Source organism: Pan paniscus, chromosome 8 (genome assembly GCF_029289425.2).
Source record: "Pan paniscus chromosome 8, NHGRI_mPanPan1-v2.0_pri, whole genome shotgun sequence".
Lineage (NCBI taxonomy): Eukaryota > Metazoa > Chordata > Mammalia > Primates > Hominidae > Pan > Pan paniscus.
The window spans coordinates 7,801,218-7,945,396 of record NC_073257.2 but is presented as its reverse complement, the minus strand read 5'-3'; positions in this window follow the sequence as shown (position 1 = coordinate 7,945,396).

Below are 144,179 nucleotides of genomic sequence, written 5' to 3'. Positions count from 1 at the left end.
ATACACAGATTGCCGTGTAGGTATTTCCATGTGTATACAGACGGCATTGTAGATATTTCCATGTTTATACAGATGGTGGTGCAGATATTTCCATGTTTACACAGATGACTGTATAGGTATTTCCATGTTTATACAGAAGGCGGTGGAGATATTTCCATGTTTATAGAGATAGCGGTGAAGATATTTCCATATTTATACAGATAACGGTGCAGAAATTTCCATGTTTATACAGATCACGGTGTAGATATTTCCATGTATATACACATGGCTGTGTAGATATTTCCATGTTTATACAGATGGCGGTGTAGATATTTCCATGTTTATACAGATAACTTTGTAAGTATTTCCATGTTTATACAGATGGCGGTGTAGACATTTCGATGTTTATAGAGATAGCAGTGGAGATATTTCCATGTTTATACACATGGCGGTGTAGATATTTCCATGTTTATATAGATGGTGGTGTAGATATTACCATGTTTATACAGATAGCGGTGTAGATATTTCCATGTTTATACAGATCGTGGTGAAGATATTTCCATGTTTATGCTGATCGCGGTGTAGATATTTCCATGTTTATACAGATCGCAGTGTAGATATTTCCATGTTTATACCGATAGCGGTGTAGATATTTCCATGTTTATACAGGTAGCTGTGTAGATATTTCCATGTTTATACAGATGGCGGTGTATATATTTCCATGTTTATAGAGATGGCTGTGTAGATATTTCCATGTTCATAGAGACAGCGGTGTAGATATATCCATGTTCATAGAGATAGCAGTGAGGATATTTCCATGTTTATACAGATAGCTGTGTAGATATTTCCATTTTTATAGAGATAGCGGTTTTGATATTTCATATTTATACAGATAGCGGTGTAGATATTTCCATGTTTATACAGATTGCGGTGTAGATATTTCCATGTTTATACAGATAGCGGTGTAGATATTTCCACATTTATACAGATGGCGGTGCAGATATTTCCATCTTTCTACAAATGGCAGTGTAGATATTTCCATGTTTATAGAGATGGCGGTGTACATATTTCCATGTTTATATAGATGGCAACGTAGATATTTCTTGTTTATGTAGATGGCGTTGTAGATATCTCCATGTTGAAAGAGATGGCGGTGTATATATTTCCATGTTGATGGAGATAGCGGTGTAGATATTTACATGTTTATAGAGATAGCGGTGTAGTTATTTCCTTGTTTATACAGATAGCGGTGTAGATATTTCCTTGTTTATACAAATAGCGGTGTAGGTATTTACATGTTTATACAGATCATGGTGTAGGTTTTTCCTTGTTTATACAAATAGAGGTGTAGTTATTTCCATGTTTATACAGATAGCGGTGTAGATATTTCCATGTGTATACAGATGGCTGTGTGGATATTTCCATGTGTATACAGATGGCTGTGTAGATATTTCCATGTTTCTACAGATGAATTTGTAGGTATTTCCATGTTTATACAGATGGTGGTGTAGATATTTCCATGTTTATAGAGATAGCTGTGTAGATGTTTCCATGTTTATAGAGATAGTGCTGTAGATATTTCCATGTTTGTACAGATGGCGGTGTTGGTATTTCCATCTGTACGCAGATTGCCGTGTAGATATTTCCATCTTTATACAGATGAAGTTGTAGATATTTCCATGGATATGCAGATGGCGGTGTGGATATTTCCATGTTTATAGAGATAGCGGAGTAGGTATTTCCATGTTTATAGACATAGCGGTGTAGATATTTCCATGTTTATATAGATGGAGTTGTAGATATTTCCATGTTTATAGCGATAGCGTTGTTGGTATTTCCACGTTTATACAGATAGCGATGTAGATATTTCCATGTTTATACAGCTCGCGGTGCAGATATTTATATCTTTACACAGATGGCATTGTAGATATTTCCTTATCCACACAGATGGCAGCGTAGATGTTTCCATGTTTATACAGATGGTGGAGTAGTTAGTTCCATGTTTATGGAGATGGCAGTGTAGATATTTTCATGTTCATAGAGATGGCGGTGTAGATATTTCCATGTTTATAGAGATAGCAGTGTAGATATTTCCATGTTTATACAGATGGCTGTGTAGATATTTCCATGTGTATACAGATGGCATTGTAGATATTTCCATGTTTACACAGATGACTGTACAGGTATTTCCATGTTTTTACAGATGGCAGTGCAGATATTTCCATGTTTATATAGATAGCGGTGTAGATATTTCCATGTTTGTACAGATGGCGGTGTTGATGTTTCCATCTATACACAGATTGCCGTGTAGGTATTTCCATGTGTATACAGACGGCATTGTAGATATTTCCATGTTTATACAGATGGTGGTGCAGATATTTCCATGTTTACACAGATGACTGTATAGGTATTTCCATGTTTATACAGAAGGCGGTGGAGATATTTCCATGTTTATAGAGATAGCGGTGAAGATATTTCCATATTTATACAGATAACGGTGCAGAAATTTCCATGTTTATACAGATCACGGTGTAGATATTTCCATGTATATACACATGGCTGTGTAGATATTTCCATGTTTATACAGATGGCGGTGTAGATATTTCCATGTTTATACAGATAACTTTGTAAGTATTTCCATGTTTATACAGATGGCGGTGTAGACATTTCGATGTTTATAGAGATAGCAGTGGAGATATTTCCATGTTTATACACATGGCGGTGTAGATATTTCCATGTTTATATAGATGGTGGTGTAGATATTACCATGTTTATACAGATAGCGGTGTAGATATTTCCATGTTTATACAGATCGTGGTGAAGATATTTCCATGTTTATGCTGATCGCGGTGTAGATATTTCCATGTTTATACAGATCGCAGTGTAGATATTTCCATGTTTATACCGATAGCGGTGTAGATATTTCCATGTTTATACAGGTAGCTGTGTAGATATTTCCATGTTTATACAGATGGCGGTGTATATATTTCCATGTTTATAGAGATGGCTGTGTAGATATTTCCATGTTCATAGAGACAGCGGTGTAGATATATCCATGTTCATAGAGATAGCAGTGAGGATATTTCCATGTTTATACAGATAGCTGTGTAGATATTTCCATTTTTATAGAGATAGCGGTTTTGATATTTCATATTTATACAGATAGCGGTGTAGATATTTCCATGTTTATACAGATTGCGGTGTAGATATTTCCATGTTTATACAGATAGCGGTGTAGATATTTCCACATTTATACAGATGGCGGTGCAGATATTTCCATCTTTCTACAAATGGCAGTGTAGATATTTCCATGTTTATAGAGATGGCGGTGTACATATTTCCATGTTTATATAGATGGCAACGTAGATATTTCTTGTTTATGTAGATGGCGTTGTAGATATCTCCATGTTGAAAGAGATGGCGGTGTATATATTTCCATGTTGATGGAGATAGCGGTGTAGATATTTACATGTTTATAGAGATAGCGGTGTAGTTATTTCCTTGTTTATACAGATAGCGGTGTAGATATTTCCTTGTTTATACAAATAGCGGTGTAGGTATTTACATGTTTATACAGATCATGGTGTAGGTTTTTCCTTGTTTATACAAATAGAGGTGTAGTTATTTCCATGTTTATACAGATAGCGGTGTAGATATTTCCATGTGTATACAGATGGCTGTGTGGATATTTCCATGTGTATACAGATGGCTGTGTAGATATTTCCATGTTTCTACAGATGAATTTGTAGGTATTTCCATGTTTATACAGATGGTGGTGTAGATATTTCCATGTTTATAGAGATAGCTGTGTAGATGTTTCCATGTTTATAGAGATAGTGCTGTAGATATTTCCATGTTTGTACAGATGGCGGTGTTGGTATTTCCATCTGTACGCAGATTGCCGTGTAGATATTTCCATCTTTATACAGATGAAGTTGTAGATATTTCCATGGATATGCAGATGGCGGTGTGGATATTTCCATGTTTATAGAGATAGCGGAGTAGGTATTTCCATGTTTATAGACATAGCGGTGTAGATATTTCCATGTTTATATAGATGGAGTTGTAGATATTTCCATGTTTATAGCGATAGCGTTGTTGGTATTTCCACGTTTATACAGATAGCGATGTAGATATTTCCATGTTTATACAGCTCGCGGTGCAGATATTTATATCTTTACACAGATGGCATTGTAGATATTTCCTTATCCACACAGATGGCAGCGTAGATGTTTCCATGTTTATACAGATGGTGGAGTAGTTAGTTCCATGTTTATGGAGATGGCAGTGTAGATATTTTCATGTTCATAGAGATGGCGGTGTAGATATTTCCATGTTTATAGAGATAGCAGTGTAGATATTTCCATGTTTATACAGATGGCTGTGTAGATATTTCCATGTGTATACAGATGGCATTGTAGATATTTCCATGTTTACACAGATGACTGTACAGGTATTTCCATGTTTTTACAGATGGCAGTGCAGATATTTCCATGTTTATATAGATAGCGGTGTAGATATTTCCATGTTTGTACAGATGGCGGTGTTGATGTTTCCATCTATACACAGATTGCCGTGTAGGTATTTCCATGTGTATACAGACGGCATTGTAGATATTTCCATGTTTATACAGATGGTGGTGCAGATATTTCCATGTTTACACAGATGACTGTATAGGTATTTCCATGTTTATACAGAAGGCGGTGGAGATATTTCCATGTTTATAGAGATAGCGGTGAAGATATTTCCATATTTATACAGATAACAGTGTAGAAATTTCCATGTTTATACAGATCACGGTGTAGATATTTCCATGTATATACACATGGCTGTGTAGATATTTCCATGTTTATACAGATGGCGGTGTAGATATTTCCATGTTTATACAGATAACTTTGTAAGTATTTCCATGTTTATACAGATGGCGGTGTAGACATTTCGATGTTTATAGAGATAGCAGTGGAGATATTTCCATGTTTATACACATGGCGGTGTAGATATTTCCAGGTTTATATAGATGGTGGTGTAGGTATTACCATGTTTATACAGATGACTGTGTAGGTATTTCCATGTTTTTACAGATGGCAGTTCAGATATGTCCATGTTTGTAGAGATAGCAGTGTAGATATTTCCATGTTTGTACAGATGGCGGTGTTGATATTTCCATCTATACACAGATGGCCGTGTGGACATTTCCATGTTTATGCAGATGGTGGCGTAGATATTTACATGGACATGCAGATAGCGGTGTAGATATTTCCATGTTTATACAGATAGCGGTGTAGGTATTTCCATGTTTACACAGATGGTGGTATAGATATTTCCGTGTTTATACACATGGTGGAGTAGATACTTCCATCTTTATGGAGATGGCAGTGTAGATATTTTCATGTTTATAGAGATGGCGGTGTAGATATTTCCATATTTATAGAGATTGCGGTGTAGATATTTCCATTTTTCTATAGATGGCAGTGTAGATAATTCCATGTTTATACAGATGGCCGTGTAGTTATTTACATGTGTATACAGATGGAATTGTAGGTATTTCCATGTTTATACAGATGGTGGTGTAGATATTTCCATGTTTACTCAGATGACTGTGTAGATATTTCCATGTTTTTACAGATGGCAGTGTAGATTTGTCAATGTTTATAGACATGGCGCTGTAGATATTTCCATGTTTATACAGATAATGGTGGAGATATTTCCATGTTTATACAGAGAGAAGTGGAGATATTTCCATATTTATACACGTAGCGGTGTACATATTTCCATGTTTATAGAGACAGAGGTGTAGGTATTTCCATGTTTATACAGATAGCAGTGCAGATATTTCCAGGTTTACACAGATGCCTATGCAGATATTTCCATATTTATACAGAGGGCTGTGTAGATATTTCTATGTTTATACAGATGGCAGTGTAGATATTTAAATGTTCCTACACATGACTGTGTAGGTATTTCCATGTTTATACAGATGTCTTTGTAGATATTTCCATATTTAAAGAGATAGCCGTGCAGATATTTCCATGTTTATACAGATAGCGGTGTATATATTTCCATGTTTATACAGATCTTGGTGTAGATATTTCCATGTTTACAAGGATACCGGTGTAGATATTTCCATGTTTATACAGACCGCAGTGTAGATATTTCTATGTTTATATAGATAGCAGTGTAGATATTTCCATGTTTGTACAGATGGCGGTGTTGATTTTTCCATCTATACACAGATTTCCGTGTAGGTATTTCCATGTGTATACAGATGGCATTGTAGATATTTTCATGTTTATACAGATGGTGGTGTAGATATTTTCATGTTTACACAGATGACTGTATAGGTATTTCCATGTTTATACAGATGGCGGTGTAGATATTTCCATCTTTTTAGAGATAGCGGTGAAGATATTTCCATATTTATACAGATAACGGTGTAGAAATTTCCATGTTTATACAGATAGCGGTGTAAATATTTCCATGTTTATACAGATCACGGTGTAGATATTTCCCTGTTTATAGAGGTAGCGGTGTAGATATTTCCATGTTTATAGAGACTGCGGTGTAGATATTTCCATGTTTATACAGATAGCGGTGCAGATATTTCCATGTTTGTACAGATGGTGGTGTTGATATTTCCATCTATACACAGATAACCGTGTCGATATTTCCATGTTTATACAGATGGCGGCGCAGATATTTCCATGGATATGTAGATGGCTGTGTAGATATTTTCATGTTTTTACAGATAGCGGTGTAGTTATTTCCATGTTTATATAGATAGCGGTGTAGATGTTTCCATGTATTTACACATGGTTGTGTAGATATTTCCATGTTTATACAGATGGCGGTGTAGATATTTCCATGTTTATACTAATGGCGGCGTAGATATTTCCATGGACATGCAGATGGCGGTGTAGGTATTTCCATGTTTATACAGATAGCGGTGTAGATATTTCCATGTTTACACAGATGGTGGTGTAGATATTTCCGTGTTTATACACATGGCGGAGTAGATACTTCCATCTTTATGGAGATGGCAGTGTAGATATTTTCATGTTTATAGAGATGGCGGTGTAGATATTTCCATATTTATAGAGATAGCGGTGTACATATTTCCATCTTTCTACAGATGGCAGTGTAGATAATTCCATGTTTATACAGACGGCCGTGTAGATATTTCCATATTAATACAGATGTCTGTGTAGATATATCCATGTGTATACAGATGGTATTGTAGGTATTTCCATGTTTATACAGATGGTGGTGTAGATATTTCCATGTTTATTCAGATGACTGTGTAGATATTTCCATGTTTTTACAGATGGCAGTGTAGATATTTCAATGTTTATAGAGATGGCGCTGTAGATATTTCCATGTTTAAACAGATAGCGGTGGAGATATTTCCATGTTTATACAGACAGCAGTGCAGATATTTCCATGTTTATACACATAGCGTTGTACATATTTCCATGTTTATATAAACAGCGGTGTAGGTATTTCCATGTTTATACAGATAGCGGTGCAGATATTTCCATGTTTACACAGATGCCTATGCAGATATTTCCATATGTATACAGAGGTCTGTGTAGATATTTCTATGTTTATACAGATGGCATTGTAGATATTTCCATGTTCCTACACATGACTGTGTAGGTATTTCCATCTTCATACAGATGGCTTTGTAGATATTTCCATGTTTATAGAGATAGCGTTGCAGATATTTCGATGTTTATACAGATAACGCTGTATATATTTCCATGTTAATACATATCGTGGTGTAGATATTTCCATGTTTATGCAGATACCGGTGTAGATATTTCCATGTTTATACAGACCGCAGTGTAGGTAATTCCATGTTTATAGAAATAGCAGTGTAGATATTTTCATCTTTGTACAGATGTCGGTGTTGGTGTTTCCATCTATACACAGATTGCCGTGTAGGTATTTCCATGGATATGTAGATGGCGGTGTAGATATTCCCATATTTATACAGATAGCGGTGTAGATATTTCCATGTATATACAGATGGCTGTGTAGATATTTCCATGTTTATACAGATGACTTTGTAGGTATTTCCATGTTTATACAGATGGCGTTGTGGATATTTCCATGTTTATAGAGATAGCTGTGTAGATATTTCCATGTTTATACAGATAGCGGTGTAGATATTTCCATGTTTATACAGATCGCGGTGTAGATATTTCCATGTTTACACAGATCGCGGTGTAGATATTTCCATGTTTATACAGATAGCGGTGTAGATATTTCCATGTTTTTACAGACATCGGTGTAGATATTTCCATGTTTACACAGATTGCGGTGTAGATATTTCCATCTTTCTACAGATGGCATTGTAGATATTTCCATGTTTATACAGATGACGGTGTAGGTATTTCCATGTTTATATAGATGATGGTGTTGATATTACCATGTTTATACATATAGCGGTGTACATATTTCTAAGTTTATACAGATCGTGGTGAAGAAATTTCAATGTTTATACAGATCGCGGTGTAGATATTTCCATGTTTATACAGATCACGGTGTAGATATTTCCATGTTTATACAGACAGCGGTGTTGATATTTCCATGTTTATACTGATCGTGGTGTAGATATTTCCATGTTTATGGAGATGGTGGTGTAGATATTTCCATGTTCATAGAGATAGCGGTGTTGATTTTTCCATGTTTATAGAGATAGCGGTGTGTATATTTCCATGTTTATACAGATAGGGGTGTAGATATTTCCATGTTTATGGAGATGGCGGTGTAGTTATTTCCATGTTTATACAGATCACGGTGTAGATATTTGCTTGTTTCTACAAATAGCGGTGTAGTTATTCCCATGTTTATACAGATAGCGGTGTAGATATTTCCATGTATATACAGATTGCTGTGTATATATTTCCATGTTTATACAGATGGCTGTGTAGATATTTCCATGTTTATACAGATGACTTTGTAGGTATTTACATGTTTATACATATGGCGGTGTAGATATTTCCAAGTTTATAGAGATAGCTGTGTAGATATTTCTATGTTTATACAGATGGCTGTGTAGATATTTCCATGTTTATACAGATGACTTTGTAGGTATTTCCACGTTTATACAGATGGCGGTGTAGATATTTCCATGTTTATAGAGATAGCTGTGCAGATATTTCCATGTTTATACAGATCGCGGTGTAGATATTTCCATGTTTATACAGATGACTTTGTAGGTATTTCCATGTTTATACAGGTGGCGGTGTAGATATTTCCATGTTTATACAGATAGCGGTGTAGATATTTCCATGTTTTTACAGATATCGGTGTAGATATTTCCATGTTTACACAGATTGCGGTGTAGATATTTCCATCTTTCTTTAGATGGCATTGTAGATACTTCCATGTTTATACAGATGGCGGTGTAGATATTTCCATGTTTATACAGATAGCGGTGTAGATATTTCCATGTTTTTACAGATATCGGTGTAGATATTTCCATGTTTACACAGATTGCGGTGTAGATATTTCCATCTTTCTTTAGATGGCATTGTAGATACTTCCATGTTTATACAGATGGCGGTGTAGATATTTCCATGTTTATATAGATGGTGGTGTAGATATTACCATGTTAATTCAGATAGCATTGTACATATTTCCATCTTTATACAGATCGTGGTGACGATATTTCCATGTTTATACAGATCGCGGTGTAGATATTTCCATGTTTATACAGATCGCGGTGTAGATATTTCCATGTTTACACAGACAGCGGTGTAGATATTTCCATGTTTATAGAGATAGCGGTGAAGATATTTCCATGTTTATAGAGATAGAGGAGTAGGTATTTCCATGTTTATAGACATAGCGGTGTAGATATTTCCATGTTTAAGTAGATGGCGTTGTAGATATTTCCATGTTTATATCGATAGCGGTGTTGGTATTTCCACGTTTATACAGATAGCGTTGTAGATATTTCCATGTTTATACAGCTCGCGGTGCAGATATTTATATCTTTATACAGATGGCATTGTAGATATTTCCTTTTTCACACAGATGGCGGTGTAAATGTTTCCATGTTTATACAGATGGCGGAGTAGTTAGTTCCATGTTTATGGAGATGGCAGTGTAGATATTTTCATATTTATAGAGATGGCGGTGAAGATATTTCCATGTTTATAGAGATAGCATTGTAGATATTTACATGTTTATACTGATGGCTGTGTAGATATTTCCATGTGTATACAGATTTCACTGTAGATATTTCCATGTTTATACAGATGACTGTATAGGTATTTCCATGTTTTACAGATGGCTGTGCAGATATTTCCATGTTTATAGAGATAGTGGTGTAGATATTTCCATGTTTGTACAGATGGCGGTGCTGATATTTCCATCTATACACAGATGGCCGTGTAGATATTTCCATGTTTATACAGATGGCGGCGTAGATATTTCCATGGACATGCAGATGGCGGTGTAGATATTTCCATGTTTATACAGATAGCGGTGTAGATATTTCCATGTTTATACAGATCGCGGTGTAGATATTTCCATGTTTATACAGATCACGGTGTAGATATTTCCACGTTTATACAGATCGCGGTGAAGGTATTTCCATGTTAATACAGATAGCAGTGTAGATATTTCCATATTTTTACAGATGGCGGTGTAGATATTTCCATGTTTACAAAGATTGCGGTGTAGATATTTCCATCTTTCTACAGATGGCATTGTAGATATTTCCATGTTTATACAGATGGCGGTGTAGATATTTCCATGTTTATACTGATAGCGGTGTAGATATTTCCATGTTTATACAGATCGTGGTGAAGATATTTCCATGTTTATACAGATCGCGGTGTAGATATTTCCATGTTTATACAGATAGTGGTGTAGATATTTCCATGTTTATAGAGATAGCGGTATATGTATTTCCATGTTTATAGACATAGCGGTGTAGATCTTTTCATGTTTATATAGATGGCGTTGTAGTTATTTCCATGTTTATACCGATAGCGGTGTTGGTATTTCCACGTTTATACAGATTACGATGTAGATATTTCCATGTTAATACAGCACGCGGTGCAGATATTTATATCTTTATACAGATGGCATTGCAAATATTTCCTTATTCACACAGATGGCGGTGTAGATGTTTCCATGTTTATACAAATGGCGAAGTAGTTTTTTCCATGTTTATGCAGATGGCAGTGTAGATATTTTCATGTTTATAGAGATGGTGGTGTAGATATTTCCATGTTTATAGATATAGCAGTGTAGATATTGACATGTTTATACAGATGGCTGTGTAGATATTTCCATGTGTATACAGATGGCATTGTAGATATTTCCATGTTTATACAGATGACTGTATAGGTACTTCCATGTTTTTACAGATGGCAGTGCAGATATTACCATGTTTATAGAGATAGCGATGTAGATATTTCCATGTTTGTACGGATGGCGGTGTTGATATTTCCATCTATATACAGATGGCCATGTAGATATTTCCATGTTTATACAGATGGTGGCATAGATATTTCCATGGACATGCAGATTGCGGTGTAGATATTTCCATGTTTCTACAGATAGCGGTGTAGATATTTCCATGTTTACACAGATGGTGGTGTAGATATTTCCGTGTTTATACACATGGCGGAGTAGATACTTCCATCTTTATGGAGATGGCAGTGTAGATATTTTCATGTTTATAGAGATGGCGGTGTAGATATTTCCATATTTATAGAGATAGCGGTGTACATATTTCCATCTTTCTACAGATGGCAGTGTAGATAATTCCATGTTTATACAGACGGCCGTGTAGATATTTCCATATTAATACAGATGTCTGTGTAGATATATCCATGTGTATACAGATGGTATTGTAGGTATTTCCATGTTTATACAGATGGTGGTGTAGATATTTCCATGTTTATTCAGATGACTGTGTAGATATTTCCATGTTTTTACAGATGGCAGTGTAGATATTTCAATGTTTATAGAGATGGCGCTGTAGATATTTCCATGTTTAAACAGATAGCGGTGGAGATATTTCCATGTTTATACAGACAGCAGTGCAGATATTTCCATGTTTATACACATAGCGTTGTACATATTTCCATGTTTATATAAACAGCGGTGTAGGTATTTCCATGTTTATACAGATAGCGGTGCAGATATTTCCATGTTTACACAGATGCCTATGCAGATATTTCCATATGTATACAGAGGTCTGTGTAGATATTTCTATGTTTATACAGATGGCATTGTAGATATTTCCATGTTCCTACACATGACTGTGTAGGTATTTCCATCTTCATACAGATGGCTTTGTAGATATTTCCATGTTTATAGAGATAGCGTTGCAGATATTTCGATGTTTATACAGATAACGCTGTATATATTTCCATGTTAATACATATCGTGGTGTAGATATTTCCATGTTTATGCAGATACCGGTGTAGATATTTCCATGTTTATACAGACCGCAGTGTAGGTAATTCCATGTTTATAGAAATAGCAGTGTAGATATTTTCATCTTTGTACAGATGTCGGTGTTGGTGTTTCCATCTATACACAGATTGCCGTGTAGGTATTTCCATGGATATGTAGATGGCGGTGTAGATATTCCCATATTTATACAGATAGCGGTGTAGATATTTCCATGTATATACAGATGGCTGTGTAGATATTTCCATGTTTATACAGATGACTTTGTAGTTATTTCCATGTTTATACAGATGGCGGTGTGGATATTTCCATGTTTATAGAGATAGCTGTGTAGATATTTCCATGTTTATACAGATAGCGGTGTAGATATTTCCATGTTTATACAGATCGCGGTGTAGATATTTCCATGTTTACACAGATCGCGGTGTAGATATTTCCATGTTTATACAGATAGCGGTGTAGATATTTCCATGTTTTTACAGACATCGGTGTAGATATTTCCATGTTTACACAGATTGCGGTGTAGATATTTCCATCTTTCTACAGATGGCATTGTAGATATTTCCATGTTTATACAGATGACGGTGTAGGTATTTCCATGTTTATATAGATGATGGTGTTGATATTACCATGTTTATACATATAGCGGTGTACATATTTCCAAGTTTATACAGATCGTGGTGAAGAAATTTCAATGTTTATACAGATCGCGGTGTAGATATTTCCATGTTTATACAGATCACGGTGTAGATATTTCCATGTTTATACAGACAGCGGTGTTGATATTTCCATGTTTATACTGATCGTGGTGTAGATATTTCCATGTTTATGGAGATGGTGGTGTAGATATTTCCATGTTCATAGAGATAGCGGTGTTGATTTTTCCATGTTTATAGAGATAGCGGTGTGTATATTTCCATGTTTATACAGATAGGGGTGTAGATATTTCCATGTTTATGGAGATGGCGGTGTAGTTATTTCCATGTTTATACAGATAACGGTGCAGAAATTTCCATGTTTATACAGATCACGGTGTAGATATTTCCATGTATATACACATGGCTGTGTAGATATTTCCATGTTTATACAGATGGCGGTGTAGATATTTCCATGTTTATACAGATAACTTTGTAAGTATTTCCATGTTTATACAGATGGCGGTGTAGACATTTCGATGTTTATAGAGATAGCAGTGGAGATATTTCCATGTTTATACACATGGCGGTGTAGATATTTCCATGTTTATATAGATGGTGGTGTAGATATTACCATGTTTATACAGATAGCGGTGTAGATATTTCCATGTTTATACAGATCGTGGTGAAGATATTTCCATGTTTATGCTGATCGCGGTGTAGATATTTCCATGTTTATACAGATCGCAGTGTAGATATTTCCATGTTTATACCGATAGCGGTGTAGATATTTCCATGTTTATACAGGTAGCTGTGTAGATATTTCCATGTTTATACAGATGGCGGTGTATATATTTCCATGTTTATAGAGATGGCTGTGTAGATATTTCCATGTTCATAGAGACAGCGGTGTAGATATATCCATGTTCATAGAGATAGCAGTGAGGATATTTCCATGTTTATACAGATAGCTGTGTAGATATTTCCATTTTTATAGAGATAGCGGTTTTGATATTTCATATTTATACAGATAGCGGTGTAGATATTTCCATGTTTATACAGATTGCGGTGTAGATATTTCCATGTTTATACAGATAGCGGTGTAGATATTTCCACATTTATACAGATGGCGGTGCAGATATTTCCATCTTTCTACAAATGGCAGTGTAGATATTTCCATGTTTATAGAGATGGCGGTGTACATATTTCCATGTTTATATAGATGGCAACGTAGATATTTCTTGTTTATGTAGATGGCGTTGTAGATATCTCCATGTTGAAAGAGATGGCGGTGTATATATTTCCATGTTGATGGAGATAGCGGTGTAGATATTTACATGTTTATAGAGATAGCGGTGTAGTTATTTCCTTGTTTATACAGATAGCGGTGTAGATATTTCCTTGTTTATACAAATAGCGGTGTAGGTATTTACATGTTTATACAGATCATGGTGTAGGTTTTTCCTTGTTTATACAAATAGAGGTGTAGTTATTTCCATGTTTATACAGATAGCGGTGTAGATATTTCCATGTGTATACAGATGGCTGTGTGGATATTTCCATGTGTATACAGATGGCTGTGTAGATATTTCCATGTTTCTACAGATGAATTTGTAGGTATTTCCATGTTTATACAGATGGTGGTGTAGATATTTCCATGTTTATAGAGATAGCTGTGTAGATGTTTCCATGTTTATAGAGATAGTGCTGTAGATATTTCCATGTTTGTACAGATGGCGGTGTTGGTATTTCCATCTGTACGCAGATTGCCGTGTAGATATTTCCATCTTTATACAGATGAAGTTGTAGATATTTCCATGGATATGCAGATGGCGGTGTGGATATTTCCATGTTTATAGAGATAGCGGAGTAGGTATTTCCATGTTTATAGACATAGCGGTGTAGATATTTCCATGTTTATATAGATGGAGTTGTAGATATTTCCATGTTTATAGCGATAGCGTTGTTGGTATTTCCACGTTTATACAGATAGCGATGTAGATATTTCCATGTTTATACAGCTCGCGGTGCAGATATTTATATCTTTACACAGATGGCATTGTAGATATTTCCTTATCCACACAGATGGCAGCGTAGATGTTTCCATGTTTATACAGATGGTGGAGTAGTTAGTTCCATGTTTATGGAGATGGCAGTGTAGATATTTTCATGTTCATAGAGATGGCGGTGTAGATATTTCCATGTTTATAGAGATAGCAGTGTAGATATTTCCATGTTTATACAGATGGCTGTGTAGATATTTCCATGTGTATACAGATGGCATTGTAGATATTTCCATGTTTACACAGATGACTGTACAGGTATTTCCATGTTTTTACAGATGGCAGTGCAGATATTTCCATGTTTATATAGATAGCGGTGTAGATATTTCCATGTTTGTACAGATGGCGGTGTTGATGTTTCCATCTATACACAGATTGCCGTGTAGGTATTTCCATGTGTATACAGACGGCATTGTAGATATTTCCATGTTTATACAGATGGTGGTGCAGATATTTCCATGTTTACACAGATGACTGTATAGGTATTTCCATGTTTATACAGAAGGCGGTGGAGATATTTCCATGTTTATAGAGATAGCGGTGAAGATATTTCCATATTTATACAGATAACAGTGTAGAAATTTCCATGTTTATACAGATCACGGTGTAGATATTTCCATGTATATACACATGGCTGTGTAGATATTTCCATGTTTATACAGATGGCGGTGTAGATATTTCCATGTTTATACAGATAACTTTGTAAGTATTTCCATGTTTATACAGATGGCGGTGTAGACATTTCGATGTTTATAGAGATAGCAGTGGAGATATTTCCATGTTTATACACATGGCGGTGTAGATATTTCCAGGTTTATATAGATGGTGGTGTAGGTATTACCATGTTTATACAGATGACTGTGTAGGTATTTCCATGTTTTTACAGATGGCAGTTCAGATATGTCCATGTTTGTAGAGATAGCAGTGTAGATATTTCCATGTTTGTACAGATGGCGGTGTTGATATTTCCATCTATACACAGATGGCCGTGTGGACATTTCCATGTTTATGCAGATGGTGGCGTAGATATTTACATGGACATGCAGATAGCGGTGTAGATATTTCCATGTTTATACAGATAGCGGTGTAGGTATTTCCATGTTTACACAGATGGTGGTATAGATATTTCCGTGTTTATACACATGGTGGAGTAGATACTTCCATCTTTATGGAGATGGCAGTGTAGATATTTTCATGTTTATAGAGATGGCGGTGTAGATATTTCCATATTTATAGAGATTGCGGTGTAGATATTTCCATTTTTCTATAGATGGCAGTGTAGATAATTCCATGTTTATACAGATGGCCGTGTAGTTATTTACATGTGTATACAGATGGAATTGTAGGTATTTCCATGTTTATACAGATGGTGGTGTAGATATTTCCATGTTTACTCAGATGACTGTGTAGATATTTCCATGTTTTTACAGATGGCAGTGTAGATTTGTCAATGTTTATAGACATGGCGCTGTAGATATTTCCATGTTTATACAGATAATGGTGGAGATATTTCCATGTTTATACAGAGAGAAGTGGAGATATTTCCATATTTATACACGTAGCGGTGTACATATTTCCATGTTTATAGAGACAGAGGTGTAGGTATTTCCATGTTTATACAGATAGCAGTGCAGATATTTCCAGGTTTACACAGATGCCTATGCAGATATTTCCATATTTATACAGAGGGCTGTGTAGATATTTCTATGTTTATACAGATGGCAGTGTAGATATTTAAATGTTCCTACACATGACTGTGTAGGTATTTCCATGTTTATACAGATGTCTTTGTAGATATTTCCATATTTAAAGAGATAGCCGTGCAGATATTTCCATGTTTATACAGATAGCGGTGTATATATTTCCATGTTTATACAGATCTTGGTGTAGATATTTCCATGTTTACAAGGATACCGGTGTAGATATTTCCATGTTTATACAGACCGCAGTGTAGATATTTCTATGTTTATATAGATAGCAGTGTAGATATTTCCATGTTTGTACAGATGGCGGTGTTGATTTTTCCATCTATACACAGATTTCCGTGTAGGTATTTCCATGTGTATACAGATGGCATTGTAGATATTTTCATGTTTATACAGATGGTGGTGTAGATATTTTCATGTTTACACAGATGACTGTATAGGTATTTCCATGTTTATACAGATGGCGGTGTAGATATTTCCATCTTTTTAGAGATAGCGGTGAAGATATTTCCATATTTATACAGATAACGGTGTAGAAATTTCCATGTTTATACAGATAGCGGTGTAAATATTTCCATGTTTATACAGATCACGGTGTAGATATTTCCCTGTTTATAGAGGTAGCGGTGTAGATATTTCCATGTTTATAGAGACTGCGGTGTAGATATTTCCATGTTTATACAGATAGCGGTGCAGATATTTCCATGTTTGTACAGATGGTGGTGTTGATATTTCCATCTATACACAGATAACCGTGTCGATATTTCCATGTTTATACAGATGGCGGCGCAGATATTTCCATGGATATGTAGATGGCTGTGTAGATATTTTCATGTTTTTACAGATAGCGGTGTAGTTATTTCCATGTTTATATAGATAGCGGTGTAGATGTTTCCATGTATTTACACATGGTTGTGTAGATATTTCCATGTTTATACAGATGGCGGTGTAGATATTTCCATGTTTATACTAATGGCGGCGTAGATATTTCCATGGACATGCAGATGGCGGTGTAGGTATTTCCATGTTTATACAGATAGCGGTGTAGATATTTCCATGTTTACACAGATGGTGGTGTAGATATTTCCGTGTTTATACACATGGCGGAGTAGATACTTCCATCTTTATGGAGATGGCAGTGTAGATATTTTCATGTTTATAGAGATGGCGGTGTAGATATTTCCATATTTATAGAGATAGCGGTGTACATATTTCCATCTTTCTACAGATGGCAGTGTAGATAATTCCATGTTTATACAGACGGCCGTGTAGATATTTCCATATTAATACAGATGTCTGTGTAGATATATCCATGTGTATACAGATGGTATTGTAGGTATTTCCATGTTTATACAGATGGTGGTGTAGATATTTCCATGTTTATTCAGATGACTGTGTAGATATTTCCATGTTTTTACAGATGGCAGTGTAGATATTTCAATGTTTATAGAGATGGCGCTGTAGATATTTCCATGTTTAAACAGATAGCGGTGGAGATATTTCCATGTTTATACAGACAGCAGTGCAGATATTTCCATGTTTATACACATAGCGTTGTACATATTTCCATGTTTATATAAACAGCGGTGTAGGTATTTCCATGTTTATACAGATAGCGGTGCAGATATTTCCATGTTTACACAGATGCCTATGCAGATATTTCCATATGTATACAGAGGTCTGTGTAGATATTTCTATGTTTATACAGATGGCATTGTAGATATTTCCATGTTCCTACACATGACTGTGTAGGTATTTCCATCTTCATACAGATGGCTTTGTAGATATTTCCATGTTTATAGAGATAGCGTTGCAGATATTTCGATGTTTATACAGATAACGCTGTATATATTTCCATGTTAATACATATCGTGGTGTAGATATTTCCATGTTTATGCAGATACCGGTGTAGATATTTCCATGTTTATACAGACCGCAGTGTAGGTAATTCCATGTTTATAGAAATAGCAGTGTAGATATTTTCATCTTTGTACAGATGTCGGTGTTGGTGTTTCCATCTATACACAGATTGCCGTGTAGGTATTTCCATGGATATGTAGATGGCGGTGTAGATATTCCCATATTTATACAGATAGCGGTGTAGATATTTCCATGTATATACAGATGGCTGTGTAGATATTTCCATGTTTATACAGATGACTTTGTAGGTATTTCCATGTTTATACAGATGGCGTTGTGGATATTTCCATGTTTATAGAGATAGCTGTGTAGATATTTCCATGTTTATACAGATAGCGGTGTAGATATTTCCATGTTTATACAGATCGCGGTGTAGATATTTCCATGTTTACACAGATCGCGGTGTAGATATTTCCATGTTTATACAGATAGCGGTGTAGATATTTCCATGTTTTTACAGACATCGGTGTAGATATTTCCATGTTTACACAGATTGCGGTGTAGATATTTCCATCTTTCTACAGATGGCATTGTAGATATTTCCATGTTTATACAGATGACGGTGTAGGTATTTCCATGTTTATATAGATGATGGTGTTGATATTACCATGTTTATACATATAGCGGTGTACATATTTCTAAGTTTATACAGATCGTGGTGAAGAAATTTCAATGTTTATACAGATCGCGGTGTAGATATTTCCATGTTTATACAGATCACGGTGTAGATATTTCCATGTTTATACAGACAGCGGTGTTGATATTTCCATGTTTATACTGATCGTGGTGTAGATATTTCCATGTTTATGGAGATGGTGGTGTAGATATTTCCATGTTCATAGAGATAGCGGTGTTGATTTTTCCATGTTTATAGAGATAGCGGTGTGTATATTTCCATGTTTATACAGATAGGGGTGTAGATATTTCCATGTTTATGGAGATGGCGGTGTAGTTATTTCCATGTTTATACAGATCACGGTGTAGATATTTGCTTGTTTCTACAAATAGCGGTGTAGTTATTCCCATGTTTATACAGATAGCGGTGTAGATATTTCCATGTATATACAGATTGCTGTGTATATATTTCCATGTTTATACAGATGGCTGTGTAGATATTTCCATGTTTATACAGATGACTTTGTAGGTATTTACATGTTTATACATATGGCGGTGTAGATATTTCCAAGTTTATAGAGATAGCTGTGTAGATATTTCTATGTTTATACAGATGGCTGTGTAGATATTTCCATGTTTATACAGATGACTTTGTAGGTATTTCCACGTTTATACAGATGGCGGTGTAGATATTTCCATGTTTATAGAGATAGCTGTGCAGATATTTCCATGTTTATACAGATCGCGGTGTAGATATTTCCATGTTTATACAGATGACTTTGTAGGTATTTCCATGTTTATACAGGTGGCGGTGTAGATATTTCCATGTTTATACAGATAGCGGTGTAGATATTTCCATGTTTTTACAGATATCGGTGTAGATATTTCCATGTTTACACAGATTGCGGTGTAGATATTTCCATCTTTCTTTAGATGGCATTGTAGATACTTCCATGTTTATACAGATGGCGGTGTAGATATTTCCATGTTTATACAGATAGCGGTGTAGATATTTCCATGTTTTTACAGATATCGGTGTAGATATTTCCATGTTTACACAGATTGCGGTGTAGATATTTCCATCTTTCTTTAGATGGCATTGTAGATACTTCCATGTTTATACAGATGGCGGTGTAGATATTTCCATGTTTATATAGATGGTGGTGTAGATATTACCATGTTAATTCAGATAGCATTGTACATATTTCCATCTTTATACAGATCGTGGTGACGATATTTCCATGTTTATACAGATCGCGGTGTAGATATTTCCATGTTTATACAGATCGCGGTGTAGATATTTCCATGTTTACACAGACAGCGGTGTAGATATTTCCATGTTTATAGAGATAGCGGTGAAGATATTTCCATGTTTATAGAGATAGAGGAGTAGGTATTTCCATGTTTATAGACATAGCGGTGTAGATATTTCCATGTTTAAGTAGATGGCGTTGTAGATATTTCCATGTTTATATCGATAGCGGTGTTGGTATTTCCACGTTTATACAGATAGCGTTGTAGATATTTCCATGTTTATACAGCTCGCGGTGCAGATATTTATATCTTTATACAGATGGCATTGTAGATATTTCCTTTTTCACACAGATGGCGGTGTAAATGTTTCCATGTTTATACAGATGGCGGAGTAGTTAGTTCCATGTTTATGGAGATGGCAGTGTAGATATTTTCATATTTATAGAGATGGCGGTGAAGATATTTCCATGTTTATAGAGATAGCATTGTAGATATTTACATGTTTATACTGATGGCTGTGTAGATATTTCCATGTGTATACAGATTTCACTGTAGATATTTCCATGTTTATACAGATGACTGTATAGGTATTTCCATGTTTTACAGATGGCTGTGCAGATATTTCCATGTTTATAGAGATAGTGGTGTAGATATTTCCATGTTTGTACAGATGGCGGTGCTGATATTTCCATCTATACACAGATGGCCGTGTAGATATTTCCATGTTTATACAGATGGCGGCGTAGATATTTCCATGGACATGCAGATGGCGGTGTAGATATTTCCATGTTTATACAGATAGCGGTGTAGATATTTCCATGTTTATACAGATCGCGGTGTAGATATTTCCATGTTTATACAGATCACGGTGTAGATATTTCCACGTTTATACAGATCGCGGTGAAGGTATTTCCATGTTAATACAGATAGCAGTGTAGATATTTCCATATTTTTACAGATGGCGGTGTAGATATTTCCATGTTTACAAAGATTGCGGTGTAGATATTTCCATCTTTCTACAGATGGCATTGTAGATATTTCCATGTTTATACAGATGGCGGTGTAGATATTTCCATGTTTATACTGATAGCGGTGTAGATATTTCCATGTTTATACAGATCGTGGTGAAGATATTTCCATGTTTATACAGATCGCGGTGTAGATATTTCCATGTTTATACAGATAGTGGTGTAGATATTTCCATGTTTATAGAGATAGCGGTATATGTATTTCCATGTTTATAGACATAGCGGTGTAGATCTTTTCATGTTTATATAGATGGCGTTGTAGTTATTTCCATGTTTATACCGATAGCGGTGTTGGTATTTCCACGTTTATACAGATTACGATGTAGATATTTCCATGTTAATACAGCACGCGGTGCAGATATTTATATCTTTATACAGATGGCATTGCAAATATTTCCTTATTCACACAGATGGCGGTGTAGATGTTTCCATGTTTATACAAATGGCGAAGTAGTTTTTTCCATGTTTATGCAGATGGCAGTGTAGATATTTTCATGTTTATAGAGATGGTGGTGTAGATATTTCCATGTTTATAGATATAGCAGTGTAGATATTGACATGTTTATACAGATGGCTGTGTAGATATTTCCATGTGTATACAGATGGCATTGTAGATATTTCCATGTTTATACAGATGACTGTATAGGTACTTCCATGTTTTTACAGATGGCAGTGCAGATATTACCATGTTTATAGAGATAGCGATGTAGATATTTCCATGTTTGTACGGATGGCGGTGTTGATATTTCCATCTATATACAGATGGCCATGTAGATATTTCCATGTTTATACAGATGGTGGCATAGATATTTCCATGGACATGCAGATTGCGGTGTAGATATTTCCATGTTTCTACAGATAGCGGTGTAGATATTTCCATGTTTACACAGATGGTGGTGTAGATATTTCCGTGTTTATACACATGGCGGAGTAGATACTTCCATCTTTATGGAGATGGCAGTGTAGATATTTTCATGTTTATAGAGATGGCGGTGTAGATATTTCCATATTTATAGAGATAGCGGTGTACATATTTCCATCTTTCTACAGATGGCAGTGTAGATAATTCCATGTTTATACAGACGGCCGTGTAGATATTTCCATATTAATACAGATGTCTGTGTAGATATATCCATGTGTATACAGATGGTATTGTAGGTATTTCCATGTTTATACAGATGGTGGTGTAGATATTTCCATGTTTATTCAGATGACTGTGTAGATATTTCCATGTTTTTACAGATGGCAGTGTAGATATTTCAATGTTTATAGAGATGGCGCTGTAGATATTTCCATGTTTAAACAGATAGCGGTGGAGATATTTCCATGTTTATACAGACAGCAGTGCAGATATTTCCATGTTTATACACATAGCGTTGTACATATTTCCATGTTTATATAAACAGCGGTGTAGGTATTTCCATGTTTATACAGATAGCGGTGCAGATATTTCCATGTTTACACAGATGCCTATGCAGATATTTCCATATGTATACAGAGGTCTGTGTAGATATTTCTATGTTTATACAGATGGCATTGTAGATATTTCCATGTTCCTACACATGACTGTGTAGGTATTTCCATCTTCATACAGATGGCTTTGTAGATATTTCCATGTTTATAGAGATAGCGTTGCAGATATTTCGATGTTTATACAGATAACGCTGTATATATTTCCATGTTAATACATATCGTGGTGTAGATATTTCCATGTTTATGCAGATACCGGTGTAGATATTTCCATGTTTATACAGACCGCAGTGTAGGTAATTCCATGTTTATAGAAATAGCAGTGTAGATATTTTCATCTTTGTACAGATGTCGGTGTTGGTGTTTCCATCTATACACAGATTGCCGTGTAGGTATTTCCATGGATATGTAGATGGCGGTGTAGATATTCCCATATTTATACAGATAGCGGTGTAGATATTTCCATGTATATACAGATGGCTGTGTAGATATTTCCATGTTTATACAGATGACTTTGTAGTTATTTCCATGTTTATACAGATGGCGGTGTGGATATTTCCATGTTTATAGAGATAGCTGTGTAGATATTTCCATGTTTATACAGATAGCGGTGTAGATATTTCCATGTTTATACAGATCGCGGTGTAGATATTTCCATGTTTACACAGATCGCGGTGTAGATATTTCCATGTTTATACAGATAGCGGTGTAGATATTTCCATGTTTTTACAGACATCGGTGTAGATATTTCCATGTTTACACAGATTGCGGTGTAGATATTTCCATCTTTCTACAGATGGCATTGTAGATATTTCCATGTTTATACAGATGACGGTGTAGGTATTTCCATGTTTATATAGATGATGGTGTTGATATTACCATGTTTATACATATAGCGGTGTACATATTTCCAAGTTTATACAGATCGTGGTGAAGAAATTTCAATGTTTATACAGATCGCGGTGTAGATATTTCCATGTTTATACAGATCACGGTGTAGATATTTCCATGTTTATACAGACAGCGGTGTTGATATTTCCATGTTTATACTGATCGTGGTGTAGATATTTCCATGTTTATGGAGATGGTGGTGTAGATATTTCCATGTTCATAGAGATAGCGGTGTTGATTTTTCCATGTTTATAGAGATAGCGGTGTGTATATTTCCATGTTTATACAGATAGGGGTGTAGATATTTCCATGTTTATGGAGATGGCGGTGTAGTTATTTCCATGTTTATACAGATCACGGTGTAGATATTTGCTTGTTTCTACAAATAGCGGTGTAGTTATTCCCATGTTTATACAGATAGCGGTGTAGATATTTCCATGTATATACAGATTGCTGTGTATATATTTCCATGTTTATACAGATGGCTGTGTAGATATTTCCATGTTTATACAGATGACTTTGTAGGTATTTACATGTTTATACAGATGGCGGTGTAGATATTTCCAAGTTTATAGAGATAGCTGTGTAGATATTTCTATGTTTATACAGATGGCTGTGTAGATATTTCCATGTTTATACAGATGACTTTGTAGGTATTTCCACGTTTATACAGATGGCGGTGTAGATATTTCCATGTTTATAGAGATAGCTGTGCAGATATTTCCATGTTTATACAGATCGCGGTGTAGATATTTCCATGTTTATACAGATGACTTTGTAGGTATTTCCATGTTTATACAGGTGGCGGTGTAGATATTTCCATGTTTATACAGATAGCGGTGTAGATATTTCCATGTTTTTACAGATATCGGTGTAGATATTTCCATGTTTACACAGATTGCGGTGTAGATATTTCCATCTTTCTTTAGATGGCATTGTAGATACTTCCATGTTTATACAGATGGCGGTGTAGATATTTCCATGTTTATACAGATAGCGGTGTAGATATTTCCATGTTTTTACAGATATCGGTGTAGATATTTCCATGTTTACACAGATTGCGGTGTAGATATTTCCATCTTTCTTTAGATGGCATTGTAGATACTTCCATGTTTATACAGATGGCGGTGTAGATATTTCCATGTTTATATAGATGGTGGTGTAGATATTACCATGTTAATTCAGATAGCATTGTACATATTTCCATCTTTATACAGATCGTGGTGACGATATTTCCATGTTTATACAGATCGCGGTGTAGATATTTCCATGTTTATACAGATCGCGGTGTAGATATTTCCATGTTTACACAGACAGCGGTGTAGATATTTCCATGTTTATAGAGATAGCGGTGAAGATATTTCCATGTTTATAGAGATAGAGGAGTAGGTATTTCCATGTTTATAGACATAGCGGTGTAGATATTTCCATGTTTAAGTAGATGGCGTTGTAGATATTTCCATGTTTATATCGATAGCGGTGTTGGTATTTCCACGTTTATACAGATAGCGTTGTAGATATTTCCATGTTTATACAGCTCGCGGTGCAGATATTTATATCTTTATACAGATGGCATTGTAGATATTTCCTTTTTCACACAGATGGCGGTGTAAATGTTTCCATGTTTATACAGATGGCGGAGTAGTTAGTTCCATGTTTATGGAGATGGCAGTGTAGATATTTTCATATTTATAGAGATGGCGGTGAAGATATTTCCATGTTTATAGAGATAGCATTGTAGATATTTACATGTTTATACTGATGGCTGTGTAGATATTTCCATGTGTATACAGATTTCACTGTAGATATTTCCATGTTTATACAGATGACTGTATAGGTATTTCCATGTTTTACAGATGGCTGTGCAGATATTTCCATGTTTATAGAGATAGTGGTGTAGATATTTCCATGTTTGTACAGATGGCGGTGCTGATATTTCCATCTATACACAGATGGCCGTGTAGATATTTCCATGTTTATACAGATGGCGGCGTAGATATTTCCATGGACATGCAGATGGCGGTGTAGATATTTCCATGTTTATACAGATTGCGGTGTAGATATTTCCATGTTTATACAGATCGCGGTGTAGATATTTCCATGTTTATACAGATCACGGTGTAGATATTTCCACGTTTATACAGATCGCGGTGAAGGTATTTCCATGTTAATACAGATAGCAGTGTAGATATTTCCATATTTTTACAGATGGCGGTGTAGATATTTCCATGTTTACAAAGATTGCGGTGTAGATATTTCCATCTTTCTACAGATGGCATTGTAGATATTTCCATGTTTATACAGATGGCGGTGTAGATATTTCCATGTTTATACTGATAGCGGTGTAGATATTTCCATGTTTATACAGATCGTGGTGAAGATATTTCCATGTTTATACAGATCGCGGTGTAGATATTTCCATGTTTATACAGATAGTGGTGTAGATATTTCCATGTTTATAGAGATAGCGGTATATGTATTTCCATGTTTATAGACATAGCGGTGTAGATCTTTTCATGTTTATATAGATGGCGTTGTAGATATTTCCATGTTTATACCGATAGCGGTGTTGGTATTTCCACGTTTATACAGATTACGATGTAGATATTTCCATGTTAATACAGCACGCGGTGCAGATATTTATATCTTTATACAGATGGCATTGCAAATATTTCCTTATTCACACAGATGGCGGTGTAGATGTTTCCATGTTTATACAAATGGCGAAGTAGTTTTTTCCATGTTTATGCAGATGGCAGTGTAGATATTTTCATGTTTATAGAGATGGTGGTGTAGATATTTCCATGTTTATAGATATAGCAGTGTAGATATTGACATGTTTATACAGATGGCTGTGTAGATATTTCCATGTGTATACAGATGGCATTGTAGATATTTCCATGTTTATACAGATGACTGTATAGGTACTTCCATGTTTTTACAGATGGCAGTGCAGATATTACCATGTTTATAGAGATAGCGATGTAGATATTTCCATGTTTGTACGGATGGCGGTGTTGATATTTCCATCTATATACAGATGGCCATGTAGATATTTCCATGTTTATACAGATGGTGGCATAGATATTTCCATGGACATGCAGATTGCGGTGTAGATATTTCCATGTTTCTACAGATAGCGGTGTAGATATTTCCATGTTTACACAGATGGTGGTGTAGATATTTCCGTGTTTATACACATGGCGGAGTAGATACTTCCATCTTTATGGAGATGGCAGTGTAGATATTTTCATGTTTATAGAGATGGCGGTGTAGATATTTCCATATTTATAGAGATAGCGGTGTACATATTTCCATCTTTCTACAGATGGCAGTGTAGATATTTCCATGTTTATACAGATGGCCGTGTAGATATTTCCATATTTATACAGATGTCTGTGTAGATATTTCCATGTGTATACAGATGGTATTGTAGGTATTTCCATGTATATACAGATGGTGGTTTAGATATTTCCATGTTTTTTCAGATGACTATGTAGATATTTCCATGTTTTTACAGATGGCAGTGTAGATATTTTCATGTTTTTACAGATGGCAGTGTAGATATTTCAATGTTTATAGAGATGGCGATGTAGATATTTCCATGTTTAAACAGATAACAGTAGAGATATTTCCATGTTTATACAGACAGCAGTGGAGATATTTCCATGTTTATACACATAGCTGTGTACATATTTCCATGTTTATAGAAACAGCGGTGTAAGTATTTCCAAGTTTATACAGATAGCGGTGTACATATTTCCATCTTTATACAGATCGTGGTGAACATATTTCCATGATTATAAAGATCGCGGTGTAGATATTTCCATGTTTATACAGATCTCGGTGTAGATATTTCCATGTTTACACAGATAGCGTTGTAGATATTTCCATGTTTATACAGATAGCTGTGTGGCCATTTCCATGTTTATACAGATAGCTGTGCAGATATTTCCATGTTTATACAGATGCCTATGCAGATATTTCCATATTTATACAGAGGGCTGTGTAGATAATTCTATGTTTATACCGATGGTAGTGTAGATATTTAAATGTTTCTACACATGACTGTGTAGGTATTTCCATGTTTATACAGATGTCTTTGTAGATATTTCCATGTTTATAGAGATAGCGGTGCAGATATTTCCATGTTTATACAGATACCGGTGTAGATATTTCCATGTTTATACAGACCGCAGTGTAGATATTTCCATGTTTATAGAGATAGCAGTGTAGATATTTCCATGTTTGTACAGATGGCGGTGTTGATGTTTCCATCTATGCACAGATTGCCATGTAAGTATTTCCATGTGTATACAGATGGCATTGTAGATATTTCCATGTTTATACAGATGGTGGTGTAGATATTTCCATGTTTACACAGATGACTGTATAGGTATTTCCATGTTTATACAGATGGCGGTGTAGATATTTCCATGTTTATACAGATAGCGGTGTAAATATTTCCATGTTTATACAGATCACGGTGTAGATATTTCCATGTTTATAGAGATAGCGTTGTAAATATTTCCATGTTTATATGGATAGCGGAGTAGATATTTCCATGTTTATACAGATCACGATGTATATATTTCCATGTTTATACAGATAGCGGTGCAGATATTTCCATGTTTGTACAGATGGAGGTGTTGATATTTCCACCTATACACAGATGACCGTGTTGATATTTCCATGTTTATACAGATGGCGGTGCAGATATTTCTATGGATATGTAGATGGAGGTGTAGATATTTCCATGTATACTCAGATAGCGCTGTACTTATTTCCATGTTTATATAGAGAGCGGTGTAGTTATTTCCATGTATGTACACATGGCTGTGTAGATATTTCCATGTTTGTACAGATGGCGGTGTAGATATTTCCATGTTTATACAGATAACTTTGTAAGTATTTCCATCTTTATACAGATGGCGGTGTAGATATTTCGATGTTTATAGAGATAGCAGTGGAGATATTTCCATGTTTATACAGATAGCACTGTAGTTTTTTCCATGTTTATATAGATATCAGTGTAGATATTTCCATGTATATACACATGGCTGTGTAGATATTTCCTTGTTTATACAGATGGCGCCGTAAATATTTCCATGTTTATACAGAAAACTTTTTAAGAATTTCCATGTTTATACAGATGGCAGTGTAGATATTTCCATGTTTATACTGATCGCGGTGTAGATATTTCCATGTTTATAGAGTTGGCGGTGTAGAAATTTCCATATTCATAGAGATAGCGGTGTTGATTTTTCCATGTTTATACTGATAGCTGTGTGGATATTTCCATGTTTATACAGATAGGGGTGTAGATATTTCCATGTTTAGAGATGGCGGTGTAGATATTTCCATGTTTATACAGATCACGGTGTAGATATTTCCATGTTTATACAGATCGCAGTGTAGATATTTCCATGTTCATTGAGATAGCGGTGTAAATATTTCCATATTTATACAGATAGTGGTGTAGATATTTCCATGTTTTTACAGATAGCGGTGTAGATATTTCCATCTTTATTCAGAGAGTGCTGTACATATTTCCATGTTTATTCAGATCACTGTGTAGATATTTCCATGTTTATACAGGTAACGTTGTAGATATTTCCATCTTTATACAAACGGTGGTGTAGATATTTTCATGTTCCTACACATGACTGTGTAGTTATTTCCATGTTTATACAGATGGTGGTGTAGTTATTTCCATATTTATAGAGATAGCAGTGTAGATATTTCCAGATTTAAACAGATAGCGGTGCAAATATTTGCATGTTCATACAGATCGTGGTGTAGATATTTCCATGTTTATACAGATACCGGTGTAGATATTTACATGTTTATACAGACTGCAGTGTAGTTATTTCTATGTTTATACAGATAGCGGTGTAGGTATTTCCATGTTTGTACAGATGGAGGTGTTGATATTTCCATCTGTACACAGATTGCCGTGTCGATATTTCCATCTTTATACAGATGGCGTTGTAGATATTTCCATGGATATGCAGATGGCGGTGTGTATATTTCCATGTTTATAGAGATAGCGGTGTAGGTATTTCCATGTTTATAGACATAGCAGTGTAGATATTTCCATGTTTATACAGACTGCAGTGTAGGTATTTCTATGTTTTTACAGATAGCGGTGTAGATATTTCCATGTTTGTACAGATGGCGGTGTTTATATTTCCATCTGTACAGAGATTGCCGTGTAGATATTTCCATCTTTATACAGATGGCGTTGTAGATATTTCCAAGGATATGCAGATGGCGGTGTGGATATTTCCATGTTCATAGAGATAGCGGTGTAGGTTTGTCCATGTTTATAGACATAGCGGTGTAGATATTTCCATGTTTATACAGACTGCGGTGTAGATATTTCCATGTTTATACAGATAACGGAGTAGGTATTTCCATGTTTGTACAGATGGCGGTGTTGATATTTCCATCTATACACAGATGACCGTGTAGCTGTTTCCATGTTTATACAGATGGCGGCGCAGATATTTCCATGTATATGTAGATGGCGGTGTAGATATTTCCATGTTTATACAGATAGCGGTGTAGTTATTTCCATGGTTTTATAGATAGCGGTGTAGATATTTCCATGTATATACACATGGCTGTGTAGGTATTTCCATGTTTATACAGATGGCGGTGTTGATATTTCCAAGTTTATACCGATAAATTTGTAAGTGTTTCCATGTTTATATAGATGGCGGTGTAGATATTTCGATGTTTATAGAGATAGCAGTGTAGATATTTTCATGTTTATAGAGATGGCGGTGTAGATATTTCCATGTTCATAGAGATAGCGGTGTTGATTTTTCCATGTTTATAGAGATAGGGGTGTGGATATTTACATGTTTATACAGATAGGGGTGTAGATATTTCCATGTTTATAGAGATGGCGGTGTAGATATTTCCATGTTTATACAGATCACGGTGTACATATTTCCATGTTTATACAGATCGCGGTGTAGATATTTCGATGTTTATACAGATCGTGGTGTAGATAATTCCATGTTTATACAGATCGCGGTGTTGATATTACCATGTTTATAGGGATAGCGGTGCAAATATTTCCACATTTGTGCAGAGAGCGGTGTAGTTATTAGCATGTTTATACAGATAGCGGTGTAGATATTTCCAGGTATAAACAGATGTGTGTGTATATATTTCCATGTTTAAACAGATGGTGGTGAAGATATTTCCTTGTTTATACAATTAGCGGTGTAGTTATTTCCATGTTTATACAGATCACGGTGTAGATATTTCCTTGTTTATACAAATAGCGGTGTAGTTATTTCCATGTTTATACAGATAGCGGTGTAGATATTTCCTTGTTTATAGAAATAGCGGTGTAGATATTTACATGTTTATACAGAACACGGTGTAGATATTTCCTTGTTTATACAAATAGCGGTGTAGTTATTTCCATGTTCATACAGATAGCGGTGAAGATATTTCCATGTATAAACAGATGGCTGTGTAGATATTTCCATGTTTATACAAATGGCTGTGTAGATATTTCTATGTTTATACAGATGACTTTGTAGGTATTTCCATGTTTATACAGATGGCGGTGTATATATTTCCATGTTTATACAGATAGCAGTGTAGATATTTCCATGTTTGTACAGATGGCGGTGTTGATGTTTCCATCTATACACAGATTGCCGTGTAGGTATTTCCATGTGTATACAGACGGCATTGTAGATATTTCCATGTTTATACAGATGGTGGTTTAGATATTTCCATGTTTACACAGATGACTGTATAGGTATTTCCATGTCTATACAGATGGCGGTGTAGATATTTCCATGTTTATAGAGATAGCGGTGTAGAAATTTCCATATTTATACAGATAACTCTGTAGAAATTTCCATGTTTATACAGATATCGATGTAAATATTTTCATGTTTATACAGATCACGGTATAGGTATTTCCATGTTTATAGAGATAGCGGTATATATATTTCCATGTTTATACAGATAGCGGTGTAGATATTTCCATGTTTATACAGATCGTGGTGTTGGTATTACCATGTATATAGGGACAGCGGTGCAAATATTTCCACATTTATACAGATAGCGGTGTAGTTATTAGCATGTTTATACAGATAGCGGTGTAGATATTTCCATGTATAAACAGATGTCTGTGTATATAATTCCGTGTTTAAACAGATGGCGGTGTAGATATTTCCTTGTTTATACAAATAGCGGAGTCGTTATTTCCATGATTATACAGATAGCGGTGTAGATATTTCCTTGTATATACAGATGGCTGTGTAGATATTTCCATGTTTATGCAGATGGCTGTGTAGATATTTCCATGTTTACACAGATGACTTTGTAGTTATTTCCATGTTTATACAGATGGCGGTGTAGGTATTTCCATGTTTATAAAGATAGCTGTGTAGATATATCCATGTTTATAGAGATAGCAGTGTAGATATTTCCATGTTTATATAGATGGTGGTGTAGATATTTCCATGTTTATAGAGATAGCGGTGTAGATATTTCCATATTTATGCAGATAACGGTGTAGATATTTCCATGTTTATACAGATAGACGTGTAAATATTTCCATGTTTATACAGATCACGGTGTAGAAAGTTCCATGTTTATAGAGATAGCGGTGTAGATATTTCCATGTTTATACAGATAGCGATGTAGATATTTCCATGTTTATACAGACCGTGGTGTAATATTTCCATGTTTATACAGAAAGCGGTGTAGTTATTTCCATGTTTATATAGATAGCGGTGTAGATATTTCCATGTATATACACATGGCTGTGTATATATTTCCACGTTTATACAGATGGCGGTGTAGATATTTCCATGTTTATACAGATAACTTTGTAAGTATTTCCATGTTTATGCAGATGGCGGTGTAGATATTTCGATATTTATAGAGATAGCAGTGCAGATATTTCCATGTCTATACACATAGCGGTGTAGATATTTCCATGTTTATACTGATCGTGGTGTAGATATTTCCATGTTTATAGAGATGGCGGTGTAGATATTTCCATGTTCATAGAGATAGCGGTGTTGATTTTTCCATGTTTATAGAGATAGCGGTGTGGATTTTCCATATTTATACAGATAGGGGTGTAGATATTTCCATGTTTATAGAGATGGCGGTGTAGATATTTCCATGATTATACAGATCACGGTGTAGATGTTTACATGTTCATACGGATCATGGTGTAGATATTTCCATGTTTATACAGACCGCTGTGTCGATATTACCATGTTTATAGGGATAGCGGTGCAAATATTTCCAAACTTATACAGATAGCGGTGTAGTTATTAGCAAGTTTATACAGATAGTGGTGTACATATTTCCGTGTATAAACAGATGTCTGTGTATATATTTCCATGTTTAAACGGATTGCGGTGTAGACATTTCCTTGTTTATACAAATAGCGGTGTAGTTATTTACATGTTTATACAGATCACAGTGTAGATATTTCCTTGTTTATACAAATAGCGGTGTAGTTATTTCCATGGTTATACAGATAGCGTTGTAGATATTTCCTTGATTATACAAATAGCGGTGTAGATATTTCCATGTTTATACAGATCACGGTGTAGATATTTCCTTGTTTATACAAATAGCGGTGTAGTTATTTCCATGTTTATACAGATAGCGGTGTAGATATTTCCATGTATATACAGATGGCTGTGTAGATATTTCCATATTTATACAGATGGCTGTGTAGATGTCTCCATGTTTATACAGATGACTTTGTAGCTATTTCCATGTTTATACAGATGGCGGTGTAGATATTTCCATGTTTATAGAGATAGATGTGTAGATATTTCCATGTTTATACAGATAGCGGTGCAGATATTTCCATGTTTATACAGGTCGTGGTGTAGATATTTCCATGTTTATACGGATGGTGGTGTAGTTATTTCGATGTTTATAGAGATAGCAGTGGAGATATTTCCATGTTTATACAGATAGCGGTGTAGTTATTTCCATGTTTATATAGATAGTGGTGTAGATATTTCCATGTATATACACATGGCTGTGTAGATATTTCCATGTTTATACAGATGGCGGTGTAGATATTTCCATGTTTATACAGATAACTTTGTAAGTATTTCCATCTTTATACAGATGGCGGTGTAGATATTTCGATGTTTATAGAGATAGCAGTGGAGATATTTCCATGTTTATACAGATAGCACTGTAGTTTTTTCCATGTTTATATAGATATCAGTGTAGATATTTCCATGTATATACACATGGCTGTGTAGATATTTCCTTGTTTATACAGATGGCGCTGTAAATATTTCCATGTTTATACAGAAAACTTTTTAAGTATTTCCATGTTTATACAGATGGCAGTGTAGGTATTTCGATGTTTATAGGGATAGCAGTGGAGATATTTCCATGTTTATACAGATAGCGGTGTAGATATTTCCATGTTTATACTGATCGCGGTGTAGATATTTCCATGTTTATAGAGTTGGCGGTGTAGAAATTTCCATATTCATAGAGATAGCGGTGTTGATTTTTCCATGTTTATACTGATAGCTGTGTGGATATTTCCATGTTTATACAGATAGGGGTGTAGATATTTCCATGTTTAGAGATGGCGGTGTAGATATTTCCATGTTTATACAGATCACGGTGTAGATATTTCCATGTTTATACAGATCGCGGTGTAGATATTTCCATGTTCATTGAGATAGCGGTGTAAATATTTCCATATTTATACAGATAGTGGTGTAGATATTTCCATGTTTTTACAGATAGCGGTGTAGATATTTCCATCTTTATTCAGAGAGTGCTGTACATATTTCCATGTTTATTCAGATCACTGTGTAGATATTTCCATGTTTATACAGATAACGTTGTAGATATTTCCATCTTTATACAAATGGTGTTGTAGATATTTTCATGTTCCTACACATGACTGTGTAGTTATTTCCATGTTTATACAGATGGTGGTGTAGTTATTTCCGTATTTATAGAGATAGCAGTGTAGATATTTCCAGATTTAAACAGATAGCGGTGTAAATATTTCCATGTTCATACAGATCGTGGTGTAGATATTTCCATGTTTATACAGATACCGGTGTAGATATTTCCATGTTTATACAGACTGCAGTGTAGGTATTTCTATGTTTATACAGATAGCGGTGTAGGTATTTCCATGTTTGTACAGATGGAGGTGTTGATATTTCCATCTGTACACAGATTGCCGTGTCGATATTTCCATCTTTATACAGATGGCGTTGTAGATATTTCCATGGATATGCAGAAGGCGGTGTGTATATTTCCATGTTTATAGAGATAGCGGTGTAGGTATTTCCATGTTTATAGACATAGCAGTGTAGATATTTCCATGTTTATACAGACTGCAGTGTAGGTATTTCTATGTTTTTACAGATAGCGGTGTAGATATTTCCATGTTTGTACAGATGGCGGTGTTTATATTTCCATCTGTACAGAGATTGCCGTGTAGATATTTCCATCTTTATACAGATGGCGTTGTAGATATTTCCAAGGATATGCAGATGGCGGTGTGGATATTTCCATGTTCATAGAGATAGCGGTGTAGTTTTGTCCATGTTTATAGACATAGCGGTGTAGATATTTCCATGTTTATACAGACTGCGGTGTAGATATTTCCATGTTTATACAGATAACGGAGTAGGTATTTCCATGTTTGTACAGATGGCGGTGTTGATATTTCCATCTATACACAGATGACCGTGTAGCTGTTTCCATGTTTATACAGATGGCGGCGCAGATATTTCCATGTATATGTAGATGGCGGTGTAGATATTTCCATGTTTATACAGATAGCGGTGTAGTTATTTCCATGTTTTTATAGATAGCGGTGTAGATATTTCCATGTATATACACATGGCTGTGTAGGTATTTCCATGTTTATACAGATGGCGGTGTTGATATTTCCAAGTTTATACCGATAAATTTGTAAGTGTTTCCATGTTTATATAGATGGCGGTGTAGATATTTCGATGTTTATAGAGATAGCAGTGTAGATATTTCCATGTTTATAGAGATAGCGGTGTAGATATTTCCACGTTTATACTGATCGCGGTGTAGATATTTTCATGTTTATAGAGATGGCGGTGTAGATATTTCCATGTTCATAGAGATAGCGGTGTTGATTTTTCCATGTTTATAGAGATAGGGGTGTGGATATTTACATGTTTATACAGATAGGGGTGTAGATATTTCCATGTTTATAGAGATGGCGGTGTAGATATTTCCATGTTTCTACAGATCACGGTGTAGATATTTCCATGTTTATACAGATCGCGGTGTAGATATTTCCATGTTTATACAGATCGTGGTGTAGATAATTTCATGTTTATACAGATCGCGGTGTTGATATTACCATGTTTATAGGGATAGCGGTGCAAATATTTCCACATTTGTGCAGAGAGCGGTGTAGTTATTTGCATGTTTATACAGATAGCGGTGTAGATATTTCCAGGTATAAACAGATGTGTGTGTATATATTTCCATGTTTAAACAGATGGTGGTGAAGATATTTCCTTGTTTATACAATTAGCGGTGTAGTTATTTCCATGTTTATACAGATCACGGTGTAGATATTTCCTTGTTTATACAAATAGCGGTGTAGTTATTTCCATGTTTATACAGATAGCGGTGTAGATATTTCCTTGTTTATAGAAATAGCGGTGTAGATATTTACATGTTTATACAGAACACGGTGTAGATATTTCCTTGTTTATACAAATAGCGGTGTAGTTATTTCCATGTTCATACAGATAACGGTGTAGATATTTCCATGTATAAACAGATGGCTGTGTAGATATTTCCATGTTTATACAAATGGCTGTGTAGATATTTCCATGTTTATACAGATGACTTTGTAGGTATATCCATGTTTATACAGATGGCGGTGTATATATTTCCATGTTTATACAGATAGCAGTGTAGATATTTCCATGTTTGTACAGATGGCGGTGTTGATGTTTCCATCTATACACAGATTGCCGTGTAGGTATTTCCATGTGTATACAGACGGCATTGTAGATATTTCCATGTTTATACAGATGGTGGTTTAGATATTTCCATGTTTACACAGATGACTGTATAGGTATTTCCATGTCTATACAGATGGCGGTGTAGATATTTCCATGTTTATAGAGATAGCGGTGTAGAAATTTCCATATTTATACAGATAACTCTGTAGAAATTTCCATGTTTATACAGATTTCGATGTAAATATTTTCATGTTTATACAGATCACGGTATAGGTATTTCCATCTTTATAGAGATAGCGGTATATATATTTCCATATTTATACAGATAGCGGTGTAGATATTTCCATGTTTATACAGATCGTGGTGTTGGTATTACCATGTATATAGGGACAGCGGTGCAAATATTTCCACATTTATACAGATAGCGGTGTAGTTATTAGCATGTTTATACAGATAGCGGTGTAGATATTTCCATGTATAAACAGATGTCTGTGTATATAATTCCGTGTTTAAACAGATGGCGGTGTAGATATTTCCTTGTTTATACAAATAGCGGTGTCGTTATTTCCATGATTATACAGATAGCGGTGTAGATATTTCCATGTATATACAGATGGCTGTGTAGATATTTCCATGTTTATGCAGATGGCTGTGTAGATATTTCCATGTTTACACAGATGACTTTGTAGTTATTTCCATGTTTATACAGATGGCGGTGCAGGTATTTCCATGTTTATAAAGATAGCTGTGTAGATATATCCATGTTTATAGAGATAGCAGTGTAGATATTTCCATGTTTATATAGATGGTGGTGTAGATATTTCCATGTTTATAGAGATAGCGGTGTAGATATTTCCATATTTATGCAGATAACGGTGTAGATATTTCCATGTTTATACAAATAGACGTGTAAATATTTCCATGTTTATACAGATCACGGTGTAGAAAGTTCCATGTTTATAGAGATAGCGGTGTAGATATTTCCATGTTTATACAGATAGCGATGTAGATATTTCCATGTTTATACAGACCGTGGTGTAATATTTCCATCTTTATACAGAAAGCGGTGTAGTTATTTCCATGTTTATATACATAGCGGTGTAGATATATCCATGTATATACACATGGCTGTGTATATGTTTCCACGTTTATACAGATGGCGGTGTAGATATTTCCATGTTTATACAGATAACTTTGTAAGTATTTCCATGTTTATGCAGATGGCGGTGTAGATATTTCGATATTTATAGAGATAGCAGTGGAGATATTTCCATGTCTACACAGATAGCGGTGTAGATATTTCCATGTTTATACTGATCGTGGTGTAGATATTTCCATGTTTATAGAGATGGCGGTGTAGATATTTCCATGTTCATAGAGATAGCGGTGTTGATTTTTCCATGTTTATAGAGATAGCGGTGTGGATTTTCCATATTTACACAGATAGGGGTGTAGATATTTCCATGTTTATAGAGATGGCGGTGTAGATATTTCCATGATTATACAGATCATGGTGTAGATGTTTACATGTTCATACGGATCATGGTGTAGATATTTCCATGTTTATACAGACCGCTGTGTCGATATTACCATGTTTATAGGGATAGCGGTGCAAATATTTCCAAACTTATACAGATAGCGGTGTAGTTATTAGCAAGTTTATACAGATAGTGGTGTAGATATTTCCGTGTATAAACAGATGTCTGTGTATATATTTCCATGTTTAAACAGATTGCGGTGTAGACATTTCCTTGTTTATACAAATAGCAGTGTAGTTATTTCCATGTTTATACAGATCACAGTGTAGATATTTCCTTGTTTATACAAATAGCGGTGTAGTTATTTCCATGGTTATACAGATAGCGTTGTAGATATTTCCTTCATTATACAAATAGCGGTGTAGATATTTCCATGTTTATACAGATCACGGTGTAGATATTTCCTTGTTTATACAAATAGCGGTGTAGTTATTTCCATGTTTATACAGATAGCGGTGTAGATATTTCCATGTATATACAGATGGCTGTGTAGATATTTCCATATTTATACAGATGGCTGTGTAGATGTCTCCATGTTTATACAGATGACTTTGTAGGTATTTCCATGTTTATACAGATGGCGGTGTAGATATTTCCATGTTTATAGAGATAGATGTGTAGATATTTCCATGTTTATACAGATAGCGGTGCAGATATTTCCATGTTTATACAGGTCGTGGTGTAGATATTTCCATGTTTATACGGATGGTGGTGTAGTTATTTCGATGTTTATAGAGATAGCAGTGGAGATATTTCCATGTTTATACAGATAGCGGTGTAGTTATTTCCATGTTTATATAGATAGCGGTGTAGATATTTCCATGTATATACACATGGCTGTGTAGATATTTCCATGTTTATACAGATGGCGGTGTAGATATTTCCATGTTTATACAGATAACTTTGTAAGTATTTCCATGTTTATATAGATGGCGGTGTAGATATTTCGATGTTTATACGGATAGCAGTGGAGATATTTCCATGTTTATACAGATAGCGGTGTAGATATTTCCGTGTTTATACTGATCGCGGTGTAGATATTTCCATGTTTATGGAGATGGCGGTGTAAATATTTCCATGTTTATACAGATAGCGGTGTTGATTTTTCCATGTTTATAGAGATACCTGTGTGGATATTTTCATGTTTATACAGATAGGGGTGTAGATATTTCCATGTCTATAGAGATGGCGGTGTAGATATTTCCATGTTTATACAGATCACTGTGTAGATATTTCCATGTTTATGCACATCGCGGTGTAGATATTTCCATGTTTATACAGATCATGGTGTAGATATTTCCATGTTTATACAGATCACGATGTTGATATTACCATGTTTATTGGGATAGCGGTGCAAATATTTCCACATTTATACAGATAGCGGTGTAGTTATTACCATGTTTATTCAGATAGCGGTGTAGATATTTCCATGTGTAAACAGATGTCTGTGTATATATTTCCATGTTTAAACACATGGCAGTGTAGATATTTCCTTGTTTATACAAATAGCGGTGTAGTTATTTCCATGTTTATACAGTTATCGGTGTAGATATTTCCATGTATATACAGATGGCTGTGTAGATATTTCCATGTTTCTACAGATGGCTGTGTAGATATTTCCATGTTTATACAGATCACTTTGTAGGTATTTCCATGTTTATACAGATGGCGGTGTAGGTATTTCCATGTTTATAGAGATAGCTGTGTAGATATTTCCATGTTTATAGAGATAGCGGTGTAGATATTTCCATGTTTATACAGATCGCGGTGTAGATATTTCCATGTTTATACAGACAGCAGTGGAGACCTTTGCATGTTTATACACATAGCGGTGTACATATTTCCATGTTTATGGAGACAGCGGTGTTGTTATTTCCATGTTTATACAGATAGCGGTGCAGATATTTCCATGTTTATACAGATGCCTATGGAGATATTTCCATATTTACATAGAGGGCTGTGTAGATATTTCCATGTTTATACAGATGGCAGTGTAGATATTTCCATGTTCCTACCCATGAGTGTGTAGGAATTTCCAAGTTTATACAGATGGCTTTGTAGATATTTCCATGTTTATAGAGATAGCGGTGTAGATATTTCCATGTTTATACAGATAGCGGTGTAGATATTTCCATGTTTATACAGACCGCGTTGTAGATATTTCCATGTTTATACAGATAGCGGTGCAGATAATTCCATGTTTGTACAGATGGCGGTGTTGATATTTCCATCTATACACTGATGACCGTGTAGATATTTCCATGTTTATACAGATGGCGGCACAGATATTTCTGTGGATATGTAGATGGCGGTGTAGATATTTCCATGTTTATACAGATAGTGTTGTAGTTATTTCAATGTTTATAGAGATAGCGGTGTAGATATTTCCATGTTTCTACAGATGACTGTGTAGATATTTCCATGTTTGTACAGATGGCAGTGTAGATATTTCCATGTTTATAGAGATAGCGGTGTAGATATTTTCATGTTTATACAGATTGCGGTGGAGATTTGTCCATGTTTATACAGACAGCATTGGAGATATTTCCACGTTAATACACATAGCGGTGTAGATATTTCCATGTTTATACAGATAGCGGTGAAGATATTTCCATGTTTATACAGATGGCTGTGCCGATATTTCCATGTTTATACAGAGTTCTCTGTAGATATTTCCATGTTTATATAGATGACAGTGTAGGTATTTCCAGGTTTATACAGACGACTGTGTAGATATATCCATATTAATACAGATGGCGATGTAGATATTTCCATGTTTATAGAGATAGCGGTGTAGACATTTCCATGTATATAGAGATAGCGGTTTAAATATTTCCATCTTTATACAGAGAGTTTTGTAGATATTTCCATATTTATACAAATGGCGGTGTAGATACAGCCATTTTTCTGAGTATGGCAGTGTAGATATTTTCATGTTTACATAGATGGCGGTGTAGATATTTGCATGTTTACTGAGATTGCGGTGTAGATATTTCCATGTTTATAGTGCAAGTGGTGTAGGTATTTCCATGTTTATAGAGATAGCATTGTAGACATTTCCATATTTAAACAGGTAGCGGTGTAGGTTTTTCCATGTTTATACAGATGGCGGTGTAGATATTTCTATGTTTCTAAAGATGGCAGTGTAGATATTTCCTTGTTTATACAGATAGCGGTGTATATATTTACATGTATATACAGATAGCGGTGTAGAAATTTCCATGTTTACACAGATAGCGGTGGAGATATTTCCCTGTTTATACAGATAGCGATGTAGATATTTCCATGTTTATACAGATAGCGGTGTAGATATTTCCATGTTTATAGAGATAGCGGTATAGGTATTTCCATGTTTATACAGATGGCTGTGTAGATATTTCCATGCTTATACAGATGGCTGTGTTGATATTTCCATGTTTATACAGATGACTTTGTAGGTATTTCCATGTTTATACAGATGGCGGTGTAGATATTTCCATGTTTATAGAGATAGCTGTGTAGATATTTCCATGTTTACACAGATAGCGTTCTAGATGTTTCCATGTTTATACAGATAGCGGTGTAGGTATTTAAATGTTTGTACACATGGCGGTGTTGATATTTCCATCTATACACAGATGGCCGTGTAGATATTTCCATGTTCATACAGTTGGCGGCGTAGATATTTCCATGGATATGCAGATGGCGGTGTAGATATTTCCATGTTTATACAGATAGCGGTGTAGATATTTCCATGTTTACACAGATGGTGGTGTATATATTTCCGTGTTTATACACATGGCGGACTAGATACTTCCATCTTTATGGAGATGGCAGTGTAGATATTTTCATGTTTATAGAGATGGCGGTGTAGATATTTCCATATTTATAGAGATAGCGGTGTAGATATTTCCATTTTTACAGATGGCAGTGTAGATAATTCCATGTTTATACAGATGGCCGTGTAGATATTTCCATGTGTATACAGATGGTATTGTAGGTATTTCCATGTTTATACAGATGGTGGTGTAGATATTTCCACGTTTATTTAGATGACTGTGTAGATATTTCCATGTTTTTACAGATGGCAGTGTAGATTTGTCAATGTTTATAGAGATGGCGCTGTAGATATTTCCATGTTTATACAGATAACGGTGGAGATATTTCCATGTTTATACAGAGAGCCGTGGAGATACTTCCATGTTTATACACATAGCGGTGTACATATTTCCATGTTTATAGAGACAGCGGTGTAGGTATTTCCATGTTTATACAGATAGCGGTGCAGATATTTCCAGGTATACACAAATGCCAATGCAGGTATTTCCATATTTATACAGAGGGCTGTGTAGATATTTCTATGTTTATACAGATGGCAGTGTAGACATTTAAATGTTCCTACACATGACAGTGTAGGTATTTCCATGTTTATACAGATGTCTTTGTAGATATTTCCATGTTTATAGAGATAGCGGTGCAGACATTTCCATGTTTATACAGATAGCGGTGTATATATGTCCATGTTTATACAGATGATGGTGTAGATATTTCCATGTTTATACAGATCGCGGTGAAGATATTTCCATGTTTATACAGATCGCGGTGTAGATATTTCCATGTTTATAGACATAGCGGTGTAGATATTTCCATGTTTATATAGATGGCATTGTAGATATTTCTATGTTTATACCGATAGCGGTGTTGGTATTTCCACGTTTATACAGATAGCGATGTAGATATTTCCATGTTTATACAGCTCGTGGTGCAGATATTTATATCTTTATACAGATGGCATTGTAGATATTTCCTTATTCACACAGATGGCGGTGTAGATGTTTCCATGTTTATACAGATGGCGGAGTAGTTAGTTCCATGTTTATGGAGATGGCAGTGTAGATATTTTCATGTTTATAGAGATGGCGAAGTAGATATTTCCATGTTTATAGTGATAGCAGTGTAGATATTTACATGTTTATACAGATGGCTGTGTAGATATTTCCATGTGTATACAGATGGCATTGTAGATATTTCCATGTTTATACAGATGACTGCATAGGTATTTCCATGTTTTTACAGATGGCAGTGCAGATATTTCCATGTTTATAGAGATAGCGGTGTAGATATTTCCATGTTTATACAGATAGCGGTGTAAATATTTCCATGTTTATACAGATCGTGGTGTAGATATTTCCATGTTTATACAGATACCGGTGTAGATATTTCCATGTTTATACAGACCGCAGTGTAGATATTCCCATGTTTATAGAGATAGCATTGTTCATATTTCCATGTTTGTACAGATGGCGGTGTTGATGTTTCCATTAATACACAGATTGCTGTGTAGGTATTTCCATGTGTATACAGATGGCATTCTAGATATTTCCATGTTTATACAGATGGTGGTGTAGATATTTCCATGCTTACACAGATGACTGTATAGGTATTTCCATGTTTACAGATGACGGTGTAGATATTTCAATGTTTATAGAGATAGCGGTGAAGATATTTCCATATTTATACAGATAACGGTGTAGAAATTTCCATGTTTATACAGATAGCGGTGTAAATATTTCCATGTTTATAGAGATCACGGTGTAGATATTTCCATGTTTATAGAGATAGCGGTGTAGATATTTCCATGTTTATACAGATAGTGGTGTAGATATTTCCATGTTTATACAGACCGAGGTGTAGATGTTTCCATGTTTATACAGATAGCGGTGCAGATATTTCCATGTTTGTACAGATGGCGGTGTTGATATTTCCATCTATACACAGATGACCGTGTAGATATTTCCATGTTTATACAGATGGCGGCGCAGATATTACCATGGATATGTAGATGGCGGTGTAGATATTTCCATGTTTATACAGATGGTATTTTAGCTATTTCCATGTTTATACAGATGGTGGTGTAGATATTTCCATGTTTATTAAGATGACTGTGTAGATATTTCCATGTTTTTACAGATGGCAGTGTAGATATTTCAATGTTTATAGAGATGGCGCTGTAGATATTTCCATGTTTATACTGATAACGGTGGAGATATTTCCATGTTTATACTGAGAGCAGTGGAGTTATTTCCACGTTTATACACATAGCGGTGTACATAACTTTGTTAGTATTTCCATGTTTATACAGATGGCGGTGTAGATATTTCGATGTTTATAGAGATAGCAGTGGAGATATTTCCATGTTTATACAGATAGCGGTGTAGTTATTTCCATGTTTATATAGATAGCGGTGTAGATATTTCCATGTATATACAGATGGCGGTGAAGATATTTCCATATTTATACAGATCTCTGTGTAGATATTTCCATGTGTATACAGATGGTATTGTAGGTATATCCACGTTTATTCAGATGGTGTTGTAGATATTTCCATGTTTATTCAGATGACTGTGTAGATATTTCCACGTTTTGGCAGATGGCAGTGTAGGTATTTCAATGTTTATAGAGATGGCGCTGTAGATATTTCCATGTTTATACAGATAACAGTGGAGATATTTCCATGTTTATACAGATGCCTATGCAGATATCTCCATATTTATACAGAGGGCTCTGTACATATTTCTATGAGTATACAGATGGTAGTGTAGATTTTTCCATGTTCCTACACACGACTGTGTAGGTATTTCCATGTTTATACAGATGGCTTTGTAGATATTTCCATGTCTATAGAGATAGCGGTGCAGATATTTCCATGTTTATAGAGATAGCGGTGTGTATATTTCCATGTTTATACAGATCGTGGTGTAGATATTTCCATGTTTATACAGATACCGGTGTAGATATTTCCATGTTTATACAGACCGCCGTGTATATATTTCCATGTTTATAGAGATAGCAGTGTAGATATTTCCAAGTTTATACAGATGGCGGTGTTGAAATTTCCATCTATACACAGATGGCCGTGTAGGTATTTCCATGTGTATACAGATGGCATTGTAGATATTTCCATGTTTATAAAGATGGTGGTGTAGATATTTCCATGTTTACACTGGTGACTGTATAGGTATTTCCATGTTTATACAGATGGCGGTGTAGATATTTCCATGTTTATAGAGATAACGGTGTAGATATTTCCATATTTATACAGATAATGGTGTAGAAATTTCCATGTTTATACATATAGCGGTGTAAATATTTCCATGTTTATACAAGTCACGGTGTAGATATTTCCTTGTTTATACAAATAGCGGTGTAGTTATTTCCATGTTCATACAGGTAGTGGTGTAGATATTTCCATGTGTATACAGATGGCTGTGTAGATATTTCCATGTTTATATAGATGACATTGTAGGTAATTCCATGTTTATACAGATGGCGGTGTAGATATTTCCATGTTTATAGAGATAGCTGTGTAGATATTTCCATGTTTATACAGATCGTGGTGTAGATATTTCCATGTTTACACAGATTGTGGTGTAGATATTTCCGTGTTTATACATATGGCGGAGTAGATTCTTCCATCTTTATGGAGATGGCAGTGTAGATATTTTCATGTTTATAGAGATGGCGGTGTAGATATTTCCATATTTATAGAGATAGCGGTGTAGATATTTCCATCTTTCGACACATGGCAGTGTAGATATCTCCATGTTTATACAGATGGCGGTGTAGATATTTCCATATTTATACAGATATCTGTGTATGTATTTCCATGTGTATACAGATGGTATTGTAGGTATATCCATGTTTATACAGATGGTGTTGTAGATATTTCCATGTTTATTCAGATGACTGTGTAGGTATTTCCATGTTTTGACAGATGGCAGTGTAGATATTTCAATGTTTATAGAGATGGCGCTATAGATATTTCCATGTTTATACTGATAACGATGGAGATATTTCCATGTTTATACAGAGAGCAGTGGAGATATTTCCATGTTTATACACATAGCGGTGTACATATTTCCATGTTTATAGAGACAGCGGGGTAGGTATTTCCATGTTTATACAGATAGCGGTGCAGATATTTCCAGGTTTATACAGATGCCTATGCAGATATTTCCATATTTATACAGATGGCAGTGTAGATATTTCCATGTTTATACAGATGTCAGTGTAGATATTTAAATGTTCCTACACATGACTGTGTAGGTATTTCCATGTTCATAAAGATGTCTTTGTAGATATTTCCATGTTTATAGAGATAGTGGTGCAGATATTTCCATGTTTACACAGATAGCGGTGTATATATTTCCATGTTTTTACAGATCGTGGTGTAGATATTTACATGTTTATACAGATACCGGTGTAGATATTTCCATGTTTATACAGACCACAGTGTAGATATTTCCATGTTTATAGAGATAGCACTGTAGATATTTCCATGTTTGTATAGAAGGCGGTGTTGATGTTTCCATCTACACGGATTGCCGTGTTGGTATTTCCTTGTGTATTCAGATGGCATTGTAGATATTTCCATGTTTATACAGATGGTGGTGTAGATATTTCCATGTTTACACAGATCACTGTATAGGTATTTCCATGTTTATAGAGATGGCGGTGTAGATATTTCCATCTTTATAGAGAGAGCGGTAAAGATATTTCCATATTTATACAGATAACAGTGTAGAAATTTCCTTGTTTATACAGATAGCGGTGTAAATATTTCCATGTTTATACAGATCACGGTGTAGATATTTCCATGTTTACACAGATGACTGTATAGGTATTTCCATGTTTATACAGATGGCGGTGTAGATATTTCCATGTTTATAGAGATAGCGGTGTAGATATTTCTATATTTATACAGATAATGGTGTAGAAAATTCCATGTTTATACATAGAGCGGTGTAAATATTTCCATGTTTATACAAGTCACGGTGTAATTATTTCCTTGTTTATACAAATAGCGGTGTAGTTATTTCCATGTTTATACATATAGTGGTGTAGATATTTCCATGTATAAACAGATGGCTGTGTAGATAATTCCATGTTTATACAGATGGCTTTGTAGATATTTCCATGTTTATATAGATAACATTGTAGTCATTTCCATGTTTATACAGATGGCGGTGTAGATATTTCCATGTTTATAGAGATAGCTGTGTAGATATTTCCATGTTTATGCAGATCGCGGTGTAGATATTTCCATGTTTATACAGATAGCGGTGTAGATATTTCCATGTTTATACAGATAGCGGTGTAGAAATTTCCATGTTTATAGAGATAGCAGTATAGTTATTTCCATGTTTATAGACATAGCGGTGTAGATATTTCCATGTTTATATAGATGGCGTTGTAGATATTTCTATGTTTATACCGATAGCGGTGTTGGTATTTCCACGTTTATACAGATAGCGATGTAGATATTTCCATGTTTATACAGCTCGCGGTGCAGATATTTATATCTTTATACAGAAGGCATTGTAGATATTTCCTTATTCACACAGATGGCGTTGTAGATGTTTCCATGTTTATACAGATGGCGGAGTAGTTAGTTCCATGTTTATGGAGATGGCAGTGTAGATATTTCCATGTTTATACAGCTCGCGGTACAGATATTTATATCTTTATACAGATGGCGGTGTAGATATTTCCATGTTCATAGAGATAGCGTTGTTGATTTTTCCATGTTTACAGAGATAGCGGTGTGGATATTTCCATGTTTATACAGATAGGGTTGTAGATATTTCCATGTTTATGGAGATGGCGGTGTAGATATTTCCATGTTTATACTGATCACGGTGTAGATATTTGCTTGTTTATACAAATAGCGGTGTAGTTATTTCCATGTTTATAGAGATAGCAGTGTAGATATTTACATGTTTATACAGATGGCTGTGTAAATATTTCCATGTGTATACAGATGGCATTGTAGATATTTCCATGTTTATATGGATGACTGTATACGTATTTCCATGTTTTTACAGATGGCAGTGCAGATATTTCCATGTTTATAGAGATAGCAATGTAGATATTTCCATGTGTATACAGATGGCATTGTAGATATTTCCATATTTATACAGATGACTGTTTACGTATTTCCATGTTTTTACAGATGGCAGTGCAGATTTTTCCATGTTTATAGAGATAGCAGTGTAGATATTTCCATGTTTGTACAGATGGCGGTGTTGATGTTTCCATCTATACACAGATTGCCGTGTAGGCATTTCCATGTGTATACAGATGGCATTATAGATATTTCCATGTTTATACAGATGGTGGTGTAGATATTTCCATGTTTACACAGATGAATGTATTGGTATTTCCATGTTTATACAGATGGCGGTATAGATATTTCCATGTTTATAGAGATAGCGGTGTAGATATTTCCATATTTATACAGATAACGGTGTAGAAATTTACATGTTTATACAGATAGCGGTGTATATATTTCCATGTTTATACAGATCACGGTGTAGATATTTCCATGTTTATAGAGATAGCGGTATAGATATTTCCATGATTATACAGATAGCGGTGGAGATATTTCCATGTTTATACAGACCGCTGTGTAGATATTACCATGTTCAAACAGATAGCGGTGCAGATATTTCCATGTTTGTACAGATGGCGGTGTTGATATTTCCATCTATACAGAGATGACCGTGTAGATATTTCCATGTTTATACAGATGGCGGTGCAGATATTTCCATGGATATGTAGATGGCGGTGTAGATATTTCCTTGTTTTTACAGATATCGGTGTAGATATTTCCGTGTTTACACAGATTGCGGTGAAGATATTTCCATCTTTCTACAGATGGCATTGTAGATATTTTCATGTTTATACAGATGTCGGTGTAGATATTTCCATGTTTATATAGATGGTGGTGTCGATATTACCATGTTTATACAGATAGCGGTGAAGATATTTCCATGTTTATACAGATCGCGGTGAAGATATTTCCATGTTTATAAAGATCGCGGTGTAGATATTTCCATGTTTATACAGATCGTGGTGTAGATATTTCCATGTTTATACAGATAGCGGTGAAGATATTTCCATGTTTATACAGATAGCGGTGTAGATATTTTCATGTTTATTGAGATATCGGTGTAGGTATTTCCATGTTTATTGACATAGCGGTGTAGGTATTTCCATGTTTTTATAGATGGCGTTGTAGATATTTCCATGTTTATACTGATAGCGGTGTTGGTATTTCCACGTTTATACAGATAGCGATGTAGATATTTCCATGTTTATACTGCTCGCGGTGCAGACATTTATATCTTTATACCGATGGCATTGTAGATATTTCCTTATTCACACAGATGGCGTTGTAGATGTTTCCATGTTTATATAGATGGCTGAGTAGTTAGTTCCATGTTTATGCAGATGGCAGTGTAGATATTTTCATGTTTATAGAGATGGCGGTGTAGATATTTCCATGTATATAGAGATAGCAGTGTAGATATTTACATGTTTATACAGATGGCTGTGTAGATATTTCCATGTGCATACAGATGGCATTGTAGATATTTCCATGTTTATACAGGTGACTGTATACGTATTTCCATGTTTTACAGATGGCAGTGAAGATATTTCCATGTATATAGAGATAGCGGTGTAGATATTTCCATGTTTCTACAGATGGTGGTGCTGAGATTTCCATCTCTACACAGATGGCAGAGCAGATATTTCCATGTATATACAGATGGCGGCGTAGATATTTCCATGGACATGCAGATGGCGGTGTAGATATTTCCATGTTTATACAGATGGCTGTGTAGATATTTCCATGTGTATACAGATGGCAGTGTAGCTATTTCCATGTTTATACATATAGCAGTGTAGATATTTCCATGTTTACAGATATAGCGGTAAAGATATTTCCATTTGGCACAGATTGCGGTGTAGACATTGCAAACTTTACACAGATAGCGGTGTAGATATTTCCAAGTTTATACAGACCGCACTGTATATATTTCCATGTTTATAGAGATAGCAGTGTAGATATTTCCATGTTTTTAGAGATAGCTGTGTAGATATTTCCATGTTTATACAGATAGCGGTGTAGATATTTCCATGTATATACAGATGGCTGTGTAGATACTTCCATGTTTATACCGATGGCTGTGTAGATATTTCCATGTTTATACAGATGACTTTGTACGTATTTCCATGTTTATACAGATGGCAGTGTAGATATTTCCATGTTTTTAGAGATAGCTGTGTAGATATTTCCATGTTTATACAGATAGCGGTGTAGATATTTCCATGTTTATGCAGATTGCGGTGTAGATATATCCATGTTTATACAGATGGTGGTGTAGACATTTCCGTGTTTACACAGATGGCAGTGTAGATATTTCCATGTTTATACACATAGCGGTGTACATATTTCCATGTTTATAAAGACAGCAGTGTAGATATTTCCATGTTTATACAGATAGCAGTGCAGATATTTCCATGTTTATACAGATACCTATGCAGTTATCTCCATATTTATACAGAGGGCTGTGTAGATATTTCTATGTTTATACAGATGGCAGTGTAGATATTTCCATGTTCCTACACATGACTGTGTAGGTATTTCCATATTTATACAGATGGCTTTGTAGATATTTCCATGTCTATAGAGATAGCGGTGTAGATATTTCCATGTTTATACAGATCGCGATGTAGATATTTCCATGATTATACAGATAGCGGTGTAGATATTTCCATGTTTATAGAGATAGCGGTGTAAGTATTTCCATGGTTATAGACTTAGCGGTGAAGATATTTCCATGTTTATATAGATGGCGTTGTAGATATTTCCCTGTTTATACCGATAGCAGTGTTGGTATTTCCATGTTTATACAGATAGCGATGTAGATATTTCCATGTTTATACAGCTCGCGGTGCAGATATTTATATCTTTATATAGATGACATTGTAGATATTTCCTTATTCACACAGATGGCGGTGTAGATGTTTCCATGTTTATACAGGTGGCGGAGTAGTGAGTTCCATATTTATGGAGATGGCAGTGTAGATATTTTCATGTTTATAGAGATGGCGGTGTATATATTTCCATGTTTATAGAAATAGCAGTGTAGATATTTACATGTTTATACAGATGGCTGTGTAGATATTTCCATGTGTATACAGATGGCATTGTAGATATTTCCATGTTTATACAGATGACTGTATAGATATTTCCATGTTTTTACAGATGGCAGTGCAGATTTTTCCATGTTTATAGGGATAGCGGTGTAGATATTTCCATGTTTGTACAGATGGCGGTGTTGATATGTCCATCTATACACAGATGGCCATGTAGATATTTCCATGTTTATACAGATGGCGGCATAGATATTTCCATGGACATGCAGATGGCGGTATACATATTTCCATGTTTATACAGATAGCGGTGTAGATATTTCCATGTTTATACAGATGGTGGTGTAGACATTTCCGTGTTTACACAGATGGCAGTGTAGATATTTCCATGTTTATACAGATGGTGGTGTAGATATTTCCATGTTTATTCAGATGACTGTGTAGATATTTCCATGTTTTTACAGATGGCAGTGTAGATATTTCAATGTTTATGGAGATGACGCTGTAGATATTTCCATGTTTATACAAAGCGCGGTGTAGATATTTCCATGTTTATACAGATAGCGGTGTAGATATTTCCGTGTTTTTACAGATATCGTTGTAGATATTTCCATGTTTACACAGATTGCGTTATAGATATTTCCATCTTTCTACAGATGGCATTGTAGATATTTCCATGTTTATACAGATGGCGGTGTAGATATTTCCATGTGTATATAGATGGTGGTGTAGATATTACCATGCTTATACAGATAGCGATGTAGATATTTCCATGTTTATACAGATCGCGGTGAAGATATTTCCATGTTTATACAGATCGCGGTGTAGCTATTTCCATGTTTATACAGATCACCATGTAGATATTTCCATGTTTATACAGGTAGCGGTGTAGATATTTCCATGTTTACAGAGATATCGGTGTAGTTATTTCCATGTTTGCACAGATTGCGGTGTAGGTATTGCCAAATTTACACAGATTGTGGCGTAGATATTTCCAAGATTCCACACATAGCTGTGTAGATATTTCCATGTTTACAAAGATAGCATTGTAGATATTTCCATGTTTATACAGATTGCGGTGTAGTTATTTCGATGTTGATACAGATAGTGGTGTAGATATTTCCATGTTTATACAGGTAGCGGTGTGGAAATTCCCATGTTTATACAGATCGATTTGTAGACATTTCCAACTTTCTACAGATGTCAGTGTAGATATTTCCAAGTTTATACAGATGGCGGTGTAGATATTTCCATGTTTATAGGGATGGCGGTGTAGTTATTTCCATGTTTATAGAGATAGCTTTGTAAATATTTCCATGCTCATAGAGATGGTGGTGTATGTATTTTCATGTTTATAGAGATAGTGGTGTAGATATTTCCATGTTTATACAGATAACGGTAATGGTATTTCCATGTTTATAGAGATAGCGGTGTAGATATTTCCATGTTTACGCAGATAGCATTGTATATATTTCCATGTTTAAACAGATAGCGCTGTAGATATTTCCATGTTCATACAGAAAGCGGTGTAGATATTTCCATGTTTATACAGATAGCAGTGGAGGTATTTCCTTGTTTATACAGATAGCGGTGTAGATATTTCCATCTTTATACAGATGGCAGTGTTGATATTTGCATGTTTATACAGATAGCGATGTAGATATTTACATGTGTATAGAGGTAGCGGTATAGCTATTTCCATATTTATAAAGATTGCGGTGTAGATATTTCCATCTTTATACACATGGCGGTGTTGGTATTTCCATGTTTATATAGAAGAAGTGAAGATATTTCCTTGTTTATACAGATAGTGGTGTAGATATTACCAAGTTTATACAGATGGCGGTGTAGATACATCCATGTTTCTGAAGATGGTGGTGTAGATATTTTCATGTTTATAGAGATGGCGGCGTAGAAATTTCCATGTATATAGAGATTACAGTGTAGATATTTCCATGTTTATAGAGATAGCGGTGAAGATATTTCCATATTTTTACAGATAGCGGTGTAGGTATTTCCATGTTTATACAGATGGCGGTGTAGATATTTCCTTGTTTATACAGACAGCGGTGTAGATATTTCCAAGTTTATACAGGTAGCGGTGTAGATATTTCCATGTTTACAGATATAGCGGTGTATTTATTTCCATCTTTGCACTGATTGCCGTGTAGATATTTCCATGATTACGCAGATAGCTTTGTAGATATTTCCAAGTTTACACAGATAGCTGTGTAGATATTTCCATGTTTACACACATACCTTGGTAGATATTTCCATGTTAATACAGATTGCGGTTTAGATATGTCCATGATTATACAGATAGCGGTGTAGATATTCCCATGTTTATACAGGTAGCGGTGTAGATATTTCCATGTTTACAGAGATAGCGGTGTAGTTATTTCCATCTTTGCATAGATTGCGGTGTAAGTATTGCCAAATTTACACAGATAGCGGTGCAGATTTTTCCAAGTTTACACAGATAGCTGTGTAGATATTTCCATGTTTACAGAGATAGCATTGTACATATTTCCATGTTTATACAGATTGTGGTGTAGTTATTTCCATGTTGATACATATAGCGGTGTAGATATTTCCATGTTTATACAGGTAGCGGTGTAGAAATTCCCATGTTGATACAGATCGCTTTGTAGACGTTTCCATCTTTCTACAGATGTCAGTGTTGATATTTCCAAGTTTATACAGATGGCAGTGTAGATATTTCCATGTTTATACAGATGTCTTTGTAGATATTTCCCTGTTTATGCAGAAAGCGGTGTAGATATTTCCATGTTCATAGAGATGGCGGTATAGTTACTTCCAAGTTTATAGAGATAGCGGTGTAAATATTTCCATGTTTATAGAGATGGTGGTGTAACTATTTTCATGTTTATAGACATAGCGGTGTAGGTATTTCCATGTTTATACAGATAGCGGTGTTGGTATTTCCATCTTTATACAGATAGCGGTGTAGATATTTCTATGTTTATACAGCTTGCGGTGTAGATATTTCCATCTTTATACAGATGGCGGTGTAGATATTGCCATGTTTATACAGATGTCAGTGAAGATATTTCCATGTTTATACAGATAGTGGTGTAGATATATCCATGTTTATAACAATGGCGGTGTAGATACATCCATGTTTCTGAAGATGGCTGTGTAGATATTTTCATGTTTATAGTGATGAAGGTGTAGATATTTCCATGTATATAGAGATAGCAGTGTAGATATTTTCATGTTTATAGAGAAAGCTTTGTAGCTATTTCCATGTTTATAGATATAGCTGTGTAGATATTTCCATATTTATACAGATGGCGGTGAAGTTATTTCCATATTTATACAGATGTCTGTGTAGATATTTCCATGTGTATACAGATGGTATTGTAGGTATATCCGTGTTTATACAGATGGTGGTGTAGATATTTCCATGTTTATTCAGATGACTGTGTAGATATTTCCATGTTTTTACAGATGGCAACGTAGATATTTCAATGTTTATAGAGATGGCGCTGTAGATATTTCCATGTTTATACAGATAACGGTGGAGATATTTCCATGTTTATACAGACAGCAGTGGAGGTATTTCCATGTTTATACACATAGCGGTGTACATATTTCCATGTTTATACAGACAGCGGTGTAGGTATTTCCATGTTTATACAGATAGCGGTGCAGATGTTTCCATGTTTATACAGATGCCAATGCAGATAACTCCATATTTACACAGAGGGCTGTGTAGATATTTCTATGTTTATACAGATGGCAGTGTAGATATTTCCATGTTCCTACACATGACTGTGTAGGTATTTGCATGTTTATACAGATGGCTTTGTAGATATTTCCATGTCTATAGAGATAGCGGTACAGATATTTTCATGTTTATACAGATAGCAGTGTATATATTTCCATGTTTTTACAGATCGTGGTGTAGTTATTTCCATGTTTATACAGATATCGGTGTAGATATTTCCATGTTTATACAGACCGCAGTGTAGATATTTAAATGTTTATAGATATAGCAGTGTAGATATTTCCAAGTTTGTATAGATGGCGGTGTTGATGTTTGCATCTATACACAGATTGCCGTGTAGGTATTTCCATGTGTATACAGATGGCATTGTAGATATTTCCATGTCTATAGAGATAGCGGTGCAGATATTTCCATGTTTATACAGATAGCGGTGTATATATTTCCATGTTTATGCAGATCGTGGTGAAGATATTTCCATGTTTATACAGATCGAGGTGAAGATATTTCCATGTTTATACAGATGGCGTTGTTGATATTTCCATCTATACAGAGATGGCCGTGTAGATATTTCCATATTTATACACATGGCAGCGTAGATATTTCCATGGACATGCAGATGGCGGTGTGGATATTTCCATGTTTACAGATAGCGGTGTAGTTATTTCCATGTTTTCACAGATGGTGGTGTAGATATTTCCGTGTTTATACACATGGCGGAGTAGATAATTCCATCTTTATGGAGATGGCCGTGTAGATATTTTCATGTTTATAGAGATGGCGGTGTAGATATTTCCATATTTATAGAGATAGCGGTGTAGATATTTCCATCTTTCTACAGATGGCAGTGTAGATATTTCCATGTTTATACAGATGGCGATGTAGATAGTTCCATATTTATACAGATGTCAGTGAAGATATTTCCATGTGTATACAGATGGTATTGTAGGTATTTCCATGTTTATACAGATGGTGGTGTAGAAATTTCCATGTTTATTCAGATGACTGTGTAGATATTTCCATGTTTTTACAGATTGCAGTGTAGATATTTCAATGTTTATAGAGATGGCGCTGTAGATGTTTCCATGTTTATACAGATCGCGGTGTAGATATTTCCATGTTTATACAGATAGCGGTGTAGATATTTCCATGTTTTTACAGATATTGGTGTAGATATTTCCATGTTTACACAGATTGCGGTGTAGATATTTCCATCTTTCTACAGATGGCATTGTAGATATTTCCTTATTCACGCTGATGGCGGTGTACATGTTTCCATGTTTATACAGATGGCGGAGTAGTTATTTCCATGTTTATGGAGATGGCAGTGTAGATATTTTCATGTTTATAGAGATGGCGGTGTAGATATTTCCATGTTTATACAGCTGGCAGTGTAGAGATTTCCATGTTCCTACACATGACTGTGTAGGTATTTCGAAGTTTATACAGATGGCTTTGTAGATATTTCCATGTCTATAGAGATAGTGGTGAAGATATTTCCATGTTTATACAGATAGCGGTGTAGAGATTTCAATGTTTATACAGCTCACGGTGCAGATATTTATATCTTTATACAGATGGCTTTGTAGATATTTCCTTATTCACACAGATGGCGGTGTAGTTGTTTCCGTGTTTATGCAGATGGCGGAGTAGTTAGTTCCATGTTTATGGGGATGGCAGTGTAGATATTTTCATGTTTATAGAGATGGCAGTGTAGATATTTCCATGTTTATAGAGATAGCAGTGTAGATATTTACGTTTATACAGATGGCTGTGTAGATATTTCCATGTGTATACAGATGGCATTGTAGATATTTCCATGTTTATACAGATGACTGTATAGGTATTTCCATGTTTTTACATATGGCAGTGCAGATATTTCCATGTTTATAGAGATAGCGGTGTAGATATTTCCATGTTTAAACAGATGGCGGTGTAGATATTTCCATCTATACACAGATGGCCGTGTAGATATTTACATGTTTATACAAATGGTGGCAAAGATATTTCCATATTTATACAGATATCTGTGTAGATATTTACATGGGTATGCAGATGGTATTGTAGGTGTTTCCATGTTTATACAGATGGTGTTGTAGATATTTCCATGTTTATTCAGATGACTGTGTAGATATTTCCATGTTTTTACAGATGGTAGTGTAGATATTTCAATGTTTATAGAGATGGCGCTGTAGATGTTTCCATGTTTATACAGATAACGGTGGAGATATTTCCATGTTTATACAGACAGCAGTGGAGATATTTCCATGTTTATACACATAGCCGTGTACATATTTCCATGTTTATAGAGACAGCGGTGTCGGTATTTCCATGTTTATACAGACAGCGGTGCAGATATTTCCATGTTTATAGAGATGCCTATGCAGATATTTCCATATTTATACAGAGGGCTGTGTAGATACTTCCATGTTTCTGGAGATGGCGGTATAGATATATTCATGTTTATAGAGATGGCATTGTCGATGTTTCCATGTTTATAGAGACTGTGGTGTAGATACTTCCATGTTTATAGATACAACGGTGTAGGTATTTCCATGTTTATTGAGATAGCGGTGTAGATATTTCCATGTTTTTACAAATGGCGGTGTGGATATTTCCATGTGTATACTGATGGCAGTGTGGATATTTCCATGTTTCTACAGATGGCAGTGTAGATATTTCCATGTTTATACTCACAGAGGTGTAGATATTTCCATGTTTATACAGATGACTCTGTAGATATTTCCATGTTTTTACAGATGGCGGTGTAGATATTTCCATGTTTATACAGTTAGTGGTGCATATATTTCCATGTTTATACAGAAAGCTGTGTAGATATTTCCATGTTTATACAGATAGCGGTGCAGATATTTCCCTGTTCATACAGATTGCGGTGTAGATATTTCCATGATAGTACAGATTGCGGTGTTGGTATTTCCATGTTTACACAGATAGCGGTGTAGTTATTTCCATGTTTCTACAGCTCGCGGTATAGGTATTTCCATGTTCATACAGATGGCGGTGTACATATTTCCATGTTTATACAGATGGCGGTGTAGATATTTCCATGTTTATACAGATGGCGGTGTAGATATTTCCATGTTTATTGGGATGGCGGTGTAGATATTTTCATGTTTATAGAGATGGCGGTGTAGATATTTCCATGTTTATAGAGATAGCGGTGTAGATATTTCCCTGTTTATAGAGATAGCGGTGTAGGTATTTCCTCGTTTTTAGAGATAGCGGTGTATATATTTCCATGTTTATACAGATGACTCTGAAGATATTTCCATGTGTATACAGATGGCAGTGTAGACATTTCCATGTTTATACAGAAGGTGGTGTAAATATTTCCATGTTTATACAGATGACTGTGTAGATATTTCCATGTTTATACAGATAGAATTGATGATATTTCCATGTGTATAAAGATAGCGGTGTAGATATTCCCACGTTTATACAGATAGTGGGGTACATATTTCCATGTTTATACAGTTGGCTGTGTAGATATTTCCAAGTTTTTACAGATGGCTGTGTAGATATTTCCATGACTATACAGATGTCAGTGTAGATATTTCCATCTTTATACAGATGTCTGTGTAGATATTTCCATGTTTATACAGATGGCGGTGTAGATATTTGTATTTTTGTACAAATGGCGGAGTAGATAGTACCATGATTATGGACATGACAGTGTAGTTATTTTCATGATTATAGAGATGGCAGTGTAGATATTTCCATGTTTATAGAGATAGTGGTGTAGATATTTCCATGTTTATAGAGATAGCTCTGTAGGAATTTCCATGTTTATAGAGATAGCGGTGTATTTATTTCCATGTTTATAAAGATGGCAGTGTAGATATTTCCATGTTTATAGAGATAGCGGTGTAGATATTTCCATGTATATAGAGATAGCTCTGTAGGTATTTCCATGTTTATGGAGATAGCGGTGTATTTATTTCCAAGTTTATAGAGATAGCGGTATAGGTATTTCCATGTTTATAGGGATGGTGGTGTCGATAATTCCATGTTTATACAGATGACTGTGTAGATATTTCCATGTTTATACACATGGAGATGCAGATATTTCCATGTATTTACAGATGACTCTGTATATATTTCCATGTTTTTACAGACGGCGCTGTAGATATTCCCATCTTTATACAGATAGCGTTGTGGCTATTTCCATGTTTATACAGATAGCTCTGTAGATATTTCCATGTTTATAGAGATGGCCTTGTTGATATTTCCATGTTTATACAGATAGTGGTGTAGATTTTTGCATGTTTATACAGATGACTGTGTAGGTATTTCCATGTTTATACAGATGGCGGTGTAGATATTTCCATGTTTATAGAGATAGCCATGTAGATATTTCCAGGTTTATAGAGATAGCAGTGCAGATATTTCCATGTTTATACAGATAGCGGTGTACATATTTCCATGTTTACAGAGATAGCGGTGTAGATATTTCCATGTTTACAGATATAGTGGTGTAGATATTTCCATATTTGCGCATATTGCGGTGTAGTTATTTCCATCTTTACACAGATAGCGGTGTACATATTTCCATGGTTACACAGATAGCTGTGAGGATATTCCCATGTTTACACAGATAGTGTTTTAGGTATTTCCGCGTTTATACAGGTAGCGGTGTAGATATTTCCATGTTTACAAAGATAACGGTGTAGATATTTCCATGTTTATAGAGATAGCGCTGGGGATATTTCCATGTTTATACAGATAGCGATGTAGATTTTCCATGTTTATACAGATAGCGATGTAGATATTTCCATGTTTATACAGATGGCGGTGTAGATATTTCCATGTTTATACAGATATCGGTGTAGATATTTCCATGTTTATACAGATGACTGTGTAGGTATTCCCATGTTCATAAAGGTGGCGGTGTAGATATTTCCATGTTTTTAGAGATAGCCATGTATGTATTTCCATGTTTATATAGATAGCGGTGTAGACAATTCCAAGTTTATAGAGATACGCATGTAGATGTTTCCATGTTTATATAGATAGCGGTGTAGACATTTCCATGTTCATAGAGATAGCAGTGTAAACGTTTCCATATTTATACAGATAGCTGTGCAGGTATTTCCATGTTTATACAGGTAGAGGTGTATATATTTCCATGTTTATGCAGATCTCGGTGTAGATATTTCCATCTTTCTACAGATGGCACTGTAGATGTTTCTATGTTTATAGAGATGGCGGTGTAGATATTTCCATGTTTATACAGACGGCCGTGTATTTATTTCCATGTTTATGCTGATAGCGGTGTAGATATTTCCATGTTTATACAGATAGCAGTGTAGATATTTCCATGTTTATACAGATAGTGGTGTAGATATTTCCAAGTTTATGCAATCGACTGTGTTGGTATTTCCATGTCTGTACAGATGGCGCTGTAGATATTTCCATGTTTCTAGAGATAGCCAAGTTGATATTTCCACGTTTATACAGCTAGCGGTGCAGATATTTCCATGTTTATGGAGATAGCGGTGTAGATATTTCCATATTTTTACCGATAGCGGTGTAGATACCTCCATGTTTATACAGATAGTGGTGTAGATTTTTCCATGTTTATACAGATTGCGGTGTAGGTATTTCCATGTTTATGGAGATAGCGGTGTAGGTATTTCCGTGTTTATACAGATCACGGTGTAGATATTTCCATGTTTATACAGATAGCGGTGGAGATATTTCCATGTTTATACAGATAGTGGTGTACATATTTCCATTTTTAAACAGATAGCGGTGTAGACATTTCCATGTATAGAGAGCGATGTAGATATTTCCATATTTATACAGATAGCGGTGTAGATATTTCCATGTATATACAGATAGCGGTGTCGATATTTCCATGTTCATACAGATTCCGGTGTAGTTATTTCCTTGTTTATATAGATAGGCGTGTATATATTTCCATGTTTATACAGATGACTGTGTAGATATTTCCATGTTTTTACAGATGGCATTGTAGATATTTCCATGTTTATGTAGATGGAGGTGTAGATATTTCCAAGTTTATACAGATGACTCTCTAGGTATTTTCATGTTTTTATAGATGGCCGTGTAGATAATTCCATGTTTATACAGATAGCGGTGTGGCTATTTCCATGTTTAGACAGATAGCAGTGTAGGTATTTCCATGTTTATAGAGATAGCTTTGTAGACATTTCCATGTTTATACAGAGAGCGCTGTAGATATTTCCATGTTTATACAGATGGCACTGTAGATATTTCCATGTTTATACAGCTAGTGGTGTAGATAATTCCATCTTTTTACAGATGACTGTGTAGGTATTTCCATGTTTAAACAGATGGCGGTGTAGATATTTCCATGTCTACAGAGATAGCCATGTAGATATTTAGATGTTTATACAGATAGAGGTGTAGGCATTTCCACGTTTATAGAGATAGCGGTGTAGATATTTCAATATTTATACAGATAGAGGTGTTGATATTTCCATGTTTATACAGAGAGCAGTGTAGATATTTCCATGTTTATACAGATGTCTTTTTAGGTATTCCCATGTTCATAAAGGTCACGGTGTAGATATTTCCATGTTTATAGAGATAGCATTGTATATTTCCATGTTTATACAGATATCGGTGTAGACATTTCCATGTTTATAGAGATAGGCATGTAGATGTTTCCATGGTTATACAGATAGCGGTGTAGACATTTCTATGTTCATAGAGATAGCAGTGCAAATATTTCCATATTTATACTGATAGCTGTGTAGGTATTTCCATGTTTATACAGGTAGAGGTGTAGGTATTTCCATGTTTATGCAGATCTCGGTGTAGCTATTTCCATCTTTCAACAGATAACAGTGTAGATGTTCCAATGTTTATAGAGATGGTGGTGTAGATATTTCCATGTTTATACAGACGGCGGTGTAGTTATTTCCATGTTTATGCTGATGGCGGTGTAGATATTTCCATGTTTATAGAGATGGCGTTTTAGATATTTCTCTGTTTATAGAGATAGCGGTGTAGATAGTTCCATGTTTATATAGATAGCGGTGTAGGTATTTCCATGTTTATACAGATAGCGGTGTAGATATTTCCATGTTTATACAGATAGCGGTGTAGATATTTCCATGTTTCTAGAGATAGCCAAGTAGATATTTCCACGTTTATACAGCTAGCGGTGTAAATATTTCCATGTTTATAGAGATAGCGGTGTAGATATTTCCATATTTTTACAGATAGCGGTGTAGATACTTCCATGTTTTACAGATAGCGATGTAGACATTTCCATGTTTATACAGATTGCGGTGTAGGTATTTCCATGTTTATGGGGATAGCTGTGTAGATATTTCCATGTTCATACAGTTGGCTGTGTAGATATTTCCAGGTGTATACAGATGGCAGTGTAGATATTTCCATGTTTATGCACATGGATGTGTAGATATTTCCATGTTTATACAGATGGCTGTGTAGATATTTCCATGTTTTTACAGTTGGCGGTGTAGATATTTTCATGTTTATACAGATAGCCGTGTGGCTATTTCCATGTTTATACAGATGGCACTGTAGATATTTCCATGTTTATTGAGATGGCTGTGTAGATATTTCCATGTTTATACAGATGGCTGTGTAGAAATTTCCATGTTTATACAGATGGCAGTGTAGATATTTCAATGTTTATACAGATGGCTGTGTAGATATTTCCATATTTATACAGATGGCAGTGTAGATATTTCCATGTTTATACAGATAGTGGTGTAGATTTTTCCATGTTTGTAAAGATGACTGTGTAGGTATTTCCATGTTTATACAGATGGCGTTGTAGATATTTCCATGTTTATGGAGATAGTCATGTAGATATTTCCATGTTTATACAGATAGCAGTGCAGATATTTCCATGTTTATACAGATAGCATTGGAGATATTTCCAGGTTTATACAGATGGCGGTGTAGATATTTCCATTTTTATACAGATAGCGGTGTAGGTATTTCCATGTTTATATAGATAGCGTTGCTTATAATTCCATGTTTTAGAGATAGTGTTGTAGTTAATTCCATTTTTGCACAGATTGCGGTGTAGATATTTCCATCTTTACAGAGATAGCGGTGTAGATATTGCCATGTTTACACAGATAGCTTTTTAGATATTTCCATGTTTATACAGATAGCCTTGTAGATATTTCCAGGTTTATACAGATAGCGGTGGAGTTATTTCCATGTTTTTACAGATATTGGTGGAGATATTTCCTTATTTATACAGATGGAGGTATAGATATTTCCATGTTTATACAAATGACTGAGTAGAAATTTTCGTGTTTTTACAGATGGCGGTGTAGATATTTCCATGTTTATACAGATAGCGGTGTGGCTATATCCATGTTTATACAGATAGCAGTGTAGATATTTCGATGTTTATAGAGATGGCTCTGTAGATATTTCCATGTTTATACCGATGGCAGTGTATATATTTCCATGTTTATGCAGATAGCGGTGTAGATATTTCCATGTTTATACAGATAGCGGTGTAGGTACTTCCATGTTTATACAGATGGCGATGTAGGTATTTCCATGTTTATAGACATAGCCATGTAGTTATTTCCATGCTTATACAGATAGAGGTGTAGACATTTCCATGTTTATAGAGATAGCGGTGTAGATATTTCCATACTTATACAGACAGCAGTGTAGATATTTCCATGTTTATAGAGATCGTGGTGTAGATATTTCCATATTTATTCAGATAGCGGTGTGGATATTTCCGTGTTTATACAGACAGCGGTTTAGATATTTCCATGTTTACAGAGAGAGTGGTGTAGATTTTTCCATATTTGCACAGATTGCGCTGTAGATATTTCCATCTTTACACAGATAGCTGTGTACATATTTCCATGTTTACACAGATAGAGGTGTATTTATTTCCGTGTTAACACAGATAGTGTTGTAGATATTTCCATGTTTATACAGAGATCGGTGTAGATACTTCCATGTTTATGCAGATCGTGGTGTAGATATTTCCATGTTTATACAGACAGCAGTGTAGATATTTTCATGTTTATAGAGATAACAGTGTAGATATTTCCATGTTTACAGAGATAGCGGTGTAGATATTTGCATCTATGCACAGATTGCGATGTAGATATTTCCATCTTTACACAGATAGCGGTGTACATATTCCCATGTTTACAGAGATAGCGGTGTAGATATTTCCATGTTTACACAGATAGTGTTGTAGATATTTCCATGTTTATACAGATAGCAGTGTAAATAATTCTATGATTATAAAGGTAGCGGTGTAGATGTTTCCATCTTTATACAGATAGCGGTATAGATATTTCCTTGTTTATACAGATGGCAGTGTAGGTATTTCCATATTTATAGAGATAGCGGTGTAGATATTTCCGTGTTCATACAGACGGCAGTGTAAATATTTCCTTGTGTACACAGATGGCAGTGTAGATATTTCCAGGTTTATACAGATGGAGGTGTAGGTATTTCCATGATTATACAGATGACAGTGTAGATATTTCCATGTTTTTACAGATGGCGGTGTAGATATTTCCATGTTTATACAGATGGCAGGGTTGATATTTCCATGTTTGTGCAGATAATGGTGTAGGTATTTCCATGTTTATACAGATAGCGGTGTAAAATATTTCCATGTTTATTCTGACGGCGGTGTAGATATTTCCATTTTTATACTGGTAGCGTTGTAATTGCCATGTTAATAAAGATAGCGGTGTAGATATTTCCATGTTTATAGAGATGGCGGTGTAGATATTTCCATTTTTATGCAGATAGTGGTGTGGCTATTTCCATGTTTATAGAGATCGCGGTGCAGATATTTATATCTTTATACAGATGGCATTGTAGATATTTCCTTATTCACACAGATGGTGGTGTAGATGTTTCCATGTTTTTACAGACGGCGGAGTAGTTATTTCCATGTTTATGAATATGGCAGTGTAGATATTTTCATGTTTATAGAGATGGCGGTGTAGATATTTCCATGTTTATAGAGATAGCAGTGTAGATATTTACATGTTTATACAGATGGCTGTGTAGATATTTCCATGTGTATACAGATGGCATTGTAGATATTTCCATGTTTATACAGGTGAATGTATAGGTATTTCCATGTTTTTACAGATGGCAGTGCAGATATTTCCGTGTTTATAGAGATAGCGGTGTAGATATTTCCATGTTTGTACAGATGGCGGTGTTGATATTTCCATCTATACACAGATGGCCATGTATATATGTCCATGTTCATAGACATGGCGGCGTAGATATTTCCATGGACATGCAGATGGCGGTGTAGATATTTCCATGTTTATACAGATAGTGGTGTAGGTATTTCCATATTTACACAGATGGTGGTGTTGATATTTCCGTGTTTATACACATGGCGGAGTAGATACTTCCATGTTTATGGAGATGGCAGTGTACATATTTTCATGTTTATAGAGATGGCGGTGTAGATATTTCCATATTTATAGATATAGCGGTGTAGATATTTCCATCTTTCTACAGATGGCAGTGTAGATATTTCCATGTTTATACAGCTGGCGGTGTAGATATTTCCATATTTATACAGATGTCTGTCTAAATATTTCCATGTGTATACAGTTGGTATTTTAGGTATTTCCATGTTTATACAGATGGTGGTGTAGATATTTCAATGTTTATTCAGATGACTGTGTTGATATTTCCATGTTTTTACAGATGGCAGTGTAGATATTTCAATGTTTATAGAGATGTCGCTGTAGATATTTCCATGTTTATACAGATAACGGTGGAGACATATCCTTGTTTATACAGAGAGCAGTGCAGATATTTCCATGTTTATACACATAACGGTGTACATATTTCCATGTTTATAGATACAGCTGTGTAGGTTTTTCCATGTCTATACAGATAGCGGTGCAGATATTTCCATGTTTACACAGATGCCTATGCAGATATTTCCATATTTATACAGGGGGCTGTGTAGATAATTCTATGTTTATACAGATGGCAATGTAGATACTTAAATGTTCCTACACATGACTGTGTAGGTATTTCCATGTTAATACAGACGTCTTTGTAGATATTTCCATGTTTATAGAGATAGCGGTGCAGATATATCCATGTTTATACAGATAGCGGTGAATATATTTCCACGTTTATACAGATCATGGTGTAGATATTTCCATGTTTATACAGTTGGCGGTGTAGATATTTCCATTTTTATACAGATGGCGTTGTAGATATTTCCATATTTATAGAGATAACGGTGTAGGAATTTCCATGTTTATACAGATAGCGTTGTAAATATTTCCATGTTTATATAGATCACGATGTAGATATTTCCATGTTTATAGAGATAGCGGTGTAGATATTTCCATGTTTATACAGATAGCGGTGCAGATATTTCCATGTTTGTACAGATGGCGGTGTAGATATTTCCTTTTTTATACAAATCGCGGTGTAGATATTTCCATGTTTATAGAGATCACGGTGTAGATATTTCCTTGTTTATACAAATAGTGTTGTAGTTATTTCCATGCTTATACAGATAGCGGTGTAGATATTTCCTTGTTTATACCAATAGCGGTGTAGATATTTCCATGTTTATTCAGATCACGGTGTACATATTTCCTTGTTTATACAAATAGCGGTGTAGTTATTTCCATGTTTATACAGATAGCGGTATAGATATTTCCATGTATATACAGATGGCTTTGTAGATATTTCCATGTTTATACAGATGGCTGTGTAGATATTTCCATGTTTATACAGATGACTTTGTAAGTATTTCCATGTTTATACAGGTGGCGGTGTAGATATTTCCATGTTTATAGAGGTAGCTGTGTAGATATTTCCATGTTTATACAGATAGCGGTGTAGATATTTCCATGTTTATACAGATAACTTTGTAAGTATTTCCATGTTTATACTGATGTCGGTATAGATATTTCGATGTTTATACAGATAGCAGTGGAGATATTTCCATGTTTATACAGATAGCGGTGTAGATATTTCCACGTTTATACAGATCGCGGTGTAGATATATCCATGTTTATAGAGATTGCGGTGTAGATATTTCCATGTTCATAGAGATAGCTGTGTTGATTTTTCCATGTTTATAGAGATAGCTGTGTGGATATTTCCATGTTTATACAGATGACTTTGTAGGTATTTCCCTGTTTATACAGATGGCGGTGTAGGTATTTCCATGTTTATTGGGAAAGATGTGTAGATATTTCCATGTTTAGACAGATAGCGGTGTAGAAATTTCCATGTTTATACAGATTGCAGTGTAAATATTTCCATGTTTATACAGATCACGGTGTAGATATTTCCTTGTTTATACAAATTGCGGTGTAGTTATTTCCATGTTTATACAGATCGCGGTGTAGATATTTCCATGTTTATACAGATCGCGGTGTAGATATTTCCATGTTTATACAGATAGCGGTATAGATATTTCCATGTTTTTACAGATATTGGTGTAGATATTTCTATGTTTACACAGATTGCGGTGTAGATATTTCCATCTTTCTACAGATGGCATTGTAGATATTTCCATGTTTTTACAGATGGCGGTGCAGATATTTCCATGTTTATATAGATGGTGGTGTAGATATTACCATGTTTATACAGATCGTGGTGAAGATATTTCCATGTTTATACAGATCGAGTTGTAGATATTTCCATGTATATACAGATCACGGTGTAGATAATTCCATGTTCATACAGATAGCGGTGTAGATATTTCCATGTTTATACAGAGAGCGGTGTAGATATTTCCATGTTTATAGAGATATCGGTGTAGGTATTTCCATGTTTATAGACATAGCGGTGTAGATATTTCCATGTTTATATAGATGGCGTTGTAGATATTTCCATGTTTATACCGATAGCGGTGTTGGTATTTCCACGTTTATACAGATAGCAATGTAGATATTTCCATGTTTATACAGCTCGCGGTGCACATATTTATATCTTCATAGAGATGGCATTGTAGATATTTCCTTATTCACACAGATGGCGGTGTAGATGTTTCCATGTTTATACAGATGGCGGAGTAGTTCCATGTTTATGGAGATGGCAGTGTAGATATTTTCATGTTTATAGAGATGGCGGTGTAGATATTTCCATGTTTATAGAGATAGCAGTGTAGATATTTACGTGTTTATACAGATGGCTGTGTAGATATTTCCATGTGTATACAGATGGCATTGTAGATATTTCCATGTTTATACAGATGACTGTATAGTTATTTCCATGTTTTTACAGATGGCAGTGGTGATATTTCCATGTTTATACAGATAGCCGTGCAAATATTTCCATGTTTATACAGATGCCTATGCAGATATCTCCATATTTATACAGTGGGCTGTGTAGTTATTTCTATGTTTATACAGATGGCATTGTAGATATTTCCATGTTCCTACACATGACTGTGTAGGTATTTCCATGTTTATACAGATGGCTTTGTAGATATTTCCATGTCTATAGAGATAGCGGTGCAGATATTTCCATGTTTATACAGATAGCGGTGTATATATTTCCATGTTTATACAGATCGTGGTGTAGATATTTCCATGTTTATAGAGATACCGGTGTAGATATTTCCATGTTTATACAGACCGCAGTGTAGATATTTCCATGTTTATAGAGATAGCAGTGTAGATATTTCCAACTTTGTATAGATGGCGGTGTTGATGTTTCCATCTATACACAGATTTCCGTGTACGTATTTCCATGTGTATACAGATGGCATTGTAGATATTTCTATGTTTATACAGATGCTGGTGTAGATGTTTCCATGTTTACACAGATGACTGTATAGTTATTTCCATGTTTATGCAGATGGCGGTGAAGATATTTCCAGGTTTATAGAGACAGCGGTGTAGATATTTCCATATTTAAACAGATAACGGTTTAGAAATTTCCATGTTTATACAGAAAACGGTGTAAATATTTCCATGGTTATACAGATCACGGTGTAGATATTTCCTTGTTTATACAAATAGCGGTGTAGTTATTTCCATGTTCATACAGATAGCGGTGTAGATATTTCCATGTATATACAGATGGCTATGTAGATATTTCCAGGTTTATACAGATGGCTTTGTAGATATTTCCATGTTTATACAGATGACATTGTAGGTATTTCCATGTTTATACAGATGGCGGTGTAGATATTTCCTTGTTTATAGAGATAGCTGTGTAGATATTTCCATGTTTATACAGATAGCGGTGTAGATATTTCCATGTTTATACAGATCGCGGTGTAGATATTTCCATGTTTATACAGATCGCGGTGTAGATATTTCCATGTTTATACAGAAAGCGGGGTAGATATTTCCATGTTTTTACAGATATCGGTGTCGATATTTCCATGTATACACAGATTGCTTTGTAGATATTTCCATCTTTCTACAGATGGCATTGTAGATATTTCCATGTTTATACAGGTGGCGGTGTAGATATTTCCATGTTTATACAGATCGTGGTGAAGATATTTCCATGTTTATACAGATCGCGTTGTAGATATTTCCATGTATATACAGATCACGGTGTAGATATTTCCATGTTTATACAGAGAGCGGTGTAGATATTTCCATGTTTATAGAGATATCGGTGTAGGTATTTCCATGTTTATAGACATAGCGATGTAGATATTTCCATGTTTATACAGATGGCGGTGTAGATATTTCCATGTTTATACAGATATCGGTGTAGATATTTCCATGTTTATACAGATGACTGTGTAGGTATTCCCATGTTCATAAAGGTGGCGGTGTAGATATTTCCATGTTTTTAGAGATAGCCATGTATGTATTTCCATGTTTATATAGATAGCGGTGTAGACAATTCCAAGTTTATAGAGATACGCATGTAGATGTTTCCATGTTTATATAGATAGCGGTGTAGACATTTCCATGTTCATAGAGATAGCAGTGTAAACGTTTCCATATTTATACAGATAGCTGTGCAGGTATTTCCATGTTTATACAGGTAGAGGTGTATATATTTCCATGTTTATGCAGATCTCGGTGTAGATATTTCCATCTTTCTACAGATGGCACTGTAGATGTTTCTATGTTTATAGAGATGGCGGTGTAGATATTTCCATGTTTATACAGATGGCCGTGTATTTATTTCCATGTTTATGCTGATAGCGGTGTAGATATTTCCATGTTTATACAGATAGCAGTGTAGATATTTCCATGTTTATACAGATAGTGGTGTAGATATTTCCAAGTTTATGCAATCGACTGTGTTGGTATTTCCATGTCTGTACAGATGGCGCTGTAGATATTTCCATGTTTCTAGAGATAGCCAAGTTGATATTTCCACGTTTATACAGCTAGCGGTGCAGATATTTCCATGTTTATGGAGATAGCGGTGTAGATATTTCCATATTTTTACCGATAGCGGTGTAGATACCTCCATGTTTATACAGATAGTGGTGTAGATTTTTCCATGTTTATACAGATTGCGGTGTAGGTATTTCCATGTTTATGGAGATAGCGGTGTAGGTATTTCCGTGTTTATACAGATCACGGTGTAGATATTTCCATGTTTATACAGATAGCGGTGGAGATATTTCCATGTTTATACAGATAGTGGTGTACATATTTCCATTTTTAAACAGATAGCGGTGTAGACATTTCCATGTATAGAGAGCGATGTAGATATTTCCATATTTATACAGATAGCGGTGTAGATATTTCCATGTATATACAGATAGCGGTGTCGATATTTCCATGTTCATACAGATTCCGGTGTAGTTATTTCCTTGTTTATATAGATAGGCGTGTATATATTTCCATGTTTATACAGATGACTGTGTAGATATTTCCATGTTTTTACAGATGGCATTGTAGATATTTCCATGTTTATGTAGATGGAGGTGTAGATATTTCCAAGTTTATACAGATGACTCTCTAGGTATTTTCATGTTTTTATAGATGGCCGTGTAGATAATTCCATGTTTATACAGATAGCGGTGGGGCTATTTCCATGTTTAGACAGATAGCAGTGTAGGTATTTCCATGTTTATAGAGATAGCTTTGTAGACATTTCCATGTTTATACAGAGAGCGCTGTAGATATTTCCATGTTTATACAGATGGCACTGTAGATATTTCCATGTTTATACAGCTAGTGGTGTAGATAATTCCATCTTTTTACAGATGACTGTGTAGGTATTTCCATGTTTAAACAGATGGCGGTGTAGATATTTCCATGTCTACAGAGATAGCCATGTAGATATTTAGATGTTTATACAGATAGAGGTGTAGGCATTTCCACGTTTATAGAGATAGCGGTGTAGATATTTCAATATTTATACAGATAGAGGTGTTGATATTTCCATGTTTATACAGAGAGCAGTGTAGATATTTCCATGTTTATACAGATGTCTTTTTAGGTATTCCCATGTTCATAAAGGTCACGGTGTAGATATTTCCATGTTTATAGAGATAGCATTGTATATTTCCATGTTTATACAGATATCGGTGTAGACATTTCCATGTTTATAGAGATAGGCATGTAGATGTTTCCATGGTTATACAGATAGCGGTGTAGACATTTCTATGTTCATAGAGATAGCAGTGCAAATATTTCCATATTTATACTGATAGCTGTGTAGGTATTTCCATGTTTATACAGGTAGAGGTGTAGGTATTTCCATGTTTATGCAGATCTCGGTGTAGCTATTTCCATCTTTCAACAGATAACAGTGTAGATGTTCCAATGTTTATAGAGATGGTGGTGTAGATATTTCCATGTTTATACAGACGGCGGTGTAGTTATTTCCATGTTTATGCTGATGGCGGTGTAGATATTTCCATGTTTATAGAGATGGCGTTTTAGATATTTCTCTGTTTATAGAGATAGCGGTGTAGATAGTTCCATGTTTATATAGATAGCGGTGTAGGTATTTCCATGTTTATACAGATAGCGGTGTAGATATTTCCATGTTTATACAGATAGCGGTGTAGATATTTCCATGTTTCTAGAGATAGCCAAGTAGATATTTCCACGTTTATACAGCTAGCGGTGTAAATATTTCCATGTTTATAGAGATAGCGGTGTAGATATTTCCATATTTTTACAGATAGCGGTGTAGATACTTCCATGTTTTACAGATAGCGATGTAGACATTTCCATGTTTATACAGATTGCGGTGTAGGTATTTCCATGTTTATGGGGATAGCTGTGTAGATATTTCCATGTTCATACAGTTGGCTGTGTAGATATTTCCAGGTGTATACAGATGGCAGTGTAGATATTTCCATGTTTATGCACATGGATGTGTAGATATTTCCATGTTTATACAGATGGCTGTGTAGATATTTCCATGTTTTTACAGTTGGCGGTGTAGATATTTTCATGTTTATACAGATAGCCGTGTGGCTATTTCCATGTTTATACAGATGGCACTGTAGATATTTCCATGTTTATTGAGATGGCTGTGTAGATATTTCCATGTTTATACAGATGGCTGTGTAGAAATTTCCATGTTTATACAGATGGCAGTGTAGATATTTCAATGTTTATACAGATGGCTGTGTAGATATTTCCATATTTATACAGATGGCAGTGTAGATATTTCCATGTTTATACAGATAGTGGTGTAGATTTTTCCATGTTTGTAAAGATGACTGTGTAGGTATTTCCATGTTTATACAGATGGCGTTGTAGATATTTCCATGTTTATGGAGATAGTCATGTAGATATTTCCATGTTTATACAGATAGCAGTGCAGATATTTCCATGTTTATACAGATAGCATTGGAGATATTTCCAGGTTTATACAGATGGCGGTGTAGATATTTCCATTTTTATACAGATAGCGGTGTAGGTATTTCCATGTTTATATAGATAGCGTTGCTTATAATTCCATGTTTTAGAGATAGTGTTGTAGTTAATTCCATTTTTGCACAGATTGCGGTGTAGATATTTCCATCTTTACAGAGATAGCGGTGTAGATATTGCCATGTTTACACAGATAGCTTTTTAGATATTTCCATGTTTATACAGATAGCCTTGTAGATATTTCCAGGTTTATACAGATAGCGGTGGAGTTATTTCCATGTTTTTACAGATATTGGTGGAGATATTTCCTTATTTATACAGATGGAGGTATAGATATTTCCATGTTTATACAAATGACTGAGTAGAAATTTTCGTGTTTTTACAGATGGCGGTGTAGATATTTCCATGTTTATACAGATAGCGGTGTGGCTATATCCATGTTTATACAGATAGCAGTGTAGATATTTCGATGTTTATAGAGATGGCTCTGTAGATATTTCCATGTTTATACCGATGGCAGTGTATATATTTCCATGTTTATGCAGATAGCGGTGTAGATATTTCCATGTTTATACAGATAGCGGTGTAGGTACTTCCATGTTTATACAGATGGCGATGTAGGTATTTCCATGTTTATAGACATAGCCATGTAGTTATTTCCATGCTTATACAGATAGAGGTGTAGACATTTCCATGTTTATAGAGATAGCGGTGTAGATATTTCCATACTTATACAGACAGCAGTGTAGATATTTCCATGTTTATAGAGATCGTGGTGTAGATATTTCCATATTTATTCAGATAGCGGTGTGGATATTTCCGTGTTTATACAGACAGCGGTTTAGATATTTCCATGTTTACAGAGAGAGTGGTGTAGATTTTTCCATATTTGCACAGATTGCGCTGTAGATATTTCCATCTTTACACAGATAGCTGTGTACATATTTCCATGTTTACACAGATAGAGGTGTATTTATTTCCGTGTTAACACAGATAGTGTTGTAGATATTTCCATGTTTATACAGAGATCGGTGTAGATACTTCCATGTTTATGCAGATCGTGGTGTAGATATTTCCATGTTTATACAGACAGCAGTGTAGATATTTTCATGTTTATAGAGATAACAGTGTAGATATTTCCATGTTTACAGAGATAGCGGTGTAGATATTTGCATCTATGCACAGATTGCGATGTAGATATTTCCATCTTTACACAGATAGCGGTGTACATATTCCCATGTTTACAGAGATAGCGGTGTAGATATTTCCATGTTTACACAGATAGTGTTGTAGATATTTCCATGTTTATACAGATAGCAGTGTAAATAATTCTATGATTATAAAGGTAGCGGTGTAGATGTTTCCATCTTTATACAGATAGCGGTATAGATATTTCCTTGTTTATACAGATGGCAGTGTAGGTATTTCCATATTTATAGAGATAGCGGTGTAGATATTTCCGTGTTCATACAGACGGCAGTGTAAATATTTCCTTGTGTACACAGATGGCAGTGTAGATATTTCCAGGTTTATACAGATGGAGGTGTAGGTATTTCCATGATTATACAGATGACAGTGTAGATATTTCCATGTTTTTACAGATGGCGGTGTAGATATTTCCATGTTTATACAGATGGCAGGGTTGATATTTCCATGTTTGTGCAGATAATGGTGTAGGTATTTCCATGTTTATACAGATAGCGGTGTAAAATATTTCCATGTTTATTCTGACGGCGGTGTAGATATTTCCATTTTTATACTGGTAGCGTTGTAATTGCCATGTTAATAAAGATAGCGGTGTAGATATTTCCATGTTTATAGAGATGGCGGTGTAGATATTTCCATTTTTATGCAGATAGTGGTGTGGCTATTTCCATGTTTATAGAGATCGCGGTGCAGATATTTATATCTTTATACAGATGGCATTGTAGATATTTCCTTATTCACACAGATGGTGGTGTAGATGTTTCCATGTTTTTACAGACGGCGGAGTAGTTATTTCCATGTTTATGAATATGGCAGTGTAGATATTTTCATGTTTATAGAGATGGCGGTGTAGATATTTCCATGTTTATAGAGATAGCAGTGTAGATATTTACATGTTTATACAGATGGCTGTGTAGATATTTCCATGTGTATACAGATGGCATTGTAGATATTTCCATGTTTATACAGGTGAATGTATAGGTATTTCCATGTTTTTACAGATGGCAGTGCAGATATTTCCGTGTTTATAGAGATAGCGGTGTAGATATTTCCATGTTTGTACAGATGGCGGTGTTGATATTTCCATCTATACACAGATGGCCATGTATATATGTCCATGTTCATAGACATGGCGGCGTAGATATTTCCATGGACATGCAGATGGCGGTGTAGATATTTCCATGTTTATACAGATAGTGGTGTAGGTATTTCCATATTTACACAGATGGTGGTGTTGATATTTCCGTGTTTATACACATGGCGGAGTAGATACTTCCATGTTTATGGAGATGGCAGTGTACATATTTTCATGTTTATAGAGATGGCGGTGTAGATATTTCCATATTTATAGATATAGCGGTGTAGATATTTCCATCTTTCTACAGATGGCAGTGTAGATATTTCCATGTTTATACAGCTGGCGGTGTAGATATTTCCATATTTATACAGATGTCTGTCTAAATATTTCCATGTGTATACAGTTGGTATTTTAGGTATTTCCATGTTTATACAGATGGTGGTGTAGATATTTCAATGTTTATTCAGATGACTGTGTTGATATTTCCATGTTTTTACAGATGGCAGTGTAGATATTTCAATGTTTATAGAGATGTCGCTGTAGATATTTCCATGTTTATACAGATAACGGTGGAGACATATCCTTGTTTATACAGAGAGCAGTGGAGATATTTCCATGTTTATACACATAACGGTGTACATATTTCCATGTTTATAGATACAGCTGTGTAGGTTTTTCCATGTCTATACAGATAGCGGTGCAGATATTTCCATGTTTACACAGATGCCTATGCAGATATTTCCATATTTATACAGGGGGCTGTGTAGATAATTCTATGTTTATACAGATGGCAATGTAGATACTTAAATGTTCCTACACATGACTGTGTAGGTATTTCCATGTTAATACAGACGTCTTTGTAGATATTTCCATGTTTATAGAGATAGCGGTGCAGATATATCCATGTTTATACAGATAGCGGTGAATATATTTCCACGTTTATACAGATCATGGTGTAGATATTTCCATGTTTATACAGTTGGCGGTGTAGATATTTCCATTTTTATACAGATGGCGTTGTAGATATTTCCATATTTATAGAGATAACGGTGTAGGAATTTCCATGTTTATACAGATAGCGTTGTAAATATTTCCATGTTTATATAGATCACGATGTAGATATTTCCATGTTTATAGAGATAGCGGTGTAGATATTTCCATGTTTATACAGATAGCGGTGCAGATATTTCCATGTTTGTACAGATGGCGGTGTAGATATTTCCTTTTTTATACAAATCGCGGTGTAGATATTTCCATGTTTATAGAGATCACGGTGTAGATATTTCCTTGTTTATACAAATAGTGTTGTAGTTATTTCCATGCTTATACAGATAGCGGTGTAGATATTTCCTTGTTTATACCAATAGCGGTGTAGATATTTCCATGTTTATTCAGATCACGGTGTACATATTTCCTTGTTTATACAAATAGCGGTGTAGTTATTTCCATGTTTATACAGATAGCGGTATAGATATTTCCATGTATATACAGATGGCTTTGTAGATATTTCCATGTTTATACAGATGGCTGTGTAGATATTTCCATGTTTATACAGATGACTTTGTAAGTATTTCCATGTTTATACAGGTGGCGGTGTAGATATTTCCATGTTTATAGAGGTAGCTGTGTAGATATTTCCATGTTTATACAGATAGCGGTGTAGATATTTCCATGTTTATACAGATAACTTTGTAAGTATTTCCATGTTTATACTGATGTCGGTATAGATATTTCGATGTTTATACAGATAGCAGTGGAGATATTTCCATGTTTATACAGATAGCGGTGTAGATATTTCCACGTTTATACAGATCGCGGTGTAGATATATCCATGTTTATAGAGATTGCGGTGTAGATATTTCCATGTTCATAGAGATAGCTGTGTTGATTTTTCCATGTTTATAGAGATAGCTGTGTGGATATTTCCATGTTTATACAGATGACTTTGTAGGTATTTCCCTGTTTATACAGATGGCGGTGTAGGTATTTCCATGTTTATTGGGAAAGATGTGTAGATATTTCCATGTTTAGACAGATAGCGGTGTAGAAATTTCCATGTTTATACAGATTGCAGTGTAAATATTTCCATGTTTATACAGATCACGGTGTAGATATTTCCTTGTTTATACAAATTGCGGTGTAGTTATTTCCATGTTTATACAGATCGCGGTGTAGATATTTCCATGTTTATACAGATCGCGGTGTAGATATTTCCATGTTTATACAGATAGCGGTATAGATATTTCCATGTTTTTACAGATATTGGTGTAGATATTTCTATGTTTACACAGATTGCGGTGTAGATATTTCCATCTTTCTACAGATGGCATTGTAGATATTTCCATGTTTTTACAGATGGCGGTGCAGATATTTCCATGTTTATATAGATGGTGGTGTAGATATTACCATGTTTATACAGATCGTGGTGAAGATATTTCCATGTTTATACAGATCGAGTTGTAGATATTTCCATGTATATACAGATCACGGTGTAGATAATTCCATGTTCATACAGATAGCGGTGTAGATATTTCCATGTTTATACAGAGAGCGGTGTAGATATTTCCATGTTTATAGAGATATCGGTGTAGGTATTTCCATGTTTATAGACATAGCGGTGTAGATATTTCCATGTTTATATAGATGGCGTTGTAGATATTTCCATGTTTATACCGATAGCGGTGTTGGTATTTCCACGTTTATACAGATAGCAATGTAGATATTTCCATGTTTATACAGCTCGCGGTGCACATATTTATATCTTCATAGAGATGGCATTGTAGATATTTCCTTATTCACACAGATGGCGGTGTAGATGTTTCCATGTTTATACAGATGGCGGAGTAGTTCCATGTTTATGGAGATGGCAGTGTAGATATTTTCATGTTTATAGAGATGGCGGTGTAGATATTTCCATGTTTATAGAGATAGCAGTGTAGATATTTACGTGTTTATACAGATGGCTGTGTAGATATTTCCATGTGTATACAGATGGCATTGTAGATATTTCCATGTTTATACAGATGACTGTATAGTTATTTCCATGTTTTTACAGATGGCAGTGGTGATATTTCCATGTTTATACAGATAGCCGTGCAAATATTTCCATGTTTATACAGATGCCTATGCAGATATCTCCATATTTATACAGTGGGCTGTGTAGTTATTTCTATGTTTATACAGATGGCATTGTAGATATTTCCATGTTCCTACACATGACTGTGTAGGTATTTCCATGTTTATACAGATGGCTTTGTAGATATTTCCATGTCTATAGAGATAGCGGTGCAGATATTTCCATGTTTATACAGATAGCGGTGTATATATTTCCATGTTTATACAGATCGTGGTGTAGATATTTCCATGTTTATAGAGATACCGGTGTAGATATTTCCATGTTTATACAGACCGCAGTGTAGATATTTCCATGTTTATAGAGATAGCAGTGTAGATATTTCCAACTTTGTATAGATGGCGGTGTTGATGTTTCCATCTATACACAGATTTCCGTGTACGTATTTCCATGTGTATACAGATGGCATTGTAGATATTTCTATGTTTATACAGATGCTGGTGTAGATGTTTCCATGTTTACACAGATGACTGTATAGTTATTTCCATGTTTATGCAGATGGCGGTGAAGATATTTCCAGGTTTATAGAGACAGCGGTGTAGATATTTCCATATTTAAACAGATAACGGTTTAGAAATTTCCATGTTTATACAGAAAACGGTGTAAATATTTCCATGGTTATACAGATCACGGTGTAGATATTTCCTTGTTTATACAAATAGCGGTGTAGTTATTTCCATGTTCATACAGATAGCGGTGTAGATATTTCCATGTATATACAGATGGCTATGTAGATATTTCCAGGTTTATACAGATGGCTTTGTAGATATTTCCATGTTTATACAGATGACATTGTAGGTATTTCCATGTTTATACAGATGGCGGTGTAGATATTTCCTTGTTTATAGAGATAGCTGTGTAGATATTTCCATGTTTATACAGATAGCGGTGTAGATATTTCCATGTTTATACAGATCGCGGTGTAGATATTTCCATGTTTATACAGATCGCGGTGTAGATATTTCCATGTTTATACAGAAAGCGGGGTAGATATTTCCATGTTTTTACAGATATCGGTGTCGATATTTCCATGTATACACAGATTGCTTTGTAGATATTTCCATCTTTCTACAGATGGCATTGTAGATATTTCCATGTTTATACAGGTGGCGGTGTAGATATTTCCATGTTTATACAGATCGTGGTGAAGATATTTCCATGTTTATACAGATCGCGTTGTAGATATTTCCATGTATATACAGATCACGGTGTAGATATTTCCATGTTTATACAGAGAGCGGTGTAGATATTTCCATGTTTATAGAGATATCGGTGTAGGTATTTCCATGTTTATAGACATAGCGGTGTAGATATTTTCATGTTTATATAGATGGCGCTGTAGATATTTCCATGTTTACACCGATAGCGGTGTTGGTATTTCCACATTTATACAGATAGCGATGTAGATATTTCCATGTTTATACAGCTCGCGGTGCACATATTTATATCTTTATACAGATGGCATTGTAGATATTTCCTTATTCACACAGATGGCGGTGTAGATTTTTCCATGTTTATACAGATGGCGGAGTAGTTCCATGTTTATGGAGATGGCAGTGTAGATATTTTCATGTTTATATAGATGGCGGTGTAGATATATCCTTGTTTATAGAGATAGCAGTGTAGATCTTTACGTGTTTATACAGATGGCTGTGTAGATATTTCCATGTGTACACAGATGGCATTGTAGATATTTCCATGTTTATAGAGATGACTGTATAGATTTTTCCGTGTTTTTACAGATGGTAGTGCAGATATTTCCATGTTTACAGAGATAGCGGTGTAGATATTTCCATGTTTGTACAGATGGCGGTGTTGATATTTCCATGTATACACAGATGGCCGTGTCGATATTTCCATGTTTATACAGATGGCGGCATAGGAATTTCCATGGACATGCAGATGGCAGTGTAGATATTTAAATGTTTATACAGATGGCTGTGTAGATATTTCCATGTGTATAAAGATGGCATTGTAGATATTTCCATGTTTATAAAGATGACTGTATAGTTATTTCCATGTTTTTACAGATGGCAGTGGAGATATTTCCATGTTTATAAAGATAGCCGTGCAGATATTTCCATGTTTATACAGATGCCTATGCAGATATCTCCATATTTATACAGTGGGCTGTGTAGTTATTTCTATGTTTATACAGATGGCAGTGTAGATATTTCCATGTTCCTACACATGACTGTGTAGGTATTTCCATGTTTATACAGATGGCTTTGTAGATATTTCCATGTCTATAGAGATAGCGGTGCAGATATTTCCATGTTTATACAGATAGCGGTGTATATATTTCCATGTTTATACAGATCGTGGTGTAGATATTTCCATGTTTATACAGATACCAGTGTAGATATTTGCATGTTTATACAGACCGCAGTGTAGATATTTCCATGTTTATAGAGATAGCAGTGTAGATGTTTCCAAGTTTGTACAGATGGCAGTGTTGATGTTTCCAAATATACACAGATTTCCGTGTAGGTATTTCCATGTGTATACAGATGGCATTGTAGATATTTCTATGTTTATACAGTTGGTGGTGTAGATATTTCCATGTTTACACAGATGACTGTATAGGTATTTCCATGTTTATACAGATGGCGGTGTAGGTATTTCCAGGTTTATAGAGATAGCGGTGTAGATATTTCCATATTTAAACAGATAATGCTGTAGAAATTTCCATGTTTATACAGAAAACGGTGTAAATATTTCCATGGTTATACAGATCACGGTGTAGATATTTCCTTGTTTATACAAATAGCGGTGTAGTTATTTCCATGTTTATACAGATAGCGGTGTAGATATTTCCATGTATATACAGATGGCTGTGTAGATATTTCCAGGTTTATACAGATGGCTTTGTAGATATTTCCATGTTTATACAGATGACATTGTAGGTATTTCCATGTTTATACAAATGGTGTTGTAGATATTTCCATGTTTATAGAGATAGCTGTGTAGATATTTCCATGTTTATACAGATAGCGGTGTAGATATTTCCATGTTTATACAGATCGCGGTGTAGATATTTCCATGTTTATACAGACAGCGGTGTAGATATTTCCATGTTTTTACAGATATCGGTGTCGATATTTCCATGTATACACAGATTGCTTTGTAGATATTTCCATCTTTCTACAGATGGCATTGTAGATATTTCCATGTTTATACAGATGGCGGTGTAGATATTTCCATGTTTATATAGATGGTGGTGTAGATATTACCATGTTTATACAGATAGCGGTGTAGTTATTTCCATGTTTATACAGATCGTGGTGAAGGCATTTCCATGTTTATACAGATCGCGGTGTAGTTATTTCCCGGTTTATGCAGATCGCGGTGTAGATATTTCCATGTTTATACAGATAGCGGTGTAGATATTTCCATGTTTATACAGATAGCAGTGTTGATATTTCCATGTTTTTAGAGATAGTGGTGTAGGTATTTCCATGTTTATATTCATAGCGGTGTAGATATTTCCATGTTTATATAGATGGCGTTGTAGATATTTCCATGTTTATACCGATAGCGGTGTTGGTATTTCCACGTTTATACAGATAGCGATGTAGATAGTTCCATGTTTATACAGCTCACAGTGCAGATATTTATATCTTTATACAGATGGCATTGTAGATATTTCCTTATTCACACAGATGGCGGTTTAGATGTTTCCATGTTTATACAGATGGCGGAGTAGTTAGTTCCATGTTTATGCAGATGGCATTGTAGATATTTTCTTGTTTATAGAGATGGCGGTGTAGATATTTCCATGTTTATAGAGATGGCATTGTAGATATTTACATGTTTATACAGATGGCTGTGTAGACATTTCCATGTGTATACATATGGCTTTGTAGATATTTCCATGTTTATACAGATGACTGTATAGGTTTTTCCACGTTTTTACAGATGGCAGGGCAGATATATCCATGTTTATAGAGATAGCGGTGTAGATATTTCCATGTTTGTACAGATGGCGGTGTTGATATTTCCATCTATAGACAGATGGCCGTGTAGATATTTCCATGTTTATACAGATAGCGGTGTATGTATTTCCATGTTTATACAGATCGTGGTGTAGTTATTTCCATGTTTATGCAGATAGCGGTGTAGATATTTCCATGTTTATACAGACCGCAATGTAGATATTTCCATGTTTATAGAGATAGCAGTGAAGATATTTCCAAGTTTGTACAGATGGCGGTGTTGATGTTTCCATCTATACACAGATTTCCGTGTAGGTATTTCCATGTGTATACAGATGGCATTGTAGATATTTCCATGTTTATACAGATGGTGGTGTAGATATTTCCATGTTTACACAGATGACTGTATAGGTATTTCCATGTTTATACAGATGGCGGTGTAGATATTTCCAGGTTTATAGAGATAGCGGTGTAGATAGTTCCATATTTATACAGATAACGGTGTAGAAATTTCCATGTGTATACAGATAATGGTGTAAATATTTCCATGTTTATACAGATCACGGTGTAGATATTTCCTTGTTTATACAAATAGCGGTGTAGTTATTTCCATGTTTATACAGATGGCGGTGTAGATATTTCCATCTATACACAGATGTCTGTGTAGAGATTTCCATGTTTATACAGACGGTGGCATAGATATTTCCATATTTATACAGATGTCTGTGTAGATATTTCCATGTGTATGCAGATGGTATTGTAGATATTACCATGTATATACAGATGACTGTATGGGTTTTTCCGTGTTTATACACATGGTGGTGTAGATATTTCCATGTTTACACAGATGACTGTATAGGTATTTCCATGTTTATAAAGATGGCGGTGTAGATATTTCCATGTTTATACAGATAGCGGTGTAGGTATTTCCATATTTACACAGATGGTGGTGTTGATATTTCCGTGTTTATACAGATGGCGGAGAAGTTAGTTCCATGTTTATGGAGATGGCAGTGTAGATATTTTCATGTTTATAGAGATGGTGGTGTAGATATTTCCATGTTTATAGAGATAGCAGTGTAGATATTTACATGTTTATACAGATGGCTGTGTATATATTTCCATGTTTACACAGATGGTGGTGTAGATATTTCCATGTTTATACACATGGCGGAGTAGATACTTCCATCTTTATGGAGATGGCAGTGTAGATATTTTCATGTTTATAGAGATGGCGTTGTAGATATTTCCATATTTATAGAGATAGCGGTGTAGATATTTCCATCTTTCTACAGATGGCAGTGCAGATATTTCCATGTTTATACAGATGGCGGTGTAGGTATTTCCATATTTATACAGATGTCTTTGTAGATATTTCCATGTGTATACAGATGGTATTGTAGGTACTTCCATGTTTATACACATGGTTTTGTAGATATTTTCATGTTTATTCAGATGACTGTGTAGATATTTCCATGTTTTTACAGATGGCAGTGTAGATATTTCAATGTTTTTAGAGATGGCGCTGTAGATATTTCCATGTTTAAACAGATACCGGTGTAGATATTTCCATATTTATACAGACCGCAGTGTAGATATTTCCATGTTTATAGAGATAGCAGTGTAGATATTTCCATGTTTGTACAGATGGCGGTTTTGATGTTTCCATCTATACACAGATTGCCATGTAGGTATTTCCATGTGTATACAGATGGCATTGTAGATATTTCCACGTTTATACAGATGGTGGTGTAGATATTTCCATGTTTACACAGATGACTGTATAGGTATTTCAATGTTTATACAGATGGCGGTGTAGATATTTCCAAGTTTATAGAGATAGCGATGTAGATATTTCCATATTTATACAGATAACAGTGTAGAAGTTTCCATGTTTATACAGATAGCGGTGTAAATATTTCCATGTTTATACAGATCACGGTGTAGATATTTCCATGTTCATAGAGATAGCGGTGTAGATATTTTCATGTTTACAGATACCGGTGTAGATATTTCCATCTATATACACATGGCTGTGTAGATATTTCCATGTTTATACAGATAACTTTGCAAGTATTTCCTTGTTTATACAGATGGCAGTTTAGATATTTCGATGTTTATAGAGATAGCATTGGAGATATTTCCATGATTATAGAGACAGCGGTGTAGGTATTTCCATGTTTATACCGATGGCGGCGCAGATAGTTCCATGGATATGTAGATGGCGGTGTAGATATTTCCATGTTTATACAGACATCGGTGTAGTTATTTCCATGTTTATATAGATTGCGGTGTAGTTATTTCCATGTATACACACATGGCTTTGTAGATATTTCCATGTTTATACAGATGGCGGTGTAGATATTTCCATGTTTATACAGATATCTTTGTAAGTTATTACATGTTTATACAGATGGCGGTGTAGATATTTCGATAATTATAGAGATAGCAGTGGAGATATTTCCATGTTTATACAGATAGCGGTGTAGATATTTCCATGTTTATACTGATCGCGGTGTAGATATTTCCATGTTTATAGTGATGGCGGTGTAGATATTTCCATGTTCATAGAGATAGCGGTGTTGTTTTTTCCATGTTTAAAGAGATAGAGGTGTGGATATTTCCCTGTTTATACAGATAGGGGAGTAGATATTTCCATGTTTATAAAGATGGCGGTGTAGATATTTCCATGTTTATACAGATCACGGTGTAGATATTTCCATGTCTATACAGATCACGATGTAGATATTTCCATGTTTATACAGATCATGGTGTAGAGATTTCCATGTTTATACAGATTGCGGTGTTGGCATTTCCATGTTTATAGGGATAGCGGTGCAAATATTTCCACATTTATACAGATAGCGGTGTAGTTATTAGCGTGTTTATACAGATAGCGTTGTAGATATTTCCATGTATAAACAGAAGTCTGTGTATATATTTCCATGTTTAAACAGATGGCGGTGTAGATATTTCCTTGTTTATACAAATAGCGGTGTAGTTATTTCCATGTTGATACAGATAGCGGTGTACATATTTCCAGGCATATACAGATGGCTGTGTAGATATTTCCATGTTTATACAGATGTCTGTGTACGTATTTCCATGTTTATATAGATGACTTTGTAGGTATTTCCATTTTTATACAGATGGCGGTGTAGGTATTTCCATGTTTATAGAGATAGCTGTGTAAATATTTCCATGTTTATACAGATAGCGGTGTAGATATTTCCATGTTTATACAGACAGCAGTGGAGATATTTCCATGTTTATACACATAGCGGTGTACATATTTCCATGTTTATAGAGACAGCGGTGTAGATATTTCCATATTTATACAGATAGCGGTGTACATATTTCCATGTTTATAGAGACAGCGGTGCAGATATTTCCATGTTGGTAGAGATGGCGGTGTTCATATTTCCATCTATACACAGATGACCGTGTAGATATTTCCATGTTTATACCGATGACGGCGCAGATATTTCCATGGATATGTAGATGGCGGTGTAGATATTTCCTTGTTTATACAGATAGCGGTGTAGTTATTTCCATGTTTATATAGATAGCCGTGTAGATATTTCCATGTATATACACATGGCTGTGTAGATATTTCCATGTTTATAGAGATGGCGGTGTAGATATTTCCATGTTCATAGAGATAGCGGTGTTGATTTTGCCATGTTTAAAGAGATAACGGTGTGGATATTTCCATGTTTATACAGATAGGGGTGTAGATATTTCCATGTTTATAGAGATGGCGGAGTAGATATCTCCATGTTTATACAGATCACGGTGTAGATATTTCCATGTTTATACAGATCGCGGTGTAGATATTTCCATCTTTATACAGATCGTGGTGTAGATATTTCCATGTTTATACAGATCACGGTGTTGACATTTCCATGTTTATAGGGATAGCGGTGCAAATATTTCCACATTTATACAGATAGCGGTGTAGTTATTAGCATGTTTATACAGATAGCGGTGTAGATATTTCCATGTATAAACAGATGTCTGTGTAGATATTTCCCTGTATAAACATATGTCTGTGTAGATATTTCCATGTTTAAAGAGATGGTGGTGTAGATATTTCCGTTTTTATACAAATAGCAGTGTGTTTATTTCCATGCTTATACAGATAGTGGTGTAGATATTCCCATGTATATACAGATGTCTGTGTAGATATTTCCATGTTTATACAGATGGCTGTGTAGATATTTCCATGTTTATACAGATAACTTTGTAGGTATTTCCATGCTTATACAGATTACTGTGTAGATATTTCCATGTTTATAGAGATAGCTGTGTAGATATTTCCATGTTTGTACAGATACCTGTGTAGATATTTCCATGTTTATACAGATCGCGGTGTAGATATTTCCATGTTCCTACACATGACTGTGTTGGTATTTCCATGTTTATACAGATGGCTTTGTTGATATTTCCATGTTTATAGAGATAGCGGTGTAGATATTTCCATGTTTATACAGATAGCGGTGTAAATATTTCCATTTTTATACGGATCGTGGTGTCGATATTTCCATGTTTATACAGATACCGTTGTAGAAATTTCCATGTTTATACATACCGCAATGTAGATATTTCCATGTTTAGAGAGATGGCGGTGTAGATATTTCCATGTTTATATAGATGGTAATGTAGATATTTTCTTGCTTATGTAGATGGCGTTGTAGATATCTCCATGTTTAAAGAGATGGCAGTGTATATATTTCCATGTTGATGGAGATAACGGTGTAGATATTTCCATGTTTATAGAGATAGCGGTGTAGTTATTTCCATGTTTATAGAGATAGCGGTGTAGATATTTCCATATTTCTACAGATGACTGTGTAGATATTTCCATGTTTGTACAGATGGCAGTGTAGATATTTCCATGTTTATAGAGATAGCGGTGTAGATATTTTCATGTTTATAAAGATTGCGGTGGAGATATGTCCATGTTTATACAGATAGCAATGGAGATATTTCCACGTTAATACACATAGCGGTGTAGATATTTCCATGTTTATACAGATAGCGGTGTAGATATTTCCATGTTTATACAGATGGCTGTGCCGATATTTCCATGTTTATACAGAGTTCTCTGTAGACATTTCCATGTTTATATGGATGACAGTGTAGATATTTCCAGGTTTATACAGATGACTGTGTAGATATTTCCATGTTAACACAGACGGCGGTGTAGATATTTCCATGTTTATAGAGATAGCGGTGTAGACATTTCCATGTTTATTGAGATAGCGGTGTAAATATTTCCATATTTATACTGATAGTGGTGTAGATATTTCCATGTTTTTACAGATAGCGGTGTAGGAATTTCCATCTTTATTCAGAGAGTGCTGTACATATTTCCATGTTTATACAGATCACTGTGTAGATATCTCCATGTTTACACAGATAACTTTGTAGATATTTCCATCTTTATACAAACGGTGGTGTAGATATTTCCGTGTTCCTACACATGACTGTGTAGTTATTTCCATGTTTATACAGATGGCGGTGTAGATATTTCCATATTTATAGAGATAGCAGTGTAGATATTTTCAGGTTTATACAGATAGCGGTGTAAATATTTCCATGTTTATACAGATCGTGGTGTAGATATTTCCATGTTTATACAGATACCGGTGTAGATATTTTCATGTTTATACAGACTGCAGTGTAGGCATTTCTATGTTTATACAGATAGCGGTGTAGATATTTCTATGTTTGTACAGATGGCGGTGTTGATATTTCCATCTGTACACAGATTGCCGTGTAGATATTTCCATCTTTATACAGATGGCGTTGTAGATATTTCCATGGATATGCAGATGGCGGTGTGGATATTTCCATGTTTATAGAGATAGCCTTGTAGGTATTTGAATGTTTATAGAATTAGCGGTGCAGATATTTCTATGTTTATATAGATGGCGTTGTAGATATTTCCATGTTTATATCGGTAGCGGTGTTGGTATTTCCACGTTTATACAGATAGCGATGTAGATATTTCCATGTTTATACAGCTCGCGGTGCAGATATTTATATCTTTATAGAGATGGCATTGTAGATATTTCCTTATTCACACAGATGGCGGTGTAGATGTTTCCATGTTTAGACAGATGGCGGAGTAGTTAGTTCCATGTTTATGGAGATGGCAGTGTAGATATTTTCATGTTTATAGATTTGGCGGTGTAGATATTTCCCTGTATTTACAGATAGCGGTGTAGTTATTTCCATGTTTATATAGAGAGCGGTGTAGATATTTCCATGTATGTACACATGGCTGTGTAGATATTTCCGTGTTTATACAGATGGCGGTGTAGATATTTCCATGTTTGTACAGATAACCTTGTAAATATTTCCATGTTTATACAGATGGCGGTGTAGATATTTCGATGTTTATAGAGATAGCAGTGGAGATATTTCCATGTTTATACAGATAGCGGTGTAGATATTTCCATGTTTATACTGATCACGGTGTAGATATTTCCATGTTTATAGAGATGGCGGTGTAGATATTTCCATGTTCATAGAGATAGCGGTGGTGATTTCTCAATGTTTATAGGGATAGCTATGTGGATATTTCCATGTTTATACAGATAGGGGTGTAGATATTTCCATGTTTATAGAGATGGCGGTGTAGATATTTCCATGTTTATACAGATCACGGTGTAGATATTTCCATGTTTATGCAGATCGCGGTGTAGATATTTCCATTTTTATACAGATCATGGTGTAGATATTTCCATGTTTATACAGATCGTGGTGTTGATATTACCATGTTTATAGGGATAGCGGTGCAAATATTTCCATATTTATACAGATAGTGGTGTAGTTATTAGCATGTTTATACAGATAGCGGTGTAGATATTTCCATGTATAAACAGATGTCTGTGTATATATTTCCATGTTTAAACAGATGGCGGTGTAGGTATTTCCTTGTTTATACAAATAGCGGTGTAGTTATTTCCATGTTTATACAGATAGCGGTGTAGATATTTCCATGTATATACAGATGGCTGTGTAGATATTTCCATGTTTATACAGATGGCTGTGTAGATATTTCCATGTTTATAAAGATGACTTTGTAGTTATTTCCATGTTTATACAGATGGCGGTGTAGATATTTCCATGTTTATAGAGATAGATCTGTAGATATTTCCATGTTTGTACGGATAGCGGTGTAGATATTTCCATGTTTATACAGATCGCGGTGTAGATATTTCCATGTTTATGCAGATCGCGGTGTAGGTATTTCCATGTTTATACCGATAGCGGTGTAGATATTTCGATGTGTATACAGATGGCATCGTAGTTATTTCCATGTTTATACAGATGACTGTATAGTTATTTCCATGTTTTTACAGATGGCAGTGCAGATATTTCCATGTTTATACAGATAGCGGTGCAGATATTTCCATGTATAAACAGATGTCTGTGTAGATATTTCCATGCTTAAACAGATGGCGGTGTAGATATTTCCTTGTTTATACAAATAGCAGAGTATTTATTTCCATGTTTATACAGATAGCGGTGTAGATATTTCCATGTATATACAGACGGCTGTGTACATATTTCCATGTTTATACAGACGGCTGTGTCGATATTTCCATGTTTATACAGATGACTTTGTAGGTATTTCCATGTTTATACAGATAGCGGTGTAGATATTTCCATGTATAAACGGATGTCTGTGTATATATTTCCATGTTTAAACAGATGGCGGTGTAGATATGTCCTTGTTTATACAAATATCGGTGTTGATATTTCCATGTTTATACAGCTCCCGGTGTAGACATTTCCATCTTTATACAGATGGCAGTGTAGACATTTCCAAGTTTATACAGATAGCGGTGTAGATATTTCCATGTCTATAGAGATAGCGGTGTAGTTATTTCCATCTATATACAGATTGCGGTGTAGATATTTCCATCTTTATACAGATGTCGGTGTAGATATTTTCATGTTTATACAGATGGCAGTGAAGATATTTCCATATTTATACAGATAGTGGTGTAGATATTTCCATGTTTATACAGATGGCGGTGTAGATACATCCATGTTTCTGAAGATGGCGGTGTAGATATTTTCATGTTTATAGAGATGGAGGTGTAGGTATTTCCATGTATATAGAGATAACAGTGGAGATATTTTCATGTTTATAGAGAAAATGGTGTAGGTATTTCCATGTTTATACAGATGGCAGTGCAGATATTTCTATGTTTATACAGATATCGGTGTAGATATTTCCATGTTTACAGAGATAGCGGTGTAGCTATTTCTATCTTTGCACAGATTGCGGTGTAGGTATTGCCAAACTTACAGAGATAGCGGTGTAGATATTTCCAAGTTTACACAGATAGCTGTGTAGATATTTCCATGTTTTCAGAGATAGCATTGTAGATATTTCCATGTTTATACAAGTAGCGGTGTAGAAATTCCCATGTTTATAGAGATCGCTTTGTAGACAATTCCACCTTTCTATAGATGTCAGTGTAGATATTTCCAAGTTTATACAGATGGCAGTGTAGATATTTCCATGTTTATACAGATGTCTGTGTAGATATTTCCATGTTTATGCACATGGAGGTGTAGGTATTTCCATGTTTATAGAGATGGCGGTGTAGTTATTTCTATGTTTATAGAGATAGCGGTGTAAATATCTCCATGTTTATAGAGATGGTGGTGTAAGTATTTTCATGTTTATAGGGATAGCGCTGTATATATTACCATGTTTATACAGATAACGGTGTTGGTATTTCCATGTTTATACAGATAGCGGTGTAGATATTTCCAAGTTTATACAGCTCGCGGTGTAGATATTTCCACCTCTATACAGATGGCAGTGTAGATACTTCCATGTTTATACAGATAGCGGTGTATATATTTCCTTGTCTATAGAGATAGCGGTGTAGTTATTTCCATCTTTATACTGATTGCGGTGTAGATATTTCCATCTTTATACAGATGGCGGTGTAGATATTTCCATGTTTATACGGATGGCAGTGAAGGTATTTCCATGTTTATACAGATAGTGGTGTAGATATTTCCAAGTTTATACAGATAGCGGTTTAGATACATCCATGATTCTGAAGAGGGCGGTGTAAATATTTTCATGTTTATAGAGATGTAGGTGTAGACATTTCCATGTATATAGAGATAGCAGTGTAGATATTTTCATGTTTATAGAGAAAGCGGTGTAAGTATTTCCATCTTTATAGAGATAGCAGTGTAGATATTTCCATATTTATACAGATAGAAGTGTAGGTATTTCCATGTTTATACAGATTGCGTTGTAGATATTTCCATGTTTCTACAGATGGCAGTGTAGATATTTCCTTGTTTATACAGACAGTGGTGTAGATTTTCCATGTTTATACAGGTAGCGGTGTAGATATTTCCATGTTTACAGAGATAGCGATGTAGATATTTCCATCTTTGCACAGATTGCCGTGTAGGTATTTCCATGTTTACACAGATAGCTGTGTAGACATTTCCAACTTTACACAGATAGCTGTGTAGATATTTCCATGTTTACACACATAGCGTGGTACATATTTCCATGTTTACACAGATTGCGGTGTAGATATGTCCATGATTATACTGATAGCGGTGTAGATATTTTCATGTTTATACAGATAGCAGTGGAGATATTTCCATGTTAATAGAGACTGCGGTATAGATACTTCCATGTTTATACAGATAGCGGTGTAGATATTTCCATGTTTACAGTGATAGCGGTGTAGATATTTCCATCTTTGCACAGATTGCTGTGTAGATATTTCCATTTTTACACAGATAGCTGGGTAGATATTTCCAAGTTTACACAGATAGCTGTGTAGATATTTCCATGTTTTCACAGATAGCATTGTATATATTTCCATGTTTATACAGATAGCGGTGTAGATATTTCCATGTCTATAGAGATAGCGGTGTAGTTATTTCCATCTATATACAGATTGCGGTGTAGATATTTCCATCTTTATACAAATGGCGGTGTAGATATTTTCATGTTTATACAGATGGCAGTGAAGATATTTCCATATTTATACAGATAGTGGTGTAGATATTTCCATGTTTATACAGATGGCGGTGTAGATACATCCATGTTTCTGAAGATGGCGGTGTAGATATTTTCATGTTTATAGAGATGGAGGTGTAGGTATTTCCATGTATATAGAGATAACAGTGGAGATATTTTCATGTTTATAGAGAAAGTGGTGTAGGTATTTCCATGTTTATACAGATGGCAGTGTAGATATTTCTATGTTTATACAGATATCGGTGTAGATATTTCCATGTTTACAGAGATAGCGGTGTTGCTATTTCTATCTTTGCACAGATTGCGGTGTAGGTATTGCCAAACTTACAGAGATAGCGGTGTAGATATTTCCAAGTTTACACAGATAGCTGTGTAGATATTTCCCTGTTTACAGAGATAGCATTGTAGATATTTCCATGTTTATACAAGTAGCGGTGTAGAAATTCCCATGTTTATAGAGATTGCTTTGTAGACAATTCCACCTTTCTACAGATGTCAGTGTAGATATTTCCAAGTTTATACAGATGGCAGTGTAGATATTTCCATGTTTATACAGATGTCTGTGTAGATATTTCCATGTTTATGCACATGGAGGTGTAGGTATTTCCATGTTTATAGAGATGGCGGTGTAGTTATTTCTATGTTTATAGAGATAGCGGTGTAAATATCTCCATGTTTATAGAGATGGTGGTGTAAGTATTTTCATGTTTATAGGGATAGCGCTGTATATATTACCATGTTTATACAGATAACGGTGTTGGTATTTCCATGTTTATACAGATAGCGGTGTAGATATTTCCAAGTTTATACAGCTCGCGGTGCAGATATTTCCACCTCTATACAGATGGCAGTGTAGATACTTCCATGTTTATACAGATAGCGGTGTATATATTTCCTTGTCTATAGAGATAGCGGTGTAGTTATTTCCATCTTTATACTGATTGCGGTGTAGATATTTCCATCTTTATTCAGATGGCGGTGTAGATATTTCCATGTTTATATGGATGGCAGTGAAGGTATTTCCATGTTTATACAGATAGTGGTGTAGATATTTCCAAGTTTATACAGATAGCGGTGTAGATACATCCATGATTCTGAAGATGGCGGTGTAAATATTTTCATGTTTATAGAGATGTAGGTGTAGACATTTCCATGTATATAGAGATAGCAGTGTAGATATTTTCATGTTTATAGAGAAAGCGGTGTAAGTATTTCCATGTTTATAGAGATAGCGGTGTAGATATTTCCATATTTATACAGATAGAGTTGTAGGTATTTCCATGTTTATACAGATTGCGTTGTAGATATTTCCATGTTTCTACAGATGGCGGTGTAGATATTTCCTTGTTTATACAGACAGTGGTGTAGATATTTCCATGTTTATACAGGTAGCGGTGTAGATATTTCCATGTTTACAGAGATAGCGATGTAGATATTTCCATCTTTGCACAGATTGCCGTGTAGGTATTTCCATGTTTGCACAGATAGCTGTGTAGACATTTCCAACTTTACACAGATAGCTGTGTAGATATTTCCATGTTTACACACATAGCGTGGTACATATTTCCATGTTTACACAGATTGCGGTGTAGATATGTCCATGATTATACTGATAGCGGTGTAGATATTTTCATGTTTATACAGATAGCAGTGGAGATATTTCCATGTTAATAGAGACTGCGGTATAGATACTTCCATGTTTATACAGATAGCGGTGTAGATATTTCCATGTTTACAGTGATAGCGGTGTAGATATTTCCATCTTTGCACAGATTGCTGTGTAGATATTTCCATTTTTACACAGATAGCTGGGTAGATATTTCCAAGTTTACACAGATAGCTTTGTAGATATTTCCATGTTTTCACAGATAGCATTGTATATATTTCCATGTTTATACAGATAGCGGTGTAGATATTTCCATGTTTATACAGATAGCTGTGTAGATATTTCCATGTTTATACAGATAGCGGTGGAGATATTTCCCTGTTTATACAGATAGCGATGTAGATATTTCCATGTTTATAAAGATAGCGGTGTAGATATTTCCATGTTTATAGTATTAGCGGTGTAGATATTTCCATGTTTATACAGATGGCTGTGTAGATATTTCCATGTGTGCACAGATGGCAGTGTAGATATTTCCATGTTTATACAGATGGCGCAGTAGGTATTTCCATGTTTATACAGATGGCAGTGTAGATATTTCCATGTTTATACAGATAGCGGTTTAGATATTTCCATGTTTACAGAGATAGCGGTGTAGATATTTCCATCTTTGCACAGATTGCGGTGTAAATATTGCCAAATTTACACAGATAGCGTTGTAGATATTTCCAAGTTTACACAGATAGCTGTGTAGATATTTCCATGTTTACAGAGAGCATTGTAGATATTTCCATGTTTATACAGATTGCGGTGTAGAGATTTCCATGTTTATACAGCTCGCGGTGTAGATATTTTCATCTTTATACAGATGGCAGTGTAGATATTTCCATGTTTATACAGATAGCGGCGTAGATATTTACATGTCTATAGAGGTAGCGTTGTAGGTATTTCCATATTTATACAGATTGCGGTGTAGATATTTCCATCTTTATACAGATGGCGGTGTAGATATTTCCATGTTTATACAGATGGCAGTGACCATATTTCCATGTTTATACAGATAGTGGTGTAGGTATTTCCATGTTTATACAGATGGCGGTGTAGATACATCCATGTTTCTGAAGATGGCGGTGTAGATATTTTCATGTTTATAGAGATGTCGGTGTAGATATTTCCATGTATATAGAGATTGCACTGTAGATAATTCCATGCTTATAGAGAAATCGGTGTAGTTATTTCCATGTGTATAGAGATAGCGGTGTGGATATTTCCATATTTATACAGATAGCGGTGTAGGTGTTTCCATGTTTATACAGACGGCGGTGTAGATATTTCCTTGTTTATGCAGATATCGGTGTAGATATTTCCAGGTTTATACAGAGAGCGGTATAGATATTATCATGTTTACAGAGATAGCGGTGTAGATATTTCCATCTTTTCACGATTGCTGTGTAGATATTTCCATTTTTACACAGATAGCTGGGTAGATATTTCCAAGTTTACACAGGTAGCTGTGTAGATATTTCCATGTTTACACAGATAGCATTGTATATATTTCCATGTTTATAGAGACAGCGGTGTAGATATTTCCATGTTTATACACATTGCGGTGTAGATATGTCCATGACTATACAGATAGCGGTGTAGATATTTTCATGTTTATACAGATAGCGGTGCAGATATTTCCATGTTTATAGAGACTGCGGTAAAGATATTTCCATGTTTATACAGATTGCGGTGTAGATATTTCCATGTTTCTACAGATTGCGGTGTAGATATTTCCATGTTTACAGAGATAGCCGTGTAGATATTTCCATCTTTGCACAGATTGCCGTGTAGATATTTCCATGTTTATGCAGATAGCTGTGTAGATATTTCCAAGTTTACACAGGTAGCTGTGTAGATATTTCCATGTTTACACAGATAGCATTGTATATATTTCCATGTTTATACAGATATCGGTGTAGATATTTCCATGTTTATAGAGACAGCGGTGTAGGTATTTCCATGTTTATACAGATAGCGGTGCAGATATTTCCATGTTTATAGAGATGCCTATGCAGATATTTCCATATTTATACAGAGGGCTGTGTAGACATTTCTATGTTTATACAGATTGCAGTGTAGATATTTCCATGTTCCTACACATGACTGGGAAGTCATTTCCATGTTTATACAGATGGCTTTGTAGTTATTTCCATGTTTATAGTGATAGCAGTGCAGATATTTCCATGTTTATACAGAAAGCGGTTTATATATTTCCATGTTTATACAGATCATGGTGTAGATATTTGCATGTTTATACAGACACCGGTGTAGTTATTTCCATGTTTATACAGACGGCAGTGTAGATATTTCCATGTTTATAGAGATAGCAGTGTAGATATTTCCATGTTTGTACAGATGGTGGTGTCGATATTTCCATGTTTACACAGATGACAGTATAGGTATTTCCATGTTTATAAAGATGGCGGTGTAGATATTTCCATGTTTATAGAGATACTGGTGTAGATATTTCCATATTTATACAGATAACGGTGTAGAAATTTCCATGTTTATACAGATATCGGTGTAAATATTTCCATGTTTATACAGATCACGGTGTAGATATTTAAATGTTTATAGAGATAGCGGTGTATCTATTTCCATGTTTATACAGATAGCAGTGAAGTTATTTCCATGTTTATATAGACCGCGGTGTAGATATTTCCATGTTTATACAGATAGCGGTGCAGATATTTTCATGTTTGTACAGATGGCGGTGTTGATAGTTCCATCTATACACAGATGAGCGTGTAGATATTTCCATGTTTATACAGATGGCGGTGTAGATATTTCCATGTTTATACAGATCACGGTGTAGATATTTCCTTGTTTATACAAATAGCTGTTTAGTTATTTACATGTTTATACAGATAGCGGTGTAGATATTTTCTTGTTTATACAAATAGCAGTGTAGATATTTCCATGTATATACAAATCACGGTGTAGATATTTCCTTGTTTACACAAATAGCGGTGTAGTTATTTCCATGTTTATACAGATGGCTGTGTTAATATTTCCATGTTTATACAGATGACGGTGTAGATATTTCCATGTATATACAGATGGCTGTGTTAATATTTCCATGTTTATACAGATGACAGTGTAGATATTTCCATGTTTATTCAGATGACTTGTAGGTATTTCCATGTTTATACAGATGGCGGTGTAGATATTTCCATATTTATAGAGATAGCTGTGTAGATATTTCCATATTTATACAGATAGCGGTGTAGATATTTCCATGTTTATACAGATCGCGGTGTAGATATTTCCATGTTTATGCAGATCGCGGTGTAGGTATTTCCATGTTTATAGAGATAGCGGTGTAGATATTTCCATGTTTATATAGATGGCAATGTAGTTATTTTCTTGTTTATGTAGATGGCGTTGTAGATATCTCCATGTTTAAAGAGATGGCGGTGTATATATTTCCATATTGATGGAGATAGCGGTGTAGATATTTCCATATTTATACAGATAACGGTGTAGATATTTCCATGTTTATACAGATGGCGGTGTAGATATTTCCATGTTTATAGAGATAGCAGTGTAGTTATATCCATGTTTATAGAGATAGCGGTGTAGTTATTTCCATATTTCTACAGATGACTGTGTAGATATTTCCATGTTTGTACAGATGGCAGTGTAGATATTTCCATGTTTGTACAGATGGCAGTGTAGATATTTCCATGTTTATAGAGATAGCGGTTTAGATATTTCCATGTTTATACAGACCGCGGTGTAAATAATTCCAAGTTTATACAGATAGCGTTGTAGATATTTCCATGTTTGTACAGATTGCGGTGTTGATATTTCCATCTGTACACAGATGACCGTGTAGATATTTCCATGTTTATACAGACGGCGGCGCAGATATTTCTATGGATATGTAGATGGCAGTGTAAATATTTCCATGTTTATACAGAAAGCGGTGTAGTTATTTCCATGTTTATATAGATAGCGGTGTAGATATTTCCATGTATATACACATGGCTGTGTAGATATTTCCATGTTTATACTGATGGTGGTGTAGATATTTCCATGTTTATACAGATAACTTTGTAAGTATCTCCATGTTTATACAGATGGCGGTGTAGATATTTTGATGTTTATAGAGATAGCAGTGGAGATATTTCCATGTTTATACAGATAGCGGTGTAGATATTTCCATGTTTATACTGATCGCGGTGTAGATATTTCCATGTTTATAGAGATGGCCGTGTAGATATTTCCATGTTCATAGAGATAGCGTTGTTGACTTTTCCATGTTTATAGAGATAGCGATGTGGATATTTCCATGTTTATACAGATAGGGGTGTAGATATTTCCATGTTTATATAGATAGCGGAGAAGATATTTCCATATTTACAGGTATATATGTGTAGATATTTCCATATTTACACAGATTGCGGTGTAGATTTTTCCACCTTTATACAGATAGATGTGTAGATATTTCCATGTTTTCACAAATAACGGTGTAGATATTTCCATCTTTATACATATGACTTTGTAGATATTTCCATGCGTATACAGATGGCAGTGTAGTTATTTCCACGTTTATGCAGATAGCGGTGTGGCTATTTCCGTGTTTATAGAAGTAGCGTTGTAGATATTTCCATGTTTATAGAGATGGCTGTGTAGATATTTCCATGTTTATACAGATGGCAGTGTAGATATTTCCACGTTTATACAGATAGTGGTGTAGATGGTTCCATGTTTATACAGATGATTGTGTAGCTATTTCCATGTATATACAGATGGCAGTGTAGATATTTCCATGTTTATAGAGATAGCGGTGTAGTTATTTCCATGTTTATACAGATGGCAGTGTAGATATTTTCATGTTTATACAGAACGCGGTGTAGACATTTCCATGTTTATAGAGATAGCGGTGTAGATATTTCCATATTTATACAGATAGCGGAGTGGATATTTCCATGTTTATACAGATTGTGGTGTAGATATTTCCATGTTTATAAAGATTGTGGTGTAGATATTTCCATGTTTATACAGATTTTGATGAGGATATTTCCAAGTTTATACAGATAGCGGTGTAGATATTTCCATGTTTATACAGATGGTGGTGTAGATGTTTCCATGTTTATACAGATGACTGTGAAATTATTTCCATGTTTATACATATGTCAGTGTAGAGATTATCATGTTTATAGAGATAACGATGTAGATATTTCCATGTTTATACAGATAGCGGTGTAGACATTTCCATGTTTAGAAAGACAGCGTTGTAGATATTTCCATATTTATACAGATAGCTGTGTAGATCTTTCCAGGTTTATATAGATAGCGGTGTAGATATTTCCATTTTTATACAGATAGCGGTGTAGATATTTCCATGTTTATACAGATAGTGGTATAGATATTTCCATCTTTATACAGATGGTGCTGTAGATACAGCCATGTTTCTGAAGATGGCGGTGTAGATATTTTCATGTTTATAGAGATGGCGGTGTAGATAATTCCAAGTTTATTGAGATTGCGATGTAGATATTTCCATGTTTATAGAGAAAGTGGTGTTGGTAATTCCATGTTTATAGAGACAGCGTTGTAGACATTTCCATATTTCCACAGATAGTGGTGTAGGTATTTCCATGTTTATACAGATGGCAGTGTAGATATTTCCTTTTTTATACAGATAGTGGTGTAGATATTTCCATGTTTATACAGATAGAGGTGTAGATATTTCCATGCTTTCAGAGATAGCGGTGTAGATATTTCCCTCTTTGCACAGATAGCGGTGTAGATATTTCCATTTTTACACAGATACCTGTGTAGATATTTCCAAGGTTACAAAGATAGTTGTGTAGATATTTCCATGTTTACACAGATAGCGTTGTTGATCTTTCAATGTTTATACAGATAGTGGTGTAGATATTTCCATGTTTATACAGAAAACGGTGTTGATATTTCCATGTTTATACAGATAGCGGTGGAGATATTTCCCTGTTTATACAGATAGCGATGTAGATATTTCCATGTTTATACAGATAGCGGTGTATATATTTCCATGTTTATAGAGATAGCGGTGTAGATATTTCCATCTTTATACAGATAGCGGTGTAGATATTTCCATGTTTATACAGATGGCGGTGTAGATAGTTCCATGTTTATGGAGATGGCGATGTAGAGATTTTCATGTTTACATAGATGGCGGTGTAGATATTTCCATGTTTGTAGAGATTGTGGTGTTGTTATTTCCATGTTTATAGAGATAGCGCTGTAGGTATTTCCTTGTTTATAGAGATAGTTGTGAAGATACATCCATGTTTATACAGATGGCTGTGTAGATATTTCCATGTGTATACAGATGACTCTGTAGATATTTGTATGTTTACACAAATGGCGGTGTAGATATTTCCATATTTATTCAGATAGCGGTGTAGATATTTCCATGTTTATACAGATAGCGATGTAGATATTTCCATGTTTATACAGATAGTGGCGTAGATATTTCCATGTTTACAGAGATAGCGGTGTAGATATTTCCATCTTTGCACAGATTGCGGTGTAGATATTTCCATCTTTACACAGATAGCGTTGTAGATATTTTCATATTTATACAGATCGTGGTGTAGATATTTCCATCTTTCCACAGATGGCAGTTTAGATATTTCCATGTTTATACAGATAACGGTGTAGATATTTCCATGTTTTTACAGATATCGGTGTAGATATTTCCATGTTTACACAGATTGCGGTGTAGATATTTCCATCTTTCTACAGATGGCATTGTAGATATTTCCATGTTTATACAGATGGCGGTGTAGATATTTCCATGTTTATATAGATGGTGGTGTAGATATTACCATGTTTATACAGATAGCGGTGTAGATACTTCCATGTTTATACAGATCGTGGTGAAGATATTTCCATGTTTATTCAGATCGTGGTGTAGATATTTCCATGTTTATACAGATCGCGGTGTAGATATTTCCATGTTTATACAGATAGCAGTGTAGATATTTCCATGTTTATACAGATAGCGGTGTAGATATTTCCATGTTTATACAGATGGCGGTGTAGATAATTCCTTGTTTATAGAGATGGCAGTGTAGATATTTCCATGTTTATTTAGATAGCGGTGTAGATATATACATGTTCATAGAGATAGCAGTGAGGATATTTCCATGTTTATACAGATAGCAGTGTAGATATTTCCATTTTTATAGAGATAGCGGTTTATATATTTCATATTTATACAGATAGCGGTGTAGATATTTCCATGTTTATACAGATTGCGGTGTAGATATTTCCATGTTTATTCAGATAGCGGTGTAGATTTCTCCACGTTTATACAGATGGCGGTGTAGATATTTCCATCTTTCTACAAATGGCAGTGAAGATATTTCCATGTTTATAGAGATGGCGGTGTAAATATTTCCATGTTTATATAGATGGCAGTGTACATATTTCCTTGTTTATGTAGATGGCGTTGTAGATATCTCCATGTTTAAAGAGATGGCGGTGTATATATTTCCATGTTGATGGAGATAGCGGTGAGGATATTTCCATGTTTATAGAGTTAGCGGTGTAGTTATTTCCATGTTTATAGAGATAGCGGTGTAAATATTTCCATGTTTATACAGATCGTGGTGTAGATATTTCCATGTTTATACAGATAGCGTTGTAGATATTTCCAAGTTTGTTCAGATGGCAGTGTTGATGTTTCCATCTATACACAGATTGCCGTGTAGTTATTTCCAAGCTTATACAGATGGAATTGTAGATATTTCCATGTTTCTACAGAGGGTGGTGTAGATATTTCCATGTTTATACAGACGACTGTATAGGTATTTCCATGTATTTACAGATGGCATTATAGATATTTCCATGTTTATAGGGATAGCAGTGTAGATATTTCCATGTTTATACAGATGGAGGTGTAGATATTTCCATGTTTATAGAGATAGCGGTGTACATATTTCCATGTTTATACAGACAGCGGTTTAGATATTTCCATGTGTATGCAGACCGCGGTGTAGATATTTCCATGTTTATACAGATAGCGGTGTAGATATTTCCATGTTTGTCCAGATGGCGTTGTTGATATTTCCATCTATACACAGATGACCGTGTAGATATTTCCATGTTTATACAGATGGCGGCGCAGATATTTCCATGGATATATAGATGGCGGTGTAGATAATTCTATGTTTATACAGATAGCGGTGTAGTTATTTCCATGTTTATATTGATCATGGTGTAGATATTTCCATGTTTATACCGATCGCGGTGTTGATATTCCCATGTTTATAGGGATAGCGGTGCAAATATTTCCACATTTATGCAGATAGTGGTGTAGTTATTAGCATGTTTATACAGATAGCGGTGAAGATATTTCCATGTATAAACTGATGTCTGTGTATATATTTCCATGTTTAAACAGATGGCGGTGTAGATATTTCCTTGTTTATGGAAATAGCGGTGTAGTTATTTCCATGTTTATACAGATCACGGTGTAGATATTTCCTTGTTTATACATATAGCGGTGTAGTTATTTCCATCTTTATACAGATAGCGGTGTAGATATTTCCTTGTTTATACTAATAGCGGTGTAGACATTTCCATGTTTTTACACATCACGGTGCAGATATTTCCTTGTTTATACAAATAGCGGTGTAGTTATTTCCATGTTTATACCGATAGCGGTGTAGATATTTCCATATATATACGAATGGCTGTGTAGATATTTCCATGTTTATACAGATGGCTGTGTAGATATTTCCATGTTTATACAGATGACTTTGTAGGTATTTCCATGTTTATACAGATAGCGGTGTAGATATATCCATGTTTATAGAGATTGCTGTGTAGATACTTCCATGTTTATACAGATAGCGGTGTAGATATTTCCATGTTTATACAGATAGCGGTGTAGATATTTCCATATTTATACAGATCGCGGTGTAGATATTTCCATGTTTATACAGATAGCGGTGTAGATATTTCCATGTTTTACAGATATTGGTGTAGATATTTCCATGTTTACACAGATTGCGGTGTAGATATTTCCATCTTTCTACAGATGGCATTGTAGATATTTCCATGTTTATACAGATGGCGGTGTAGATATTTCCATGTTTATGTAGATGGTGGTGTAGATATTACCATGTTTATACAGATAGCGGTGTGGATATTTCCTTGTTTATACTAATAGCGGTGTAGACATTTCCCTGTTTTTACACATCACGGTGCAGATATTTCCTTGTTTATACAAATAGCGGTGTAGTTATTTCCATGTTTATACCGATAGCGGTGTAGATATTTCCATATATATACGGATGGCTGTGTAGATATTTCCATGTTTATACAGATGGCTGTGTAGATATTTCCATGTTTATACAGATGACTTTGTAGGTATTTCCATGTTTATACAGATAGCGGTGTAGATATATCCATGTTTATAGAGATTGCTGTGTAGATATTTCCATGTTTATACAGATAGCGGTGTAGATATTCCCATGTTTATACAGATAGTGGTGTAGATATTTCCATATTTATACAGATCGCGGTGTAGTTATTTCCATGTTTATACAGATAGCGGTGTAGATATTTCCATGTTTTTACAGATATTGGTGTAGATATTTCCATGTTTACACAGATTGCGGTGTAGATATTTCCATCTTTCTACAGATGGCATTGTAGATATTTCCATGTTTATACAGATGGCGGTGTAGATATTTCCATCTTTACGTACATGGTGGTGTAGATATTACCATGTTTATACAGATAGCGATGTAGATATTTCCATGTTTATACTGATCGTGTTGAAGTTATTTCCATGTTTATACAGATAGCGGTGTAGATTTCTCCACGTTTATACAGATGGCGGTGTAGATATTTCCATCTTTCTACAAATGGCAGTGTAGATATTTCCATGTTTATAGAGATGGCGGTGTAAATATTTCCATGTTTATATAGATGGCAGTGTAGATATTTCCTTGTTTATGTAGATGGCGTTGTAGATATCTCCATGTTTAAAGAGATGGCGGTGTATATATTTCCATGTTGATGGAGATAGCGGTGAGGATATTTCCATGTTTATAGAGATAGCGGTGTAGTTATTTCCATGTTTATAGAGATAGCGGTGTAGATATTTCCATGTTTATAGAGATAGCGGTGTAAATATTTCCATGTTTATACAGATCATGGTGTAGATATTTCCATGTTTATACAGATAGCGGTGTAGATATTTCCAAGTTTGTTCAGATGGCAGTGTTGATGTTTCCATCTACACAGATTGCCGTGTAGTTATTTCCATGCTCATACAGATGGAATTGTAGATATTTCCATGTTTCTACAAATGGTGGTGTAGATATTTCCAGGGTTATACAGATGACTGTATAGGTATTTCCATGTTTTTACAGATGGCATTGTAGATATTTCCATGTTTATAGGGATAGCAGTGTAGATATTTCCATGTTTATACAGATTGAGGTGTAGATATTTCCATGTTTATAGAGATAGCGGTGTACATATTTCCATGTTTATACAGACAGCGGTTTAGATATTTCCATGTGTATGCAGACCGCGGTGTAGATATTTCCATGTTTATACAGATAGCGGTGTAGATATTTCCATGTTTGTCCAGATGGCGTTGTTGATATTTCCATCTATACACAGATGACCGTGTAGATATTTCCATGTTTATACAGATGGCGGCGCAGATATTTCCATGGATATATAGATGGCGGTGTAGATAATTCTATGTTTATACAGATAGCGGTGTAGTTATTTCAATGTTTATATTGATCATGGTGTAGATATTTCCATGTTTATACCGATCGCGGTGTTGATATTCCCATGTTTATAGGGATAGCGGTGCAAATATTTCCACATTTATGCAGATAGTGGTGTAGTTATTAGCATGTTTATACAGATAGCGGTGAAGATATTTCCATGTATAAACTGATGTCTGTGTATATATTTCCATGTTTAAACAGATGGCGGTGTAGATATTTCCTTGTTTATGGAAATAGCGGTGTAGTTATTTCCATGTTTATACAGATCACGGTGTAGATATTTCCTTGTTTATACATATAGCGGTGTAGTTATTTCCATCTTTATACAGATAGCGGTGTAGATATTTCCTTGTTTATACTAATAGCGGTGTAGACATTTCCATGTTTTTACACATCACGGTGCAGATATTTCCTTGTTTATACAAATAGCGGTGTAGTTATTTCCATGTTTATACCGATAGCGGTGTAGATATTTCCATATATATACGAATGGCTGTGTAGATATTTCCATGATTATACAGATGGCTGTGTAGATATTTCCATGTTTATACAGATGACTTTGTAGGTATTTCCATGTTTATACAGATAGCGGTGTAGATATATCCATGTTTATAGAGATTGCTGTGTAGATATTTCCATGTTTATACAGATAGCGGTGTAGATATTTCCATGTTTATACAGATAGCGGTGTAGATATTTCCATATTTATACAGATCGCGGTGTAGATATTTCCATGTTTATACAGATCGCGGTGTAGATATTTCCATGTTTATACAGATCGCACTGTAGATATTTCCATGTTTATACAGATGGCGGAGTAGATATTTCCATGTTTATACAGATAGCTTTGTAAGTATTTCCATGTTTATACGGATGGCGGTGCACATATTTCCATGTTTATAGAGATAGCGGTGTAGGTATTTCCATGTTTATGGAGATAGCGTTGTAGATATTCCCATGTTTACACAGATGGCTTTGTAGATATTTCCATGTGAATACAAATCGCATTGTAGATATTTCCATGTTTATAGAGATGGTGTTTTAGATATATCCATGTTTATACAGATGACATGGTAGATAATTCCATATTTTTAAAGATGGCAGTGTAGATATTTCAATGTTTACAGAGATAGCACTGTAGATATTTCCATGTTCATACAGATGGCACTGTAGATATTTCCATGTTTAGACAGATGGCAGTGTAGATATTTCCATGTTTATACAGATAGCGGAGTAGATATTTCCATGTTTAAAGAGATAGCGGAGTAGATATTTCCATCTTTGCACAGATTGCGGTGTAGATATTGCCAAATTTACACAGATAGCGGTGTCGATATTTCCAACTTTACACAGATAGTTGTGTAGATATTTCCATGTTTACAGAGATAGCATTGTAGATATTTCCATGTTTATACACATAGTGGTGTAGTTATTTCCATGTTGATACACATAGCGGTGTAGATATTTCCAGGTTTATAGAGATAGCGGTGAAGGCATTTACAAGTTTATACAGATAGCGATGTAGATTTTTCCACGTTTATACAGATAGCGTTGAAGATATTTCTACATTTATACAGATAGCGGTTTAGATATTTCCACGTTTGTACAGATAGCTGTGTAGATATTTCCACGTTTTACTGATAGCTGTGTTGATATTTCCATGTTTACACCGATAGCGTTGTAAATATTTCCATGTTTACACAGATAGCGTTGTAGATATTTCCATGTTTACACAGATAGCGGTGTACATATTTCAAAGTTTACACAGATAGCTTTGTAGATATTTCCATGTTTACACAGATAGCGTTGTAGATATTTCATTGTTTATACAGATAGCGGTTTAGGTATTTCCATGTTGATACAGATACAGGTTTAGGTATTTCCATGTTTATACAGATAGCGGTGGAAATATTTCCATGTTTATACAGATAGCGGTGGAAATATTTCTATGTTTATACCGATAGCAATGTAGATATTTCCCTGTTTACACAGATAGCGGTATAGATATTTCCATGTTTATAGAGACAGCGGTGAAGATATTTCCATGTTCATACAGATGGCTGTGTAGATATTTCCATGTATATAGATATAGTGGTGCAGATATTTCCATGTTTATAGAAATGGTGGTGTAGGTATTTCCATGTTTATGCAGATGACTGGGTAGGTATTTGCATGTTTATACAGATGGCGGTGTAGATATTTCCCTGTTTATAGAGATAACGTTGTAGATATTTCCATGTTTATGAAGATAGTGGTTTAGATATTTCCATGTTTATAGAGACTGCGGTGTAGATATTTCCATGTTTATACAGATCGCGGTGTAGATATTTCCATGTATATACCGATAGCAGTGTAGATATTTCCATGTTTATACAGATGACTGTGTAGATATTTCCATGTTTATACAGATGGCGGTGTAGATATTTCCATATTTTTAGAAATAGCCATGTAGATATTTCCATGTTTATACAGATAGCGGTGTAGACATTTCCATGTTTATAGAGATAGCGGTGTAGATATTTCCATATTTGTACAGATAGCGGTGTAGTTATATCCATGTTTATACAGATCGTGGTGTAGATATTTCCATGTTTATACAGACAGCGGTGTAGATATTTCCATGTTTATAGAGATAGCGGAGAGGATATTTCCATATTTACAGAGATAGATGTGTAGATATTTCCATATTTCCACAGATTGCGGTGTAGATATTTCTACCTTTATACAGATAGATGTGTAGATATTTCCATGTTTACACAAAAAACGGTGTAGATATTTCCATCTTTATACAGATGACTTTGTAGATATTTCCATGCGTATACAGATGGCACTGTAGATATTTCCACGTTTATGCAGATAGCGGTGTGGCTATTTCCATGTTTATAGAGGTAGCGTTGTAGATATTTCCATGTTTACACAGATAGCGTTGTAGATATTTCATTGTTTATACAGATAGCGGTTTAGGTATTTCCATGTTGATACAGATACAGGTTTAGGTATTTCCATGTTTATACAGATAGAGGTGGAGATATTTCCATGTTTATACAGATAGCGGTGGAAATATTTCTATGTTTATACAGATAGCAGTGTAGATATTTCCCTGTTTACACAGATAGCGGTATAGATATTTCCATGTTTATAGAGACAGCGGTGAAGATATTTCCATGTTCATACAGATGGCTTTGTAGATATTTCCATGTACATAGATATAGTGGTGCAGATATTTCCATGTTTATAGAAATGGTGGTGTAGATATTTCCATGTTTATGCAGATGACTGGGTAGGTATTTGCATGTTTATACAGATGGCGGTGTAGATATTTCCCTGTTTATAGAGATAACGTTGTAGATATTTCCATGTTTATGAAGATAGTGGTTTAGATATTTCCATGTTTATAGAGACTGCGGTGTAGATATTTCCATGTTTATACAGATCGCGGTGTAGATATTTCCATGTTTATACCGATAGCAGTGTAGATATTTCCATGTTTATACAGATGACTGTGTAGATATTTCCATGTTTATACAGATGGCGGTGTAGATATTTCCATATTTTTAGAAATAGCCATGTAGATATTTCCATGTTTATACAGATAGCGGTGTAGACATTTCCATGTTTATAGAGATAGCGGTGTAGATATTTCCATATTTGTACAGATAGCGGTGTAGTTATATCCATGTTTATACAGATCGTGGTGTAGATATTTCCATGTTTATACAGACAGCGGTGTAGATATTTCCATGTTTATAGAGATAGCGGAGAGGATATTTCCATATTTACAGAGATAGATGTGTAGATATTTCCATATTTCCACAGATTGCGGTGTAGATATTTCTACCTTTATACAGATAGATGTGTAGATATTTCCATGTTTACACAAATAACGGTGTAGATATTTCCATCTTTATACAGATGACTTTGTAGATATTTCCATGCGTATACAGATGGCACTGTAGATATTTCCACGTTTATGCAGATAGTGGTGTGGCTATTTCCATGTTTATAGAGGTAGCGTTGTAGATATTTCCATGTTTATAGAGATGGCTGTGTAGATATTTCCATGTTTATACTTATGGCCGTGTAGATATTACCACGTTTATACAGATAGTGGTGTAGATGTTTCCATGTTTCTACAGATGATTGTGTAGCTATTTCCATGTATATACAGATTGCAGTGTGGATATTTCCATGTTTATAGAGATAGCAGTGTAGTTATTTCCATGTTTATACAGATGGCAGTGTAGATATTTTCATGTTTATACAGAACGCGGTGTAGACATTTCCATGTTTATAGAGATAGCGGTGTAGATATTTCCATATTTATACAGATAGCGGAGTGGATATTTCCATGTTTATACAGATAGTGGTGTAGATATATCCATGTTTATAAAGATTGTGGTGTAGATATTTCCATGTTTATACAGATTTTGGTGTGGATATTTCCAAGTTTATACAGATAGCGGTGTAGATATTTCCATCCTCACACAAATTGTGGTGTACATATTTCCATGTTTACACAGACAGCTGTGTAGATATTTCCATGTTTACAAAGATAGTGTTGCAGGTATTTCCATGTTTATAGAGATTGCGGTGTAGATATTTCCATCTTTATAAAGATAGCGATGTAGATATTTCCATGTTGATACAAATAGCGGTGGAGATATTTTCATGTTTATACAGATAGCGCTGTAGATATTTGCACGTTTACACAGATAGCAGTGTAGATATTTCCATGTTTATACAGATAGCGGTGTAGATATTCCATGTTTACACAGATAGCGGTGTTGATATTTCCATGTTTATACAGAGAGTGGTGGAGATATTTCCATGTTTATACAGATAGCGGTGGAGATATTTCCATGTTTCTAGAGATGGTGTTGTAGATATTTCGAAGTTTATGCAGGTAGTGGTGTAGATATTTCCATGTTAACAGAGATAGCGGTGAGGGTATTTCCATATTTATTAAGAAAGCGTTGTAGATATTTGTATGTTTATTCAGATGGTGGTGTAGATATTTCCATGTTTATAAAGATAGCGGTGTGGCAATTACCATGTTTATTCAGATGGCAGTGTAGATATATCCATGTTTATACAGATAGCGATGTAGATATTTCCATGTTTATACTGATCGTGTTGAAGTTATTTCCATGTTTATACAGATAGCGGTGTAGATTTCTCCACGTTTATACAGATGGCGGTGTAGATATTTCCATCTTTCTACAAATGGCAGTGTAGATATTTCCATGTTTATAGAGATGGCGGTGTAAATATTTCCATGTTTATATAGATGGCAGTGTAGATATTTCCTTGTTTATGTAGATGGCGTTGTAGATATCTCCATGTTTAAAGAGATGGCGGTGTATATATTTCCATGTTGATGGAGATAGCGGTGAGGATATTTCCATGTTTATAGAGATAGCGGTGTAGTTATTTCCATGTTTATAGAGATAGCGGTGTAGATATTTCCATGTTTATAGAGATAGCGGTGTAAATATTTCCATGTTTATACAGATCATGGTGTAGATATTTCCATGTTTATACAGATAGCGGTGTAGATATTTCCAAGTTTGTTCAGATGGCAGTGTTGATGTTTCCATCTACACAGATTGCCGTGTAGTTATTTCCATGCTCATACAGATGGAATTGTAGATATTTCCATGTTTCTACAAATGGTGGTGTAGATATTTCCAGGGTTATACAGATGACTGTATAGGTATTTCCATGTTTTTACAGATGGCATTGTAGATATTTCCATGTTTATAGGGATAGCAGTGTAGATATTTCCATGTTTATACAGATTGAGGTGTAGATATTTCCATGTTTATAGAGATAGCGGTGTACATATTTCCATGTTTATACAGACAGCGGTTTAGATATTTCCATGTGTATGCAGACCGCGGTGTAGATATTTCCATGTTTATACAGATAGCGGTGTAGATATTTCCATGTTTGTCCAGATGGCGTTGTTGATATTTCCATCTATACACAGATGACCGTGTAGATATTTCCATGTTTATACAGATGGCGGCGCAGATATTTCCATGGATATATAGATGGCGGTGTAGATAATTCTATGTTTATACAGATAGCGGTGTAGTTATTTCAATGTTTATATTGATCATGGTGTAGATATTTCCATGTTTATACCGATCGCGGTGTTGATATTCCCATGTTTATAGGGATAGCGGTGCAAATATTTCCACATTTATGCAGATAGTGGTGTAGTTATTAGCATGTTTATACAGATAGCGGTGAAGATATTTCCATGTATAAACTGATGTCTGTGTATATATTTCCATGTTTAAACAGATGGCGGTGTAGATATTTCCTTGTTTATGGAAATAGCGGTGTAGTTATTTCCATGTTTATACAGATCACGGTGTAGATATTTCCTTGTTTATACATATAGCGGTGTAGTTATTTCCATCTTTATACAGATAGCGGTGTAGATATTTCCTTGTTTATACTAATAGCGGTGTAGACATTTCCATGTTTTTACACATCACGGTGCAGATATTTCCTTGTTTATACAAATAGCGGTGTAGTTATTTCCATGTTTATACCGATAGCGGTGTAGATATTTCCATATATATACGAATGGCTGTGTAGATATTTCCATGATTATACAGATGGCTGTGTAGATATTTCCATGTTTATACAGATGACTTTGTAGGTATTTCCATGTTTATACAGATAGCGGTGTAGATATATCCATGTTTATAGAGATTGCTGTGTAGATATTTCCATGTTTATACAGATAGCGGTGTAGATATTTCCATGTTTATACAGATAGCGGTGTAGATATTTCCATATTTATACAGATCGCGGTGTAGATATTTCCATGTTTATACAGATCGCGGTGTAGATATTTCCATGTTTATACAGATCGCACTGTAGATATTTCCATGTTTATACAGATGGCGGAGTAGATATTTCCATGTTTATACAGATAGCTTTGTAAGTATTTCCATGTTTATACGGATGGCGGTGCACATATTTCCATGTTTATAGAGATAGCGGTGTAGGTATTTCCATGTTTATGGAGATAGCGTTGTAGATATTCCCATGTTTACACAGATGGCTTTGTAGATATTTCCATGTGAATACAAATCGCATTGTAGATATTTCCATGTTTATAGAGATGGTGTTTTAGATATATCCATGTTTATACAGATGACATGGTAGATAATTCCATATTTTTAAAGATGGCAGTGTAGATATTTCAATGTTTACAGAGATAGCACTGTAGATATTTCCATGTTCATACAGATGGCACTGTAGATATTTCCATGTTTAGACAGATGGCAGTGTAGATATTTCCATGTTTATACAGATAGCGGAGTAGATATTTCCATGTTTAAAGAGATAGCGGAGTAGATATTTCCATCTTTGCACAGATTGCGGTGTAGATATTGCCAAATTTACACAGATAGCGGTGTCGATATTTCCAACTTTACACAGATAGTTGTGTAGATATTTCCATGTTTACAGAGATAGCATTGTAGATATTTCCATGTTTATACACATAGTGGTGTAGTTATTTCCATGTTGATACACATAGCGGTGTAGATATTTCCAGGTTTATAGAGATAGCGGTGAAGGCATTTACAAGTTTATACAGATAGCGATGTAGATTTTTCCACGTTTATACAGATAGCGTTGAAGATATTTCTACATTTATACAGATAGCGGTTTAGATATTTCCACGTTTGTACAGATAGCTGTGTAGATATTTCCACGTTTTACTGATAGCTGTGTTGATATTTCCATGTTTACACCGATAGCGTTGTAAATATTTCCATGTTTACACAGATAGCGTTGTAGATATTTCCATGTTTACACAGATAGCGGTGTACATATTTCAAAGTTTACACAGATAGCTTTGTAGATATTTCCATGTTTACACAGATAGCGTTGTAGATATTTCATTGTTTATACAGATAGCGGTTTAGGTATTTCCATGTTGATACAGATACAGGTTTAGGTATTTCCATGTTTATACAGATAGCGGTGGAAATATTTCCATGTTTATACAGATAGCGGTGGAAATATTTCTATGTTTATACAGATAGCAATGTAGATATTTCCCTGTTTACACAGATAGCGGTATAGATATTTCCATGTTTATAGAGACAGCGGTGAAGATATTTCCATGTTCATACAGATGGCTGTGTAGATATTTCCATGTATATAGATATAGTGGTGCAGATATTTCCATGTTTATAGAAATGGTGGTGTAGGTATTTCCATGTTTATGCAGATGACTGGGTAGGTATTTGCATGTTTATACAGATGGCGGTGTAGATATTTCCCTGTTTATAGAGATAACGTTGTAGATATTTCCATGTTTATGAAGATAGTGGTTTAGATATTTCCATGTTTATAGAGACTGCGGTGTAGATATTTCCATGTTTATACAGATCGCGGTGTAGATATTTCCATGTATATACCGATAGCAGTGTAGATATTTCCATGTTTATACAGATGACTGTGTAGATATTTCCATGTTTATACAGATGGCGGTGTAGATATTTCCATATTTTTAGAAATAGCCATGTAGATATTTCCATGTTTATACAGATAGCGGTGTAGACATTTCCATGTTTATAGAGATAGCGGTGTAGATATTTCCATATTTGTACAGATAGCGGTGTAGTTATATCCATGTTTATACAGATCGTGGTGTAGATATTTCCATGTTTATACAGACAGCGGTGTAGATATTTCCATGTTTATAGAGATAGCGGAGAGGATATTTCCATATTTACAGAGATAGATGTGTAGATATTTCCATATTTCCACAGATTGCGGTGTAGATATTTCTACCTTTATACAGATAGATGTGTAGATATTTCCATGTTTACACAAAAAACGGTGTAGATATTTCCATCTTTATACAGATGACTTTGTAGATATTTCCATGCGTATACAGATGGCACTGTAGATATTTCCACGTTTATGCAGATAGCGGTGTGGCTATTTCCATGTTTATAGAGGTAGCGTTGTAGATATTTCCATGTTTACACAGATAGCGTTGTAGATATTTCATTGTTTATACAGATAGCGGTTTAGGTATTTCCATGTTGATACAGATACAGGTTTAGGTATTTCCATGTTTATACAGATAGAGGTGGAGATATTTCCATGTTTATACAGATAGCGGTGGAAATATTTCTATGTTTATACAGATAGCAGTGTAGATATTTCCCTGTTTACACAGATAGCGGTATAGATATTTCCATGTTTATAGAGACAGCGGTGAAGATATTTCCATGTTCATACAGATGGCTTTGTAGATATTTCCATGTACATAGATATAGTGGTGCAGATATTTCCATGTTTATAGAAATGGTGGTGTAGATATTTCCATGTTTATGCAGATGACTGGGTAGGTATTTGCATGTTTATACAGATGGCGGTGTAGATATTTCCCTGTTTATAGAGATAACGTTGTAGATATTTCCATGTTTATGAAGATAGTGGTTTAGATATTTCCATGTTTATAGAGACTGCGGTGTAGATATTTCCATGTTTATACAGATCGCGGTGTAGATATTTCCATGTTTATACCGATAGCAGTGTAGATATTTCCATGTTTATACAGATGACTGTGTAGATATTTCCATGTTTATACAGATGGCGGTGTAGATATTTCCATATTTTTAGAAATAGCCATGTAGATATTTCCATGTTTATACAGATAGCGGTGTAGACATTTCCATGTTTATAGAGATAGCGGTGTAGATATTTCCATATTTGTACAGATAGCGGTGTAGTTATATCCATGTTTATACAGATCGTGGTGTAGATATTTCCATGTTTATACAGACAGCGGTGTAGATATTTCCATGTTTATATAGATAGCGGAGAGGATATTTCCATATTTACAGAGATAGATGTGTAGATATTTCCATATTTCCACAGATTGCGGTGTAGATATTTCTACCTTTATACAGATAGATGTGTAGATATTTCCATGTTTACACAAATAACGGTGTAGATATTTCCATCTTTATACAGATGACTTTGTAGATATTTCCATGCGTATACAGATGGCACTGTAGATATTTCCACGTTTATGCAGATAGTGGTGTGGCTATTTCCATGTTTATAGAGGTAGCGTTGTAGATATTTCCATGTTTATAGAGATGGCTGTGTAGATATTTCCATGTTTATACTTATGGCCGTGTAGATATTACCACGTTTATACAGATAGTGGTGTAGATGTTTCCATGTTTCTACAGATGATTGTGTAGCTATTTCCATGTATATACAGATTGCAGTGTGGATATTTCCATGTTTATAGAGATAGCAGTGTAGTTATTTCCATGTTTATACAGATGGCAGTGTAGATATTTTCATGTTTATACAGAACGCGGTGTAGACATTTCCATGTTTATAGAGATAGCGGTGTAGATATTTCCATATTTATACAGATAGCGGAGTGGATATTTCCATGTTTATACAGATAGTGGTGTAGATATATCCATGTTTATAAAGATTGTGGTGTAGATATTTCCATGTTTATACAGATTTTGGTGTGGATATTTCCAAGTTTATACAGATAGCGGTGTAGATATTTCCATCCTCACACAAATTGTGGTGTACATATTTCCATGTTTACACAGACAGCTGTGTAGATATTTCCATGTTTACAAAGATAGTGTTGCAGGTATTTCCATGTTTATAGAGATTGCGGTGTAGATATTTCCATCTTTATAAAGATAGCGATGTAGATATTTCCATGTTGATACAAATAGCGGTGGAGATATTTTCATGTTTATACAGATAGCGCTGTAGATATTTGCACGTTTACACAGATAGCAGTGTAGATATTTCCATGTTTATACAGATAGCGGTGTAGATATTCCATGTTTACACAGATAGCGGTGTTGATATTTCCATGTTTATACAGAGAGTGGTGGAGATATTTCCATGTTTATACAGATAGCGGTGGAGATATTTCCATGTTTCTAGAGATGGTGTTGTAGATATTTCGAAGTTTATGCAGGTAGTGGTGTAGATATTTCCATGTTAACAGAGATAGCGGTGAGGGTATTTCCATATTTATTAAGAAAGCGTTGTAGATATTTGTATGTTTATTCAGATGGTGGTGTAGATATTTCCATGTTTATAAAGATAGCGGTGTGGCAATTACCATGTTTATTCAGATGGCAGTGTAGATATATCCATGTTTATGCAGATAGTGGTGTAGATATTTCCATGTTTATAAAGATAGCAGTGCAGATATTTCCAAGTTTATTGAGATAGCGTTGGAGATATTTCCATGTTCATAGAGATAGCGGAGGAAATATTTCCAGGTTTGTACAGATAACGATGTAGAGATTTCCATGTTTATGCAGATAGCCATGTAGATATTTCCATGTTTATTGGGATAGCGGTGTGGATATTTCCATATTCATACAGATAGCTGTGTAGATATTTCCATGTTTATACGGATAGCGGTGTAGGTATTTCCATGTTTATACAGACAGCGGTGTAGTTATTTCCATGTTTACACAGTTGACTGTGTACATGTTTCAATGTTTATACAGATGGCGGTGTAGATATTTCCATGATTATAGAGATAGCGCTGTAGATATATCCATGTTTATACAGATAGCTGTGTAGATATTTCCATGTTTATAGAGGTAGCGGTGTAGATATTTCCATATTTATACAGATAGCCGTGTAGATATTTCCATGTTTATTCAGATGGTGGTGTAGATATTTCCATGTTTATAAAACATAACGGTGTGTCTATTTCCATGTTTATACAGATGGCAGTGTGGATATTTCCATGTTTATACAGGTAGCGGTGTAGATATTTCCATGTTTATACAGATGGCGGTGTAGTTATTTCCTTGTCGATACAGATAGCGGTGTAGATATTTCCATGTCTATACAGATAGCGGTGTAGATATTTCCATGTTTATACAGATAGCGGTGTAGATATTTCCATGTTTATACAGATAGCGGTGGAGATATTTCCATGTTTGTACAGATGACTGTGTAGATATTTCCAAATTTTTACAGATGGCGGTGTAGAGATTTCCATGTTTATGCAGATAGCAGTTTAGCTATTTCCATGTTTATACAGATAGCGATGTAGATATTTCCATGTTTATAGAGATGGCTGTGTAGATATTTCCATGTTTATACAGATGGCAGTGTAGATATTTCCGTGTTTATACAGATAGTGGTGTGGATATTTCTATGTTTATACAGATGACTGTGTACGTATTTCCATGTTTATACAGAAGGCGGTTTAGATATTTCCATATTTATAGAAATAGCCATGTAGATATTTCCATGTTTATACAGTTAACGGTGTAGACATTTCCATGTTTATAGAGATAGCGGTGTAGATATTTCCATATTTATACAGATAGCGATGTAGATATTTCCATGTTTATACAGATAGCGGTGTAGATGTTTCCATGTTTATACAGATAGCGGTGTAGATATTTCCATGTTTATACAGACAGCGGTGTAGATATTTCCATGTTTATATAGACAGCGGAGTTGATATTTCCATATTTACAAAAATATATGTGTAGATATTTCCATATTTGCACAGATTGTGGTGTAGATATTTCCACCTTTATACAGATATCGTTGTAGATATTTCCATGTTTATACAGATAACGGTATAGATATTTCCATCTTTATACAGATGACTCTGCAGATATTTCCATGTGTATACAGATGGCAGTGTAGATATTTCCATGTTTATGCAGATAGCGGTGTGGCTATTTCCATGTTTATAGAGATAGCGTTGAAGATATTTCCATGTTTATAGAGATGGCTATGAAGATATTTCCATGTTTATACAGATGGCAGTGTAGATATTTCCACGTTTATACAGATACTAGTGTAGATATTTCCATGTTTATACAGATGACTGTGTAGGTATTTCCATGTATATACAGACGGCAGTGTAGATATTTCCATGTTTATAGAGATAGCAGTGTAGTTATTTCCATGTTTATACAGATGGCAGTGTAGGTATTTCCATGTTTATGCAGAACACGGTGTAGATATTTCCATGTTTTTAGAGATAGCCATATAGATATTTCCATGTTTATACAGATAGCAGTGAAGTCATTTCCATGTTTATTGAGATAGCGTTGAAGATATTTCCATATTTATACAGATAGCGGCGAAGTTATTTAAATGTTTATACAGATAGTGGTGTAGATATTTCAATGTTTATACAGATTGCTGTGCAGATATTTCCATGTTTATACAGATTGTGGTGTGGATATTTCCATGTTTATTCAGATAGCGGTGTAGATATTTCCATGTTTATACAGATAGTGGTGTAGATATTTCCAAGTTTACAGAGATAGAGGTGTAGATATTTCCATATTTGCACAGATTGCGGTGTAGATATTTCCATCCTCACACAGATTGCGTTGTACATATTTCCATGTTTACACAGACAGCTGTGTAGAAATTTCCATGTTTACACAGATAGTGTTGAAGATATTTCCATGATTATAGTGATAGCAGTGTACATATTTCCATGTTTATAAAGATAGCGGTTTAGATATTTCCATGTTTATACAGATAGCGGTGGAGATATTTCCATGTTTATATAGATAGCGCTGTAGATATTTGGATGTTTATACAGATAGCGGTGGAGATATTTCCATGTTTATACAGATAGCGGTGTTGATATTTCCATGTTTATACAGATAGCGGTGTAGATATTTCCATGTTTATAGAGATTGCGGTGTAGTTATTTCCATGTTTATACAGATAGCAGTGTAGATATTCCCATGTTTATAAAGATAGCAGTGTAGACATATCCATGTTTATAGAGATCGTGGTGTAGCTATTTCCATGTTCATACAGATAGCGTTGAAGATCTGTATACGGTGAAGATATTTCCATGTTTTTAGTGATAGCCATGTAGATATTTCCATGTATATACAGATAGCGGTGTTGACATTTCCATGTTTATAGAGATAGCGGTGTAGATATTTCCATATTTATACTGATAGCGGAGTAGACATTTCCATGTTTATACAGATAGCAGTGTAGATATTTCCATGTTTATACAGACTGTGGTGTAGATATTTCCATGTTCATACAGATAGCGGTGTAGATATTTCCATGTTTATACAGATAGTGGTGTAGATATTTCCAAGTTTACAGAGACTGCGGTGTAGATATTTCCATCTTCACAAAGATTGCTGTGTACATATTTCCATGTTTACACAGACAGCTGTGTAGGTATTTCCCTGTTTACACAGACAGTGTTGTAGATATTTCCATGTTTATAGAGATTGCATTGTAGATATTTCCAGGTTTATATATATAGCGGTGTAGATATTTCCATGTTTATACAGATAGCGCTGTAGGTATTTGCATGTTCATGCAGATAGCGGTGTAGATATTTCCATGTTTATACAGATAGCGGTGTAGAAATTTCTATGTTTATAGAGATATCGGTGGAGATATTTCCATATTTATACAGATAGCAGTGTATATATTTGAATGTTTATACAGATAGCGGTCTGGATATTTCCATGTTTATACAGATAGCGGTGTAGATATTTCCGTGTTTATACAGATAACGGTGTAGATATTTCCATGTTTATACAGATAGCGGTGTAGATATTTTCAAGTTTATACAGATAGCGGTGTACGTATTTTCAGGTTTATAGAGATGGCGGTGTATATATTTCCAAGTATATACAGATAGCGGTGTAGATATTTCCGTGTTTATTCAGATAGTGGTGCAGGTATTTCCATGTTTATAGAGATAGCGGTGTAGATATTTCCATGTTTATACAGATGGCTGTGTAGACATTTCCATGTGTATACAAGTGGCAGTGTAGATATTTCCATTTTTATACAGACGGGCGTGTAGATATTTCCATGTTTATACAGATGAATGTGTAGGTATTTCTATGTTTATACATATGGCGGTGTAGATATTTCCATGTTTAGAGACATAGCCATGAAGGTATTTCCATGTTTATACAGACAGCGGTGTAGACATTTCCATGTTTATAGACATAGTGGTGTAGATATTTCCATATTTATACAGATAGCGGTGTAGATATTTCCATGTTTATACAGATAGCGGTGTAGGTGTTTCCATGTTTATACAGATAGCGGTGTAGATATACCCATCTTTATACAGATCGTGGTGTAGATATTTCCATGTTTATACAGATAGTGGTGTAGATATTTCCATGTTTATACAGATAGCGTTGTAGATATTTCCATATTTACAGAGATAGAGGTGTAGATATTTCCATATTTGCACATATTGCGGTGTACATATTTCCACGTTTATACAGATAGCGGTGTAGATATTTCAATGTTTATAGAGATAGCGGTTTTGTTATTTCCATGTTTATACAGATGGCAGTGTAGATATTTACATGTTTATACAGAAGGCGGTGAAGAAATTTCCATGTTTTTAGGGATAGCCATGTAGATATTTCCATGTTTACAGATAGCAGTGTTCACATTTCCATGTTTATAGAGATAGCGGTGTAGATATTTCCATATTTATAGAGATAGCGGAGTAGATATTTCCAAGTTTATATAGATAGCAGTGTAGATATTAACATGTTTATACAGATAGCGGTGTAGATATATCCATGTTTATACAGATTGTGGTGTAGATATTTCCATGTTTATCCAGATAGCGTTGTAGATATTTCCATGTTTATACTGATAGTGGTGTAGATATTTCCATGTTTACAGAAGCAGAGGTGTAGATATTTCCATATTCACACAGCTTGCGGTGTACATATTTCCATATTTAGATAGACAGCTGTGAAGATATTTCCATGTTTACACACATAGTGTTGTAGATATTTCCATGCTTATAGAGATTGCAGTGTAGATATTTACATGTTTATAAAAATAGCGGTGTAGGTATTTCCATGTTTATGCAGACAGCGGTGGAGATATTTCCATGTTTATATAGATAGGGCTGTAGATATTTGCGTGTTTATACAGATAGCGGTATAGATATTTCCATGTTTATACAGATAGCGGTGTAGATATTTCCATGTTTATACAGATAGCAATTTAGATATTTGAATGTTTATACAGATAGCGGTCTAGATATTTCCATGTTTATACAGATAACGGTGTAGATATTTCCATGTTTATACAGATAGCGGTGTAGTTAATTCCATGTTTATACAGATAGCGGTGGAGATATTTTCAAGTTTAGACAGATAGCGGTGGACATTTTTTCATGTTTATAGAGATGGCAGTGTAGATATTTCTAAATTTATACAGATAGCTGTGTCGATATTTCCGTGTTTACACAGATAGTGGTGCAGGCATTTCCATGTTTGTAGTGACAGCGGTGTAGATATTTCCATGTTTTCACAGATGGGGGTGTAGATATTTCCATGTTTATACAGATGACTCTGTGGATATTTCCATGTTTTTTACAGATAGCTGTGTAGATATTTCCATGTTTATACAGAGTGTGGTGTAGTTATTTCCTTGTTTATACAGGTAGCGGTGTAGATATTTAAATGTTTATACAGATAGTGGTGTAGATATTTCCATGTTTACAGAGACAGAGGTGTAGTTATTTCCATCTTCACACAGATTGCGATGTACGTATTTCCATGTTTACACAGACAGCTGTGTAGGTATTTCCATGTTTACACAGACAGTGTTGTAGATATTTCCATGTTTATAGAGATTGCAGTGTAGATATTTCCAGGTTTTGATATATAGCGGTGTAGATATTTCCATGTTTATACAGATAGCGGTGGAGATATTTCCATGTTTATACAGATAGCCCTGTAGATATTTGCATGTTTATGCAGATAGTTGTGTAGATATTTCCATGTTTATACACATAGTGGTGCAGATATTTCCAAGTTTATAGAAATAGCGGTGGAGATATTTCCATATTTATACAGATAGCAATGTAGATATTTGAATGTTTATACAGATAGCGGTCTAGATATTTCCATGTTTATACAGATAGCGGCGTAGATATTTCCATGTTTTTACAGATAGCAGTGTAGATATTTCCATGTTTATACAGATAGCAGTGTAGATATTTCCATGTTTATACAGATAGCGGTGTTGATATTTTCAAGTTTATACAGATAGCGGTGGACGTATGTTCATGTTTTTAGAGATGGCGGTGTAGATATTTTCAAGTTTATACAGATAGCGGTGTACGTATTTTCAGGTTTATAGAGATGGCGGTGTATATATTTCCAAGTATATACAGATAGCGGTGTAGATATTTCCGTGTTTATTCAGATAGTGGTGCAGGTATTTCCATGTTTATAGAGATAGCGGTGTAGATATTTCCATGTTTATACAGATAGCGGCGTAGATATTTCCATGTTTTTACAGATAGCAGTGTAGATATTTCCATGTTTATACAGATGGGGGTGTAGATATTTCCATGTTTATACAGATGAATGTGTAGGTATTTCCATGTTTCTACATATGGCGGTGAAGATATTTCCATGTTTAGAGAGATAGCCTTGAAAATATTTCCATGTTTATACAGACAGCGGTGTAGGCATTTCCATGTTTCTAGAGAAAGCGGAGTAGATATTTCCATATTTATACAGATAGAGGTGTAGATATTTCCATGTTTATTCAGATAGCGGTGTACATGTTTCCATGTTTATACAGATAGTGGTGTAGATATATCCATCTTTATACAGATCGCGGTGTAGATATTTCCATGTTTATACAGATAGTGGTGTAGATATTTCCATGTTTATACAGATAGCGGTGTAGATATTTCCATATTTACAGAGATATAGGTGTAGATATTTCCATATTTGCACAGATTGCGGTGTATGTATTTCCACGTTTATACACATGGCGGTGTAGATATTTCTATGTTTATAGAGATAGCGGTTTAGTTATTTCCATGTTTATACAGATGGCAGTGTAGATATATACATGTTTATACAGAAGGCGGTGAAGTAATTTCCATGTTTTTAGGGATAGCCATGTAGATATTTCCATGTTTATACTGATAGCAGTGTTGACATTTCCATGTTTATAGAGATAGCGGTGTAGATATTTCAATATTTATGCAGATAGCGGAGAAGATATTTCCATGTTTATACAGATAGCAGTGTAGATATTAACATGTTTATACAGATAGCGGTGTAGATATATCCATGTTTATACAGATTGTGGTGTAGATATTTCCATGTTTATACAGATTGCGGTGTAGATATTTCCATGTTTATACATTTAGTGGTGTAGATATATCCATGTTTACAGAGGCAGAGGTGTAGATATTTCCATATTCACACAAATGGCGGTGTACATATTTCCATGTTTACGCAGACAGCTGTGAAGATATTTCCATGTTTACACAGATAGTGTTGTAGATATTTCCATGTTTATAGAGATTGCAGTGTAGATATTACCACGTTTATGCAGATAGTGGTGTAGATGTTTCCATGTTTCTACAGATGATTGTGTAGCTATTTCCATGTATATACAGATGGCAGTGTAGATATTTCCTTGTTTATACAGATAGCGGTGTAGATATTTCCATGTTTATACAGACAGCAGTGGAGATATTTCCATGTTTATACACATAGCAGTGTACAAATTTCCATGTTGATAGAGACAGCGGTGTAGGTATTTCCATGTTTATACAGATAGCGGTGCAGATATTTCCATGTTTATAGAGATGCCTATGCAGATTTTTCCATATTTATACAGTGGGCTCTGTAGATATTTCCATGTTTATACAGATGGCAGTGAAGATATTTCCATGTTCCTACACATGACTGTGTAGGTATTTCCATGTTTATACAGATGGCTTTGTAGATATTTCCATGTTTATAGAGATAGCGGTGCAGATATTTCCGTGTTTATACAGATAGTGGTGTAAATATTTCCATGTTTATACAGATCGTGGTGTAGATATTTCCATGTTTATACAGATACCGGAGTAGATATTTCCATGTTTATACAGACCGCAGTGTAGATATTAAAATGTTTATAGAGATAGCGGTGTAGATATTTCCATGGTTGTACAGATGGCGGTGTTGATGTTTCCATCTATACACAGATTGCCGTGTAGGTATTTTGATGTGTATACAGATGGCATTGTAGATATTTCCATGTTTATACAGATGGTTGTGTAGATATTTCCATGTTTATACAGATGACTGTATAGGTATTTCCATGTTTTTACAGATGGCATTGTAGATATTTCCATGTTTATAGAGATAGCAGTGTAGATATTTCCCTGTTTATACAGATGGCGGTGTAGATATTTCCATGTTTATACAGATAGCGGTGTAAATATTTCCATGTTTATACAGATCACGGTGTAGTTATTTCCATGTTTATACAGATAGCGGTGCAGATATTTCCATGTTTATACAGATAGCGGTGCAGATATTTCCATGTTTGTACAGATGGCGGTGTTGATATTTCCGTCTATACCCAGATGACCGTGTAGATATTTCCATGTTTATACAGATGGCGGCGCAGATATTTCCATGGATATGTAGAAGGCCGTGTAGATACTTCCATGTTTATACAGATAGCGGTGTAGTTATTTCCATGTTTATGTAGATAGCGGTGTAGATATTTCCATGTATATGCACATGGCTGTGTAGATATTTCCATGTTTATACAGATGGCGGTGTAGATATTTAGAAGTTTATAGAGATAGCAGTGGAGATATTTCCATGTTTATAGAGATAGTGGTGTGGATATTTCCATGTTTATACAGACAGGGGTGTAGATATTTCCATGTTTATAGAGATGGCGGTGTAGATATTTCCTTGTTTATACAAATAGCTGTGTAGATATTTCCATGTTTATACAGATCACGGTGTAGATATTTCCTTGTTTATACAAATAGCGGTGTAGTTATTTCCATGTTTATACAGATAGCGGTGTAGTTATTTCCATGTTTATACAGATAGCGGTTTAGATATTTCCATGTATATACAGATGGCTGTGTTAATATTTCCATGTTTATAAAGATGACTGTGTGGATATTTCCATGTTTATACAGATGACTTGTAGGTATTTCCATGTTTATACAGATGGGGGTGTAGATATTTCCATTTTTATACAGATGAATGTGTAGGTATTTCCATGTTTCTACATATGGCGGTGAAGATATTTCCATGTTTAGAGAGATAGCCTTGAAAATATTTCCATGTTTATACAGACAGCGGTGTAGACATTTCCATGTTTCTAGAGAAAGCGGAGTAGATATTTCCATATTTATACAGATAGAGGTGTAGATATTTCCATGTTTATTCAGATAGCGGTGTACATGTTTCCATGTTTATACAGATAGTGGTGTAGATATATCCATCTTTATACAGATAGCGGTGTAGATATTTCCATGTTTATACAGATAGCGGTGCAGATATTTCGATGTTTATACAGATAGCGGTGTAGATATTTCCATATTTACAGAGATATAGGTGTAGATATTTCCATATTTGCACAGATTGCGGTGTATATATTTCCACGTTTATACACATGGCGGTGTAGATATTTCTATGTTTATAGAGATAGCGGTTTAGTTATTTCCATGTTTATACAGATGGCAGTGTAGATATATACATGTTTATACAGAAGGCGGTGAAGTAATTTCCATGTTTTTAGGGATAGCCATGTAGATATTTCCATGTTTATACTGATAGCAGTGTTGACATTTCCATGTTTATAGAGATAGCGGTGTAGATATTTCAATATTTATGCAGATAGCGGAGAAGATATTTCCATGTTTATACAGATAGCAGTGTAGATATTAACATGTTTATACAGATAGCGGTGTAGATATATCCATGTTTATACAGATTGTGGTGTAGATATTTCCATGTTTATACAGATTGCGGTGTAGATATTTCCATGTTTATACATTTAGTGGTGTAGATATATCCATGTTTACAGAGACAGAGGTGTAGATATTTCCATATTCACACAAATGGCGGTGTAGATATTTCCATGTTTACGCAGACAGCTGTGAAGTTATTTCCATGTTTACACAGATAGTGTTGTAGATATTTCCATGTTTATAGAGATTGCAGTGTAGATATTACCACGTTTATACAGATAGTGGTGTAGATGTTTCCATGTTTCTACAGATGATTGTGTAGCTATTTCCATGTATATACAGATGGCAGTGTAGATATTTCCTTGTTTATACAGATAGCGGTGTAGATATTTCCATGTTTATACAGACAGCAGTGGAGATATTTCCATGTTTATACACATAGCGGTGTACATATTTCCATGTTTATAGAAACAGCGGTGTAGGTATTTCCATGTTTATACAGATAGCGGTGCAGATATTTCAATGTTTATAGAGATGCATTTGCAGATTTTTCCATATTTATACAGTGGGCTCTGTAGATATTTCCATGTTTATACAGATGGCAGTGAAGATATTTCCATGTTCCTACACATGACTGTGTAGGTATTTCCATGTTTATACAGATGGCTTTGTAGATATTTCCATGTTTATAGAGATAGCGGTGCAGATATTTCCGTGTTTATACAGACAGCGGTGTAAATATTTCCATGTTTATACAGATCGTGGTGTAGATATTTCCATGTTTATACAGATACCGGAGTAGATATTTCCATGTTTATACAGACCGCAGTGTAGATATTAAAATGTTTATAGAGATAGCGGTGTAGATATTTCCATGGTTGTACAGATGGCGGTGTTGATGTTTCCATCTATACACAGATTGCCGTGTAGGTATTTTGATGTGTATACAGATGGCATTGTAGATATTTCCATGTTTATACAGATGGTTGTGTAGATATTTCCATGTTTATACAGATGACTGTATAGGTATTTCCATGTTTTTACAGATGGCATTGTAGATATTTCCATGTTTATAGAGATAGCAGTGTAGATATTTCCCTGTTTATACAGATGGTGGTGTAGATATTTCCATGTTTATACAGATAGCGGTGTAAATATTTCCATGTTTATACAGATCACGGTGTAGTTATTTCCATGTTTATACAGATAGCGGTGCAGATATTTCCATGTTTATACAGATAGCGGTGCAGATATTTCCATGTTTGTACAGATGGCGGTGTTGATATTTCCGTCTATACCCAGATGACCGTGTAGATATTTCCATGTTTATACAGATGGTGGCGCAGATATTTCCATGGATATGTAGAAGGCCGTGTAGATACTTCCATGTTTATACAGATAGCGGTGTAGTTATTTCCATGTTTATGTAGATAGCGGTGTAGATATTTCCATGTATATGCACATGGCTGTGTAGATATTTCCATGTTTATACAGATGGCGTTGTAGATATTTCCATGTATATACCGATAACTTTGTAAGTATTTCCATGTTTATACAGATGGCGGTGTAGATATTTAGAAGTTTATAGAGATAGCAGTGGAGATATTTCCATGTTTATAGAGATGGTGGTGTGGATATTTCCATGTTTATACAGACAGGGGTGTAGATATTTCCATGTTTATAGAGATGGCGGTGTAGATATTTCCTTGTTTATACAAATAGCTGTGTAGATATTTCCATGTTTATACAGATCACGGTGTAGATATTTCCTTGTTTATACAAATAGCGGTGTAGTTATTTCCATGTTTATACAGATAGCGGTGTAGTTATTTCCATGTTTATACAGATAGCGGTTTAGATATTTCCATGTATATACAGATGGCTGTGTTAATATTTCCATGTTTATAAAGATGACTGTGTGGATATTTCCATGTTTATACAGATGACTTGTAGGTATTTCCATGTTTATACAGATGGCGGTGTAGATATTTCCATGTTTATAGAAATAGCTGTGTAGATATTTCCATGTTTATACAGATAGCGGTGTAAATATTTCCATGTTTATACAGATCGCGGTGTAGATATTTCCATGTTTATGCAGATCGCGGTGTAGATATTTCCATGTTTTTATAGATGGCAATGTAGGTATTTTCTTGTTTATGTAGATGGCGTTGCAGATATCTCCATGTTTAAAGAGATGGCGGTGTATATTTTTCCAAGTTGATGGAGATAGCGGTGTAGATATTTCCATGTTTATAGTGATAGTGGTGTGGTTATTTCCATGTTTATAGAGATAGCGGTGTAGATATTTCCATATATCTACAGATGACTGTGTAGATATTTCCATGTTTGTACAGATGGCAGTGTAGATATTTCCATGTTTGTACAGATGGCAGTGTAGATATTTCCATGTTTATAGAGATATCGGTGTAAGTATTTTCATGTTTATACAGATTGCAGTGGAGATATGTACATGTTTATACAGATAGCAATGGAGATATTTCCACGTTAATACACATAGCGGTGTAGATATTTCCATGTTTATACAGATAGCGGTGTAGATATTTCCATGTTTATACAGATGTCTTTGCCGATATTTCCATGTTTATACAGAGTTCTCTGTAGATATTTCCATGTTTATTGAGATGGCAGTGTAGATATTTCCATGTTCATAGAGATAGCGTTGTTGACTTTTCCATGTTTATAGAGATAGCGGTGTGGATATTTCCATGTTTATACAGATAGGGGTGTAGATATTTCCATGTTTATATAGATAGCGGAGAAGATATTTCCATATTTACAGAGATAGATGTGTAGATATTTCCATATTTACACAGATTGCGGTGTAGATATTTCCACCCTTATACAGATAGATGTGTAGATATTTCCATGTTTACACAAATAACGGTGTAGATATTTCCATCTTTATACAGATGACTTTGTAGATATTTCCATGCTTATACAGATGGCAGTGTAGTTATTTCCACGTTTATGCAGATAGCGGTGTGGCTATTTCCGTGTTTATAGAAGTAGCGTTGTAGATATTTCCATGTTTATAGAGATGGCTGTGTAGATATTTACATGTATATACAGATGGCAGTGTAGATATTTCCACGTTTATACAGATAGTGGTGTAGATGTTTCCATGTTTATACAGATGATTGTGTTGCTATTTCCATGTATATACAGATGGCAGTGTAGATATTTCCATGTTTATAGAGAGAGCGGTGTAGTTATTTCCATGTTTATACAGATGGCAGTGTAGATATTTTCATGTTTATACAGAACGCGGTGTAGACATTTCCATGTTTATAGAGATAGCGGTGTAGATATTTCCATATTTACACAGATAGCGGAGTGGATATTTCCATGTTTATACACATAGTGGTGTAGATATTTCCATGTTTATACAGATTGTGGTGTAGATATTTCCATGTTTATACAGATTTAGATGAGGATATTTCCAAGTTTATACAGATAGCGGTGTAGATGTTTCCATGTTTATACAGATGACTGTGAAATTATTTCCACGTTTATACATATGTCAGTGTAGATATTGTCATGTTTATAGAGATAACGATGTAGATATTTCCATGTTTATACAGATAGCGGTGTAGACATTTCCATGTTTAGAAAGACAGCGTTGTAGATATTTCCCTATTTATACAGATAGCTGTGTAGATCTTTCCAGGTTTATATAGATAGCGGTGTAGATATTTCCATTTTTATACAGATAGCGGTGTAGATATTTCCATGTTTATACAGATAGTGGTATAGGTATTTCCATCTTTATACAGATGGTGCTGTAGATACAGCCATGTTTCTGAAGATGGCGGTGTAGATATTTTCATGTTTATAGAGATGACGGTGTAGATAATTCCAAGTTTATAGAGATTGCGATGTAGATATTTCCATGTTTATAGAGAAAGTGGTGTTGGTAATTCCATGTTTATAGAGACAGCGTTGTAGACATTTCCATATTTCCACAGATAGTGTTGTAGGTATTTCCATGTTTATACAGATGGCGGTGTAGATATTTCCTTGTTTATACAGATAGTGGTGTAGATATTTCCATGTTTATACAGATAGAGGTGTAGATATTTCCATGTTTTCAGAGATAGCAGTGTAGATATTTCCCTCTTTGCACAGATAGCGGTGTAGATATTTCCATTTTTACACAGATACCTGTGTAGATATTTCCAAGGTTACAAAGATAGTTGTGTAGATATTTCCATCTTTACACAGATAGCGTTGTTGATATTTCAATGTTTATACAGATAGTGGTGTAGATATTTCCATGTTTATACAGATAACGGTGTTGATATTTCCATGTTTATACAGATAGCGGTGGAGATATTTCCCTGTTTATACAGATAGCGATGTAGATATTTCCATGTTTATACAGATAGCGGTGTATATATTTCCATGTTTATAGAGATAGCAGTGTAGTTATTTCCAAGTTTATACAGATGGCTGTGAAGATATTTCCATGTTTATAGAGATAGCGGTGTGGATATTTCCATGTTTATACAGATAGGGTTGTAGATATTTCCATGTTTATAGAGATGGCGGTGTAGATATTACCATGTTTATACAGATCACAGTGTAGATATTTCCTTGTTTATTCAAATAGCTGTTTTGTTATTTCCATGTTTATACAGATAGCGGTGTAGATATTTTCTTGTTTATACAAATAGCGTAGATATTTCCATGTATATACAAATCACGGTGTAGATATTTCCTTGTTTATACAAATAGCGGTGTAGTTATTTCTATGTTTATACAGATAGCGGTGTAGATATTTCCATGTATATGCAGATGGCTGTGTTAATATTTCCATGTTTATACAGATGACTGTGTAGATATTTCCATGTTTATTCAGATGACTTGTAGGTATTTCCATGTTTATACAGATGGCGGTGTAGATATTTCCATGTTTATAGAGATAGCTTTGTAGATATTTCCATATTTATACAGATAGCGGTGTAGATATTTCCATGTTTATACAGATCGCGGTGTAGATATTTCCATGTTTATGCAGATCGCGGTGTAGGTATTTCCATGTTTATAGAGATGGTGGTGTAGATATTTCCATGTTTATATAGATGGCAATGAAGGTATTTTCTTGTTTATGTAGATGGCGTTGTAGATATCTCCATGTTTAAAGAGATGGCGGTGTATATATTTCCATGTTGATGGAGATAGCGGTGTAGATATTTCCATATTTATACAGATAACGGTGTAGATATTTCCATGTTTATACAGATGGCGGTGTAGATATTTCCATGTTTATAGAGATAGCTGTGTAGTTATATCCATGTTTATAGAGATGGCGGTGTAGATATTTCCATATTTCTACAGATGACTGTGTAGATATTTCCATGTTTGTACAGATGGCAGTGTAGATATTTCCATGTTTGTACAGATGGCAGTGTAGATATTTCCATGTTTATAGAGATAGCGGTTTAGATATTTCAATGTTTATACCGACCGCGGTGTAAATATTTCCAAGTTTATCTAGATAGCGTTGTAGATATTTCCATGTTTGTACAGATTGCGGTGTTGATATTTCCATCTGTACACAGATGACCGTGTAGATATTTCCATGTTTATACAGACGGCGGCGCAGATATTTCTATGGATATGTAGATGGCAGTGTATATATTTCCATGTTTATACAGAAAGCGGTGTAGTTATTTCCATGTTTATATAGATAGCGGTGTAGATATTTCCATGTATATACACATGGCTGTGTAGATATTTCCATGTTTATACTGATGGCGGTGTAGATATTTCCATGTTTATACAGATAACTTTGTAAGTATCTCCATGTTTATACAGATGGCATTGTAGATATTTTGATGTTTATAGAGATAGCAGTGGAGATATTTCCATGTTTATACAGATAGCGGTGTAGATATTTCCATGTTTATACTGATCGCGGTGTAGATATTTCCATGTTTATAGAGATGGCAGTGTAGATATTTCCATGTTCATAGAGATGGCGTTGTTGACTTTTCCATGTTTATAGAGATAGCGGTGTGGATATTTCCATGTTTATACAGATAGGGGTGTAGATATTTCCATGTTTATATAGATAGCGGAGAAGATATTTCCATATTTACAGAGATAGAGGTGTAGATATTTCCATATTTACACAGATTGCGGTGTAGATATTTCCACCCTTATACAGATAGATGTGTAGATATTTCCATGTTTACACAAATAACGGTGTAGATATTTCCATCTTTATACAGATGACTTTGTAGATATTTCCATGCTTATACAGATGGCAGTGTAGTTATTTCCACGTTTATGCAGATAGCGGTGTGGCTATTTCCGTGTTTATAGAAGTAGCGTTGTAGATATTTCCATGTTTATAGAGATGGCTGTGTAGATATTTACATGTATATACAGATGGCAGTGTAGATATTTCCACGTTTATACAGATAGTGGTGTAGATGTTTCCATGTTTATACAGATGATTGTGTTGCTATTTCCATGTATAGACAGATGGCAGTGTAGATATTTCCATGTTTATAGAGATAGCGGTGTAGTTATTTCCATGTTTATACAGATGGCAGTGTAGATATTTTCATGTTTATACAGAACGCGGTGTAGACATTTCCATGTTTATAGAGATAGCGGTGTAGATATTTCCATATTTACACAGATAGCGGAGTGGATATTTCCATGTTTATACAGATAGTGGTGTAGATATTTCCATGTTTATACAGATTGTGGTGTAGATATTTCCATGTTTATACAGATTTAGATGAGGATATTTCCAAGTTTATACAGATAGCGGTGTAGATATTTCCATGTTTATACAGATGGTGGTGTAGATGTTTCCATGTTTATACAGATGACTGTGAAATTATTTCCACGTTTATACATATGTCAGTGTAGATATTATCATGTTTATAGAGATAACGATGTAGATATTTCCATGTTTATACAGATAGCGGTGTAGACATTTCCATGTTTAGAAAGACAGCGTTGTAGATATTTCCATATTTATACAGATAGCTGTGTAGATCTTTCCAGGTTTATATAGATAGCGGTGTAGATATTTCCATTTTTATACAGATAGCGGTGTAGATATTTCCATGTTTATACAGATAGTGGTATAGATATTTCCATCTTTATACAGATGGTGCTGTAGATACAGCCATGTTTCTGAAGATGGCGGTGTAGATATTTTCATGTTTATAGAGATGACGGTGTAGATAATTCCAAGTTTATAGAGATTGCGATGTAGATATTTCCATGTTTATAGAGAAAGTGGTGTTGGTAATTCCATGTTTATAGAGACAGCATTGTAGACATTTCCATATTTCCACAGATAGTGGTGTAGGTATTTCCATGTTTATACAGATGGCAGTGTAGATATTTCCTTGTTTATACAGATAGTGGTGTAGATATTTCCATGTTTATACAGATAGAGGTGTAGATATTTCCATGTTTTCAGAGATAGCGGTTTAGATATTTCCCTCTTTGCACAGATAGCGGTGTAGATATTTCCATTTTTACACAGATACCTGTGTAGATATTTCCAAGGTTACAAAGATAGTTGTGTAGATATTTCCATCTTTACACAGATAGCGTTGTTGATATTTCAATGTTTATACAGATAGTGGTGTAGATATTTCCATGTTTATACAGATAACGGTGTTGATATTTCCATGTTTATACAGATAGCGGTGGAGATATTTCCCTGTTTATACAGATAGCGATGTAGATATTTCCATGTTTATACAGATAGCGGTGTATATATTTCCATGTTTATAGAGATAGCAGTGTAGTTATTTCCAAGTTTATACAGATGGCTGTGAAGATATTTCCATGTTTATAGAGATAGCGGTGTAGATATTTCCATCTTTATACAGATAGCGGTGTAGATATTTCCATGTTTATACAGATGGCGGTGTAGATATTTCCATGTTCATGGAGATGGCAATGTAGAGATTTTCATGTTCACATAGATGGCGGTGTAGATATTTCCATGTTTGTAGAGATTGTGGTGTTGATATTTCCGTGTTTATAGAGATAGCGCTGTAGGTATTTCCTTGTTTATAGAGATAGTTGTGAAGATACATCCATGTTTATACAGATGGCTGTGTAGATATTTCCATGTGTATACAGATGACTCTGTAGATATTTGTATGTTTACACAAATGGCGGTGTAGATATTTCCATATTTATACAGATAGCGGTGTAGATATTTCCATGTTTGTACAGATAACGGTGTAGATATATGCATGTTTATACAGATAGCGATGTAGATATTTCCATGTTTATACAGATAGTGGCATAGATATTTCCATGTTTACAGAGATAGCGGTGTAGATATTTCCATGTTTGTACAGATGGTGGTGTTGATATTTCCATCTGTACACAGATTGCCGTGTAGATATTTCCATGTTTATACTGATAACGGTGTAGATATTTCCATGTTTATACAGATGGCGGTGTAGATATTTCGATGTTTATAGAGATAGCAGTGGAGATATTTCCATGTTTATGGAGATAGCGGTGTAGATATTTCCACGTTTATACTGACCGCGCTGTAGATATTTCCATGTTTATAGAGATAGCGGTGTGGATATTTCCATGTTTATACAGATAGGGGTGTAGATATTTCCATGTTTATATAGATGGCGGTGTAGATATTACCATGTTTATACAGATCACGGTGTAGATATTTCCTTGATTATTCAAATAGCTGTTTAGTTATTTCCATGTTTATACAGATAGCGGTGTAGATATTTTCTTGTTTATACAAATAGCGTAGATATTTCCATGTATATACAAATCACGGTGTAGATATTTCCTTGTTTATACAAACAGCGGTGTAGTTATTTCCATGTTTATACAGATAGCGGTGTAGATATTTCCGTGTATATACAGATGGCTGTGTTAATATTTCCATGTTTATACAGATGACTGTGTAGATATTTCCATGTTTATTCAGATGACTTGTAGGTATTTCCATGTTTATACAGATGGCGGTGTAGATATTTCCATGTTTATAGAGATAGCTTTGTAGATATTTCCATATTTATACAGATAGCGGTGTAGATATTTCCATGTTTATACAGATCGCGGTGTAGATATTTCCATGTTTATGCAGATCACGGTGTAGGTATTTCCATGTTTATAGAGATGGCGGTGTAGATATTTCCATGTTTATATAGATGGCAATGTAGGTATTTTCTTGTTTATGTAGATGGCGTTGTAGATATCTCCATGTTTAAAGAGATGGCGGTGTATATATTTCCATGTTGATGGAGATAGCGGTGTAGATATTTCCATATTTATACAGATAACGGTGTAGATATTTCCATGTTTATACAGATGGCGGTGTAGATATTTCCATGTTTATAGAGATAGCTGTGTAGTTATATCCATGTTTATAGAGATGGCGGTGTAGATATTTCCATATTTCTACAGATGACTGTGTAGATATTTCCATGTTTGTACAGATGGCAGTGTAGATATTTCCATGTTTGTACAGATGGCAGTGTAGATATTTCCAGGTTTATAGAGATAGCGGTTTAGATATTTCCATGTTTATACAGACTGCGGTGTAAATATTTACAAGTTTATCTAGATAGCGTTGTAGATATTTCCATGTTTGTACAGATTGCGGTGTTGATATTTCCATCTGTATACAGATGACTGTGAAGATATTTCCATGTTTATACAGACGGCGGCGCTGATATTTCTATGGATATGTAGATGGCAGTGTAAATATTTCCATGTTTATACAGACAGCGGTGTAGTTATTTCCATGTTTATATAGATAGCGGTGTAGATATTTCCATGTATATACACATGGCTGTGTAGATATTTCCATGTTTATACTGATGGCGGTGTAGATATTTCCATGTTTATACAGATAACTTTGTAAGTATCTCCATGTTTATACAGATGGCATTGTAGATATTTTGATGTTTATAGAGATAGCAGTGGAGATATTTCCATGTTTATACAGATAGCGGTGTAGATATTTCCATGTTTATACTGATCGCGGTGTAGATATTTCCATGTTTATAGAGATGGCAGTGTAGATATTTCCATGTTCATAGAGATAGCGTTGTTGACTTTTCCATGTTTATAGAGATAGCGGTGTGGATATTTCCATGTTTATACAGATAGGGGTGTAGATATTTCCATGTTTATATAGATAGCGGAGAAGATATTTCCATATTTACAGAGATAGATGTGTAGATATTTCCATATTTACACAGATTGCGGTGTAGATATTTCCACCCTTATACAGATAGATGTGTAGATATTTCCATGTTTACACAAGTAACGGTGTAGATATTTCCATCTTTATACAGATGACTTTGTAGATATTTCCATGCTTATACAGATGGCAGTGTAGTTATTTCCACGTTTATGCATATAGCGGTGTGGCGATTTCCGTGTTTATAGAAGTAGCGTTGTAGATATTTCCATGTTTATAAAGATGGCTGTGTAGATATTTCCATGTTTATACAGATGGCAGTGTAGATATTTCCACGTTTATACAGATAGTGGTGTAGATGTTTCCATGTTTATACAGATGATTGTGTAGCTATTTCCATGTATATACAGATGGCACTGTAGATATTTCCATGTTTATAGAGATAGCGGTGTAGTTATTTCCATGTTTATACAGATGGCAGTGTAGATATTTTCATGTTTATACAGAACGCGGTGTAGACATTTCCATGTTTATAGAGATAGGGGTGTAGATATTTCCATATTTACACAGATAGCGGAGTGGATATTTCCATGTTTATACAGATAGCAGTGTAGATAATTCCATGTTTATACAGATAGCGCTGGAGATATTTTCAAGTTTATACAGATAGTGGTGGACATATTTTCATGTTTATAGAGATGGCTGTGTAGATTTTTCCAAGTTTATACAGATATCAGTGTCGATATTTCCGTGTTTATACAGATAGCGATGCAGGTATTTCCATGTTTGTAGAGACAGCGGTGTAGATATTTCGAAGTTTATGCAGGTAGTGGTGTAGATATTTCCATGTTAACAGAGATAGCGGTGAAGATATTTCCATGTTTATTAAGAAAGCGTTGTAGATATTTGTATGTTTATTCAGATGGTGGTGTAGATTTTTCCATGTTTATAAAGATAGCGGTGTGGCAATTACCATGTTTATTCAGATGGCAGGGTAGATATATCCATGTTTATGCAGATAGTGGTGTAGATATTTCCATGTTTATAAAGATAGCAGTGCAGATATTTCCAAGTTTATTGAGATAGCGTTGGAGATATTTCCATGTTCATAGAGATAGCGGAGGAAATATTTCCTTGTTTGTACAGATAACGATGTAGATATTTCCATGTTTATGCAGATAGCCATGTAGATATTTCCATGTTTATAGGGATAGCGGTGTGGATATTTCCATATTCATACAGATAGCGGTGTAGATATTTCCATGTTTATACGGATAGCGGTGTAGGTATTTCCATGTTTATACAGACAGCGGTGTAGTTATTTCCATGTTTACACAGTTGACTGTGTACATGTTTCAATGTTTATACAGATGGCGGTGTAGATATTTCCATGTTTATAGAGATAGCGCTGTAGATATATCCATGTTTATACAGATAGCTGTGTAGATATTTCCATGTTTATAGAGGTAGCGGTGTAGATATTTCCATATTTATACAGGTAGCCGTGTAGATATTTCCATGTTTATTCAGATGGTGGTGTAGATATTTCCATGTTTATAAAACATAACGGTGTGTCTATTTCCATGTTTATACAGATGGCAGTGTGGATATTTCCATGTTTATACAGATAGCGGTGTAGATATTTCCATGTTTATACAGATGGTGGTGTAGTTATTTCCTTGTCGATACAGATAGCGGTGTAGATATTTCCATGTCTATACAGATAGCGGTGTAGATATTTCCATGTTTATACAGATAGCGGTGTAGATATTTATATCTTTATACAGATAGCGGTGGAGATATTTCCATGTTTGTACAGACGGCGGTGTAGATATTTCCATGTTTCTACAGATGACTGTGTAGATATTTCCAAATTTTTACAGATGGCGGTGTAGAGATTTCCATGTTTATGCAGATAGCAGTTTAGCTATTTCCATGTTTATACAGATAGCGATGTAGATATTTCCATGTATATAGAGATGGCTGTGTAGATATTTCCATGTTTATACAGATGGCAGTGTAGATATTTCCGTGTTTATACAGATAGTGGTGTGGATATTTCCATGTTTATAGAGATGACTGTGTACGTATTTCCATGTTTATACAGAAGGCGGTTTAGATATTTCCATATTTATAGAAATAGCCATGTAGATATTTCCATGTTTATACAGTTAACGGTGTAGACATTTCCATGTTTATAGAGATAGCGGTGTAGATATTTCCATATTTATACAGATAGCGATGTAGATATTTCCATGTTTATACAGATAGCGGTGTAGATGTTTCCATGTTTACACAGATAGCGGTGTAGGTATATCAATGTTTATACAGATCGTGGTGTAGATATTTCCATGTTTATACAGACAGCGGTGTAGATATTTCCATGTTTATATAGACAGCGGAGTAGATATTTCCATATTTACAGAAATATATGTGTAGATATTTCCATATTTGCACAGATTGCGGTGTAGATATTTCCACCTTTATACAGATATCGTTGTAGATATTTCCATGTTTATACAGATAACGGTATAGATATTTCCATCTTTATACAGATGACTGCAGATATTTCCATGTGTATACAGATGGCAGTGTAGATATTCCCATGTTTATGCAGATAGCGGTGTGGCTATTTCCATGTTTATAGAGATAGCGTTGAAGATATTTCCATGTTTATAGAGATGGCTATGAAGATATTTCCATGTTTATACAGATGGCAGTGTAGATATTTCCACGTTTATACAGATACTAGTGTAGATATTTCCATGTTTATACAGATGACTGTGTAGGTATTTCCATGTATATACAGATGGCAGTGTAGATATTTCCATGTTTATAGAGATAGCAGTGTAGTTATTTCCATGTTTATACAGATGGCAGTGTAGGTATTTCCATGTTTATGCAGAAGACGGTGTAGATATTTCCATGTTTTTAGAGATAGCCATATAGATATTTCCATGTTTATACAGATAGCAGTGAAGTCATTTCCATGTTTATAGAGATAGCGTTGAAAATATTTCCATATTTATACAGATAGCGGCGAAGATATTTAAATGTTTATACAGATAGTGGTGTAGATATTTCAATGTTTATACAGATTGCTTTGCAGATATTTCCATGTTTATACAGATTGTGGTGTGGATATTTCCATGTTTATTCAGATAGCAGTGTAGATATTTCCATGTTTATACAGATAGTGGTGTAGTTATTTCCAAGTTTACAGAGATAGAGGTGTAGATATTTCCATATTTGCACAGATTGCGGTGTAGATATTTCCATCCTCACACAGATTGCGTTGTACATATTTCCATGTTTACACAGACAGCTGTGTAGAAATTTCCATGTTTACACAGATAGTGTTGAAGATATTTCCATGATTACAGTGATTGCAGTGTACATATTTCCATGTTTATAAAGACAGCGGTTTAGATATTTCCATGTTTATACAGATAGCGGTGGAGATATTTCCATGTTTATATAGATAGCGCTGTAGATATTTGGATGTTTATACAGATAGCGGTGTAGATATTTCCATGTTTATACAGATAGCGGTGTTGATATTTCCATGTTTATACAGATAGCGGTGTAGATATTTCCATGTTTATAGAGATGGCAGTGTAGATATTTCCATGTTCATAGAGATAGCGTTGTTGACTTTTCCATGTTTATAGAGATAGCGGTGTGGATATTTCCATGTTTATACAGATAGGGGTGTAGATATTTCCATGTTTATATAGATAGCGGAGAAGATATTTCCATATTTACAGAGATAGATGTGTAGATATTTCCATATTTACACAGATTGCGGTGTAGATATTTCCACCCTTATACAGATAGATGTGTAGATATTTCCATGTTTACACAAATAACGGTGTAGATATTTCCATCTTTATACAGATGTCTTTGTAGATATTTCCATGCTTATACAGATGGCAGTGTAGTTATTTCCACGTTTATGCAGATAGCGGTGTGGCGATTTCCGTGTTTATAGAAGTAGCGTTGTAGATATTTCCATGTTTATAGAGATGGCTGTGTAGATATTTACATGTATATACAGATGGCAGTGTAGATATTTCCACGTTTATACAGATAGTGGTGTAGATGTTTCCATGTTTATACAGATGATTGTGTTGCTATTTCCATGTATATACAGATGGCAGTGTAGATATTTCCATGTTTATAGAGATAGCGGTGTAGTTATTTCCATGTTTATACAGATGGCAGTGTAGATATTTTCATGTTTATACAGAACGCGGTGTAGACATTTCCATGTTTATAGAGATAGGGGTGTAGATATTTCCATATTTACACAGATAGCGGAGTGGATATTTCCATGTTTATACAGATAGCAGTGTAGATAATTCCATGTTTATACAGATAGCGCTGGAGATATTTTCAAGTTTATACAGATAGTGGTGGACATATTTTCATGTTTATAGAGATGGCTGTGTAGATTTTTCCAAGTTTATACAGATATCAGTGTCGATATTTCCGTGTTTATACAGATAGCGATGCAGGTATTTCCATGTTTGTAGAGACAGCGGTGTAGATATTTCGAAGTTTATGCAGGTAGTGGTGTAGATATTTCCATGTTAACAGAGATAGCGGTGAAGATATTTCCATGTTTATTAAGAAAGCGTTGTAGATATTTGTATGTTTATTCAGATGGTGGTGTAGATTTTTCCATGTTTATAAAGATAGCGGTGTGGCAATTACCATGTTTATTCAGATGGCAGGGTAGATATATCCATGTTTATGCAGATAGTGGTGTAGATATTTCCATGTTTATAAAGATAGCAGTGCAGATATTTCCAAGTTTATTGAGATAGCGTTGGAGATATTTCCATGTTCATAGAGATAGCGGAGGAAATATTTCCTTGTTTGTACAGATAACGATGTAGATATTTCCATGTTTATGCAGATAGCCATGTAGATATTTCCATGTTTATAGGGATAGCGGTGTGGATATTTCCATATTCATACAGATAGCGGTGTAGATATTTCCATGTTTATACGGATAGCGGTGTAGGTATTTCCATGTTTATACAGACAGCGGTGTAGTTATTTCCATGTTTACACAGTTGACTGTGTACATGTTTCAATGTTTATACAGATGGCGGTGTAGATATTTCCATGTTTATAGAGATAGCGCTGTAGATATATCCATGTTTATACAGATAGCTGTGTAGATATTTCCATGTTTATAGAGGTAGCGGTGTAGATATTTCCATATTTATACAGGTAGCCGTGTAGATATTTCCATGTTTATTCAGATGGTGGTGTAGATATTTCCATGTTTATAAAACATAACGGTGTGTCTATTTCCATGTTTATACAGATGGCAGTGTGGATATTTCCATGTTTATACAGATAGCGGTGTAGATATTTCCATGTTTATACAGATGGTGGTGTAGTTATTTCCTTGTCGATACAGATAGCGGTGTAGATATTTCCATGTCTATACAGATAGCGGTGTAGATATTTCCATGTTTATACAGATAGCGGTGTAGATATTTATATCTTTATACAGATAGCGGTGGAGATATTTCCATGTTTGTACAGACGGCGGTGTAGATATTTCCATGTTTCTACAGATGACTGTGTAGATATTTCCAAATTTTTACAGATGGCGGTGTAGAGATTTCCATGTTTATGCAGACAGCAGTTTAGCTATTTCCATGTTTATACAGATAGCGATGTAGATATTTCCATGTATATAGAGATGGCTGTGTAGATATTTCCATGTTTATACAGATGGCAGTGTAGATATTTCCGTGTTTATACAGATAGTGGTGTGGATATTTCCATGTTTATAGAGATGACTGTGTACGTATTTCCATGTTTATACAGAAGGCGGTTTAGATATTTCCATATTTATAGAAATAGCCATGTAGATATTTCCATGTTTATACAGTTAACGGTGTAGACATTTCCATGTTTATAGAGATAGCGGTGTAGATATTTCCATATTTATACAGATAGCGATGTAGATATTTCCATGTTTATACAGATAGCGGTGTAGATGTTTCCATGTTTACACAGATAGCGGTGTAGGTATATCAATGTTTATACAGATCGTGGTGTAGATATTTCCATGTTTATACAGACAGCGGTGTAGATATTTCCATGTTTATATAGACAGCGGAGTAGATATTTCCATATTTACAGAAATATATGTGTAGATATTTCCATATTTGCACAGATTGCGGTGTAGATATTTCCACCTTTATACAGATATCGTTGTAGATATTTCCATGTTTATACAGATAACGGTATAGATATTTCCATCTTTATACAGATGACTCTGCAGATATTTCCATGTGTATACAGATGGCAGTGTAGATATTTCCATGTTTATGCAGATAGCGGTGTGGCTATTTCCATGTTTATAGAGATAGCGTTGAAGATATTTCCATGTTTATAGAGATGGCTATGAAGATATTTCCATGTTTATACAGATGGCAGTGTAGATATTTCCACGTTTATACAGATACTAGTGTAGATATTTCCATGTTTATACAGATGACTGTGTAGGTATTTCCATGTATATACAGATGGCAGTGTAGATATTTCCATGTTTATAGAGATAGCAGTGTAGTTATTTCCATGTTTATACAGATGGCAGTGTAGGTATTTCCATGTTTATGCAGAAGACGGTGTAGATATTTCCATGTTTTTAGAGATAGCCATATAGATATTTCCATGTTTATACAGATAGCAGTGAAGTCATTTCCATGTTTATAGAGATAGCGTTGAAAATATTTCCATATTTATACAGATAGCGGCGAAGATATTTAAATGTTTATACAGATAGTGGTGTAGATATTTCAATGTTTATACAGATTGCTGTGCAGATATTTCCATGTTTATACAGATTGTGGTGTGGATATTTCCATGTTTATTCAGATAGCAGTGTAGATATTTCCATGTTTATACAGATAGTGGTGTAGTTATTTCCAAGTTTACAGAGATAGAGGTGTAGATATTTCCATATTTGCACAGATTGCGGTGTAGATATTTCCATCCTCACACAGATTGCGTTGTACATATTTCCATGTTTACACAGACAGCTGTGTAGAAATTTCCATGTTTACACAGATAGTGTTGAAGATATTTCCATGATTACAGTGATTGCAGTGTACATATTTCCATGTTTATAAAGACAGCGGTTTAGATATTTCCATGTTTATACAGATAGCGGTGGAGATATTTCCATGTTTATATAGATAGCGCTGTAGATATTTGGATGTTTATACAGATAGCGGTGTAGATATTTCCATGTTTATACAGATAGCGGTGTTGATATTTCCATGTTTATAGAGATTGCGGTGTAGATATTTCCATGTTTATACAGATAGCAGTGTAGATATTCCCATGTTTATAAAGATAGCGGTGTAGACATATCCATGTTTATAGAGATCGCGGTGTAGCTATTTCCATGTTCATACAGATAGCGTTGAAGATCTGTATACGGTGAAGATATTTCCATGTTTTTAGTGATAGCCATGTAGATATTTCCATGTATATACAGATAGCGGTGTTGACATTTCCATGTTTATAGAGATAGCGGTGTAGATATTTCCATATTTATACAGATAGCGGAGTAGACATTTCCATGTTTATACAAATAGCAGTGTAGGTATTTCCATGTTTATACAGACTGTGGTGTAGATATTTCCATGTTTATACAGATAGCGGTGTAGATATTTCCATGTTTATACAGATGGTGGTGTAGATATTTCCAAGTTTACAGAGACTGCGGTGTAGATATTTCCATCTTCACAAAGATTGCTGTGTACATATTTCCATGTTTACACAGACAGCTGTGTAGGTATTTCCCTGTTTACACAGACAGTGTTGTAGATATTTCCATGTTTATAGAGATTGCATTGTAGATATTTCCAGGTTTATATATATAGCGGTGTAGATATTTCCATGTTTATACAGATAGCGCTGTAGGTATTTGCATGTTCATGCAGATAGCGGTGTAGATATTTCCATGTTTACAGAGGCAGAGGTGTAGATATTTCCATATTCACACAGATTGCGGTGTACATATTTCCATGTTTAGATAGACAGCTGTGAAGATATTTCCATGTTTACACAGATAGTGTTGTAGATATTTCCATGCTTATAGAGATTGCAGTGTAGATATTTCCATGTTTATAAAAATAGCGGTGTAGATATTTCCATGTTTATGCAGATAGCGGTGGAGATATTTCCAAGTTTATATAGATAGGGCTGTAGATATTTGCGTGTTTATACAGATAGCGGTATAGATATTTCCATG